This window comes from Balaenoptera borealis, assembly GCF_965194805.1.
Source record: "Balaenoptera borealis genome assembly, chromosome: 9".
Lineage (NCBI taxonomy): Eukaryota > Metazoa > Chordata > Mammalia > Artiodactyla > Balaenopteridae > Balaenoptera > Balaenoptera borealis.
The window spans coordinates 39,016,034-39,160,212 of record NC_138873.1 but is presented as its reverse complement, the minus strand read 5'-3'; the positions used below and the strand labels follow the sequence as shown (position 1 = coordinate 39,160,212).

Here is a 144,179-nt window from a genome sequence, read left to right as displayed (position 1 = left end):
GTGCTAAATATGGAATTAGGTAGAATTCCCAGACAGCTACAAAAATATTCAAGACGTGATTATGAGGGCCTAAAATAAGGTTTCCCTACTGAATGAATGGGGAAGAGCTATGTAGGGAGATGGATTCCCTCATTCCTGGAGATTGTTGAAGGAATCCCCTGGCCTGTTGTGTCCAGCAACCTACAATTATTATAGATCTGTTTACCGGCTTATGGATATAGTTACTTTTTATATGTAAATTATGGGAAAAGTATGAGAACACTGGCTTAAACTAATTCATTGACAATGAGGATGATAAAGAGGGTTAGATTTCCAAACTACTGAAAGGGCAAAACTGATTAGACTTGGCGGTTAATTAACGTCGTGGTGAGAGATAGTGATGAGTCAAGGATGACCCATGTGTTTGCTCAGATGCCTGGATGTATAAAGTAGTGATTTTGCCAACTGAGGTTGGAAACAGAGGGAAGGGCATGTTCTTGGAGCAGTGGTTCTAGATGTGTGGTTCCGGAACTAACATCAGCATCACCTGGGAACTTGTTAGAGATGCAAACTTTCAGGCCCTAACCCAGTCTATTGAATCAGGATCTCTGGGGATGGGACCCAGTGACCTGTTTTAACAAGCCCTCTGGGTGATTCTGACATTTGAAAGAATTTGAGAGGCTCTGTTTTGGAGGGAAGGTGGTCATAATTTCCATCTGAGACTTGTGGAATGTTCCAGTAGGACGTCCAGGTGGAGAGGTTCAAGAGGCACGTCTGCTATTAATCTTATTGTGGTCAGTCATATGAATGTATTTTTTTTGAGTGAATGAAGATGTCAGGCTCCTTTTTCTTTTTATTCTGTTTCTTGAGGACAGCAGATAGGATCACAGGGAACATTTCCTTTAGGAAAATGATACAAAACTTTGGATAATGATAGTTATGAAGTTTATATTTCAGTCCTAAGGCTATCCTTTCTCTCTTTGTCCTGGAATTCTACTGACTGACTCATTGGCTGATTTACGTCCATCTCTTTCTACTGATCTGCTTTCTGTGCCTCACTGGTAATTACTAAATGGCTTGAGTACATTCTGTACACAACACTCAAGTGGAAGCAAGGAAGTACATGCACATTGGAAAGAACTTCGGTGCCATTTGGACTCATGGCTAGGTGTCAGGACCGACACAAGGGTGAAAGTGGGAAGGGGGAATTTGTGAACAGACTTACCGCCTCTTCTTCCTCCCACCAGTTTTCTATACAGGGGTCAGCAATGGCCGTTGTGCCAAATCCAGCCCACGATCAGTTTTTCTGAACAAAATTTTATTGAAACACCGCCATGTCCCTTAGTTTACAAATTGTCTATGGTTCCTTTTTCATTACACAGCAGAGATGAGTAGTTGTAACAGGGATAGTACAAACTGCCAAATCTAAAACATTTACTCTGGCCTTTTACAGAAAAAGTTTGCTGATCTCTGCTTTAGACCAGTGGTTCTCAAAGTTCAGCTTGCAGCAGAACCCCTGGGGGCTTTAAAAACAGAGGATGTGTGGAGTGTGCCCACAGAGTTCCTAATTTAGTAGGTTAGGGGTACAGCCTGGGAATTTGCATTTCTAACAAGTTCCCAGGTGATGCTGGTACTCCTAGTCCGGGGACCACACTTTGAGAACCACTGCTTTCATTTAAGCCCTCAGGGTACGCATGCCTGGATCAAAGCAAAAACTACCTTAGCTACAAATTCAAGGGATTATTTCAGGTTCTGCCTCTACTGAACTATCATCATTCTTATGAAACTCCATTTTCATCCTATGGTCTTCCTCCTTGTGTTCTTCCCCTCTGTCCAGGCCTTTAAGATAAAAAAGAAATTCATTAAAAAAGTAAGTCTAGGGAGGGTGGGAGGGAGACACGAGGGGATATGTATGCATATAGCTGATTCACTTTGTCATACAGCAGAAACTAGCACAACATTGTAAAGCAACTATATTCCAATAAAGATGTTAAAAAAAAAGAAAGTAAGCCTGATAGTTTCTTACTGTCCTGAGGTGAAATATGTTAAAAATTTGGCTCTTTTTAAGAATTACAACTACTATGATCAATAATACATTTTCCTTTTGCTTTACTCTTCTATCTATTTACCCTATTCCTGTATTATATCAAATAAATGATTCAAAGCCACAACTTTTGTTTTCCTTATTTGAGTGAAATCTTCGAAGGAGATTTTCATCAGTCAGAGAAGTGACTACATATATCAGCTTGAAGTAGGATTTAGGGAGAAGTTGAGATTGGATCGAATAGAAGTGGTGGTTATTTTCTTCATCTTGATGAGTTACGCCTTTACAAAATTGTTTCATTATTTTGTTAGAAGTACTGTGACTTAATTACTAGAGTAACAGACAGGACCATATATAAATATAAGTGAAAGCAGATTCAGTGATAAAAGCTTTTGTAATACCCATCATTCAGAACTATCATGCGGCTGCTCCCTTCCATGCTTACAGAAATGTAAATGTGACTGCCTTTGGGTTTACCATGGAAAGAAAGCATGATATAGTTTAGTTTTGAACTTTAAGTTCATAAGAAGTGGGACTATATTTTATTAGTACCAATAAAGTACTATATCCACCCAGTTGCTTAATAAATATATGCAATTATATTTCTTTTCCCCCTTTTCTCATATTATGCTTATCAGGGTCAATGGTTCATGGAAGAAACTACCAAGGGATAAGGAGGGTTTATAAGTCAGTTTATTTTTCCCACCCTCTGCTTCGAAAAAAGTGAAATTGGTAGTAGGGAAATCTGAATAACTCGTCACCTAACTTTTAAAAAGTATGAAACTCAGGCTCTGATTAATTCATCATTCAACTTCTAAAAAACACAAAAATTGATTTACTATTTGAATAAAGAGTAAGGAAAACAACTACCCAATCTATAAATTGCTCAGCTGGAATGAAGTATTACTAGACACACTTTAAATATGAAATGGGCTAGTACAGGTTCTATCCATTTATTATAGATTTTATGCCTCAAATATATTCATAATGGATTACATTGCTGAAGTTCATTCCTCACATGTTTATATATTTAATATTTCTCCCTCAGAAGATTTGAACATGGCTAAAGGCAAAGTTATATTTCTCCTTGATAATAATGAAATAATAAAGTGTTACACATAAAGGAAGTTTACTCTGAATTTATGGCTGAAACTACACTGTATATCAAGTTGCAGTAATGAATCTCTTACATAGTGATTTCTTTCAGCATCATCATTCTTCTGTCTTGGGACCTTGTGTTAAAAAGTCATCTTTTCAAACTTGGCTCTTTCAGATCTTGATAATTCAAGATGATGTACTTTCAGAAAAACAGATACCCTGAAGAATACCTTAGGAAAACCAAAGGTCTCTAATCACTATCTTTGATTTAAAGCCAAATGGGTAATAATATGACTAAAATAAAATGGCAAAGTTGTTTCCATTTAAAAGTGCATTAGCAAAGCTGTTCTATGGCATTAGAAGGTAGAACAGTTACACCAATTACATCTGAGAGGAAGTTAGTCACTTGAAAAGGGCATGAGGAGTCTCTTGAGACGCTGGGAATATTCTGTTTCTCAATCTCAGTGCTTGTTTCATGAATGCATATATTTTGTGAAAATTCATCAAACTATAGACTTATGAACTGGGTCCTTGATGTATGTTAAACTTTAACAAAAATATTTATTAAATAGGAAAAAAGACAATAGACAAGGGTGACTTAGAAAATCAATTCTGCTTTTTATTATAGATGAAATTTTCATGTGTAAAAATACTATGTACAGCCTAGTTAGCTTTTAATTCAGAAAATATGCTTAAAATTTTGTGTGTGTGTTGCCCAACCAACATGATTTTTTGTGCCTGGGCATCGCCTTCTTCTATCCATTGCCTCTGAGATTAGACTATTCCCTCTTGCTGCTGACATGACTTTATTGAGACATGCCCAGTTAGGGCAGCTGTCCATGAAAACACAGGAAGGGATTTCTTTCCTCTTTATTAAATTTATTATAATTTGAAGTTTCTCATGAATAACACTGGAAAGAAAGATGCTGATGGTGTCTATCTCTCCAGCTTACTTCTGTTACTTGAAATAACACATTAGGAACAGAACACTGCATACACATGTATCTGTTATATATCTTCATTCCATTATGTTCCATAATAAGGCATATAGGCCTGGGAAGGATAAGAGTATTATCTATTAGCATTTCTGTGTAAGCGTTTATCAGATCCTGTCCTATGATTGGATAGCCAGCTGATCACAGCTCACTGCAGGAGTTACATAATTGGTTGCTTGGGCTGGAGATGGGAAAGTCCAATATGGGAAGGGTCACTGAGTATTTGGGTAAGGAGCCTGCGTCACATTTTAACTGAACACCACAAAACTCGATACTGGTTGTCTGTGAACACACTTTGGCAATCCCTTCAGGAGGGAGATCCTGCAGATGTGGGGAAGGGAGATGGGCGGAGGGGTGAGGATGGGCTCTGGGGTTGGCTCTCGATGGTGCTTTGTCAGCACTGATGTATGAGTAGCATCAACTGCTCCTTTCCAACATGCACAATTGGCCATTCCAGATGCCCTGCCCTGCTGGACAGACAAATGATGAAATGATTCAGCCCATAAAGTTAATAAAACCATCCGATAATAAATTACATCTACTGCTCTAGATTGGATTTCTACAAATGAGTGTATCTGTTTGCTATGAAGACACTTATGCATGCATTCATGTCATTACACGTATAATGCTAAAATAAACATTTCCACAATTTTCAATATAAAAATCAAGTAGCCAAGGTATACATATGAAAACATTATATTAGCATAATGTTTCTTTATTTGGCAAGACTGAAATTTCTAAGTGTCATAACTAGAGTTCACATCAGGTCCTTCTACTTCCTCCATTATCTCCATTCTAAAAATTCTTGAGCGAAACAAACACCTGAAGAAAATTTTTATTAGATTTCCTCAGAAAGTAATTTATTTCTGAATAATCTCGCAGAGAATAGTTTCTCTGATATAAACCCATAGATAACGTTTTTTAATTTCTAGAAGCTAAAAATATCTTTTTTAAAAACCCAGGGGGTCAATAAATCTTTCAGTCTGTTGCTGAATTGAACAGAGATTGCACTGGATATCTCTTCTTGAAGAGTGCTTCTTGTTTATAATTCACTGATGAACTTTGCAAATGAAAAATAAAACCCAGAGTATTCTAATTTAACCTGTGGAAGCAAAGAATAACCCATCTGCTGGGCTAAGGGGAGAATGATGTGATGGTGAAGCTGGACCAGTTCCTTGGAACTGGTTAAAAGTCTTGGTCTTTAACTTCTTTTCAAAGACCAGGAGTTTCTATAGATAAAAAGAACAAGAATGTTTTGGTTATATCAGGAAAAAGAAAAAAATATTGGGAATCAGAATATCTGAATCCAGACTCTGCCATTTTCTAGTTCTATGAGTAAGCTCATAACCAATCTGAGCACTAGTTTTTCCATCTTTAGAATTAGCATAAAGCTGCTCTGCTGACATGAGCCGTGTAAATGCAGTTTAAAAATAAAAAAATTTAGAAATTATAATTGTGATGGATACAGAAATACCAAGCACCTACTACGCTTTGTACCCTTGGACAACCCTATGACTCACGCTGGGTGTTTGAGCAATTTGCTGTATGACTCAGCTTCCTTCATTTGAGAATGGATGGACTTGATAAACTGTTTTTAAGGAGGCATGTACAGCAAGGCTGGGCTTATTTCAGAATTTTCAACAAGGGGAGGGAAGGAAAGAATGAGGCATTCTTCAGCCCTAACATCTGGCTCTGTATCTTGTTTGCTAATTTGTCTTGATTAGAAAGCAGAGGATGTCTGCCGCTCAGTGCCCCATGAGGAGGGAAAAGTATGACTACATGTTATTTGTGTCGGTCACTTGGGGCACAAATGAGGAAATCAAATCTCTTATCAGGGAGGAGAAACAGAAAAAGAACTTGACTGTGGGTGGTGGTGGGTTAGGAGTGGGACTTTTCACTGATGCTCAAGCTTTAAAAGAGGTCAAAGAGCAATAAATTTGTGTAATTCTGATTATTACCTTATGTTATCTTGCATTGAAAATAAAGAAATATTGTTGGAAAACCCTGCAGACTAATATCTGTCTCTTGCTGTTCTGAACCTTTTGTTCCTGATGTATAAATGCATTACTTTCAGACTTGGCGGGGAGAAAGTCATCTTTTCTGATCCTTGTCAAAAATTCCCCTGAAATATAATTTCTATGTTTATATATCTGTATATCCATATTTCTATTGATATATATCTCTATCTCTATCCTTATCTCTGTAACAAGTGACATCTTTGATCACTCAATCTCATCTCCTTCTTCCTTAACCTATTCTCAAATAGGCTGCTTGGTTCTATACTTTTGTGCATGAATTGCTACTTACCTTTCCTCATGGCCATGACCATGAACCTTGACTCTTGGAGAAGTTGGTAGTTGTTTCCTTTCTCTTTTCACTTGCTTTTCTACATTCTAATACATCCTATACATTATAGCCTAATCTTCCTAAAGCATTTCTAAAAATCCTTTTATAGCTCCCCAATACCTATGAAATTAGATACCTACCCCTGAATCCATCATTAATAGCCCTCTCAGTCTAATCTCAGTCTACCTAGTTTCTTTCTTTTTCTTTTTTTTAACATCTTTATTGGAGTATAATTGCTTTACAATGGTGTGTTACTTTCGGCTGTATAACAAAGTGAATCAGCTATATGTATACATATATCCCCATATCCCCTCCCTCTTGCGTCTCCCTCCCACCCTCCCTATCCCACCTGTCTAGGTGGTCACAAAGCACCGAGCTGATCTCCGTGTGCTATGTGGCTGCTTCCCACCAGCTATCTATTTTACATTTGGTAGTATATATATGTCCATGCCACTCTCTCACTTCGTCCCAGCTTACCCTTCCCCCTCCCTGTGTCCTCAAGTCCATTATCTACGTCTGCGTCTTTATTCCTCTCCTGTCCCTAGGTTCGTCAGAACCATTTTTTTTTTTTTTTTTTAGATTCCATATATATGTGTTAGCATACGGGATTTGTTTTTCTCTTTCTGACTTATTTCACTCTGTATGACATACTCTAGGTCCATTCACCTCACTACAAATAACTCCATTTCGTTTCTTTTTATGGCTGAGTAATATTCCATTGTATATATGTGCCACATCTTCTTTATCCATTCATCAGTCGATGGACACTTAGGTTGCTTCCATGACCTGGCTATTGTAAATAGAGCTGCAATGAACACTGTGGTACATGACTCTTTTTGAATGATGGTTTTCTCAGGGTATATGCCCAATAGTGAGATTGCTGGGTCATATGGTAGTTTTATTTTTATTTTTTTAAGGAACCTCCATACTGTTCTCCATAGCGGCTGTATCAATTTACATTCCCACCAACAGTGCAAGAGGGTTCCCTTTTCTCCACACCCTCTCCAGCATTTATTATTTGTAGATTTTTTAATGATGGCCATTCTGACCAGTGTGAGGTGATACCTCATTGTATTTTTGATTTACATTTCTCTAATGATTAGTGATGTTGAGCATCCTTTCATGTGTTTTTTGGCAATCTGTATATCTTCTTTAGAGAAATGCCTATTTAGGTCTTGTGCTCATTTTTGGATTGGGTTTTTTGTTTTTTGATATTGAGCTGCATGAGCTGCTTGTATATTTTGGAGATTAATCTTATGTCAGTTGCTTCATTTACAAATATTTTCTCCCATTCCATTGTCTTTTTCTCTTGTTTATGGTTTCCTTTGCTGTGCAAAAGCTTTTAAGTTTCATTAGGTCCCATTTCGTTTATTTTTGTTTTTATTTTCATTTCTCTAGGAGATGGGTCAAAAAGGATCTTGCTGTGATGTATGTCATAGAGTCTTCTGCCTATGTTTTCCTCTAAGAGTTTTATAGTGTCTGGCCTTACATTTAGGTCTTTAATCCATTTTGAGTTTAGTTTTGTGTATGGTGTTAGGGAGTGTTCTAATTTCATCCTTTTACATGTAGCTGTCCAGGTTTCCCAGCACCACTTATTGAAGAGGTTGTCTTTTCTCCATTGTATATTCTTGCCTCCTTTATCAAAAATAAGGTGACCATATGTGTGTGGGTTTATCTCCGGGCTTTCTATCCTGTTCCATTGATCCATATTTCTGTTTTTGTGCCAGTACCATACTGTCTTGATTACTGTAACTTTGTATTATAGTCTGAAGTTAGGGAGCCTGATTCCTCCAACTCCGTTTATCTTTCTCAAGATTGCTTTGGCTATTCGGGGGATTTTGTGTTTCCATACAAATTGTGAAATTTTTTGTTCTAGTTCTGTGAAAAATGCCATTGGTAATTTGATAGGGATTGCATTGAATCTGTAGATTGCATTGAGTAGTATAGTCATTTTTCACAATGCTGATTCTTCCAATCCAGGAACATGATATATCTCTCCATCTGTTTGTATCATGTTTAATTTCTTTCATCAGTGTCTTATAGTTTTCTGCATACAGGTCTTTTGTCTCCTTAGGTAGGTTTATTCCTAGGTATTTTATTCTTTTTGTTGCAATGGTAAATGGGAGTGTTTCCTTAATTTCTCTTTCAGATTTTTCATCATTAGTGTATAAGAATGCAAGAGATTTCTGTGCATTAATTTTGTATCCTGTTACTTTACCAAATTCATTGATTAGCTCTAGTAGTTTTCTGGGAGCATCTTTAGGATTCTCTATCTGTAGTATCATGTCATCTGCAAACAGTGACAGGTTTACTTCTTCTTTTCTGACTTGGATTCATTTTATTTCTTTTTCTTCTCTGATTGCTGTGGCTAAAATTTCCAAAACTATGTTGAATAATAGTGGTGAGAGTGGGAAACCCTGTCTTGTTCCTGATCTTAGCGGAAATGGTTTCAGTTTTTCACCATTGAGAATGATGTTGGCTTTGGGTTTGTCATATATGGCCTTTATTATGTTGAGGTAAGTTCCCTCTATGTCTACTTTCTGGAGGGTTTTTTTTATCATAAATGGGTGTTGAATTTTGCTGAAAGCTTTTTCTGTATCTATTGAGATGATCATATGGTTTTTCTTCTTCAGTTTGTTAATATGGTTTATCACGTTGATTGATTTGCATATATTGAAGAATCCTTGAATTCCTGGGATAAACCCCACTTGATCATGGTGTATGATCCTTTTAATGTGCTGTTGGATTCTGTTTGCTAGTATTTTGTTGAGGATTTTTGCATCTATGTTCTTCAGTGATATTGGTCTGTAGTTTTCTTTCTTTGTGACATCTTTGTCTGGTTTTGGTATCAGGGTGATGGTGGCCTCGTAGAATGAATTTGGGAGTGTTCTTCCCTCTGCTATATTTTGGAAGAGTTTGAGAAGGATAGGTGTTAGCTCTTCTCTAAATGTTTGATAGAATTCGCCTGTGAGGTCATCTGGTCATGGGCTTTTGTTTGTTGGAAGAATTTTAATCACAGTCTCAATTTCAGTGCTTGTAATTGGTCTGTTTATATTTTTCTATTTCTTCCTGGTTCAGTCTCGGAAGGTTGTGGTTTTCTAAGAATGTGTGCATTTCTTCCAGGTTGTCCATTTTATTGGCATATAGTTGCTTGTAGTGATCTCTCATGATCCTTTGTATTTCTGCAGGGCCAGTTGTTACTTCTCGTTTTTCATTTCTAATTCTATTGATTTGAGTCTTCTCCCTTTTTTTCTTGATGAGTCTGGCTAATGATTTATCAGTTTTGTTTATCTTCTCAAAGAACCAGCTTTTAGTTGTATTGATCTTTGCTATCATTTTCTTCATTTCTTTTTCATTTATTTCTGTTCTGATGTTTATGATTTCTTCTGCTAACTTTGGGGGTTTTTTTGTTCTTTTTCTCTAATTGCTTTAGGTGTCAGGTTAGGTTGTTTACTTGAGATTTTTCTTGTTTCTTGAGGTAGGATTGTATTGCTATAAACTTCCTTCTTAGAACTGCTTTTGCTTCATCCCATAGGTTTTGGGTCATTGTGTTTTCATTGTCATTTGTTTCTAGGTATTTTTTGATTTCCTCTTTGATTTCTTCAGTGATCTCTTGGTTATTTAGTACTGTATTGTTTAGCTTCCACTTGTTTGTATTTTTTACAGATTTTTTCCTGTAATTGATATCTATTCTTATAGTGTTGTGGTCAGAAAAGATATTTGATACAATTTCAATTTTCTTAAATTTACCAAGGCTTGATTTGTGACCCAAGATATGATCTATCCTGGAGAATTTTCCATGAACACTTGAGAAGAAAGTGTATTCTGTTGTTTTTGGATGGAATGTCCTATAAATATCAATTAAGTCCATCTTGTTTAATGTATCATTTAAAGCTTGTGTTTCCTTATTTATTTTCATTCTGGATGATCTGTCCATTGGTGAAAGTGGGATGTTAAAGTCCCCTTCTATGATTGTGTTTCTGTCGATTTCCCCTTTTATGGCTGTTAGCATTTGCCTTATGTATTGAGGTGCTCCTATGTTGGGTGCATAAATATTTACAATTGCTGTATCTTCTTCTTGGATTGATCCTTTGACCATTGTTTAGTGCCCTTCTTTGTCTCTTGTAATAGTCTTTATTTTAAAGTCTATTTTGCCTGATATGAGAATTGCTACTCCAGCTTTCTTTTGATTTCCATTTGCATGGAATATCTTTTTCCATCCCCTCACTTTCAGTCTGTAGGTGTCCCTAGGTCTGAAGTGGGTCTCTTGTAGACAGCATATATACGGGTCTTGTTTTTGTATCCATTCAGCCAGTCTATGTCTTTTGCTTGGAGCATTTAATCCATGTACATTTAAGGTAATTATAGATATGTATGTTCCTATGACCATTTTCTTAATTGCTTTGGGTTTATTATTGTAGGTCTTTTCCTTCTCTTGTGTTTCCTGCCTAGAGAAGTTCCTTTAGCATTTGTTGTAAAGCTGGTTTGGTGGTGCTGAATTCTCTTAGCTTTTGTTTGTCTGTAAAGGTTTTAATTTCTCCATCGAATCTGAATGAGATCCTTGCTGGGTAGAGTAGTCTTGGTTGCAGGTTTTTCTCCTTCATCACTTTAAGTATGTCCTGCCACTCCCTTCTGGCTTGCAGAGTTTCTGCTGAAAGATCAGCTGTTAACCTTATGAGGATTCCCTTGTGTGTTATTTGTTGTTTTTCCCTTGCTGCTTTTAATATTTTTTTCTTTGTATTTAATTTTTGATAGTTTGATTAATATGTGTCTTGACATGTTTCTCCTTGAATTTTTCCTGTATGGGACTCTCTGCGCTTCCTGGACTTGACTGACTCCTTCCTTTCCCATATTAGGGAAGTTTTCAACTATAATCTGTTCAAATATTTTCTCAGTCCCTTTCTTTTTCTCTTCTTCTTCTGGGACCCCTCTAATTCAAATATTGGTGTATTTAATGTTGTCCCAGAGGTCTCTGAGATTCTTCTCAATTCTTTTCATTCTTTTTTCTTTATTGTCCTCTGCAGTAGTTACTTCCATTATTTTATCTTCCAGGTCACTTATCCATTCTTCCGCCTCAGTTTTTCTGCTATTGATTCCTTCTAGAGAATTTTAAATTTCGTTTATTGTATTGTTCATCATTGTTTGTTTGCTCTTTAGTTCTTCTAGGTCCTTGTTAAGCAGTTCTTGTATTTTCTCCATTCTATTTCCAAGATTTTGGATCATCTTTACTGTCATTACACTGAATTCTTTTTCAGGTAGACTGCCCTTTTCCTCTTCATTCGTTTGGTCTGGTGGATTTTTACTTGCTCCTTCATCTGCTGTGTATTTCTCTGTTTTCTCATTTTGCTTAACTTAACCATGTTTGGGGTCTCCTTTTTGCAGGCTGCATGTTCGTAGTTCCCATTGTTTTTGGTGTCTGCCCCCAGTGGGTAAGGTTGATTCAGTGGGTTGTGTAGGCTTCCTTCTCGGGGGGCAACTGGTTCCTGTGTTCTGTTGGATGAGGCTGGATCTTGTCTTTCTGGTAGGCAGCACCGTGTCCGATGGTGTGTTTTGGGGTGTCTGTGAGCTTATTATGATTTTAAGCAGCCTCTCTGCTAATGGGTGGGGTTGTATTCCTGTCTTGCTAGTTGTTTGGCATAGGGTGTCCAGCACTGGAGCTTGCTGCTCATTGAGAGGAGCTGGGTCTAACATTGAGATGGAGATCTCTGGGAGAGCTCTTGCCGATTGATATTACATGAGGCCAGGAGGTCTCTGGTGGACCAATGTCTTGAACTCGGCTCTCCCACCTCAGAGGCTCAGGCCTGACACCCGGCTGCAGGACCAAGACCCTGTCGGCCACATGGCTCAGAAGAAAAGGGAGAAAAGAAAAGAAAGAAAGAAAGTAATAATAAAATACAATAAAATGAAGTTATTAAAAGTAAAAAATAAAAATTTATTAGAGTAAAAAAATTTAAAAGTAATTAAAAAAAGAAAGAAGAGAACACCCAAACCAATAAACAAATCCACCAATGATAATATGCACTAAAAACTATACTAAAAAAATAAATAAATAAAATAAGACAGAGTAAACCCTAGGACAAACGGTAAAAGCTGTGAAGTTTAGGTAAAATTTTTTTTCTTGCATATGGCTATCCAATAACAACAATTGTTATTTGTTGAAAAGAATATCCTTCTATCATGAAATTGCTTTTGCACCTTTTTCAAAACTGTATTGAACATATGGGTCAATTTCTGGCTTCTCTGTTCTGGTCCACTGTCTCTGTGCTAATACCACACTATTTTGATTACTGTACTTTTATAGTATATCTTAAAATCTGGTAGAGTAATTCCTCCAAATTCACTATTCTTTTTCAAATTTATTTTATCAGTTCTAGTTCCTTTGTCTTTCCATATAAGTTTTAGAATTCTCTCATCTATATACACAAAAATCTTGCTGGGATTTTTATTGGAATGCATTAAATCTGAAGAAAAATTTGGGGAGAATTGCCATGTTTGCTATGTTGAATCTTCAGATCCTTGAGCATGGCATGTCCCTCCATTTATTTAGATATTTGATTTATTTCATTAGCATATTGTACTTTTCAGTATATAGTTTTGGAAGATTTGTTAGATTTATACCTATTTCATTTTGTGGGGAGGTACTGTAAATGACATTGTTTCTAAATTCAATTTCAAACATACTTTGATAGTATATAGAAATGTCATTGGTATCTGTGTGTTTACTGTGTATCCTGTGTTCATGTTAAAGCCACTTGTTAGTTTTATGAATGTGTTTGCAGACCTGTTTCATTTTTCCCCAGATGAGCGTGCTGGAAATCTTAACCTTTCTCTAAGGCTTGTCTTTTTTTTCCTGTACAAAATATTCTATTTTTTTTTTAAATGAAGTATGGTTGATTTACAGTATTATACTAGTTTCAGGTGTACAACATAGTGGTTCAATATTTTTATAGATTATACTCCATTTAAAGTTATCATAAAATATTGGTTATATTCCCTGTGCTATACAATATATCCTTGTACATTATTTATTTTATACATAGTAGTTTGTGCCTCTTAATCTCCTACTCCATCTCGCCCTTCTCCCCTCTCCAAGACCTTTCTTTTTTTTTTTTTTTAAAGAAATTCACATTCTTTTTATTTATTTATTTATTTATGACTGTATTGGGTCTTCGTTTCTGTGCGAGGGCTTTCTCTAGTTGTGGCAAGTGGGGACCACTCTTCATCATGGTGCACGGGCCTCTCACCATCACGGCCTCTCTTGTTGTGGAGCACAGGCTCCAGACGCACAGGCTCAGTAATTGTGGCTCACGGGCCCAGTTGCTCCGTGGCATGTGGGATCTTCCCAGACCAGGGCTTGAACCCGTGTCCCCTGCATTGGCAGGCAGATTCTCAACCACTGCGCCACCAGGAAAGCCCCACCCAAGACCTTTCTTAAATACAATTCCTTTATGAAGCCTTTCCAGTTTCCCTTACCAGATGTGATTTATCCCTCTCTTAAATACACAAATCATTTTGTCACAATATGTTAATTGTCTATTTACCCCTATGTTAGGATGAATTGACTACTTCTTTTATTCCTCCAGTATAATATGGGGATTATTATGGTGTTAAATACTTTCAATAATGATTCTGTTTCTTCTCATTCTGGGATATTGGACAAATTTCCTAATCTTTCTGACCTTCTGATTTTTTTATTTGTAAAACGGGAGTAATAATAACAATTTCATAGGTTTATTTTGAGGATAATGTGTTAGGAGCTCAATAAATATCAGTTTCTTTTCACCCTTCCCCTGGAATTATACAGTTGACTTTTGAACAACACAGGTCCTCTTACACGTGGATTTTTTTCAATAAATAAAGTACTTTTTTTTTTTTTTTAAAGGCACAGGCTTTTTTTTTTTTTTTTTTAAAGATTTATTGATTTATTGATTACTATGTTGGGTCTTCGTTTCTGTGCTAGGGCTTTCTCTAGTTGCGGCAAGCGGGGACCACTCTTCATCGCGGTGCGCAGGCCTCTCACTATCGCGGCCTCTCTTGTTGCGGAGCACAGGCTCCAGACGCGCAGGCTCAGTAGTTGTGGCTCACGGGCCCAGTTGCTCCGCGGCATGTGGGATCCTCCCAGACCAGGGCTCGAACCCGTGTCCCCTGCACTGGCAGGCAGACTCTCAACCACTGCGCCACCAGGGAAGCCCTAAATAAAGTACTTTTATCTTCATTTTAGAGATCTTTAAATTAAGTAAGTGTAGGGAAAAGTTTATGTTCTAGTAGAGATCACAATATGTAGAATCAAAAGAACTGGAATTTAAGTCCTGATTCTAACCCAACTGTTTCAACTTCCTGCCCTTGGCTGAGTCATTTATCAACTCCTTTGTTTTCAAGGCAGAGACAGAAGTTCGAAGATTTTCAACCGCATGATTGTCGGTGACCCGCACCCTGTTGGCGTTCAAGTGTCAACTGTACATTCTTGAGAACCTATTGTAACGTACTTGCTTGAGTTCTCTGCCGTGTCCAGGACGGAGTAGGCCTTCTGTGGATGTATGTTTACTTGTATTAACAGAACTTAGCACAGGTCAGGGCACACCATCTGTGTTTGGTAAACTCTTGTTTTACAACTTTTCATTGTTTCTATGACAAATCTCAATATTAAATAATAGTGAAGGAAATTAGCAAACCTGCAGCATTAACATAAGTAAGGCATGTGGAGAAAATAAATTACCCCAGGTTCTCTAAGCAGCTATTTCATAAACTAAAAGGAGGTCATCATGTACCGGGTGGGAGATTAAGAGTAGAGGAGGCAGGAGAAACAGAAAGGAGCAATCAAAAGAGCAAATTTAACAGTAATTGAAGAATAGATGGGGTATGAGAAGGACTATCATCTTGGAAGAGATTACTTTGGGATTTCTGGTGGAAAAGGCAAGCAGGGGCACATCATAGCTGTTGGATTAAGAGAAGATAAAGAATAGAATTTCACCACCACCACCAGTCACTATGGAGTTCCCTGGTGGGGCTACAATTTTTTGATTGCTATCCCAGTGCTACTAGGCTACCTCCCAGGTAGAATCTAGGCATGGCTATTTGTGCACTACAAGATAAACAAAGATAATTTTAACTTTCAGAAACTTGCTTTCAGTCCCTTGATACTCACTTCTGGCTGCTATCACAAAAATACCATAGACTGGGTGGCTTAAACAACAAACATTTATTTCTCACAGTTCTGGAGGCTGGAAGTCCAAGACCACCAAGCAGATCTGGTGTCTGCTGAGAGCCCACTTCCTGGTTTGTACACAGCTGCTTTCTCACTGTGTGCTCACATGGTCATGACAGAGATGTCTTTCTCCTGTCTCTCCTTGTAAGGGCACTAATCCCATTCATGAAGGCTCCTCTCTCATGACCTAATTACTTCCTAAAGGCCCCACCTCTAAATACCATCACATTGGTGATTAAGTTTCAACATACAAATTTTGTGGGGGGGACTCAAACATTTAGTCCATTGCACTGGGACAAGCACAAACTTTTGCAAAAACTGTTAATAATCTAAATCTTTATTAGATGGGTCAGTCTGGGAACCAAGCAAAAGGAAGAAGAAGTTTGGGGATCATAGCACTAGAGACTAGGTTTCATCCATTAATGTATGTAGGAAGCTTGTCTAAGAGAAGATGGCATTCCTGAGGGAGTCCAGCAGGGGGCACTATGAGGCCAGGGGAAGGGAACACACCAGAGAACTGCAACCTCACATTCACTGAGTGAAAGGTACACAATATTAAATTTATCATGACAATCATTGCAGAATTATCTGGATGAGGGCAGGAGAATATTGGGATAGAAAAAGGTGAGAGATAGCAAGCAGGTCAAACATCATAGATTCAAGGATTTCTGGAATATTATTAAATGATACAATTTAAACATTTAGTCTTTGTACCTAGATTGAAAGATACCCTGCAAAGATTCACAGACATTGTCCCTAAACCAAGCTACAGTAATTTTATTCTTTACCATATGAGCCAGGTGTATACTAGGCAAGATGTTGTCCAGAGCTCTTAGAAATATTTGTGCTTTTGCTTTATTTCATCACGTATATGAAAGCATATGAGGATAGTATGTCAAAAGTGGCACCATCAATCTTTCTTCCTGGGATTCATTACAACCCCGAAGGGGCTATAATAGTGTTGTCTTTGGCAATGAATATATGTAGTAATTTTCTAAATGCAATGCAGCAACCTCAAGAGTTACTAATAGATAGACCAGTGTATTAAGTGGACCTCCTTCCCTGCTTCTCTGACTACTGAATATCACGACTGAGAAATATATAGCCTCCTCTTGGCTTGGGGTAGATGCTCTCAGGGGACCATTAATCCTGCTTTGCCTGTGGCTCCAGAAGATGTGGCCAGTTTAAACTTCTCCGTTAACAGCTTAATCTGCTCTACACTGGAAAAGCAAGGCTGTATAAGGAAGAGTGTTTACTGTTTACACTAAAAATCTAAACATTAAACATGCTAAAAACATCTAGGCCAGGGATATATGATATACAGCTCTAGGTTTTGATGTAGTTACATGTTCATTATGTCTAAAGCAGTTTCCAATTCTGAAGATAGAGTTAAAGGCAAATATACAAAAGAATACAATGGAAAGAGCTGAGGGCTTTAACAATCTCAGTTTGGGGGCTGAGAGATCACAGTCCATACATTGAATTATATCTATAAATTATTTAGCTAGGTCAGTGCTTGAGAGGACAAGTGAGGTCAATCTGAGCTTAGTGTCTTCTTTTTTTTTACATATTAAAATAAATCCTTCTGTTCGCAGAAGTCATGTTTAACAATAACTGTTGTTGTTTTTTTTTTCTTTTTAAAATTTATTTATTTATTTTTAGTTTTGGCTGTGTTGGGTCTTCCTTTCTGTGCGAGGGCTTTCTCTAGTTGCGGCGAGCAGGGGCTACTCTTCATTGCGATGCGCGGGCCTCTCACTATCGCAGCCTCTCTTGTTGCGGAGCACAGGCTCCAGACGCGCAGGCTCAGTAGTTGTGGCTCACGGGCCTAGTTGCTCGGCGGCATGTGGGATCTTCCCAGACCAGGGCTCGAACCTGTCTCCCTTGCATTAGCAGGCAGATTCTCAACCACTGCGCCACCAGGGAAGCCCCTAGTGTCTTCTTTTCAGAGCTTTGGTGCACCAAGAAATGGGAAGAAACATCAGAAGGAGCTGTGATCCCAACACCACTTACTGAATACTCCAGTCTTTCCTCACTGAGGAGAAATGTGATCTTCATCACATACTGACTGATTACATATCCAAGTCTGTGTGTACATTTGAATTTGTGCCATTGATTTATCTGCCTAGTCCTCTGCCAGCACCACACTGTTTTAACTATCCTCTGTTATTTAGCTCAACTCGTTTTTTTTTTAATTTTTAAAAAATACTTGTTAATTTATTCAGGCTGTGCTAGGTCTCAGTTATGGCATGTGGACTCAGTTGTGGCGTGTGGACTCAGTTGCAGCATGCAAACTCGTAGTTGTGGCATGCTGCAGGATCTAGTTTCCGGACCCTGGTGCCCTGCATTGGGAGCACAGAGTCATACCCACTGGACCACCAGGGAAGTCCCTCGTTTATTTTTTTATGTAATAAACATTTATATAACACCATGGGCCAAATGTTATTTTTAGTGATTTATAACTATTAAATTATTTCATCTACAAGTAATCTTATGAAGTGGGTCCCGTTATTGAATCCATCTTACAGATCAGGAAACTGGAGTACCACGAGGAGTGACATAAGTTCTAGCTCCCTCAATCCATATTCAGTGGAAATGCTAGTGCCCCCCCTTCCCCCCAAGATTTCTGGAATTCCAAAGGACTTAATTTCTCATGGTAATTTTTTGTTTCAATTTTATGTGTCTTGCAAACTCTTAATTTTAATAGTGTTTCCTTTCACAGAGCTGTTTTCTGCTCTCTGCCTTGTGCCTAGTAAGCTAAGAAAAACAACCATTGCTTTTTCCATCTTGATGTCCCTAAAACACTCCTATATTCCCACAAGGCTTTTTATGTAATAGTCAATTTTACAGAATGTTTTGCAAAATACACAGCTATTATTACATCTCAGCATTGACATGTCCTTCAGTTCATTATCAAGGATATGTCATTGTCTATCTAGTTTTCAGTCTTTCTCTTTTCTCTCACTTTCATATATATATATTTAATAGAGATAATTCTTTTGCTTTTCTCTTTCCTCTTCTCCTTCTCTGTCCCCACCATACTAACACCCATTTACCTCTGTTCTGTACAGAGACAGAACACCTTTTGTTCTGTATTCTACCCTTGACAAAGTCATAAACACAGAAGATTAACTCTTACGTCCAAACTGTCCTATTAAGGTGGTTGCTGAAATAATAAAATGGGCATGTCCTCTGGATTGAAATTATGCCAACTCAGTTAGGGACAGACAGAGCTGTAGTGAATTGTAGCTTTAAATGATAATTGACCCCCTTTTCCTCCTCATCATTAAAATATTGCATGTTAATTTATGTTTATTAAAGAAAAACTCATAGACTGTTACAACTGGAAGAGGCTTTTGATGTTGTGTAGTCTGAGTTCTCTCTTATAGACCAGTAGTTCCCAACTTGGTTGCACATTGGAATCACCTGGGAACCTTAAAAATTACTGATGGCTGGGTGCACCCTCAGATATTTGGGTTAAGTTAGTCTGGGTATTGTTTGGATATCAGAATTTTTTTGTAAAGTTCCCATAAGATTCTAATGTGCAGCCAAATTGAGAATCACTGTTATAGATCCAGAAAAAGAAATCTGCCAAAGGTCATATGATTAGTTAGGGGCAGAGCTGGATTTAAATTCAGCTTGACATTTAAGTCCAAGTTCTATTGTTTGCTGTGGTACCTTGGGTGAGTTTCTTAATGCTTCCCCGAGCCACTGTACACAACCCTTGTACTCTGTCCAGGTTCAAAGTTGGGAGGTAATGAGGGCTGACATGATGGAGACCAGGGAGATATGTGCATGTTCACGGAAATCCTATTGCCTTTTTAGGGGTCACTCCTGGCATCTTTAAAATAAATTTACTAATAAGTAAGATTATTTACTCTCAATCAATATGATGAAAACAAGGGGTCTCTAAGCCAGGTGCACAAAGGGAAGAGAAAAACATTAAGAAAGGGATGACAGAGAGCAGTTGTTTTCAATATATTGAAAAGCTCTTTGTATTATTTTTCTCTGGCTGTATAATGAATTATGAAACTCAGTGGCTTAAAACAGCACCCGTTTATTAGCTCAGAGTTCTCTGGGTCAGAAGTCTGCCTGTCATGGCTGGATTCCCTCCTCAGGGTATCTCAGGATTGAAACCAAGATGTCAGCTAGATAGAGTTCTCATCTGAAGGCTCTGGGGAAAAATCTTCTTCCAACTTCATTCTTAACCATTGGCAAAATTCAGTTCCTTTTAGCTCTAAGACTGAGCTCTCCATCTCCATGCTGGCTATTAGCCAGGGACTGCTCTGAGCTCCGATATGTCACCTGCATTCCTTGCTACATGACCCCCTCCGTCTTCAAGCTAGTGGTGGTATGCTGGTCAAATTGTTCTTGTGCTTTAATCTTCGGCTTCTTCCTCTGCCACATGGCAAAGAAAATGCTCTGTATTTAAAAGGCTCACGTGATTAGATCAGGCCCATCTAACACTCTCCTTATTTTAAGGTTGATTGACTTGGGATCTTAATTACATCTACAAAATCCCTTCACAGCAGCACCTAGATTAATGTTTGATTGAATAACTGGGAGAAGATGTGTGTACACCAGGGGCTGGGAATCTTGGGGCCATCTTAAACTTTTGTCTACCACATCCTATTCAAGTTTCATATACGGTTGGAAAGCTTTTTATTCCATATTCCATCCTCAATTCTAAGGGCAGCGTGGTGGTATTTTTGAAAGGCTGTATGATATGCTGAATAAAGAGCAAATCTGCTTAATACAATAATTAAGCATCCAATCAACTTAATTCCTAAAATATAAAAAGTAATCAACCACCATCCCCCACAAATGTTAAAGTAAGAAATTGGTTTCTCTTCACCAAAATTTTTCTCATGGGTAAGGGTAGGAAGTATATTCTGGGACAGAGGAAACTACAAAAAAGCCATAAAGGGTGAAACTGAATGGTGCTTTCCAGAAACCTGAAGTAAAGGTTTTAAGCTATGGAGGGACTAGAGCAGATTTATAATTTAGAAATATCACCCTGAGGACAGAGGATTGTCTGGTCTGGGGCAAGGTTTGGAGGCTGGAGGGTCTGTCAGGTTTCCAAATGGGAAGTGATGAGGGCTGCTGCAGAGGGGAGGGAGAGAATGTTAAGGAAGAGAAATGGGCAGGACTTACAGACAGATCAGAAACGTGAGGCAAAGAGGGCAAGATGTGCCCCGTTTGTGTCAGGTTTTACTTGGCTGAATCCAGAAGGGCTGGAAAGGGCAATCTGAAGTCTGGGTTGCTGTGTTTTGGGGTTGGGGAAATGCAGGGGAAGTCAGAAGGGGGAAATGCATTAGAGCAACCACTTTGAGGAAGAACACTTACTTTTCCACAATTCAGGAGAGGGCCCTTAATTGCCCGGATACGTGGCAATAGAAAGAGAGCTTGCTTTTGGCTTCAGGCTTGGCCGGAAGGCTACATTTATTTTCAATCACCAACGTCTTTCTCTCTTTTTTCTGCCTTCCCTCATCTGTGCACCTTAGGCACCTCCTATCTTGTGCCAAGAGGAATAATACCTAATAAAAAATGATGACTTACACTTAGAACATTAATGATTACCAAGCACTTATCCATAGGCATTGATTTGTCTGATCCGCATCACAGCATCGTGAGGTTGCAGGACAGATGTCCTGCCCATTTGATAGATAAAGAAACAAAATCTGAGATTAAATGATTTGGCCCCATATTTGCTAAGTGGCAGAGTCCTGTCCAGCGCTCAAGTCTTCTGATCAGTAATATGGCATCCTTTGCACTAGGTCATTTTTCAGTGTACTACTGGATGAGTACATTTAAAGAGCATTGCATTTTATATAAGGATCTAGAACAGGGGTTCTTGTAATATTTCACAAATGCTGTCTTGACCCAGTTTTGAAGTCATGACTAAAAACTCTCAATTCCCCTTTGCAGGCAGTTTGCTAAGCCCCTACTCCAACTACTGTACCTCTCTCATCAGTCTCCAACACCACTGGGTTACAATACACACATACTCAGCTAGAGAGAGCCCCAGATACCTAACTTCCAGGTATGACCCCTTCTTCCTTGAGCCCAAGGAGTTATTCAAAAATATCCAATCTCCAGTAAGCCCATGAAACCTAGCTAAGCCCACTCCACTTGCCAAACATACACCTCCTTCTACAATTCCAGTTTACACTGTAACCCTGTCCCTGGTACAACACACTATGTGGCCCTGAGTGGCAGCCTTCTGTCATTTGGAGAAGTAAGTGAAAAGGAGTTTTGCTTTTCATCTATCTGTGTGTCCAGCCATCCAAAGAATCTGTAATCATACCTAATATCTAAACTAACAGTTAGATCATACCTTCTCATCCTTGGCTGCACACTGGAAACCCAGAGAGCTTTACAAACTACTGATGCCTGGGTCCCACCTCCGAGATTCCAATTTAATTATAGGGAAGACTAGGAAATTAAAAGTTCCCCAGATGATACTTCATGAAACCAAGGTAGAGACTCTGCTATTGATCTAAACATTGTGGGTGTGAAGAAGTGCAGGAGTCACCAAACTTCTAGAAAGTCTGGTATTTATAAAACCCCTTAGATTTTACCAAGTATTCTCTATTTGGTTCCAACCACATGTAAAAGCTAGTAATGAAAAACTCTGAGCATAGAAATACTGGAAGAGTACTAAAGAATCATTTGGTCACAGCTCTGTAATCAGAAGTTGTCTGCATCAACAACAGTTATAGCTGATACACTGTTTATTGTCAGGTACTTTAAGGGCTATATCTAGTTTATCTCATTTTATCCTCAGAGTAAAGCCATGAGGGAGTCATTATTATTACCCTCATTTTACAAATAAGAAAACTGAGGCACAATTAAAATGCAGAGTCAGCATTCAAGACTGGACTATTGATCTGTTTGATTTCAAAGCCGATGCTCTTAGCCACTGAACTGTACCTATTGATAACTTTGAAACATATAATATACCAGAAGCCAGCTAAGAAGTTCATCTTGTCATTAACAGCTATTAAGGAACGCCACATACACACCTATGCACACTTACACTTAGGCATGCACACACACATAAACAGAACCAGTAATAGGTAGATCCTATTTACTAGATATATTACTATTGCAAGTTAACATATCTCTTGAAAGCTGAGTTTACCATAGTTAACCTAGAGTATCAGAGTTATAAAGGGGTTTAGTGTTATGGGGTAGAAATGAACTAGGAATTAGGAAACTTGAGTCAGTTGCCTCTCCCAACCTGCTTCCATAGCACAGACCAGCCCCAGGACCCTGGGCTACCACTGCTCCCCTTGAATCTGGTGGTCACAGTTGTGCAATATGGCATTTGCACTGAATAATTTCTAAGATCTTATCTAGTTTAAAAGACAATAATTTATTTTTTATTACTTGAAACAATTGTGTATCTAATTCTTTTTCTCTAGTATTTATTTATTTAACTTTTTGGTCCTCAATTCGTTATTTTATTTTTGAAATCCAATTTGATATCAAATAGTTCAATAATAGTAAAATAATGGTAATGGTAATTATGATGATAATAGCTAACATTTATGAAACACTAAATTCTAGGTATATTTATGAATTATATATATTAAATCATTTTTATTTTTGGAATCCAATTTTATACCAAATAGTTCAATAATAGTAAAATAATGGTGATAATAATTATGATAATAGCTAATACTTATGAAATACTAAATTCTAGGTATATTTATGAATTGTATACATTAAATCATTTAATCCTCATAAGTGTCCAAAGAAATAGAAGCTATTATTACCCCCATTTTAGAGGTGATGAAACTGAGGCACGAGAGAGATGGTAAGTAGCTTGCCTAAGGTGGCACAGCCAGTATGTGGAAGAAGACTGAGGTAGTCTGGCTCTGGAATTTGTTCTTTAAACTACTACACTCTTATCTTTCAATATTTTTTAGGTGCTGTGAATGGAGGGTTTACATACTAATTAGTGGAGTTTATTTAATGACACATTAAAAAACTGTGGAGCCCCATAATAATAAAGCTGCTACATTTCATGGCCTTCGATTTAATAAAATTCTAGGTTTTTACCACCTTCCTCACCATATACACACACACCATATCCTGAAGCCTATTCTTTATTTTATTTATAGCCCATGAGACAGATAATCTCTGGGATATTCCTTTATGAGAAAAATATACATGTCATATTTAGAACAAATAAGAGCATCTGTTTTTATGTTCAGGACATTACATCTCCTCACTTTTCTCTGCCTCCTGGGAATTTAATTAAAATAATAAAATAGAGAGAGCTACCATAGTTTGTCACATAATGATGATAGCAAGAAAAGAACAGCATAAAACTAATCTCTTCTTTCTACAATGTTGCCTTATGTGCATATTCATCCAGAAACTAATCATGCCAGTCATATCAATAAAGGGCAATGAGCTCACTGCAGAATCTGTGGGATTGGTTGATTGTAAACAGTGTTTCAAGTCTCAGCTATAAAGATCTAGGAAATACACAGCGGCATAGGAAGTTGCCTTTGCAGTGGCCGTCGGTTACCATGGTTTCTGGGTCTGAAGGTAGAGCTGCTGTAGCCTTAGAGGCTTCTGAGTCCAAACCCTTACTCCCAGGGCAAAAAACTGAATTGGAGCAATAATCCAGATCATTCTCACAATGAGAAGCAAAAGGGGCTCCCCCACTCCCCTAGGAATTATCTATCTGAATGATAATTTAAAATCATTTCCCACCTCATTGTCTGGATGATATGCTACTTGCTCCTCGTGGCACATGTGGATTAGCAGGAGGTGGGCAGTGCTTTGCTTTTATGTGAAAATGAACTCTTGCAGAAATGTTTGACAATTTTGTTTTTTGAATAGCACCTATAGAATTGTACATATTATTTATTGTATATTACTGATATATTATATTATAATATTATATATTACATAATATATGTATGTTTTTTAGATACTAAGACAGCAGAAGCATATTAGAACAAAAATGAAATATTGTAGGTAGTCTCCAACTCAGCAATGTGTTACTTTCCCAAAGTCTATGTATAAATTAATTGTTTAGGAAACCCTAGGGCATTTTTCTACAGAAAATAACTGTCTGGCTAATTTCTTATCTCCCTTTCCCTCTATGAAAATACATTTAGTGTTACACATAGTTAAAGTATATCTTGATTTCTCTGGTTTGTGGAGTCAGGAGTCTTTTGTTGTTATAAAAAGGCACAGCAGAAGACACCAGAAATATCAGGGATGGGTCTGTGGGAAATTCCAAGTTTCCTCCTACTTCCTTTTGCCGCTTCGTCACTCAGCTGAGTCCCTGGGTTCGTCTGCTCAGCACTATGAGATGCCCCTAAGAAGTGTTGTCATGGGTTGGGAAATGGATCCCATTCAAATTACTTTCAATTACTTGAGCTATTAGAGCGATTTCTTTGAATTATAAACTTTATCAAGAGCCTTGAGGTGTCCCGCCACGTATTGAGAGCACATGCACATTTACCTTTTGCTTGGATTAAACTAATTATGGATACGAATTTGCACAACTGTATTGTATTTGATTATAAATTATTGAAAGTCAGACCTAAGTAATAGTGTGGGTATTCGAATGACTATCCTAACTTTAAAAAATTATCAAGGAAATTAAAAAATTATAAAAAAAATTTTAAACATACAGATGAAAGCAGTCAAATGATACAAACTTCTAGTTATAAGATAAACAAGTACTAGGGATGTAATGTAGAACATGATAAGTCTAATGAACACTGCTGTATGTTACACATGAAAGCTGTAAAGAGTAAATCCTGAGAGTTCTCATCACAAGGAAAAGTGTTTTTCTATTTCTTTAATTTTGTATCTATACGAGATGACAGATGTTCACTAAATTTACTGTGAAAATCATTCCATGATGTATGTAAGTTAAATCTTTGTGCTGTACACCTTAAACTTATACAGTGCTGTATGTCAGTAAAACTGAAGAAAAAAAAAACCCATATAGAACTCCAAGAATAGAATCATTTCCGAAATTGTAGATGCCCTTCAGTTTTTTTCAGAGAACACAGGGCTACCAGCTGAAAGAGAGCTCTCTGCCTTCCTCAAGGGGGATCAGGGGAGACCACCCCATTCTCCAAAGACTTAAGTCCAACTTTGTTCTGTTGTTAAAGTAGCCTTTTCCAATGGAGTTAAGCTTCTAGACACTCTGAACTCTCTGAAATGCCTCCTGCAAAGCTCTAATCCTACACCTCATACCAGGCCCAGAAGGAACATGTGTACACTCTGAGCAAGTGAGTAATTCACTCAATAAAGCACTTCTCTGAGTATTGTACATGGTTTAGAAAGTTCCCTAACCTTAACTTTCTGAAGTTAAATTCAGGCGTATTTGCTAGAATAGCATTCCAAGTAAAATGAATGATAGTAGAACTAGATCTATTATGATGATGTGGTACAATCTCAAGAATTAACCTTAATACAAGCTAATGATGTGACTCTCTGGGTGGCAAGCATTAATGGTGGCAGGACCGACAGAAGCCTCACCATCACAGAAGTTGTTGCTAATCTCATTGCCTCTTCCGCCCATCTGTTGTTTTGGCTCCTGCACCCTCCAATTCCCTAGTTGCATGTGGCTCTTTGTACTAAGGTTTCAACTTGCTGTGTCTCACATTTTCTTAGGGGTAAACTTGCTAATGCCCAACTGTCACACTTATATTACTCAGGCCTCTGGTAGTACATGTAACTGTCTCAAGATAATTGGCAATTCAAAAATCTTAGGTAGCACACATTAGACATATATTCATCATCTGTTTCACTAATGCAACTCTAGTTTCATAAGCATCCTCATAGAAAATCTCACATTGATTAGAAATGACAGTAGATTTTTCCTGTTTTTATCCTTTTACTTCCATATTGAATGTATACTTTTATTTTTATATTTATATTTACTTTTACACAAAATCAGAGCCACTACCAACCTAAAAGAGGTATTGTAAATATAAAATAAGTATCAACTATAGGCAAAAACACATTTTAATACATGTACCATATGACTTGGTATAATAGAATTTAGAGATGAAGAAATCCCGAGGGATTTTTCGACCCAACCATTTATTTCATTATAGAATTTCCTCTGCTTAGAACACTATTCCTGATGGATGACCACTTTCCCATTGCATGAATAATTCTAATGAATTATTTTCTTGTAAGGCAGCTCTTTCTACCTCTAAAGAACACTGTTTGAAAGTCTTTCCTAACATAAACTTAGATCTACTTCATCATAATTTCTAGTGACTAGCTCCTGCAAATTCTTCCCCATGAGCTACTCCTAATAATTCGAATTTCTTGATCACATAATCACCCTTCAAGTATTTAAGGATAATTCACATTCCTAGATAAAGCAAAGGAATTATCATGAAATTAAACAAGGAGGTATCTTATTAATTGGTGGAAAGAAATAAAGGCATGAATTGACAGAACCAAACGAAAAGCAGGGAATGTGACTCAGAGCAAGAATAAAGGCAGGCAGAAGTTACCCTGATGCACTGGAACCAAAGAATACGTGAGAGTCCTTAAATTCAGAGAATGACACTTGACCTTCAGGAAGAGAAGCAGTATGAAGTTCTGCAGACCTAATTGGGATGTCTAAGGGAAAGCAAAATCATTCTTGGTGGTGGTGGTGGCCAGGGAAGAATGACCATATACAGGGTGAGATGCTTTGTCAATGAAAGGTAGATTTGTCCAACAGGAAGAGGTGTGCCATGATGGTTATGGCTCCCAACAGGTAGAGGCAACTCTATGATTACCTAATGAGACCATCAGGAAGTGTTTCTTCTTCTTAAAGCATGTATATGGGATAAAAAAGTGTCCTCATGTGTAAAATAAAGATGTACTTTGATTAGGACTATGTTGTCCTATACTGATATTCATAGTTGCCAAATATATATATTATATACATAATAATATAAAACATTATATATAATAATATAAAATATTATATATAATATAAAATATATATATATGTAAAATATTATATATATATCTGACTGACAGAAAATTGAATAGAATTTTCCTCTTTGCCTGGAACATGTGGGCATGCATATTTTGGTGATGTACACTCTGAGTTATGACCAAGCTAGGCAGGGAATGAGACAGATCACACCGCTCTATATGTGTGACTTTTTTTCTCCCTCTAGCTTCTTCTCAAGAACACTTTCTCTGTTTCCTTGAATCTGGCAGCCAGCATCTTTATACCACTTATATCTGGAAGTAAGCTGAGGGCTGGAGGAGACAGAGGACTTTTTCTAATACAAAGGGGGTCAGAGGTCCCTGGAGGACCTGAGATTACTTAATTTAGGCTATACTTAGTAATAAGTGGTCTAGATGTTTGTGGTAGTGAACAATGGTCCCTCAGAGATGTCCACATCCTAATCCCTGAAACCTGTACATGTCACCTTATGTGGCAAAAGGGACTTTGCAAATGTGATTAAGTTAAGAATCTTGAGATGGGGAAATTATTCTGGATTATCCTATGGGCCCGAAATGTAATCACAAGGGTCCTTGTAAGAGGAATGTAAAAGATTAGTCAGTAGTAGGAAATGTGATGGAAGAAGCAAGAGATCCCAGTGGCGTGGACAGGAGACAGGGATGCAGGCAGCCTCTAGAAGTTGGAAGAGACAAGGAACAGATTCTCCCCTGGAGCTTCTAGAAGAAAAACACCCTTCCAACACCTTGACTTTGACCCTGTTAAGACTTATTTTAGATTTCTGACCTCCAGAATTCTAATAGAATAAATTTGTTTTCTTTTAAGTCACTGAATTTATGAGAATTCGTTACAGCAGTGATAGGAAACTAACAGTATTTTGTGTGTTTTCTATTAATTTAACTTCTTTCTATAACTCTAGTATAAGAACATTTGTTTCTATATCAGATATTTCCAGGGAGCTGAAAGAGGAAGGCTGATTGAGGGAGTATACATTCAACCATGCAATAGTACATGAAACTGAATTGTATCAGTCAAGGTCTGTTAGTTGTAAGGTTCAGAAGACAACTCTGACAGATTTAAGCAGAAAATGAATTTACTTAGAGGATATTGGGAACATTACTGAGCGTAGGATTTGGAAAATAGGAACGAGGGAGCCAGGCATCAGCTAGGACCAGGCTGAGAGTATGCCCCGAATGAGTCCTGTGCAGACGCTGCTGCTGACACTGACCATCAAAGCTCACGGCAGTTCATCGAGGCACCAGAGCCCAAGCACTACACTGCTTGGCTGTCCCCGAGGTCTCTGGAGACCTAATGGTTTTGCTGCCAGTTGCCAATATCTGCCAACAAAATGGAGTTTGCATGGCCCCTGCATCTTTGAATCACTAACTCTTGTTCATAGTCTAAGTTGGGTAAATCTGAGTGATCAATTCTGGATCACATTTGGAACACACTAGCTGTAAAGGAGGCTGGGAAATTAGCATCTGGTGGGTTTAGCTCCATCAGGGAGAGTTTGCTCTTTTTCTCATGAGTGGTAAGATGTGAATTCCCAAAATGCAGGGAAGAGTTTCAAATGATGGGTGGCTTAAAAAAGTACAAACGCTCATGACCTTAGTGTTAAGGGAGGCTGATATAAAATACACTGAAACATGAGCAGGAAAATGAACATAACAATGTAGTAAAATACACATAATAAACACGGCATTTTGAAACTTGGAAAGACTGAGCTTAAAATTTTAAAAAACCCTCACAAATGGAAAAGCATCACTTTTCAAAGAAATAATAGTAATAGTTAACATTTGTTAAGTGCTTGTTATATACCAAGCACTCTTTTAAATATTTAACCTATGTTAACTCTATTAAGTCTTGTAGGAAAGCATTTGTCTCATTTGTAGGTAAATAAATGAAGGCATCAGATGTTTAAATAACACACCCAAGGTCACACATCTAGAAGAAGCAGATCCAGGCTATAAACCCAGCAGTCTGATCCAGAGATGTAATCATTAGACTTTATTGACTCCTGAGAAAAAGACCTGCTCCTTTAAAAGAAACAAATAAACAACAGACCTTTACTGGCTTTTTAATTTAAAAAGTCAGGCACACTTATTGTTGGAAGAGCAATCACTACAGAAGTTTATTTGGAATGGAAAGTGGTAGCGTTCTTCCCCTCTTCCCCATAGATCGCACACCGCTCAGATGGACATTTGTTCATGTAGTGCAAGTTCCCATGGTCTCCAAGTTTAGTGTTAGGCTGGCGCTTTTATTATATAAAATCCTGTGAAACTGAGCCTTTTTAACCTCAGGAGACTATATGAATGAGGATAAAAGTGTGGAGACACTTTAGTATTTCTAATATGGAAAGGTTCTGTTGGGCTTTTACCCATTTTTTTCCTGAGCCCCATCTTACACACCTGGGTTTTGGATAGTCTTAACATAATATTTGAGCTCAGGTAATGAGCCAGTGACAATGATACAGTGAAATTAACTTACACTCCCACATTTTTTGTTTATAGGGGTGGGGGGCTTCAAGGTGATCTAGTGAATTTGGTAACTCTAGCCTACGAATTAAATTACAATTGAAGACTCTCAGAATAAGACTACAAATATTACCCCCAAATCTTAGGGTAAAGGAATGGGGTTGATGAGCTCTCGGTCCACACTACCATGTTGGAACCATTAATCCCCCTCTTTCATGTAAGTCTCCTACTTCTTTGAGGAATTTGTAATAAGCTGTGCTTTTTGTATTATCTGTAGCTGTTGTCAACTTTCTTTCTCTTTCAACCTCTGCTCTCATCCCATTCCAGGATCTAGGGTGAGATCAACATCTCTGGATGAAGAGCCGATATCTGGGCTGCCCCATCTTTCAGGTGCCTCATCTGTACTGACATCTACAGCTTCTTAGTAACCCATTTCCATTGCCATATTGTGGACCAGATCAGCACTCAGAACTGGTCCAATCTATCACCCCATCTTTTAATCCCTCTGCCTACCTCACTCAGTGTATCAGTCAGCATTCTTTATTGCAAAGAAAATAAACTAATCTGGATTTTTTATGAAAAAAATTGAAGTATACTAGTTAGCTCAAAGAAACCAGAGAACCATGTCTAAATAAATGCCAGAAACTAGGAAAGGGGTTGACCCTATTAGGGACTGTTGTAGTGAAAATATCCCTGCTGCCAATATTCAGTACCATTGGTGTTGCTGGTACCAGTGATGACACTGGTGTCACTGGATGCTCAAAACTCTCCACCAGTTGTCCTGAAGAGCCAGGCATCTTTATGGATATAGTTGCTAGGAATTAAATCCCTCTTGCCCACCTCCTCACAATGCTCACTCCTTAAAATTGATGTTCTAGGACCATGAACCTGGTTGTTGTTCACATGCTGTACTCTAGCAGAAAATGTGTTCAGGGAAGATTCTTGGTTTCTACTTTGGCTAAACAGGACTCAGAAGGCAGAAAGTACTCAAATATTATACAGGTGTTTGAAAGGTTCCTTGAAGCCAGAAAATATTACAAATAGCCGCTATATTAATTACTTCTTTTTCCATTGGTTCTGCCTTATCAGGAATTCTAGTCTACATCTCCATCTACTACATCTACTTTATTTATACATTTTCCATTTTCATGTCATCTCCAACCTAGGTTAGATTTCATGGTGCACAGTTTCAATCAATCCCTTACATGTATACTGAGTTCCTTTGACCCATTATTTTGTCACACAGACTAACCCCGTGTTGCACAAATCCAGCTATTTACATTTTTTAATGTCTGCAGTATTGTTGGAAGTAATTACACAATCAAGCAGATAATTGTCACTATATATTAATGGACCTGGGGACATACTATCCATGATCATAAGGTTTTCCAAGAATTCTACTATGTTCCCCTTATCAGTTCTCTTTCTCCACAGGTGCCATTTCAAATGTTCCATTCTATTCTTAAACCTCTCATTCTACCTTTCTATTAGGCCCCCTCATATTTTGGGCAAATAGTCTTGTCTGTTACTTCTCAAAGAAAATAAATCCATCAAACAGAGCATTTTCAAAATGTTGCCCATGAACCTATAAGCCCAATTATGTATATTGACACCAAAATTTTCTTTTTTTCTACCTAATAAAATGAGACAATTTGGGGGGGGGTGGTTATCTCCTTCAATCAGGGTTTAAACACACTCATATAACTCCTTGTTAAACTAATTTAAAACATAAAAAATCAAATAAACAATTGTATGAACAACTAGACCCACTCTGTACCAGCAACTGTTCTACTGCTTTTACCCTTCAAAGGAAACCTTGATTTCTGGCTTAACTTTCCACCAAAACAGCTCTTTAAAAGCTTTTTATTACCTACTTCTCTCTTTTCCTCCCTCCCTTCCTTCCTTCCTTTCTTCCTTCCTTCCCTCCTTTCTCAATGCAGCGTTTTCTGACTGTATCTTATTTAACTCCTCTAGGTCCTTAAGGATACGGCTTCTTCCTACTTGAACCTCATTACCTGGGACCATGGGTTATAGTACTGTTATACTGGATTTGTTCTTGGGAAAATGATATCTGGTAGATCCAAAATTAAAACTCAAGCATGTTTGAATCCAAAAGTGTTATAGATTCTGATAAGGTTGCACTGTATTAATCTTTCTATCATAGTCTAAAGAGTCTGGTTGCAAAGAACAGGATCCCGTTGAAATTAGCTTTACTAAAATTGGGAAAATATTGGAAGTATTCAGAGTTGCTTTGTGGGATTGATCCAGCTGGAAGTGCAGGTGGTCCTCAGGAGGGTCTGGAGCCAGGAGCTGAACAGCGATGACCTGGTGCTCCTCGCTCCATCTTTCAGGGCCGTGAGGTCTCTCTCAGTGGTTTTTTCAAGCAGGTCAGCTTCGTCCTTGCCCCCAGTAGATTGCCTTTTTCTGCTTCTCAGTGCACGTGGACAGCTGACGTCGGATTTACATTCTACGTAGATAGTGTTCTCAATACAACACTAGAAATATTTCTCAGAGATTTGATGGTTTCCAAGGAAGTACTGCCCAAGTCCTAGTATCATCTATTCATCCTAGTTAATAACTGTTTTCAGGTCTGAAATCAGTGTTTTACTTGTATTTTACTCTGGATTTAGAAATCTTTTTCACTTGGCCCCTCTTTTTCTTCCTGCTCTAAAGTTATCATATCGTATCCTGGCTGATGAATGCATTCAGGTGTTTTTGTGACCTTGAACAAGCTATCTTATCTCCTTTCCAATTTCTTCCAGTGTTCTGCTCCCCATTTCTCTAAAACATCCTCTTCTTTACCCATCACATATTTTTCACTATAATTTTTAAACAACTCTCAAATTGTCTTTTTTAAAAAAAATCCTCCTATAATCTCTTAATAAAATGTATAAACTCTTAACCCAGGAACCATAGTTTTAAAAATGAAACCATCATTTATATAGTCAATAAACATCTTTAAATGCATACCATGTATTGTATGATATGTATGGCTCTGAGTATGTAGAATGCATAAAATTTACTTCTAGTCCTCCACCCTCTGGCATCATGATTTTTGGCTCGAACGTTAGTAATATTATCACTCTTATTTCATAAATGAAACATTGAGACTTGGAGAGCTTAAGTAATATTTGCCCAAGGTCTCATGGTTATAAATGTAGAGGCAGGATTCAAACTCATGTCTGAATCCTCAGAATCTGTGTCAAATTCCTGTGGAAATCTTCAGTGGTGGCAGATCTCCACCCCTTTTGTTTGGTGGAGAATTAGGTTCAATGGAGGCTTCCAAAAGTTATTTGGACCCAAAAGTAATAAAAAAGGTATTTTACTAGATTGATATGTATGATAATCACAATGTGAATGTAAAGTTATATATATATATATATATTTTTTTTTTTTTTTTTTGGTCTCAGAACTTGTATAAAGGTAATTGTAAAACAAGTTCACAAAATATTTAGACTACTGACAGCCTCCCTGGAATGAGTATATATTAGACTCTGAAGGATAACTTTCAATTATATGTACATGTTCTTAGGTTTCAAAAATGAGATCCTATTAATTTACCACTAGTCCTGGAAGGCTTTTATTTATTTTGTTCACTTTTTTTTTTTTTGGCCACGCAGCCTGTCGGGTTCCCGACCAGGAATTGAACCTGCACCCCCTGCAGTGGAAGCTCCGAGTCTTAACCACTGGACCGCCAGGGAAGTACCCTGGAAGGCTTTTAAAGGAGAAATAACTTACTTCAACATCCACCATTTACCATCATAGGCCAATTACTTTGTCATATTAATTTCTTAGGCAACCCACGGGGAATAAGAGAACAAAGACTATTCAAATACCAAGCAAAAGGTATTCTGAAACATAACAGGCTCTACCATAAAGTTGACTTAAATGTATTTATGTATCTAGGTTAGTAAAAAGATGAAGATATATAGCATCTCAAAATATGTATTTCTTATATTTTGATTTAGGCTATGAGTCAACCTTCTTTGGATTATAGTGTTTTTAATTGAAAGAAAATGTGCGCTTTCCTTTCGTAGCACATGAAATTTACTTATCCTCATTGTTTGCTTATCCTGTTATTCTTAAGGCAGTATTCTGTTCTTTCATATCTTTCTGGATATCACTTCAAATAAAATAAATAAGCATCTCTTCATTCTTGTTCAAAAACACAGACAAATACCATCTGTTCCTTGAACTGTTCCAGGTACAGTGACCACCTATTGCTCTCCACCTGTCAGATGTACATTTATCCACCTCAGCTGTGCTGCCAATAGATTCTACGCTTTAACACAGTGAAAATAGTTCTTTACATCTCATTTTATATTTGGTAGAATGTGGAATTTTGATTTACAATAAAATATGAAACTATAAAACAGTGAATACTGTTTTCTAAGTTGACTTGGAAGGACATTTCAAAGGAGAATTTTCAAAAATGGTTGCAGCAGCATTGGCGCATGTGTTTAGCCTTTCAAGTGAATAGTTTGGATGTTAGCACTCATTTGGATGTATACCGTTCAGTAAGTTAAATTTTTAAAAGTAAATCTTTCTATTTTATCATTATAACTCATACAAGTAAATACTATAATAACAACCATATTAAATAAAGTTAAATAAAGGTAGGCATTTAAGTAACAAAATATTAGCATTGTCCACCCCCACTTTTAAGTAGTTTTATTGTAACAAAAAATTGTAATTTTAACAACATTCATATTAAAACCTTTTGTCTCAAAATTTAAATTAAATGAAGATAAAGGGAAGAACCCCCAAATCATAGGGCATTTGACCACAATTACTAGGCTTTTAACTATATATTAAAGTAATTCTATCTATTTGTCTTTAGAGTTGAAGAAGTTAGCTAGGAATGTTAAAAAAAATTACAAAATACACATTCATAGAAAGAGTTCCACAAAAATGGCAGAATAAGAACTGCTGGTCCTCGTTACCCCACAGAAGCACCAGTTTAACAATAATATATGGATCAAAATAACTTTATGAGAAGTCTAGAATCTAGTTTAAAAATTGTTATACTTCAGATGAGCATAAAACCAAGAACAGCCACATTGAAATGAGTAAGAACAGCAATCTCACTTTACCTCCATCAGGCCCTCCCCAAGACAGCACCTGGGAGGAAAGAGAGAGTGGAGTAAGTCTTTTGGTGCACTGCCCTATGGGCCAGTTTCCTGTCTCACCTCACATGAAGGACTGATGGAATTGACATAGTTCAGAGGCCTAGGTTCAGTTAAGAACAAAGCAAAAAGAGTAGGTGACTTATTGTGACTGACATGGCTGTATGAGATGGAGGTGAGGCACAGAACCTGAGGCTTCTTCCCCAGGAGAGAGGGAGAGTCGTGGAGAATGTCTCCACCATCCCAATCTTTCACTTCATTGTCTGAGGGGCTCACTTCTGTCTTACCTCACCAAGAGCACTGACAGACCCTGCATAGTTTGGTGGAGACAGCTAAGAACAAAGGGAAAGGGACAGGAGACTGGTGACTGGGAGGATTGTGCCACTGGGTCCCTTAGGACATCTTCTACATAAGGCTACTCTTTCAAGAGCAGGAGACATAGCTGATATGCCTAATACATAGAAATAAATACAGAGAGTTAGGCATAATATGGACACAAAGGAATACTTTCCAAATGAAAGAAAAAGGCAAAACCTCAGAAAAAGAAATAAACAGACCAACCATTAGTAATGAAATCAAATTAGTATTAAAAAACCTCCCAATAAACAAAAGTCCAGGACCAGACAGTTTTACAGGTGAATTCCACCAAAAATTTAAAGAAGAGTTAATACTTATCCTTCTCAAACTACTCCAAAAAATCAAAAAGAAAGGAATGCTTCCAATTCATTCTACAAGGCCAACATAACCGTGATAACAATACCAAACAAAGAACTACAAAAAAGGAAAATTACAGGCCAATATCCCTGATAAACAAGAGATTTAAAAATCTTCAACAAAATATTAACCAACTAAATTCAGCAATAACATTAAAAGGATCATACACCATGATCAAATGGGATTTATTCCAGGAATGAAAGGGTGATTTAATATCTGCAAATAAAAGTGATACACCACATTAACAGAACAAAAGATGAAAATCATATAATTATTTCAATAGATGCAGAAAAAAATTTGACAAAATTCAACACCCATTTATGATAAAAACTCTCAACAAAGTGGATACAGATGAAGCATAGCTCAACTTAATATAGGCCATATATGACAAACCCACAGCTAACGTCACACTCAACTGTGAAAACTTGTTCCCAAGATCAGGAGCAACAAAGAAAAAGAGATACAAGCATCCAAATTGGAAAGGAAGAAGCAAAACTGTCACTGTTTGTGGATGACATAACTATACATATAAAACCCTAAAGACCCCACCAAAAATCTATTAGAACTGATAAATGAATTCAGTAACACTGCAGGATACACCATCAACGTACAAACATCTGTTCTATTTTTGTACACTAATAACAAACTATCAGAAAGAGAAACTAAAAAAAAAAAAATCCCATTTACAATTGCATCAAAAAGAATAAAATACTTAGGAATAAATTTAACCAAGGTGGTGAAAGACTTGTACTCTGAAAACTATAAGACATTGATTAAAGAAACTGAAGATGACACAAATATATGGAAAATTATACCATGTTCATGGATTGGAAGAATTAATATTGTTAAAATGTCCATACAACCCCAAGCAATCTACCAATTTGATGCGGTTCCTATCAAAATACCAATGGTATTTTTCACAGAACTAGAGCAAATAATCATAACTTTTGTATGGAGACACAAAAGACCCCAAATAGTCAAAATAATCTAGAGAAAGAAGCTGGAAGTATTACACTCTCTGATTACAAACTATGCTACAAAGCTATACTAATCAAAATAGTATGGTTCTGGCACAAAAACAGACACATATATCAATGGCAAAGAATAGAGAGCCCAGAAATGAACCTTCATAAATACAGTCAAGTAATTTATGACATAAAAGCCAAGAATATACAGTGGGGGAAAAGACAGTCTTTTCAATAACTGTTGGGAAAAGTGGACAGCTACATGCAAAAGAATCAAACTGGACCACTTTCTTATACCATACACAAAAATAAACTAAAAAAGGATAAAGTCTCAAATGTAAGGCCTGAAACCATAAAACTCCTGGAAGAAAACGTAAACCGTATTATCTTTGATATCTGTCTTAACAATAATTTTTTTGATTTGTCTCCTCAGGCACTTGCAGCAAAAGCAAAAATAAACAAATGATACTACAGCAAACTAAAAAGCTTTTGCATAGTGAAGGAAACAAGCAACAAAATGAAAAGACAATCTATTAAATGGGAGAAGATATTTGCAAATGATGTATCTGATAAGGGGTTAATATCCAAAATATATAAAGAACTGACACAACTCAATCTAAAAAATAAGCAATCTGATTAAAATATGAGCAGAGGATCTGTAAATTGGTGAAGTCACTATGGAAAACAGTATGGAGGTTCCTCAAAAAATTGAAAACTGAACTACCATATGATCTAGCAATTCTACTTCTGGGTATTTACCTGACGAAAATGAAAACACTAATTCAAAAAGATACATATACCCTTATGTTCATTGTAGTATTATTTACAATAGTCAAGATATAGAAGCAACCTAAGTGTCCATTGATAGATGAATGGATAAAAATATATAGACTGAAAAAAAAACCCAAAGAAACAAACAAATGAAACAGAAACAGATTCATAGATACAGAGAACAACTTGGTGGTCACCAGAGGGGAGGGTGGCAGAGGGTTAGGCAAAATAGATGAAGAGGTTAAGAGGTACAAACTTCAAGTTCTAAATAAATGATTCACAAGGATGTAATGTACATCATAGGGAGTATAGTCAGTAATATTTTAATAACTTTGTATGGTGACAGATGATTGCTAGACTTATCACGGTGATCAATTCATAATGAATTTAAATTGTAAATCACTAGGTTTACTCCTGAAACTAATATAATATTGTATGTCAAGTATACTTCAATAAAAAAATAAAAAGGAAATAAAAAACAGGCAAAATGACTCAAAACAGTGAAGTAGGTCAGAGAAAGACAAATATCATATGATATTGCTTATATGTGGAATCTAAAACAATGGTACAAATGAACTTACTTACAAAACAGTGTCACAGATGTAGAAAACAATCCTATGCTTACCAAGGGGGAAGGGGGAGAGGGATAAATTAGGAGACTGGGATTGACATATACACACTAGTATATATAAAATAGATAACTAATTAAGACCTACTGTATAGCACAGGGAACTCTACTCAATTCTCTGTAATGATCTATATGGGAAAAGAATCTAAAAAAGAGTGGAGATATATATATATATATATCTGATTCACTCTGCTGTACACCTGAAACTAACACAACATTGTAAATCAACTATACTCCAATAAAAATTTTAAAAAGACTCAAAACTGTCAAAAGGGACAAAGGTTATTATATAATAATAAAGGGGTCAATTTACCAGGAAGATATAACAATTATAAATACATATGCATCCAACATCACAGTACCCAAATATATGAAGCACATTGTCAGAACTGAAGGGAGAAATAGACAGCAACACAATAATAGAAGATTTCAATACCAAACTTTCAATAACGGATAGAACATCTAGACAGAAAATTAGTAAGGAAACAGAACTCGGACAACTTGCAATTAACTATTCTGTATAGATTTTGCTGGAAATTTTAAAAGCTTGAAATTACTTCATTTATGTTTCTCCTTTGTTTACTGTCATATTCCACACTTCTCTCCATGAAATCTACTTTAGTCTTATACAGTAATAGTTGTTTCTCACTGTTGTTGGTGAAAGTAAATAGTATCATTAAGAATGGCAAGTCAGAGTACACACAGTTCATCACGGAATTTTGTTCCACTAGTCATGTACTCTATTCAGAGTCAAATCAAAGAATTCATATCAAACACTTCAATGTTAGGCCGCAGGTTATCCAATTTGATAGGAGACTCTATTGACCTCATAACAGCAGGAGTTGCAATATAAAAGACATTAGGAGTAAACAGACAGTAATGTTATACTGAAAAATGTCTTAAGTCTGCCTATAATACAGAATTAAAAGGAAATTCTGTTATATTTCTTTTAGGTCTAGGATGAAATTAAAACCCCAGGGAATTTCAATTTGGTTTCAGTATCCTTCAAGAATTATTTTTTTTATTAAAGAATACATATTTCCTTCAGGTCTTATCTTTAAACACTAAGTGAATCCTTGTTACTTCTCCCAGAAATATTAAATTCAAATAAAACCATTATCTTTTTATTATGAAATCTACAAAACAAATTCTTTCTCTATGGATAGGTAAGGGACACTGGTATACCTATAAACACATGTCTTTTTCTTTAAATTTCCTGTTTTCTGTAATGTTTAAAGTCAAGATCAACAGTAGGTCAACGTTTCAGTAGATGAGTCTGTTTCAGACTTCTGTTCTTAAGCCCTGGGAAAATGTTTAAAGGCATAAAACATTTTATAAGGGCATTGCCTGCAGGATGATGATTTATCCAAGTATTATATTCATTTGTCTAAGAAATGAAGTTGCTGCACCATCTTCCTCAATTTATGATCTTCAATCTCAGCACGGGAGGACTAGGAAGACAAGTGTAAGAGGTTAAAAAAATGGATTGAGGATATTAAATGTCATCACAAAGAAAACATAGGATATTATAAATATAATCTGAAACAGTATATATAGAAAGTTCCTATTTGACTATTAATAATGCCTTCCAAGAGGCAACTTAACCACTTTTAAATCTTTTAACTATTTCTTCTCTGGTTGTCTTTATATCTCTAAATAATATCCTCACATTGACATGTTTTGTGCCTCATATTTTGGTTTCATGTTATGCTGGCTTACTTACACTATCTCATCCCCTTCTTCATTTATTCATTTAAGAAATAGTCACTGTGTGGATACTGTGAGCCAGGTTGTAGGGATACAACAATTAATGAGACAGATAAGGTCCCTGCTCTCAAAGAGCATATGGTCTTGTGAGGAGAGAGACCAGCATGTAAATGAATTAATGAGAACGTTCAAATGTTAATGGAGTGAAATGACAATAAAGCATCGTAATGTAATGTTAGGAAAAAATGTGCTTGGAACCACGGTACCGCTTTCCATGGACTGTCAGGGAATGCTCTCTGGGGAACAGATCTTGAGTTGGGACCTGGGTAGAGGGATTCCCCTTATGGAAATGGGCAGTACATTCCAGATAGTAAGAAAAGCAAAAACAAAGGCCCTAAGGTGGGAATTTTCTATCGCGATTATAGTTACCTACTACATAAATTTTAACACATTTATATACTTAAGCAATTGTTTTTTTCCATTTATATTAGACTGCATATCTTCATTTTTCAATATATAAGATAAGGATTTCATTGTTTTCAAATCTCCTTTTCATCTTTTCCATTTTAGGGTTTTGTCATCTAAACTTTTGAATTGTTAATTTTAATAATATCTAAATTATGCTCTATAACCAAAACTAGTTGTTCAATTTTTCCATAAGTTCATTCTAAAAATTCAAAAGGAAAACAATGTTTACATTATTGTGAGTAGTAAAATCTTGCTCTTTAAAGAACCAGTGGTTTGCCCTGAGTTTTTTTCCTTTTGTGTACAGTTTTTTACTTTTCCTCAAGTTTCCCTTGCTTTTTTCTTTTCCTTGTATTATTTAGTTTATCATATTTTCATTTTTTAATCTACCAGTCAAGCATTATATTAACTTCCCTTTTTCTCTTGAGGCTCTCTTCTGAATTTTTTCTGGCCTTATTTGCCATCTAGACCTTTTATATCAATGTAACTATTATCTTGAGACTTTCTCTATTTTTCATATTTTATCCCCAAATTTCCTGAATACAACACCTTTTTCTTTGTATCACTAGAATAGTTTGGACTACAGGTAACAAATCCATACCCAGATGATGTAAGTAATTACAAAAATAATCACCTCACACAAAAGAAGGCCTCAGATGTAGTGATTCCAGGGTTGTTTAATTCAGTAACTAAGCGGAAACAAGGATGTAATTACTTTCCATCTTTTTGCTCTGCCAGCCTCAGTGCATCGTTTTTGTCCAACTGTCTTGCTGCTGTCAGGATGGCAACATGGAAGCCACAATTCTAAGTGTCATACATAGGCATGGAAATATGCAGTCTCTTTTTTATTTCTCTATTTCAGGCTTAGGAAAACTTCCTTAGAAGCCATTATGTAGACTTCTGCTCTTGTCTCACTCCTAAACAAATTATTGGCAAGGATAATGGAATTAGTATGATTAGTTTAAATAATCAAAGTTTACTTAGGTAGGAGCTAGGATCACCATTCCAAGATCATCTGGGAGAAAGGTAGACACCTACCCACTCCTTTCCCCAACCTCAAAGTAAGAAGAATGGAAAGATTGGCTATTGAAATGTGTCTGCTGCACGTTTTTTGACTGAGACCTTTTTTGATGGGGCCCACATTGCCTTAAAGAGTGCCCTAAGGAAAAGTGTGTGGAGGTAAATTTTGGGGGTCCCTGCATGTGTGAAAAATCTCAATTTTACCTTCAAAAAGATTGGTAATTGCCTACTTTTGGACTCCTAGAATGAAAAAGTGCTTCCTTAGGACTTTGAAGGGATTGGTCTATGTCAAGCAGATTCCAGTGATGAGACTTTTCATACAGAACTTTGTAAGTGATCAGCTTAATCCTCTGTAGGTTTTTAAGATATGCTCTTTATTCTTGGTGTGCTACAGTTTCATAATGTAGTGTTGTGTTTTGTTTTTTCATTCAGTGCCGTTCACCTTTGAATCTAGGGTCTTATGATCTACTTCCACTCTGGGATATTTGGTTTTATTGCTTAAATGACAAGTTCCTCCCATTTCTTTTCTTCATTCTCTCTTTCTGGAATTTCTATTAATTACGTGTTTGATGGCATGAATCGGTCTTCTAAGATTTTTTATTTTTTATCTTTGCTCTTTCATGTTTGCCTCTTTAATTGTTATGATTTCTGGGAGGTGATCTTCATTTTATCATCTAATTCTCAGCTGAATTTTTATTTCAGTAATCATATTCTTAATTTTCATGATCTTTTAAATTCATTCATATTATTACTTTCTTATTGCAGAGTATTCTCTTTCAGGTATAGACATAATATCTCCTCCAGGTTAAACTGCATTTATACTAAAGTCTACTTGTCTCATTATTTACTATTAACAGACAGATAATGTATTTTTTGCATTTCTGAATTGACAAAAGGATCAAGGGGAAACTTTAATGACTCTGTTTCTATACAGAGATATTGACTTTATAAAGCCATTACTCCTTAGCTGACAAGACTAATTCAGGCAGAGCGGAGAAAGATGTACGCAAGGACCAACATCATACGACAGCTGGGATGTTGATTTCAGCAGTGTGATCTTGGGGACACCATCAAGATTTGCCATTGTCAAAATTGCAAAGATGCTGGATTTGTGATGAGTGTTCACTTAGTTCTCTTTCTCTTTCCTATTCTGTATTGGCATTTTCCCAATTTTCTCCAAACACAAATTGGTCACTGCTCTCACATTGCCTACACTGAGACTCTATTCAGGCCTTTCTTTCTTCAAAGTATGTCTAGTTTACTTATACTCTTCATCTATTAAATCTGCAAATCTGTAACATTTCAAAATTAGCTGATTAATTCATGTTTAGATGTGAATGATTAATGGTCCAAAGAGAGATCTTGAAAACTCAATAACCTGTAATTGGCATAACTGAGAAGGAAGAATATTTTTGAGAGTCTTTCCAGGGCCTCTTGTTTCCTCTAGGCAGAGTCTCAGAAGCTCTATCCCAGGCACATTAAAACAGTAATCAGCAAGTTAATGTCTTAATTCTGAAGGAGCTTTATTATACCTAAAATGATTTGCAAATGTATTCACTTGATATAAATCTACATATACATTATATAGATAATCATAACCATCCTCTGTTTTTAGGCAGAAGAGTATTTCTTTCTTTCCATGTTTTTCAAGATCCAGGTACAAATTTTAGCCAATCTCTACACAATAAAGTCTTCAGAGACAAAAAGTTAACAGAATTGTTATACCTCATATGTTCCTTCCTTCTCAGAAATATCTAATGTCATTTTGACTGCAACTTGAAGTCCTTTCTCATACTGACTAAAGAAATTAGCTACACGCAGATGAGGGTGTTGTACTTGTTATATATTGATTACTGATTTAAGAATGCACTTAGAAGCATATACCTGGTTTTTCAGTGTGATTATTGTAAACAAATTTGCAATATATGAACCACAGCTGCAATCTGTGTCTATCAGTTCAAGGCCTCTACTATATTTATGCTGGACATGCTGCTTAACTTGTCATATCTTTTGCTAATCATCAGTAAAGCCTAGTACTGGATAAGACTTGTGTTTTGGGAAATCTATTTAATGTTCTCAGCCTTTGTGATCATGCTGTCTGTTTAGGTACAAACATCTACTATTCATGATGTCTTTTGAAGAAAAATATGTTCAGGCAAACACACACATCCTATACTCTATTTGAATACAAGCACAAAAAAGGAGCTATTGTATAATTTAAAGAATAAGGACTTTGGAGTTGGACGTAGGTTTGAATTTCATTTTTGTAATTAACCAGTGTGTACATTTTAACGAGTTTCTTACCTCTCTGAATTTCAGTTTCCTCATTAGCAAGAAGAAGGTATATTAGTAATCTTAATAGACTATGGCAATTAAATGAGATAATTTATTGATGATACTTTAGTCTTGTCAGATAGTAGATTCTTAAGATACCTAATTTTCTCCTTCTCTTCATTTCTCACAGGTCCCACTTGGAAGTCTTTTCTGGAATAGCTGTTACACTGCTGCACATGCATGTATACATAAATGTATGCAATTATGCACACACCCAATTATGCACTTAGATTAATTGAGGGGGTTTGGTGAGTATAAATAATGATGCCTGAATAGGTAAGAAGACAGAAAAAGAAAATTTTCTTTAAAATGTTAGAATCAGTGACAAGCAGTAAAATCAAGGCTGAATATTAAATAAAAAACCAAGCTTTTCTATTACAATACAGATGTCACAGGCTTGTGCTTTGCAAAAATATCTAGGTTTTTGTCTTGGAATAATTTTTAACCTTGCACTCTATTTCCATACATAACCCATTTGTAGTTAGATGTTAATTTCATGCTTTACTCCCTCTCTGTATAACCTGGGACAGCCCATTGCCTGTAATGGCTTTTAAATGCCTGTCATACAACTATAGCATGGGAGGTTTTGATGAAGAAATCTGTTGGTTGCTAGTTACAAGAACCAGGAAATACCAACAAAAGGTGGAAAGAGTATTTGTTGTTAGTGTTATTGAAATAATATCAGTGTTATTGATGTTTTTTGAAAAGGTTGTCTTAATATCAGTTCCAGAAAGATATAAATCTAAAAATTATAATTATATATGGTATATAGTCTAGTGCTTAGTGGTATGATATTTATAATTTTACGTGTATGTGTGTATTTAAATACTTAATTATTTCCAGTTATAATTTTATCCGTAATGTGTGTGTTGAACTATTTTCTGGTAACTCTTTTATTAAAAAAAACCAGATTAAGTAACTTAATGAGGTATTGATTTTGACTGATATAGTGGGAATTCCAGCTTAAGTTCAAACGATACTCATATCTGGGAATCAGACACATATGGACGTCTCTGGAGAACTGGTGGGACAGTCATATGGAAATCCATTTTTATGGATAGTAATTCATCGTAAGAAGATGGAATAGTGCATAAAATATTTGACTTAGTAGGAAAACTTAAAGTGAGGGTGAATTCTTTGTGTAACAGCAGATTACTATGGAAAGTTGGCATTTTGAAGACTGCAGTGCAGCTCCTTTGGTGGAGACAGAGTGGAGATTAGATACCTTAAGACTGTAGGAAAGACCTTCAAAGCTCATGTCAACTTAGAAGCACTGGTGAAACAAAAACCTGCGTGGAGTACATACAGTGAGCTGACATGGAGTGGACTGATAATTAGGAATGAATTTTAATTGATTCATTACGTAGATTGAATTCAGTAGGGTATGACCAGGAAACAGGGATTTTTCTCCTAACACCACCACGCAAACACAGTCTCCAGGATCAATCTTTCCTGCCCCTTCTTGATATTTTGGAAAGATTTCATAGTTTTCAGTCATTTTCATTTCAAAATGAAATCTAATGTAAATCAAAATTCTAATTTTACCTACAATTTAAGGTTTCTCTCCTTTTCTTAACTCAAGCCTAACCCAAGGCTTAAGAACAGGGATGGAAAGGAGAACCAGAGAGAAAGAGAGAGAGAGAGGGAAAGAGAGAGAGAGAGAAAACGCCTAGGCAAGCACTTGAGGTGAGGTGACTATTTAAGAAAGAATCACAGATTCATGCAGAAAATCTTCCTTTAGAATGACAATAGACTGGCATTTACAGCATACTTTAAAAAAAATGTCCAGACATTTTCTGGTTAAATCATAAAATGTAACAACTGAAGTGCATTTTATTTCTTCTCAAACCATTTCCCCTGTGGCATTGTGCAAAATGATTTAAATGAGTGATAATGAGAGCAGGGGGTTTTCATCCCAAATGTTTAGAATGTATGTATGAAAACATAAATAATATACCCTCATCCCTGCAAAATTGAAGTGTGGAAACTGAGAGGTTGGAGTGTTGATATAGATTGAGGTTACCCTGGAGGGAAATAAGATATGCTAATGAATATTTATGTTCTCAATAAATATGTGAAGGATTTCTACTATAGATATATAGCTAAAATTGCAGTACTGAACTCAGGTTAGAGGCAATAAGGAACTGAAACATCTGAATATGTTCAACATTCAGTTGGAAATAGCTGTTTTACAAGCACTCTATGAGCAGTTCCTTTAGAAAAATCTTAATGTTAAAAAAAAAAGTTAGGGCTTCCCTGGTGGCACAGTGATTGAGAATCTGCCTGCTAATGCAGGGGACATGGGTTTGAGCCCTGGTCTGGGAAGATCCCACATGCCGCTGAGCAACTAGGCCCGTGAGCCACAATTACTGAGGCTGCGCGTCTGGAGCCTGTGCTCCGCTACAAAGAGAGGCTGCGATAGTGAGAGGCCCGCGCACCGCGATGAAGAGAGGCCCCGACTTGCCGCAACTAGAGAAAGCCCTCGCACAGAGACGAAGACCCAACACAGCCATAAAAAAAAAAAAAAAGTTAATGTTGATGTCATGATGCAAATATATTTAAACTTTTGCTGTTTATTGGTAAAAATTTTGAATTAAAACTATTTTTCTGCTTTTAAAAATTATACATGATGTACATTATATTAAATTAGAAAAAATTTTTAAGAAAAAAATTTAAAAACCCTGAAATTCTACCATTTAGAAATAATAACTATTGATAAATGTTTGATGTGTTTTTAGTTTCTTTTTCTATGCAAATATAAATTTATATATATATTTTATAAACATGGCATATAAAATATATTTTTAATTTGAATTTTTTAATCACATGATTTTTTAATAAGAGAATGTCATAATTTTTTTGTTACTATAAATAGTGTCACAATAAAAATCCTTGCACATTTATCTTAGATACTGCTATGATTTGAATGTTTGTGTCAAACTCTCCACACCAACAGATTCATATTTTGAAATCCTAACACAAGATGTGATGGTATTAGGAGGTGGCACCTTTGGGAGGTGCTTCAGTCATGAGGGTGGAGCCCTCATGAATGGAATTTGTGCCCTTATGAAAGAGGTTCTACTAAGCTCCCTAGCTCCATCTGCCATGTGAAGATACAAGAAATCTGCAACCTGGAAGAGGGGTCTCATCCAATCACACTGGCACTCTGATCTCAGACTTCTAGCTTCCAGAACTGTGATAAATAAATGTTTGTTGTTCATAAGCCACCCAGGCTATGATAGTTATAACAACCTGAACAGATTAAGATAGATACATACAAGTTCATCATTTATATATATCTCTCTGATACAGGTGTATTTTTATTTTTATGTGTCTCTTTATCTTATAATGAATTTTGCCATAACACATTTTGTCTAAAATTAACATGCTACCTTGGCTTTCTTTTGATTAGTTTTTGCAAAATATATCTTCTCCCATCATTTTAAGTTCAATATGTGTATGTGTGTATGTGTACATATGTTTGTATATGCACATATGTTTGTATATGCACGTGAGTGTTTTGGATATTTTCCTTGTCAGCAGTGTAGAGCTGGATTTCGTTAAAAAAATCTAACCCAACAATCTGTTTTTTTAATAGCTGGATTTAATCCATTTACATATATTGGAGCTAATGATTATAGTTAATGATTAATACAATGGCTTTATTTTTGCAACTTACCTTGCATTTTCTGCTTTTTATATTTTTTTCCTTTTCTTATTTTTCTCCTTCCCTGCCTTCTGCTAGATAGTTTCTTTTTATTCCTGTTATTTTAGAAATTTTATTCAGTTCAGTATTAATTTGGCATTTTATGTATATTAAATGAATTATATATTAACTAGTTCTTTCAAACAGCTCCACGAATTATATACTGTTAGTATGTTAATTTTATGGGTAAAGGAAAATGAACCCTAGAGAGATAAAATAATTAGCCTAAAGTTACACAGTCAGTAAGTAAAAGAAACAGAATTCAACTCAAACATTTTTGCTCCAGAGTCTATGCTTTTCCCAACAATTGGGCTAAATCAGAGCCATGGAGCAAAATACAGAGTTTTGGACAAGGCTGTAGGATATTCTGTGACAATACTACATACCATGGTAGTAAATAACATACTAAGAAAGGCTTTATTAGAACGTGATATTTGAGCAAAGACTTGAAGGGGGAGGAGAAACAATTTATACAGATATCTGAAGAGAATTCCAGGTAGAAACGAATACTAAGCCCTGTGGTGGCAGCCACAAACAAGGAGTCCTTGTGTCTGTGAGCAAGCAAGTGTTGAATGATGACAGCGAGCAAACAAGAGGCTAGGTCATGTAGAGCCTTGTAGGTTATAGGAGAAACTTTTGTTTTATTGGAACACAGGCACACCCATTCATTTGTGCATCATAGAACTGCAGAATAGAATGGTTCCAACCGAGACTATATGGATTGCAAGGCCTAAAATATGTACTATCTGGCTCCTTACAAAACAGTTTGCCAACCTCTGTTCTACTCCAAAAATGTTCGAATGAATGAAAAAAAAAGCTCAATTTTGATAATTTATCACATAATTATATTGTTATAGACCACATAATGTGTATTATATAATATATACTGTATGTATATTAAATACATAAATGTAATGTGTATATATACACACATAAAAATGTATACTGTAAATATAATATTCATTTCATGTATATTAGATGCATATTAAAATTATGTTATATAATATGTAAATAATATATAATAGCATAACTATCTATACTATATAATTTTATATAACTGTTTAACAATATGTAATTATAGCTCTGTATAGCTTTTATATAATACATACATATATGTGTGTATATTAAAAATATATATGTCTGTACAACTTTTATTCTCCTTTCTCAACTAAATTCTAAAATAGGAACTGTGCCTTATAATTTCTTTATTACTTTGTTCCCAATTTAGCCTGGTGCTAAAGTGTTTAATAAATACTTGAGTTGGCATAAAATTGTTTTAGTTATAGTAATTCTTAACCTACTGACCTATTATAACTGTTTGCTCTTAAATTGGAGGCTTATATCAGAGATCTAGAAGAAAGATATGAAATGGAGTAACACAGCGATTCGAATATAAATCAGTAAATTATCGCTGCAATTATATGTTTGCAGGGTAAATAAACTGTCCTTTATGAGGTGCGATTAAGCAGTCTCACAGAGTTAAGAACTTCTTAAAGTGCCTTGTTAGCAACCAATAGTTACACATAGGGAGTATCTAGCTTGATGTACTATTGAGTCAGAACTTTCTGTGTTAGATTTGTATGCTTCTTTTCCACAGAGGTTTTGGTCCATTTTTAAAGCTATGGACATTGATGGATTAAAAAGTACCATGGCCAATATTGCGTGAAACCCTGTAATCCCAAACTATATGCTTCACTGAAGCTGCTTAAAGAAGTGTAACTCTTGTTTAAAAAGAAAATGTAAGTGAGAGAAGTGAAAACAACTTTGAGGAAGCTAAATCCACAAATGAAGGGCAGTGATGTGTGTTAAGTTCGGAAAAATGTCTTTGATAATGTGTTCTGAGAGCAAAAATCTATAGTAGAGTTATTTTAGAGCTAGCTTTCTCTTCAATTATAATTTGTCACTAGCTGTGTGGAAGTTTTAAGGTATCATAAACATTGCCTGACAACACACAAAATTTAAAATCTCTACGTTACACAATGGACACTATTTGTATCAGTGTCACTTATCCAATGACTCCACAAACCATATAAATGATATAGTTCATAAATGCACAAATATTTCACAAGGGAACATAAAATACTAAATTTTTATTGTATCAGTTTAAATCTGTTCTAGCTTATTATGTGGCATGCTGTCCATCTGATTGATACTCCAAAGTCGCTACGAAAAAAGATGGAAGTTTAAATCACAATTTATAGGTTAAAAGTTACTGATCCAATTGTTTCCTTGAACTACAAGTGGTTATATGCAGGACCTGAGGTCTCCCACTCCTTTGGCATATGCATTTATGTATTTTGGGTTGAGTAAAACCCAGTGGTCTCCTCCAGTGCCTACAACGCTAGTACATTTTCTCCTTTGCTTTTATGTAAAAAGTACTGCCTGAACATAGTCTGTACAGTTTGGTGAGAGAACACTCTTTCTGGTCTTAGACTTCGAATATGAACTGTCAGCTCTGGATCCTATGTTCCTATATTCCAATTTTTATTAACAGTGCTGTCAGGCATGTAAATTTAAAATTTTGTAGAAAAATTGGGGCTGAGGAATGAGGGTGGGAATTGACAAGGGATTTGTAATAATCTTGTTACTGAGAACAAAAGACAAAAACCATTTTTCTTTTTGAGGAATTGTACTCTTTTCTTCTGGAAACAGATGTGAGATTTATTTTTTTTTTACCTTAGGAAACAAAAAATAGAAAGCACTTTCCTTAATAAGTCTAGGGGTATGTGGGGAAAGAAATGCTGAGCCTCAGTATACAAGAAAGAAGAGGGAACTAACACGTATTGAGAACTGAATGTGCATGACACTGATAGAAGCTTTAAAAACATTATCATACCTGAAAAAATTTTTTTATTGAGTACAGTTGCTTTACAATGTGGTGTTAGTTTCTGCTGTACAACAAAGTGAATCAATTATATGTATACATATATCCACTCTTTTTTAGATTTCTTTCCCATTTAGGTCACCACAGATCACTGAGTAGAGTTCTCTGTGCTATATAGTAGGTTCTCACTAGTTATCTATTTTATACATAGCAGTATATATGAAACATTATCATATTTAATCATTACAAGGACTTTACAGAACCGAGAACTGAGTTTTAGCTATATTAATGACATTCTCCAATTCATCCCATTATGCTTTGGTCTGCAACTATTAGAATTTATGATTCAAACTTACACAATAAAAATTCACATTGCATGAAATTCAAAGCTAAGGGTGGGCTTCAGTGTTGACAGATTCACTGAACCAAATATGTTATCAAGGACTCAGGCTCCTTTGGTCTCTCTGTGCAACCATACACAGTTTGGGTTTCAACCTAAGGCCAGTTCTCTCATGGCCATAAGATGCCTGCCAATAGCAACTGAGCATACTTCCTTGTTCACATGCAAGGGGAGTGACAGAGAACATTGTTTTTGGAGGCTCTCCCAGGAGAGGAAGGCAGACTTTCCCAGAACCTTCCAACGGGACAGCAGTCCTTTCCTTGAATTACATTAGCTCCAGTAAAATCTCATCTAATCTCATCATCATGGAACCCAATAAATCTCATCACTAGCCAAAGAGATGAGATGATCTTTAGTGGGGTCAGGCCCACCTCCAGGAGCTGGTGGTAGAGTCAGTTCTCTTGAAAGTCAGGGACTGAATGGGATGGAGTGAATAAAGCATTAAGTTAAGTTCTGTTAGAACCAGATGGCAGAAGAGGAAGCCCCAAAACTTCCTTCCCCCACAGAGACAAAACATTAACAGAACAAAGGATAAAGTCACATGGTCAATAGAGGAAGAAAAAGCATTTGACAAAATTCAACACACTTTCTTAAAGACACTCAACAAACTGTGAATAGAAAGATTTATGTCAGTATAGTAAAGGCCATAATATGAAGAACCCACAGCTAGCATAATCTCAATGGTGAAAACGTGAAAGCTTTTCCTCTAAGATCAGGAATAAGGCACTGATGCCCACTGTTACCACTTCTATTCAAAATAGTACTGAAAGTCCTAGTTAGAGCAATTAGGGAAGAAAAAGAAATAAAATCATCAAAATTGGAAAGTAAGAATTCAAATTATTTCTGTTCACAGATGACATGATTTTATATGTAGAAAACCCTAAAGACTAGCAACAACAACAAAAACCTGTTAGATCCAATAAATTAATTCAGTAAAATTGCAAGATATAAAATCAACACATAAAAATCAATTGCATTTCTATATAATAAAAATGAATAATCCCCAAAGGAAATTAAGAAAACAGTCCTATTTATAATAGCATCTAAAAGCACAAAATAGTTAGGTATAGACTTAACCAGGAGGTGAAAGATTTGTACACTGAAAACTTCAAAAATTATAAAAGAAATTAAAAACAAATAAATGGAAAGACATTCCATGTTCACAGATTGGAAGAATTAATATTGTTAAAATTTCCATGCTACCCAAAGTGATCTACATATTCAATGCAATCCCTATCAAAATTCTAATGGCATATTTCATAGAAAGAGAAAAAACAAGCCTAAAATTCATATGGAATGACAAAGGATCCTGAATAGCCAAAAGAATCTTGATAAAGAATAAAGCTGGAGACCTCACACTTTCTGACTTCAAAACATATGACAATACTGTAGTATTCAAAACAGTGTAGTACTGGCATAAAGACAGACATATAAACTAATGGAATAGAATAGAGAGACTAGAAATAAATTTAGGTATATACAATCAAATAATAGTCAACAAGTGCCAAGACTACACAATGGGGAAAAGACAATCTCTTCAACAAATGGTGTTGGGAAAGCTGGATATCCACATGCAAAAGAATAAAACTGAACCGTTATCTTATACCACACACAAAATCAACTCAGCATGGATTAAAGACTTAAAAGTAAGGTCTGAAACTATAAAACTCCTAAAAGAAAACACTGTGGCAAAGCTTCACAACATTGGTCTTGGCAATGATTTATTAGATATGACACCAAAAGTGCAGGCAACAAAAGCAAAAATAGATAAGTAGGACTACTTCAAACTAAAATGTTTTGCACAGCAAAGGAAACAATCAACAAAGTGAAAAGGTAACATACTGAATAAAAGAAAATATTTGCAAACAATATATATATGATAAGCGGTTAATATCCAAAATAAGTAAGAAACTCCTACAACTTAATAGTGCAAAAACAAATAACCCAATTAAAAATTAGGTAAAGGACTTGGATAGACATTTCTACAAAGAGGACATACAAATGACCAAAAGGTATATAAAAAGATTCTCAATAACACTAATTATCAGGTAAATGCAAATCAAAACCATACAGAGATACCACCTCATATCTGTTAGGCTGGCCATTATAAATAAAAACAAAATAACAAGCCATGATGTGGGGAAATTGGAACTCTTGTGCACTCCTAGTGGCAATGTAAAATGGTGTAGCCACTATGGCAAACTGTGTGGAGTTTCTTCAAAAAATTAAAAATAAAATTACCATATGATCCAGCCCCATATCTCATTTCTGGGTATATCCCCAAAGAAACTGAAAGAGATATTTGCCTTCTCATGTTCATTGCAGCATTATTCACAATAGCCAAGACGTGGAAACAAATTAAATATTCATTGATAGATGAGTGGATAAAGAAAATGTGGTATGCACATGCAACAGAATATTACTGATCCTCAAAAATAAGAAAATCCTGTCATATGCTACAATATAGATGAAACTTGAGGACATTATGCTAAGCGAAATAAGCCAGTCAAAGAAGGATAAACACTGTGTATTCCAGTTATATGAGGTATCTAAAATAGTCAAACTCATAGAAGCAGGAGGTAGAATGATGGTTGCCTGGGGCTAAGGGGAGGGGGAGATGGGAAATTGCGGTTCAATGGGTATAGTTTCATTTATGCAAGAAGAAAAAGTTCTAAGGATTTGCTGTACAACAATGTGTATATAACAATATAATGTGTATATAACAGTGTGTATAAAACAATACCGTACTGTACACTTAAAAATTTGTTAAGAGGGTAGATTTCATGTTATATGTTTTTTACCACAATAAAAACAAATAAAAAAACAATTGAGTTCTGTTAAAAGGAAGAACAGAGTTAGATTCTGGGTAAGTTAAACAGTCTACTCTATTAAAACAGGATCTTTGGCTCCTGAGGAAACAAGACTATTTCAGCATCAGAGGCTGGGATGTGTTGGCCTATGACAACTAGTTTTCATTTAAAATAGAAAACTTACTTTAGGAAAAAGGAGTGTATGTTATATAGAGCATAATATTATTAACTACCATTTCTTAAGTACATGTCAAATACTTATCTAAGCTCTTTATGTGTTACCTAAAATGACCCTCACAACAATCTTATTAAAGTAGGTACAATTATGTTCATTTACTGATATGAAAATTAAGAGCAGAAAATTTAAACAACTTGCTCCAGCTAAGGTGTGGAAGAATTCAAACACAGCAGCATAATTGCAGAGTCCGCTCTCTAAAAACACGTGAGAGAAAAATCCAAAGAGGGCTCCACTATGAGAAAAATCTATGTTAGAGTTAGCCTGCCTTACACGATTGACAAAATTACTATAGCATCTCAAAAGCAATAAAAATATTAACATTGATTCACAGCATCTTGTACGATTGCTTGAAGATAAAGGGAGCAACTAGAATCATTAATAATGTTCATATTTTGTCTCTCCTGATGTGACCCAAACATACGCTGTTCTTCTTAACTATTTGTGTGGTATGCTTTTGACTTCCTGACAGAAAAATGTGAATTCTATTGTCCTTAGTTAATGCAGAAACAATTAGAGACCTAATGTTTGCACTCTTTTCTTTTAACTTCTGCCTACTTTGTCAAAGTATTATTAAATACTTGAAGAGGTGGCCATAAATCATTTAAGGTAATTAGCTACTCTCCACAAAAAGTTCAGCTCTGTATCTTTTTAGAAGAAACTGGGAAAATTGTCTTGATTGACTAGTACTAGCAGATTCTCCAGGGGACATTTAATCTCTTGGGTTAAATATTTCTGTTGTGCACTATGAGTAGGAGCAAGCCTGATGCTTTTCATCTCCATTTTTACTTTTACATTTTTACTTTATATTCCTTCCCTTCACATGTGACATGCTAAGGACTGTCACACCTACACTGTGGTGCAATCATAAAGAATCTGTAGCCATTTTCCTGTGTCACCCTTCACCTGTATTATCATGTAAGGGTCTCAGAGTAAAGTAGTTGTGCAACATCATGATTTTCAAGGTCAAACTCTTCTTCTCCTCAACACTATATTAAATTTTTACATATTCTTGGTTTTATTCTTGAATTATTTAAAACAATATATTCTAAGTTCCATTCAAGTCTTAAATTTCGAGTGTGCCAAATCATGGTATCATAGAATTTGAAAATAATATATTTAAATTGTATTTTCTTATCATTTCCCTTTTCCACATAGTTCTTCTTACCCATTATCCTGAGAAGAAATTTTAATGTTTGCTTTTTTATACATAATTTTCCCTTAGGCTGTTTTTTTTTTTTTTTTTTTTGTTAGTCCATGGAATAATTTGAATAATCAGTGAACATTCTGAAAAGTGAACGTTTTGTCTATTGAAAGGGGATGAATTTAAGTGGACTATCCAGGTCTAAAACTCTAAGAATTATAATCTTGGACTTTCTCCAAAATTATCCTCTTGTCAGCATCACAAGGAACCATTTTCTTGACTAATTTACCATCCATGCTCTCAAGTGTGCGTTTCAAAATCCTCTTTATTTTCTTTAACTTTTCGTTATGGGGATTTTCAAACATACAAAATTAGAGAGAATAGCAAAACAAAGTCCCTTATATCCATTACCCAGTTTCAACAATTATCAACATTATCCCAAATGTTTTTAAACTTTCCACTAATCTCCATTTTTTTCCTAGCACATGCTTTAAAGTAAATCCCAGACATCCTGTCATTTCGCCTGTAAATAATTTCATTTACATAAAGCTCTTGCTAAAGAGTAAGAATTGTGCAAGAAAAACATTCAAATGAATATGAAAATCACAGCTGGGACTTCCCTGGTGGCGCAGTGGTTAAGAATCCTCCTGCCAACGCAGGGAACATGGGTTCGATCCCTGGTCTGGGAAGATCCCACATGTCACGGAGCAACTAAGCCCGTGAGCCACAACTACTGAGCCTGCGCTCTAGAGCCCGTGAGCCACAGCTACTGAGCCCGTGTGCCACAACTACTGAAGCCCGCACGCCCAGAGCCCGTGCTCCGCAACAAGAGAAGCCACCGCAATGAGAAGCCCGCGCACCTCAACGAAGAGTAGCCCCCGTTCGCGGCAACTAGAGAAAAAGCCCGCGTGCAGCAATGAAGACCCAACACGACCAAAAATAAATAAATAAATAAAAATTAAAAAAAAAAAGAAAATTACAGTTATCCCTCTAGATATGCTCAAGTAGTAGAGAGTGAAAAGGAGCCTTGGCAAACTTCCGGTTCCCTTGAGTTACAATCCTGACTCAGACACATATTAACAATGGGATTTCAGTCATGCACCTTCACCTCTGTGTCCTCAGTTCTCATTTCTTTTTTAAAAAAATTAATTAATTAATTAATTTTATTTTTGGCTGCATTGGGTCTTCGTTGCTGCCTGCGGGCTTTCCCTAGTTGCCGCGAATGGAGGCTACTCTTCGTTGCAGTACATGGGCTTCTCATTTGCGGTGGCTTCTCTTGTTGCAGAGCACGGGCTCTAGGCTCATGGGCTTCAGTAGTTGTGGCTCATGGGCTCTAGAGCGCAGGCCCAGTAGTGTGGTGTATAGGCTTAGTTGCTCTGCAGCACGTGGGATCTTCCTGGACTAGGGATCGAACCAGTGTCCCCTGCATTGGTAGGCGGATTCTTAACCACTGCACCACCATGGAAGTCCCTCAGTTCTCATTTCTAAAGTGGAAAATTTTAAATGTCTTTTACCTCAGAGACAAATACTGGGTTGTTATAAGGATGCAACATACAGAGAATGCAAACTGACTTTGTAAACCTCAAATACAATGGCACCTTTTATAGAAAGTTAGCATAAAAGCACTGAATAAGTACGTGTCACATGGAAGAAAAAGTCTGTAAAAAATGAATTAAAGACATTATCTGTACAATGTCAGATTGTTGTATGAAATGTAATGAGTTGAGTCACTTCACCAAGTGTTTTGCTCAACTAATGTTGAGCAGGTAGCTATTTAGCAATAGCAATTGAATATATAGTGTACATAAAGTATACATTTAGACCATTTGACATTTTAGTATTTTGCCAATAAAGCACCATATAATTGACAGACATTTTCTTTCTTCATTTAGAGGCTTTATTATTATGTAGTAATAGCAAGAAAAATACTCTATTTTCACACTACTGCTTAGGTTAAATGTCAGATCTTTGCATCTCGTCTGCAACCTGTGTGTTTAGGGCATTTTTGCTGCCTAACATGGTGACTAAATGGATCTTCTCACATGAACTTTTGTTGATCACTTGTCGTTCATGGTGACTGCAGTGATTTACTGTTTGCAAGAAATTATGTTTTTCCCTAAATAATTTTTTTAAAGTGAGAATATTTTGGACTGGTTAAGTTAAACTTGGTTCAATTAGACACAGAAAAACTGAATTTTGTGTCTTTGGAGAGTACCATATCTTGTGGTTGCGAGGGATGCAAAGATGAAAAAGCCACGGGCACTGCCATTTAAGAGCTTGAAATTCTGTCATAGAGAAAAACATGCAAAAAAAAAAGATCTGCTGCTAGACAGAATAAAATATATACTTTAATAGAGGAACAAATAAGCAAGGACAGAGGAAGGAGCTATTCAGACCAGAGGAAAAGAAGAGTGGGAGAGAAACAAAATGTTAGACTAGTAGGTGGCAGTTTGTGTCAAGAGCTTAAAAAAAATCAAATATACTCTTGACCCGAGATACCACTAAAAAAATGCATGAAATAAGTATGAAGTCTAAAAAAAAAATCAACATAGGTTTTTCCTTTCTTCTTTTTATCTACAACCTCAAAAGAAGGTTGATAATATGTAGCATATTTGTAATTGACAACAGAAAAAAATCTACAAATAATAAGAAAAAAGAGGGTTTTAATCAGCTGTTTAGCTAAATGCACTGTATAACATTGTAGAATTAAACAGTTTTTGTGGGGAAAGAATGGCATAGAATTACAGTAAGCGTTTTAGTCAAAGCAGCTGCTCTCGTGGTTTGTGTGAGGGTTCCTGAATTCACACAACCCGGAGAGCTTACTCTGGCACCACGGTGGTCGCTCTCGTCTCATCACACTGCAATACTCAATTGTCTGTACAAACCATAAAAGGTTTACGGCAACTAATAAACGGAGCTGATCAGATTTAATGCCGTCACTCTCGCACTCTAGTGTTATGTAACAAACTGTGTAGAACCTCAGAATTTATTTTTTCCATTTTAAAAATGCTTTTGGGGAATCTTTGAGTGTATCACAGCAGCATAGGGAGGATATGGTGTGGAATTCCCATTGCTGTGAGGGCTGGTGAGAGATACATCTGCACCCAACACTTTAAAGGCGCGTACTTTATGCTTCTGTCCTTGTAATGCACACCCCCTGGCTATAATGGGAAAAGGGGCCTCCTTCGCCCTTCCCTCAGATGCTCCCCTAAGCACAGGCTTCTTCCATGGAGAAGCTCTGGATCTCCCTGGGGCCAGCACGTTACAGAGTTTCCTCTACAGTACCCTCCTCAGGCCAGCTGGTACCTAAGTGGAGTGGGGCATGAACGGTGTGCTGTGTCTGTTTTTTCCTTGGCCACACATTCTTTGGGACCATCCTCAGCTTTCTGGAACTTCACTACAGTGCTGTGTGACATACAGATGAAGCACATCTCTCTCCCAGCCATCTTCATAGCTCCATTGTCCTAGACAGCGAAGGGAGGATCACGCTTATCATACAGAGAGTCAATTGATTTCCATTCAGTGTGAGTCATGTTTGCTTTAATTGGGACATAATCAATGTCCATTCTACTAAGACAGTCAGTATGCTCTTTGATGAATTGCTTTTAATTTTGCTCTGACAGTTTGTGGTAGATTCTCAAAGGTGGTATTACCTTTTTCATTTAAAGCTGGAAATTCTATATCTATAGCCACATAACAACATACTGACATTAAATCATACTCATTTGAAAGAGTATAATATGAACTTTTTGAATTCTCCATGCCAGCTTCCATATTGCTCTAATCAAAGAAGCTAATGTACAAAAAGTTACTAATAAAAGATACAGAGGCAGAGAAAAAAGACCATTCAACTGAAAAGTGAATTTCTATCTAAGATTGAATTCTGGTGATTAAAATTGGATTACTAAGGGTAGATTTAAGAGTGGGTTTTAAGACATCGTTTCGAGTTGAGACAAACTTGTTTTCCACTTCAATTTTATTTAAGAATTAAATTTTTCATTCAGTAGCAAAATCACAAAAACAAACCACTTTATAAAGAGAGTATGAAAGATATTTAATCAAATCATAGTGACTAATAATATAGCCATTATATATTATAGCTAATAATATATACATTATTTCATTTACTCTCATTTTACACAACTGAAAAGAAGTAAACAAACCATATTGCTAGTTAAATAATCTGGGAAACATTCGTACTTTACATAGATGCTACCTACATTTAATGTTATTATCTGAGTAGAGGATTTTAAATTTGAAAGAAGTGTAAGAAATCATCTACATGAACACCTTTACTTTACAAGTGAAGAAAAAGTGGTTAAGAGATCTTAAATAACCTAACCAAATAACATAGCAAGTAAGAAAGACATAATTAATATCTGGTCTCTTGACTCAGACATTACTCATCTAATTTCTACCATATAATTCATAACTCTTTTTCTTATCTGTTTTAAATTACTGTGATTATATTATTTTCTTTGATATATTTATTTGAGTTTTTTAATTCGTTGAGAAACCTGGTATATTCTTTAAACCAGAAAACCAAATGGTGTTTCATTAATTCAACATGTATTTACCACATCCCTACAAGACAAAGCCCTAACTTTACAGAACTTATGCATGGTAGGGAACAGGATAAACAAGGAGAAAGCAGGCAATTACACTGGAGCATGATATATGATACAGTAAGGTTATCATACATTGTTATGAGTACAGAGTAGGAGCACGGCTCAATGGTGGACAGAGGTGGGTGGGTCGTATAATGAGGTTGATTTCAAACTGAGCCCTGAATGATTAGCGGTTGTTACCCCCGCAGTGAAGAAGAATAGAAAAAGCATGTACCAGGATTAGGGAGCAGAGTGTGGAAAGGCTCAGAAGCGAGACTGTGCAGTACTTTTACTTTCAAGGATGTGCTAGGAGATTGATTTTACTGAAGCTGGGTGAATGACAAGAGAAATGAGTAGAGAAGTATGCAAGGGTCAGATAATATTTGGACTTTAAACTGAGGGAAAAAGAGATCTGTTGAAGGGGCTTCAGGAGGAGATACAAAGTTCACTCTGACTGAAGCGCAGAGACTGGCACCCCTGTGGTTAGGGCAGTCATCTTGCTATGTGACATCCTGCTTTCAATTGTGTGATGGCTTCCATTTCCTTAGGACAGAGTCTAATCTCCTTCCACAGTTTACAGGGATTTGCTTCTGTTTCTTCTACCTTGGTGCCAAATTTCGGCTGCACTGGAACAGAATGACTCATGCTAAGAAGTCTGGCTTCTGCGACATTGAAAATTCTCAGTATGTCAGTATGTTACAATGTGGCTTCTTACCTGGGACACTTCTCCTCTTCTTTGTCCAGGCAGCGCCTACTCATAATTTAGATTTCAGCCCAAATGTTCCTTCCTCCAGGAAGCCTTTCCTGAAATCACACAGTCCTACTCTAAGCTGGTTTTCATCTACTCTGTGTCTTCAAGACCAACCATACTATATCACTGTCATATCATTGGCATCCATAATATGATTGCATGAAAATGCTTGTATTCTTAAAAAAAATCAAATGTGAATAATATGTGTGTGATATTATACGAAATAAGAATAATAAAGCCGACATTGTTGGAAACAGAAGTCATGACTGCAAATTTTCTTATCGTTTTCCTCGCTGGCTATAACCTCTGCTCAGTAAATGCTTGTTGAATAAATAAATTGGTATAAAGCTGGGGCAATGAGACTAACATGAGGTGGTTATATATGTGATGTAACCAAGGGAACGGCAGTGGCATTGGAAGGAAGTGGATGGTCCCTGGAGCTACTAAAGAGATATGGGGTGGGGGGGGATTCCCTGGTGGCAAAGTGGTTAAGAATCCGACTGCCAATGCAGGGCACATGGGTTCTATCCCTGGTCCAGGAAGATCCCACATGCCGTGGAGCAACTAAGCCCGTGCACCACAACTACTGAGCCTGCGCTCTAGAGCCCGCGAGCCACAACTACTGAAGCCCATGTGCCTAGAGCCTGTGCTCCACAACAAGAGAAGCCACCGCAATGAGAAGCCCGTGCACCACAATGAAGAGTAGCCCCTGCTCGCCGCAACTAGAGAAAGCCCGTGTGCATCAACGAAGACCCAACGCAGCCAAAAATAAAATAAATAAATAATTAAATTTAAAAAAAAAGAGAGATACAGGGGACGAATTGACTGAACCAAGGGATTGGTAGTGAAGGATGATGGCAGAACAGTGGTTGACCTTCAGGTTCGCCTTACACAATGGCTTGACGGGGTTACCAGTCACTGAAATAGGGAACCCAGAGGCAGAGTACTTATGGAAGGTCAACATGAAGACTACAGTTTTATGCATGTTGCATTTTTAGGCTGAAGGATCTACAAGTAGAAATAAGCTCAAGACTGTGGTAGGTGGGTCTGGAGCTCCTCAGGGAAATTTGGATAGAGAGGTGTGAGTCATTGGCATAGAATGGCAGGGGAAGTGTGTAGAGTAATAGGAAAGAGCTGAAAATGCAACCCTGAGGAACAGAAATGTTTTAGGATTGGGAAAGGAATAATGAAACTACAAAGGTGCAGAGAGATAATAATAACAATAATGGTTAACATTTGTTGTGGGCTTACCGTATACCATAGACCGTGCCAAGTGCTGTATCATTTAATTAATCCAACAATAAAATGAAGTATATTACATCCCTATTTCTCACCTTGTCTTTCACATTTTATGACTATCAAAATAATATATGCTTTTACAAAATTCACAATGATATAAATACATAATTGGAAGGTAACTGTATTATAGAATCCATTCTGCAAAATAACTTTCAGTAAAGTTTAGTGCATATCCCTCTAATTTTTCCTTCTCTCTGCATATTTATGTTGTGATTGATAATTCTTTTTTTTTTTTTTTTTAAGATTGTGTTACTTTCGTGCAACTTAATTTTTCCAGATGATCACAACTGGTTTACTTTATATTTTAAAACAGTTGCCGGTATTTCATTGTATGGATACAATAAGCAGTCCAAGTAATGTTACAATGAGTAATCTTTACAGTGAAGAAAATTAGGCTTATAGGTAAAAATAGGCTTAGAGTAAAACTGTCAAGGGAAACGGCTAATAAGCGGTGGAAGCAGGACTCAGAAGAGAGAAGCCAAATAAATATCAGATCACAGAAGCCCAAAGATGTCTGGAGAATATGTCAAGAAACGTGGGGATATTAACAGTGCAAATGTTACAGAGATTAAGTAATATTTAGCAAGAATTTGTTCGTGACAACCACTAATGCACGGTGAGTACAACTTTAATGGAGCAAGTCAGAGGGCAGGGTTGAGGGTGAATGGAGGATGATTAAGAGGAGATGGTGATTTTAAACAGCCTTTTCAACAAGTTTAAAGGAGAGGAGATAGGGTGGTAGTCAGAGGTTTATAAGGTTGAAGAACCCCATAAACAATAACATTTAAAAAATATATAAAGCCATTTTGATAGCTCATCAAAATATTTTTCTTTGATTTGTAGTTGGATGAATATGGAAACATCGAGCAGATAGGCGATTATGTGCCTAAAAGCAAAAATCATACTAAACAAATGGGCATCACATACCTTGACCTGTATAGACGAGTCACCAAAGTATGTGTATGATTGAAGCAACTCTGATTTCTTCTTTCTTAAAAGCTTATTGTGAAACATTTAAGACATAGAAATAGAAAGCACATTATGAGGTAACCCTTATGTCAACTGATATACTAAAAAATAAAATAGTGCCAAATTACTTAAAGCCCCATGATGCCCCTCTTTTATTTTACCTCCCTGCCTTCACCTGAACAGTTACCAATGTCATGAGTTTGGTGACTCCTCTGCAGGAGATAAACTAAGAATACATTCTCATTGTGTCATTTTCACGGAAAATGACAGCTAATAGGGATTAGTCTAATGTTGATCTATTATTTGACACTATGAGAAATTCTCAAGTTTGAGAAAGTTTAAAATATACTTTTATACAAACAGTAAAGTGAATTTTAGAAGGTGCTTTAAGGCATACAAGCTAAGTAATTTTTCATGTAAACCAGACACCCTGAGCATTATCGTAAAAGATAAAGCTTATGAGCTAAACTAAAGCTCTTGTTTTGACTGATGTTCCTAATTTCATGCCATTTGCTTATTCTCATGGTGTCTAATATGGTATTTTATGCTCAAAATGATTTTTTCCAGGGTTAAGCATCGTAGGCTGAAACACCAGTCTTCCTTGGGAATGCTGCAGTTCACTTGGTAGAAAGGCAGTGCTGTTTATACAGGTGAATCTCTGTACAAGTCAAGGCACTGGGTAGTGGTGTGAGATGAGAAGGGGACAGGATGGGACGTAATTCCAGAAGCACATCACCAGATGGTAATAAATTCATTGCTCCTCCACCTGGTACTCCTTACGCATCCAATGACTTAAATCCTGGTCACATTAAAATCACTCTGTCACCAGGGTATAGCTAACCATTTCCTATAGGACAGGAGTATTTGGTTTTCCAAAGATTTAGCTTCAATAGTTTTTAGTGTTCAAAGTGAAATATTTCAGCTTTATATTAATAAAGAGATGCAATTATTTTTACCAGATTACTTTTCCCCCTCTTTTTTTAAAAAAATTATTTATTTATTTATTTATTTATTTTTGGCTATGTTGGGTCTTCGTCTCTGTGTGAGGGCTTTCTCTAGTTGTGGCAAGTGGGGGCCACTCTTCATCGCCGTGCGCGGGCCTCTCACTATCGTGGCCTCTCTTGTTGCAGAGCACAGGCTCCAAACGCACAGGCTCAGTAGTTGTGGCTCACGGGCCTAGTTGCTCCGCGGCATGTGGGATCTTCCCAGACCAGGGCTCGAACCCGTGTCCCCTGAATTGGCAGGCAGATTCTCAACCACTGTGCCACCAGGGAAGCCCCCCCCCCTTTTTAAAGTCTCAATTACATTTTGATTCATTGATTGTTTTTGAAACAAATATACAGTTCTTGAAGCTCTGAAAGTCCCATTTCCTGTCTTTGGAGAAAAATAATTTTCAGTCTCATAATCACAAAACATCAAATCAACATAAACATCCATGGCAGCTCCTTTGAGACATGATTGTATCAGGGGTGGGGAAGTCAATACAAATAAGATTTAATCCGTTTCTTCAGGAAGCCCAAACATCTCCTGTGGATGCAAGTGGACACAGTTGTGCCTGCTGTTTCCAGGTCCTTTAAACCACAGCACACTTCAAAGGCTGGGATTATACTCAAAAACACATTTAACTCAAATATCTACTGAGTTTCTCTGAACTTCTAATTCTCCAACCTCTCGATTCCCTTGCATGAGACAGAGCAATGTCCTAGAGCCTCTGCCTTCCCTACAAGAGTCAAGGCAATCACATAAAATAGACCAGATAAATCAAACGACGGGCTTCCCAGGCTGCAGACATACATAGTGAATTCCAGTGCAAAATGCCTCCTGAATCCACTGCTCCTATTACCCACACAGCTACCCCACAGTCCTGCAGCCCACTCTCCTGCAGACATTGGATCACCTGACCTGACGGGTGCAGTGCCATCAGTATGAGCCTGGTTCTTACACACCAGCTCCTTCCCTTATTTCTTCCCTGCTTCCATTTCTGGTATTGATACAATAGGCAATCTTTCTTCCCCTCTGTAGGCAACAGACTTTTCAACTAAGCCTACCAGATAAAATATAGGCTATCCGGTTAGTTTTGTATTTAATTTTTTTTAGTATAAATATATATCAGTTATTTCATGGGACATATTTATGCTAAAAATTTTTTTTGTTATTTATCTGAAAATCAAATTTATCTGAGTGTATTTTCTTTTGTTCTTTTCTAAATCAGGCAACCCTACTTTCAACTGGCTTTAGATAGCCCACACCCCACGTGACCACTGTGCTTTTGGTCCCTGGATGTTAGTCAAGCTCTAGCGAGTTTGTAGCTCCCTCTGCTGGCAAGCCAGACCACGTCTTTGACTTGAGCTCCACTCTGAAGCTGTGAGCAGGAAATAATGGATGGCAATGGAAGAAAGTATAAAACGGGGGATGGTGAGTAAATCTATTCATTTGAAACAGGGGGTATCTTGAAGATTTGAGCCATACGTTTTTTCCCTCAGTTGTTTTATATATTAGGAATTCTTACAGCCATATGAAGTCACTTATTGTTTAATTTTGAAATCATGACACCAGTGTTTTATTTCTTTTGCTCCACAATGAATATACATCAAACTATTTTAATATTCCTTTGTAACTTGGATCCCAGAAAACTTGCAACTATCTTTAGAGTCCTGTCTTGTAGCTTCTGGAGGGTTACGGGATCAGAAGATAGAAGTAGGATATTATTTTCAGTCATTAGGGTTCTAGCAATAATTTGAAAATTCTAATTGGAGAAAATCACTACTAACAGTTTTTTTTCTCATTATGATGTTATTTTCTTATGTTTTACCTCATTGTGAGAGTTGTTCAAATCTTTTTCCATAGTAACTTGACAGGCACATGCAGCAAAGCGGCTGAGGTGTGGGGAAGTATTTATAGTAAATATGTCTTTTAACCTTTGCAACCAAGTAGTATGCAAATGGGCAGCTAGCAGGTTGACTGGGCCAAATCCCCGTTTTACAGGGCAGCACACCTTGGCCTGTGTATTACAGATGGCTTTCCATCTGGTGGCCAATGCCAAGCTCCCCATCGGTTTCTTGAAATATGAGGAGAAACTTGCATAATCCAGTGAGTGGAAAACAGAAGGCCTATTCTGGCCTATTCAGGGTATATTTTGCCTTGAATTGTAATTTTGGTAGACTCAGGAACAATGTTGGCTGGATAAAGAAGAAAGATGGAGTCAGAAAATCTGCTGTCTGAGATGCTGCTGGGCTCCGGTTGCTTCTCCGGAAGGGCCTGTATCTTTGCCACACAGTGTTGGAGGAGAGACGTGCCCTTAGGTCCTGGCACCTGGCTGCATGCCCAGGCAGTCAAGGGTTGCAGCCTCCAGTGCTTAGACTGGTGGGAGAACGTTCAGAAGTCAGAGAGTTCCTGGTCAACTTCCGGAGAAGTTTTTGATTGAGGACTGATGCTTGGTTTCAGAAACAAGGCCATGTTCTAGCCACAAGGACAGCAACCGGAACCAGCAAAGCAGAATAACAGATGGTGGTCAGCGTGGAAGTGTCCGGGGCATGCTTTGCAGTTCAATCTCACGGACTGGGTCCACCTGCGGGTCAAATATGAGGGAGTTCTGAGGTGCTGTGACTTAGGGAATGTATGGGAAGTGAGCTTCTGGCACACCATGTCCCAGGGAGTTTGGCTGCTAAAGCTGAAGGGCAGGGGAGGTCAGTGGGGCAGCACAACTTGAGGGTCTGGGAGTTGCGGTGAATGGTCCACAAAATCTCAGGTTTGAATCATGATAGAGGAATAGCTTAGGCAGAAAATATTAGCTTATGTCAAGGGATGCAAACTGGCATCCCAGTAGATGTTCTGGTGGCTTGCATAGTGTGGAAACAAACCAGAAGGTCTGAACGTTGAATATGCTTTCAAAATTTGCCGCAGTTACCAACACTCCCTGTGGCCTTACACAGGCTGCTTCACAGTTTAAGATACCAGCTGCTGGGTCCCTAATGCCATTTGAATTTGGAAACTCTGGTTGACACTTTACTTTTGTTTTGATTGACCTGGGAGGCTGAGAAGGACCAGACTCTTCAGAAGCAGCTAACACTGGATTCAGCTGTGATAAGTTGGGTCAACCAGAGGCAGAGGAAGTAAGGTAGCTGCTGACATCGCTAAAGAGAAGACTGTCATCAAAAGTACTATCAAAAAAAAAAAAAAGTACTATCAAAGACGTCTAATTATTCAAATACAGAAACTAGCTAAACTTCACTTCAATTGATGAAGCCAAGACAAGTTGCTCTTAATTACAGGGAGCCAACAGACACACTTTGTAAGGATCCCAGGTTGTATTCTTATAACTCACTCCTCTTTTATAATATACTTATTTGAGTGGAAGTATACTAGATAAGCAAGCTTTCCAGGGATTGCACAACACCCAAAGTTCTATCTTATTTATTGGTTCATGGGACAATATCTAAAATAGCTTGAGAAAACCTGTTTTGGATGGTTGAGAAAAATTTAGCTGCTCCTAAAGAGATGCTAAAAGGATGCCCTTTAGGTTAAGGCACCAATTTGAAAATCCACAGTATCCCCAATAGTGGTCATTATCCCAAAGGATTCTGTTTGAATTTATAGACCTGTGTCCATCTGAAACTAGAAACCATGACCTTTGCAATATAACCCTAAAAATGACGCTTTTGCAAAATAATCCTCTCATAGTTCAGATAATTTAGCTACAGTATATTCTACAGTGGTGAGCTAAAAAGGAAGCAGAAATTTGCCTAGCACAGGGTCTACATTGGTTCTTAATAAATATTTAGTGAAGAATAAATGAATTTGCAAAGAACTGAAACTCCACTCCCATCTTTAAACTTTTTTTTTTTTTCAAACTTCATGTGAGGATCGGTCCATGACTTACTAGGATGATTTCTTAAAGCACTCTTTGTATCAGTAAGAGTGTCATCTTGATAATCCATCAACACGTATCCAGCTGGACAGTTTCCAGACTTTCTTCTACTATATAAATCCTCCTTAGTAAGCCAGAAGATAAACAGTTTGGAAAAGTCACATGAATGTTTGTAACTGTAGCCTGGGAGGAATTGAACCAATGGAAATCTAAGGAAAGTACTTTCAAAGGATGATTTAACTGGACTGCAAAAGAAATCTTAGAAAACCACTTTATAACATTCTGGCAAATGTCAAAGACAACTGGCTTCAAAAATCTAAAATATTTCACTTGTATGTTATGTGCACTATTTCCACTTTAAAAAATTCGCCTACAGTTGGAACATGTAGGGATTTTTTTAAACTCCACAAGTTTTACTTTTCTTCCACTTGGGGCCTTTGGAGCATTTCATGTGTGCTGAGCTTTGGGACTATAGGCAGGGCAAACATACATATGGTTTCCATGTGCTTGTTGTATAAAATTTACTTCAAACTTTCATGAAGTTCAGCTAATTATGTTCCATTAGAACAAACCCACATCCTATTAGATGATTATTAACAGATATGATGCAATAACAGCATTCTCAATATTTTGGAGAACAAAAATGACAGAGATCCAAGTTTGAGCAGTTGGTATGAAAATATGGTATAACTGAAATTATATGCCTCAAAATAAGAGCAATGAAGCAGAACTGATTTTGTTCTTAACTACTGATGAGACACTAGCAACAGGATGACATTTATTCACAGGCATGTTCACTGCCATTGACAAGCCTGGATACACTGCCTTTATTTAAGAAATGACAACTCTGGGAAATTCAGCAAAATAGTAGTTTTCCACATGCTTTTTTATTGAAGTATCTTCACCCTGATAGACTCTTTAGTATTCATATTCGGGGGACTCATTTTAGGGGTGTTAGTGTTGCTTATAATAAACTGCTGCCCAGGGAGTGAGCACCCAGGTGCTGATTGTATTAAAAATAGCTGAGGTTCATATACATCCATTCAGACCTTCACACACACACACACCCCCCCACACACACCCCTCTTAAACCTTTTATGGAGTGTTTTTCCTTGAGGTGGTCCTTAATGATTATTTTAATCTAGTTTCACCTGCACAGCTATATCAGAACTATTGACACATAGAATTAAGTGATCCAGGCAAATCCTTTTAGGAAAGCCTTATTTAAAAGTAGAGAGCAACTTTGCAAAATAAAATAAAATAACTAACAATTAATTTAATATAGATCTGTGATATGAAATAATAATTTAAATAGTTATATATAATATGTGTTATAAATTTAATAAAACCTGTCAGGTTAATAAGATTTAATGTAATCACCTCCCTGAGTACATTTACTTCTCTGAAAGAAGGGAGAGCAGTACAATCACCCTCGCTGTATCAAATGGGGTCTCTGGGAAGCATTTGTATCATCAGGAGGATAGCTGGATCAATTTCCCATTACTGCTTTCTGTGAAGGTGTGATATCACTGGTAATACAACACTAAGATGAAATGAGAATTTGTCAACTACATCTGCAACACCTAGTCTATGCAATGCTGTTAAAGACCATACTCTTATCTGTAGTACTGCCTATATATGAAAAAAAGAGAGAGAGAGAAAAAAAAGATAAACCTCTGGAGGAAAGAATCTTGTCTATTAACTACCGCAATAGAGATCATTGTGGCAATGACATTGGAATGAAGAACAACAAAAAGAATAAATATGTATGTAAATATAAAGCAACAATTGTCAAACTTTAGTGTAAATTATGAACGCCTGAAAGGCTGGCCAGATGACGTTTTGAGATCCCTCACCAGGATTTTTGATTCAGTATGTCAGGGGTGGGAATTTACATTTCTAACAGGTTCCCAGGTGATGCTAATGCCTGGGGCCCACACTTTGAGAACCACTGAGAAATATTAGTTGTATAAAACAATGATGTCTTGTGGGGCTTAAAATTTATATAGAGTTAAAATCCATGCATATATGGACAGTTATTTTGTGACGATGGTAGCTCTTCTTCCCAGCAGGAAAAACAGATAGCCTTTTCAATAAATAGTCTCAGTAAATGGTGCTGAGTCAACTGGATAGTCATATAGGAAAAAAACAATGCTTGACCCCTTTCTTACACCATGCACTAAACCCAGTCTCAAGTGATTGCAGGTCTAAATGTGAAAGGCAAAAGCAGCAAAACTTCTAGAAGGTAGTATGAGAGAATATCTCGGTGACCTGTTTAAGATATCCTTGAACAGGACACAACAAACACTATTCATAGGGGAAAATTTAAATTACATTAAAATTTTTAATTATGTTAATCAAAAGACACTATTAAGAGAGTAAAAAGGCAAGCTACAGGTTGGAAGAAGATAGTTGTAACATGTGTAACTGACAAGGGGCTCATAATCCGAATCTATAAAGAACTCCAACAATAATAAACAATCCACTATAAAAATGGGCAAAATTCTTAAAATGACACTTCACAAAAAAGGTTATACAAATGGCCAAATATATAAAAACTAGCTCACCTCAGTAGTAATCATAGAAATGCATATGAAAGTCACCATGCAATTCCCCTGTTCAAAATCAGAACATGGTTGCAATTAAAATACAGTTAAAATGATGGACACTAGTAAGAACTTACGAGAACCGTGGCACAGTGAGAAACCTCATATACTGCTGGGGGGAAGGTGAAATGGCACAATCATTTGGATATAAATAATTTGGCATTGTTTACTTAATTTGAAGATGCATATCCCACAAGACCCAGCAATTTCATTCCTAGGTATGTCCATGTGCACTAAGAGACTTGTACCAACATATTTATACATCATGAGTCCTAAGAGCCCCAAGTACAAAACAACTCAATTTTCCATCAACAGGAGAATCGATAAGTATGTTGTTTATAAAATGAAATTCCATGCATCATCACTGACTATGGATGAACTAACTACATGCAACAAGATAGGTGAATCTCACAAACATAATATTGAGTGAAAGTGGCCAATCACAAAATTACATATGAATGATTACATTTATTCAACTTAAAGAACAAAAAACTAATTTGTAGTGCATCGCTCCTTAGTTTGTAAATTTTTAAAGAAGAACGAGGAAGTGATTACTTTCAAAATGAAGATAGAATGGCTTTCTTTGTTGGGAAGAGAGGCCAGTAGTTATGAGGGGAGGAGATGGGGTTTTTTTGGGTACCTGCAATGTTCTGTTCCTTAACCTGGGTGGGTATTTACACAGGTGTTTGTTTTGTAATATATCATTGAACTGTACATCTTGTTTTTTACCCCTTTTGGTATGTATACTGTACTGAACAGCAAATGGGATAAAACGCTTTAAAGCATAAATCACTCACTCTATCCATTTTTAAATACTGCAGTAAAACAAATTGTCTTTTCAGGTTGCTTGAAAACACCTGAAGTCCTTGATTTAATTATTTTCTGATTACTATTTGATTAATCTTTTTGTTTAACTAACTTATTTTCATATTCTGGTTTCTACATTACTTTGCATTAATTTGGCAAAGTGAGTTAATATTGAATGAGAATCAAATGCTCTGGTGTCATCTGGATAAACACCTTGTTTAACTCTTGGACGGCTTTACATATTTAATTTGATTTCAAATGTACAAGGGAAACAGAATAAAAGTAGGATCATTGCAGGACTGAATAGTTTGTAAATATAAATGACCAACTCCAACGATGCTACTGCATAACAGAAGCTATTTAGATCATATACTGATATGTTAAAATGAACGTTATTTGAGGCAATTCTATTATTGATATATAATGAAAATATCATCACTAAATATAGGTCACACCATACCAATGACCAACAAGTTTAATTTTATTTTATAAACTCCTTTCTAAAGATATAGTCTAGTATTTCCATCTCAGAGAACAAAATTAAGCAATTGCATTTTAAGCACCTTGAAGGATTTGAGATTTAACCCAGTTTGTAAGCTAACAAGTTAGCTGGCCACAGTTTCATGGATGCACAACTCCTGAGTTAGCGATGAAAGACTCAGATGCAGAAAGCACACTGAGCATCAGCTTATTTGGGGCTGGTTTCCTGAGGCCCAATTCCCAGAAGCCTAAGAGAAGAGGCTCAGGTTATATTTGCATACACAGTGGGTGGCGTTACAGGAGAGTAGCTCTGAGTTGAAGGAAACCAAATAAGCCTGCTTGCCCTTTGCTCAGGAAAGAGAGAGAGAGATACTATCTTCTAAAGCTCTAAGCAAACCTACCCTTCGTTCAGATGGAGGTACTATCTCCAGCTGCCAAGGCTCTTCCAAGGCTGTTCACTATGCATACAGGCTTGAAAGGATAGTCTCGAAAAAAAGATAGCTAGTGCCTTGCTCATAAGACATGCAGAAACACAAGACCCCGGGAGAACTGTCTCTCCATATTGATGATGGCTAAAACCTCTTTATACAGTTGATATAAGACATTTTCTTCAGTTAGAAACTGAATACTGAATACTGGTCTAAACTGAATTTTTCCATTTTTTTTTTTGAAATGGGAACCAAAATTTTTTAACAGTTCATATTGCATTCAGAATGCTTTTGAGAGTCATAATCACATGAAGTCCTAGAAGGACCTTGAATACATAGAGTGCATATATATATAATACACATACATCTATATGGTTTGTTTTCCGCCTCCCCCATTTAAAATGTAAATTCCCTGAGGATAATGACTTCCTGTGCGTGTATAACTTATTTTCTTATTCTGGTTCCTACATTACTTTGTACTACTTTAATTAATAAAGTGGTATAGGTCTGCCATCCTTCTTCTTTCTCTTTGTCAACACCATCACCTTAAGAACAATAACAAAAAGTGTGTGCCTGTAATCTGAAGGTACTAATAGTCATCAAATATGACAATGTTTTCTTATCTTCAAGACCACCTATCCATAGAATCTAGGACAATGGCTCACACACAGTGGAGCTCAGTAAATAGTTGTTGCATTGAGTTAACCTGAACTCAGGACCCCATTCGACAGTCTGTAAGCCAAAAGTTGCTCTTGGTGACATGCTCAGTAACATGCTGTGCTTTGAAAATAGAAAACATTGCTTTTTCTCAAACCCGAAGACAATCATCTTAAGCTCAAAGACTTCTGTTCATTTATGATGATTCTTGTGTACAGATGTATAAAACTGAGGGAACCATCATATGCATCTCCAGAAATGTGTTTTATTATGAGATGAGAAGCAAGTCAAGGAGCGCCTGTTTTTCCTTCCTCTGAGAACTGGTCCCCCCGCCCACCGTGCTCATTTCCATCCTCCTCAACAGGAATTTAGTAGCCAGAGTTTATGGTCAAAATCCTATCCACATAAGTTCCTCCGGACACTGAATCATCAGCACAAGGCTTTGGAACCACTCTGGTCTTCTTCACTAAATTCAACCTTTCTGTCAACAACAAAATGTGGAAAGGACACAATGTTTCCGTACTCCTTCCACAACCAAATTACCTCCTACCGGAACTAGAAAATGTGTGTCGCTGTGAATTTCCATCTACTACAGCTACTCGCCGCCGGGCAGCGCCGGGGTCTCGCACACAAAGGGGGAGAGCGGGGCGTGGGGAGGCGGCAAGGCGTCGCGGCTCCGCCCGGCCAGGCCATGTCCGCCCGAGCAGCCATCCCGGCAGTGGGGACCAGGAGCGGGCTCAACTTGGGGCTCGGGATATCTGAATGCCACGGAAACTGCGATCCTACCCAAACGAGTCAGGGGGAGAGGAGCCGAGGGCGTGCGCGAGCTGAGTGAGTGCTTACGTCGCAGCGAGATCTGTGCCGGGGTAATTAGAGAGGAGTTAGGCTGAGCCGCGTCCTCTTTGAGCAGCGGCCGCCGCAGCCGCCGCAGCAGCAGCCCGGAGGGGCGCGCCCGACTGCGGCCGCCGGAGAGCGCCCAGGGTGAGGCCCGCGCCCCGCAGCGGCCGCCCCGCCGCGCCCACGGTCCCGGCGGCTCCGGGCGGGCAAAGGCGGCGGCTACCCGCGTGGCCTTCTCCATCCAGGCGTGCGATTCTCGCTCCCTTCCTTCTCCTCTCCCGACGGCGAGGATGGCAGGGCCGGGCGAGAACCTGGGGCACCGGTGGCCCTAGCTCTGCTCCCCTCCTGCGGGGAGAGGAAGCGGGCTGCTCGCGGGCGATGTGGTCAGGGCTGCTCCCCAGAGCGTCTTCTGCCCGGGTCCCAGCTGCCGTCCCTCTTCTCCGCTCGCTCCAACCCACCGAGAGGAGCTGATGCCGCTGTCGCCGCCGCCGCCGCCGCCTCCGAAGCCGCGGCCGATGGACGCCGGGCAGGGCCGCCTTGCTTAGCGTCCCCGCCTCCGGGTTTGCTGGTAGGAGCCGGCTGCTCTCTCTTCTCTCTTGCTTTGGGGTATTATAGAAGAGGTTTTATCCTCCACTCCTTTCCCCCACCCTCTCCTCCCCCAACCCTGCATTTGCAATGTACCTTCCCGGCGAGATCCCTCCCCCCAACCCCTCCGCAGCAAGTCCGTTGAAATAAAGGGCTAGAGGAAGGCAGAAGTTGGGGGTGGGGTTGAGGGGGGAGCCCACGCTGGTGCCAACGCCACCAAACCCCCTTCTGGTGCCTTATGAGATCGCGGTGTATCCAGGAGGGGAGGAGGGAAGGTGCGCTATCTGTAGATCCTCCACCTAACTGGATCACAGTCATTTTAAATAGAATCCCACAAATGTCTTAGAAATAGCATCTTTGAATAAGTAGAAGGAGAAATAAGCTCCTTCCCCCCTCTTTCTCTTTCTCTCTTTTTCCTGCTGGCAAAGACGCGCTCTCCCCCGCCCTGAGCTCCGCGCTGAAGAGCCGCCTTATTATTAATCAGAATCTCCATCGTTATCCCTGGCAGGAGCATCCTTCAGTAGGGACCGCAGAAGCATCACAGTGCTGGGGCTGAGATGTGCGTGGGGGCTTTTTCTGTTACATCTCGGAAGAGAAGAGGACAGCACCAAGATCAGCACCACCCGTGCGGGGTGCAATTAAGGGTGTTTTGTTAGGAGAGAGAAAGGACAAGAAGAGGAGTGCTGGGCCGCCAGAGGTCCACATCTCTTTGAAGGAAAGGGACAAGGGAACTAAAGTGGGACGTTGTTTTTAGGGGGTGGGCAAAGAAGTTTATATCCTTCAGAGAAAAGGTGTGGGGAAGCAGGAGCAACAGGGTACTTGATTGGACACCAAGACAAATCGTTTCCCGTAAAGAAGAGGAAGCAGGCAGCAGCGAGGTCTGGAGGCCGGCGTGTGGTAGTGACCAGGGCCAACGGTGCGGTGGGACAGCCAGCGAGAGAAAGGCAGGGCTCGGGAACAAGCAGAACAATGACTCATTTACAGGCTGGTCTCTCTCCTGAGACCCTGGAGAAAGCGCGCCTGGAGCTCAATGAGAACCCAGACACACTGCACCAGGACATCCAGGAGGTGAGGGATATGGTCATCACCAGGCCGGACATTGGCTTTCTCCGCACAGATGATGCCTTCATCTTACGCTTCTTGCGGGCCAGGAAGTTTCATCACTTCGAGGCTTTCCGCCTCCTGGCCCAGTACTTTGAGTACCGGCAGCAGAACCTGGACATGTTCAAAAGCTTCAAGGCCACTGATCCTGGCATCAAGCAGGCACTGAAGGATGGCTTCCCTGGGGGCCTAGCCAATCTGGACCACTATGGCAGGAAGATTCTAGTCCTTTTCGCTGCCAACTGGGATCAGAGCAGGTAAGTCCTAAATCCGAACTTGTACTAAGGCTTCTTTTACTCTCCCATTTTCCAGAATTTATCTTGAGTAGTGTCATAGTTTTACAGCTTTGACGTTGCTGTGTATTTGGCTCGGGCGGGGTGGGGGGTGGGGGGAAGAGAAACTGGAACTAAGAAATGCGTTTTTGGTGGGCACCCTGGGGGGAGGGGTGGGGCTTTTATCTTTACCTTTGAAACTCTTACTTCACTAGCGCCCGTTTTCTACTGCAGCGTTAGGTGCTTCATGAACCATATTATTGTGCTGTATAATCTAAATCATTCAGCTTCTAAATAAAGCTGCTAATTTTTTCAACTCCTAAATAAGTTTACTGTTCTGTGGAGAAAGGAGTATGAGAATGGAGACAACTTTCCCTCCTTCCTCCTAAAGAAATTCTTTTTTTTTTTTTTCTTTTTTTCCTAAAGAAATTCTTAAACTGGATTCATCACCATCATCCATCGTCCTCCACCTCCTCCTCCTCATCTCTCTCTTTAGTACTGCGATTTTATTTTTTTAAGACTACCCTGGCATTCAACCAAGATCAAGTAGTTTTATTGCTTGGAAACTTTTCTGCTTGGTGATGTGTAGATGAAGGAATAATATGATGTGTGTCACTTCAATAAAAAGGAAGAGTTGTCCCCTCTGTTGCTGAGTACGCTGCCGACCCTGAAAATAAAGGCTGACTTGTGTGCTTGTTCTACACCTGTCACTAATCTAAAGAATGTGTTTCCTGTCTGATGTGATCTTTCATCTTTTGGAAGGAAGTGAAAAATGTTCAGATCTGTCAGTTGGTAGACTTTTTGAGCTCTCTGGCTTTTTAATGGAGGAGAACTAATATTCTTACTTCATCTACATGACAATAGAAAAAAACAGACAATGACTCTTCTACTTCCTCAGTTGGAGGAGTTATTTTCTCAGATTGAAAGATACAAGAAATTATAAAAGACCTTTGTGTAAGGTAGTTTCAATTAAGTTCGAAGTTAAATAAATGTCATGGAACTTAAAAGTGTTACCAGAATTATGAATCATAAGAAGCTTGTTGTTAAAACATCGTTGTATTTTTAGTGCAGTGAATGGTGATTTTTGCTGCATCTGGTTAGTTTAAACCATCTCTGGAGCAACTTTAAAAGACTTTTACAGTTACTGAGAAATCCTATGGATCTTATAGGTCTCTAGATAGGCTTCTCAGAGTCTTGGGACTTTAGAATGCAAATTAATATTTTTAACAGGCGTTTAACCCTTCAGTTGGTCTCCTTTTCCCTGTAATTCTACGTTGAGAACTACTCCGATTATTTTTTAGGTAAATATAAAGATAAACTACTACCTGAAGTATCATAAAGCTAAGAAACTCATAGAGTTAGCCATTGAGGGGAATGGAGTTCTCTTTCTGTCTCTTACTTTGGTTAATTATAGAGATTTTACTCTACTCTTTATCAGGTAGCAAAGTTTAAAGGCTCGTGAAATGCCATCCTTTGACCACAATTTCTCTTTAAAAAGTTTTTAGTTCATCTAAGAAGTACATTGTAGGGTTATGCAAACCAATTATTGTGTATATCAAAGCTGAAAAATTTTATTCAGGAAAGAACCTAGTATTTTATGAGTTAGATTGGAACTTAGTTTATTGAGTTGCCATGAAATGGGAGCTGTGGAAATTGTGTATTTAAATATGTCTCAAAGTCTGTTAAAGATATCATTAGGGAAGCGGATTGCCCTTAGGGAGACATGAGCATACATCAAACCTATTTTCATTTATTTCTATAACTGAGCTAATATTGACATTGATTTATAAACCTAATTAAGATAAAAGCCACTTGTAGTTCTCATGTATGTGAAAAGGTGATTATTTTGGACTTACTAAAGAAACTATGTTTTAGTTGTCTATCTCATGTTTTCATGTAAAGGATAAGTTACTAGTAATCCAAATATATCTCCCTGGAAATCTACAATGGGAGGGGACTTATTAATTGATATGTAGAACTATTTCTTTAAATCTACACAAAATCTTAAATATTAAAACTTTGTACATGTGACATTAAAAATGAAAAGCCATGTCCTGTAAAAATACCTTACAGGGCCTATAGACTAATAATTGTGAATTCAATTTCTGTGGTTGGAAATGAACAGGTGTGATCAAGAAGTTTTAGTACTTCAAGATCAAAAGGTATACAAGTTATTTGGAGCTTATCTAAAATTCAGTTGAGTTTCCTCCTCCTATATATTTTTTAAAAAGTCCCTCCCTCCTTTTCCCTGCCTGCGCCCCCCTATGCCATATCTACATATACATATACAATGACGAGTGGGTAAGCAGGTCCACCCTCTCGGCATCCTCTGTAAACCTTTATCATTGGGAGATGTGCATAAGAACTGCCTCTGCCCTGCTCTGAAACCAGCAGGACAGCTGCCATTCTGACAGTGCCCAGAGTGTCACCAGCTCTTTTCCTGCCTTTGGCCTGAATCCCCTTCCTTCCTCCACTATTCATTTTCAAGGCTTATCTGACTTGACTACTACAGAAGTCTCTGCCACCTTCCCTAGGTGTTTACCTTATGCTTGCTCTGTTAGCTGGATATGCCATGTGCCAAATTCTCTTGCTCCTCATCCCTCCCCTGTTCTGTGAGTGAGGTGATCTCACCTTCCTGCTCTGATTCCACCAGTCTAAACAACCTGGGTCCCTGGAGAAGACTGCACATCTGAACATAATTCTAACCACCTTCCTGAGTTGTTCAGTGAATTACCTGGCTTTCAACAACTAAAAAAAATAATAATAACATTATTAAAAGGGGCAAAATAGCATTGTTTTAAAGAAAGAATAGGTGGGAATTGTCCAGGATTACACAGGGAAATTCCAGAAATGAGGTAGAAGAAAATATCCCCCTTTATTTGGATAACAGGTTATTTCCAACTTCCCAAAGGGAATAATCAAGATTTTTTGTGAATTTTGAAAAACTTTGTAAAAGAATTTTGTATAACAAAAAAAGACTAAGCCTCATGTTATTATAACAGCACCTGAACTAGAGTTAATGTTCAGTAAATGTTTGTTGAGTTGAATTGAGTTATGCATTTTTTTTAAAAAAGAATTCTAAGCAGGCAGTTATCTGATATATACTTTCTCCTATATTGAATTTTTAGGACAGTTTTCTGTGCTTCTCAGGAGACTGGAAACAGTAAATGTGTGTGAGATGGTGACTATAAATAAAATAGTGTCTCTTCCTATTGCAATATAGTGCAGGTCAGTTTCAGGTTATTGCAAGTAACTGGACCATTTCCAAAGCTTTTACAAGAAATATGGAATCTTCAGGAGACTGAGGTATAATATTTACAGTGTACCCACCTTCTAATACAGCTAAAAAAATATTTGAAATACTGAAATGTCAAAATGACTTTCAGTGTGGTCTGTGGTTCTTTTTTAAAAAAACATAGAACATGTTTCAGATGAGTTGTTAACATTTATTGAGCAGGCTATCCTTGGCAAAGATTCACACACTTTTATCTTTTTGTTTTCTTTTCAAATCGTCTAACATAATTTCTGAAAACAAAAGTAAATTCCACAAAATTAAAAACAAACGGATTGTTACCCTGCAGCACTGTGACGCAGTAGTCCTCCATATATTACATGCTGTCTTGCTTTCCTGAGTGACAGTGCCCTGCTTAGGACTCAGCAGATACCTTCAAATTGTCCACCTGATTTCATCAACAGAGTGTGATGATAATGTACCAAGAAGCTAGAATAGATTATACTACCTTAAGAAAAGGAAGTTTGGAACGAAAGTAGATTGTGGTCTAGACCCTAGGGCATGAGAGCAGGTATCTGAGAAGTCGAAATTCCCTGGCATGTAATTATTGGGAATATTCATGAGTAAACTGTGTTACCTGAAACATAATGATGACATGTATTCTGATATGTGGCCTGTAATTTGTCAGTTAGCCTGCAAGTGGTATTTTACCTTCTTAGACTTATAAGTGACTTCTCTATACTTAGTACCACAAACAACCAATTGTAAACAAACAATTTATCTGGAATCTGGTTAACAACCACTAGAAAACAATTAAATACAGCGAAGTTAAAATGATTCTAATATAGTGGCAATTCAGAAAGTACTGACTGTCTTGTACCATGTTTGGCTTGTCATAATGGACATTGATTATCACTTATAGTACTGAAACTCTGAAAGGGCTCAAAGACTGATTGGTGAGACAATGCTATGATCCTCTAACTTATCCTGGAATTTGCCTAAAAAATGTACTATTGTCAGTTTGTTCATTCTTATTGTGTGGCTTTTTCATACAAAGGAAAATATTATACAAATGGCCAGCTATTTGAAGCTCCAGTTTTAATTATGACTATGCTCTCATTTATTAAAATAATGTGGCCAATCTTCAAATGAAAGAAGGTTATGATGATGGTAGCTTAAAATTTTTAAAAAATAGCCATAGACTATACATATTTGCTTTATTCTCAGCCACAAAGCTTTACTCTTCTGTGGAAGTGCACTAAAATAAAATAAAATAAAATAAAATGATTAGAAATAGATTAAAACAGACAAGGGCAATTAACTAGTTAATTAGGGAGAAACACTCTTACTTGATCATTTTAAAAACAAAAAACAAGCCAAAAAAGAGGCTTAAATTTTTTGGACTGATTTTTCAAGTCTTCTTGGCTCTGATTATTAAAATATTTAAATATTTCTCAACTTTTTGTTTCCTGGTGTCATATATCCTGGCAGGGTCAGGAATCCTTACCTTCGAAATCCTAAAGGCACTGCTATGCTGTATTACGGCTGATTTTGAGATTAGGTCAATACTAGGAATGGCAGGTGTGGGTTCCATGGGGTTTCTGTCCCAGCAGGACTTTTGTATTGCTTCCTTATAGGGCTGCTCTTTAAACAAATACTCTGGGAACTGCAGCTCACTTCAAAATATGCCCTTGGTTCATACCATGGAAAATGGGAGAGAAAAAAAATTGTCCTGAGAAGTGTTAGTGAAATATTGGGACAAATCTCTTAAAAAAAATAAGACAGTCTCTAAAAATGAGGGTAATTATGCAGTAATTAGTGAAATAATCCTGAAATAACAGCAATGACCAAGAGTTCCAAACTTCAGCAGGATGTTGATTGGGTCTGGCCCAAACCAGGCTATTTTCATGTTTCAAATATGCAACTTTAAACAAAGTTGAAAAGAAGCAACAGATTTGATGTTACTAAAGTGCTCTGAAAGGATGTCTCAAAACATGTGGAAAGATATTTTAAAACATGAGCCAACAATTAGTAAATTATTAAAGTATCCTTAGTAAATTACTATATTTCCTCCATTCTGGGAAAAAAGATTGAATTCTTTTACATCATTGGAGGCAGGTACATATAGTTCATTAACATAGTAAGCGGCACTATTGACATGAGGGAAAAGATGTCCCCGTACGTTGGTTGGGTCTTTACAACATCGAGTAAAATGAGTGAATAGAATAGTACTTGATTCAAATCAATGTATTAAAAAGTATACTTTTTTCCAGCATTTGCTACATACGTGGACATTTAATAGGTGCTAGGTGCAAAAAAAGACACATGACACATTCTTTGTACCATCAAGGAACATACAACCTCTCTGGGAAGAAAAAACACAAAAAGCTAAATAACTTCAGAGAGGTCGTTAAGTGCTAAATGAGGGTGCTGCTTGTCAGTGCTGGAAGTTCAGGGCAGGGGTACCAGGCTGCTGTGTCGTATAGAGAGAAAATCACCTGCTCGGGTAATGTAATTCAACCTTTTATTTTTTCATTTTAATTCATTATTTAATTCATTCATTCATTTTAAAACACTTTTATAGCATATGCTATGTGTCAGGCACTATTCTAAGCACTTTATAAACATTCATTTATTAAATCTTTATCACATACATACGAGGTAGGTTCTGTTAACATCCACATTTTGCAGGCACAGAGCAGTTATTCCACCCATAACCGCACAGCTAGTAAGTGAATTGGTCAAACTTGCTTTGTGTGTACAGATAGTTAACCAACATAAATCTGGGAAAAGACAGTTAAATATAATTATAAAAAAAGCAAGCTCTGATAATTAAAAAATTCATCTATGTTTTAGAAAATCTTGATTAAACATCAGAATGTAGACCATTAGGCACAGAAATTTAAGTTGGTAGAATAAATATTCTGAAGGCAAAGACTGTATCAAGCAGCTAAGTAAACACTTACTCTGCCCTGAGGAAGAGTTGCCTTTTCAATGTTTGTATTTTTCCAGCACAACTTTGTTTTATTTCATTTCGTTTTATTTTGGCGGCAGCGGGTGCACATTTTTTAACCTTTTTTTTTTTTCAAAGAATGACATTTTTCCTCTAGATGTTTCATTTACAAGGATTCTTTTGTTCTTACTCACCTACATTTCCACAGCAGTAAAATTAAAGCAAGGCTGAGACAACTAATCTGTGCCTAGTGATACAAACCAGACACATAATTATTTTGGATTTCATATTTCCTCCAAGGTTTGTAGACTTAGCCTGTTCCCATCCTGACTTTCACGAACGTCTTGTCACTTTTCTTCTGCCAAAGCCCCTTGCTGGGACCAGGCTGGAGCTACCCTGGTACCTGGCCTGGCGCCATGTTGGTATCGACTTTCTGATCCATCTTCTGACACACAGTATGCCACTGAGATATGAGAAAGCAGAACAGCTATTCATCAAACTCGGTTCTAGGTCTAGGCACCATAAGGAGTGGAGAGCACTGGGGTGTCAGAAAGATCCAGCTTCTCATCTAGGCTTCCAGTTTTACTCCCATAGTGACTTTGGACAAACTGTCTAAATTCTCTGAGACCTCATCTGTGTCCTCATCTCCAAAATAATAGGAACTAAGCCAGGCACAGAGACTTTGGGCTTATTTTGAGATTAAGATAATGCGTTTGAAATTGCTTTGGAAGTCTTAAACGATTACACAGATAGAGATATTATTATTACCACTCAGTAATGTAAAATACCTTGGTGAATTCATTGACTTTAGCACTAATGATACTCCGAGGCATTAATAAAAGTAATTCCTCTCCTTTGTCTCTTCCCCTAGCACCTTTCTAACACAAAGTGCTTCAGACATTAGAAAATGTGGCATAATGAAAACTGAGGGTTGGGGGCAGCCTAATGAAGAATTTAATAATGGCTGATTGATTTAGTGACAGAGGGGAAACTACTTGCTGTTGTGCTGCTCAGTGTGATGCCAAGATGCCAGTTTTTCCTTGTCAGGCTACAAGAAAGGGCTGGAGAGTAGGAAGGAAATGGCCTGTTTGTGATTTAAGTTGCTCTTTGCACTGATTGTAAGCTCTAGTAGGGGATGAGACGTTGTGAACCCCAGGAGAGAAGCATAGGCTAGGTAGCTCCCCAAAACCTTGTAAGGCCAGAGGCAGGAGAAGAAGCTTCCCTGCTCTTGATCACACTGGTACTAAATAGGAGAAATTTTTTTTTTTTTTTTACATATTATAGCAGCTTTGACTTCTTTCTAGAGCAATGGTCTACATAGTCCCAGTTGTACTGGTGTCATTATTTCATCCTCTCCAAGTTGATTTCAGGTTCAGGCTTTACCTAATGCTGCTTTGGGAAGCACAATCAGGAGTCAGGAGCTCCATTAATGTGCTAGTTTATTGTTTATGGCTTTCTTTCAACATAGGAGGGGAGAATAGCAATGGTAGAGCTACTATAATTGGGGTGTGAACCCCAAACATGAGCTTGTGAAATACTCATTGTAGTGACATTTAATTTGTAAAATACAACAGTTCAAAAATAGTTTCAAAGAGAATAATGAAAGTAGGATTCCTGAAGACAGAAAATTCATAAAATGCTCCATTTCTTTGGAAGATATTTTGTGGACTTTGGCAAGCTCTCATGTAATAATGTTCTGCTTAGGAATAACCTGCTGAGCTGCTAATGGTAGTAATGTGACACGTTTGACAACAGAGGATTGGAGTGTCAAGAGTGGTTTGTTTGTTTTTTTTTTTTAAAGTAGAGGGAAGGATTTTTTTTTTTAAATTTATTTATTTTTGGCTGTGTTGGGTCTTCGTTTCGTGCGAGGGCTTTCTCTAGTTGTGGCAAGCGGGGGCCACTCTTCTTCGTCGCGTCCTCTCTTGTTGCGGGGCACAGGCTCCAGACGCGCAGGCTCAGTAGTTGTGGCTCACGGGCCTAGTTGCTCCGCGGCATGTAGGATCTTCCCAGACCAGGGCTCGAAACCCTGTCCCCTGCATTGGCAGGCAGATTCTCAACCACTGCGCCACCAGGGAAGCCCCTCAAGAGTGGTTTTGACCTGCCTTTTGAATTCAGTTAGCTAGGATGTTTTTATGTTTCTTTTATTAAACTTATACATTAGTATAATTTATATAAAGGTCACTTAATTCTCTTTTTGGAAGAAGATATTAAAAAACCATTGGTTAGATTTACTCTTGAAAACTTTGCAAACCTGCTTTTCTCTATTGACGATCCTGGGATTTGCCTTATTTCCTTTCCTTTGGAATAATGGTATGTATATAAGTTTCTCTCTTGATTTGACACAGTTTTGGAAAAACCAAACTTAAAATGTGTTAGTTAAAACAAATTGCCTCTTGTTTTCAGCCCTACTGGTGCCATGGTTTATTCTTAATACATACAGTGCATCATTCTTCCAAAGCTGATTTCAGATTCCACTTTTACTTAAGGCTGTTTGGTATTAATGCTATTTGTCATTCTTATAGGAAATGTAAGAATGATCATAATGGGGGGAAGTTCTAAATTGGATTGTTCTAATTTTTAATTTTTTTAACTGTGATAATTATTATGAACTTCAGAAATTAAAGTGAATACTTTTTTAGAGGGGGTAGATCTAAATTTTAACCAGAACTATAGCCTTCCTGCTCCAACTTTCCAGTCTGTGTAGGTTTATAGGCTTTTGGTCACAATACTGTGTTAGGCCATTATGTTTAAAAAGGAGATGAGCCAGCCATGAAGTGACAGATAAAGGTATTCAGTCATTCATATTTCACAGATTTAAAGACAAGTAAGAGAGCTCTACAAAAAATTTTACTCATGTGTTTATGTAGTATTTTGGGATGCCATAGCCTTAGGCCTATAAATACCCTGTATACTTTCCAGAGATTTAAAAATAATCTCTTGATCCTTGCCTTTCACAGTAGTAGTAAGCTATCTAAAGATTATCGTTACGTTTTAAGTAAAATTTACAAGCAAATATTCTTTAGTTCTGATTATACCCTGCCTAGTGCCCTATGTCTGTGGTTACCATTACAATAAAAAGTGTGCTATGTGTGTATTCCAACCAACATTTACTGAACACATGCTATATACCTAGCATTGTGCAAATGCTTTCACCTGAATCATGTCTTTGACTTCCCTTCCCATACCCCCTCCTCCCACCTTGCCACTGCCAGTGAGATGTAGTGAGATAATCATAGATACTCTCATTTAAGGGAACTAAGCCTCAGAATGATAAATCATTGACATGTCCAGGACCACACAGCTAATAAGGGACAGGAAGAGATTCCGTCTTGAAGTCTTCTGACACCACGCCCTTTGCTTGATTAATGCTGGGACCCTAAAGAGGTTTTATTCCAAACTACTGATTTTACAGATGAGGAAATGAGGCCCAGAGAAAGTGAGAAATTGCCTGAGGTTTCACTGTTAATTATTCCTTCCTTTCTGAACTACTACACTTTCTCCATTCGCCTCCAAATGTTTTTAGAAGTCAAAATAGAACTACTCCCTCACATGTGCCACAGTCTCATGCATCTTCCTGGTGAGCCCATCGCTTCCACTGAATCCCAATGATTTCCACTCCTCATCCACCCTCCTCCCCACACCACCGCTTCCCTGAGGTCAGGATTTCTTTCTCTCGCTTTTCCCAGATACCTCCACCTGAATGTCTGAGCAGAAAAGTAAACTTGAAATGCAGGCTGCTAAAAATGGAAAATTGTTAACATCTTCCATAAATGTACTAATCCCTCTTGAAATGCTGGGATTCCCTCTTAGAATAATTATCTCATTTTCTTCTCAGCTCAGATTGCATTACCTCCTTCACTTCCTTGAACGTAGGATTGGTATGCTTTTGATTCTGGAATTTTCAATCTTGAGCTCTCTCCTGAGTTTGGAATTTACTTTTTCAAATGTTTACTTGATATATCTTTCTGGGTATACTACATGTTTCCCAAGTACAACGGATACTATTCCAAATTCCACATTTCCAGCCATCCTCAACTGTATCCTCTTTTTGCATTATTGATTTTGATGAAAGATTTTTACCATTTAATCAGAGTGAAGCTAGAATCTGTGTGTCATCTTATACTCTTCCCTCAATCTTAGCCCTCACATTTAATTAAGTATTAAATTTTAAAAAGTTTACCTCTAAAATACTTCTCAAATTTGGCTTCTTTTCTTCTTACTTCTGCTGCCTTCATTGAGGCAGTGTCTTAATGTACAATTAGTGTCTTTGCACTCTAGTCTAGTTCCATTTTAGAAGAAAGTAAAGAGCATTTATTATGTTTTTACAGTGTGCCAGGCACTGTGCTAAGTTGCACGGTAGAAAAAGATAAAGTCTTGACCCCTAAATTTGGATGGCCTATGTAATAACAGACAGGTACATTTTCCCTTTTATTTTCATTGATTTCCCTTTCTTTCTGTCCATCCCACCTTTCCTTTTTCTTTTCTTTTCTTTTATCTTTATGATATAAACTCAGTACAATTAAAATCTGTTGACACTTTCAATCATAACTGTTTACATATAGTGTTGTTTATTGATGAAACTCCTTCAAATCTCATTCTCAAATTTTCCACATGTGAAGATATGAAACGTCAGTACTGAGAGCATTCTTGAGCTATTTAAAAGTACCATGCCTAGTTTTTAGGGTTGTTGAAATGAGATTTTATAAACTCATAGGAAAGCCTAGAAGGAAAGGAAAAGGTTTTAAAATATGAAACAAATTGTAATGTGTTCAAAAGCATTGGAATTTGTTTTGGTAGAATGCATGTTAAATTCTAATATGTCCCCTGAGTATAGCGAATAAAGTAAACTTCATCTTAAAAGATTTTTAAACAAAATCATTTCCTTAAGATTCCTGATGTATTTTAAAAGGGAATTTTTAGTATGCTTCTCAACTTTCTATAGCTTCTACAAAAGTGGTTGTCAGATTTAATGCAGCACTTTTCTGTTGCTGATAGGTACACGCTGGTGGATATTTTGCGTGCCATCTTACTTTCTTTAGAAGCCATGATTGAAGATCCTGAGCTTCAAGTGAATGGATTTGTTTTGATCATAGACTGGAGTAACTTCACCTTCAAGCAAGCCTCTAAACTTACACCAAGCATGCTGCGCTTGGCTATCGAAGGCCTTCAGGTAATGATTTACAAATTACCCAGTTTCTCAGTTTCCCATGTTTGGCTTATCCGTGATAGAACAACAGAAGATCTTACTTAAGGAATAATAAAAGCACATTTAAAAAACTAGTTTTCAAGCACAAACACTAAAACACTAACTGGACAAAGGATCATAGAAGAAAAGCTAGAAGATGTGGGCCTTTTACTGAATGGAAGCTTGTGATACTTGGCACTAAGCCCTCACTATGTCTAAACATAAGTGCCAGTGATGATCTGGGATTTTTAGCTTGATAATCAGAACAAGCAACGTCTTCTGGATTTTAATTATTAGCTATCTAGGCTTTTGTTTGTTTGTTTTTCTTTCCTTTTCTGTGTATAGTTGTTAATTAGCTAAATGTTTGCTTTATTGTTCCATTTAGTTGCCCAACAACTGTTGGAAAGCCAATCAATCATATGTTTTTTGGTATCTAGGATATGGAATCACTGTTTTGAATTACTTCTTTAGACTTAATTGGGGTTTTTTTTGCTCTTTTTTTTTTTATTGTGGAAGGGCCATGATGTGGAGTTGACAGAGGAATGGTGCATCTTCCAATGAATGACATTTAACTGGTTGGGAATTATAAAATGGAAAATCAGTTATTATTTAGTGGCATGTTATAAACCTAATATCGACGATTTCTTTTTAAGTTTCTTTTTTCTGCTCTCTGCTTTGCTTTATGCTACTTTATATATAATGTTTATGGAATAAAATTTAAATTCTTAAAAAGATTTGTAAATTAATTCTTAAGTGATGTTATTCAGTATTTATTCTCAGTATGTTCAACTTGCTTTTTAGAAGTTTGCAGCAGTTAGTTTTTGTAACGTTTATCACTGAAAATATCACAAAATAACTAATTTTATTGTTGTCATTCATTAGTCCAGGATGCTAGATTTTTTTTTTTTTAAGTAGAACAACCAGAATTATCTAGATTTCTGCTTCACAGTAATTTCTGACTGTGTCTATAGGCACCTAAATTGAAAGATGATGGCCTGCTAAAAAAAGGTCACTTCTCCAAGTAGCAGGACATCTTAACCAAATTGAATTCACAGTTTGGGTTTTGCCTCTGGAGTGAATAAGACACACTGATCCTTTTCTCTGATAGGCTTTCCCTGATGCAGATTTCCTGACTTGCTCTTGGTGAGTCGGCCTTGCTCCTACCTTATCTTGAACTACACTTTCTTTTTAACTCCATAGAGACAGTTAATCAGAGTTGGGAGGGCATGGGGAAACACAGTGTTTGGAAATGTGTGTATCATTTAGAATCAGTCCTAATTCTGCCCTCCTGCCATCAGCATGTAAAGTGTTCTTCACTTTATAGAGAAAATTGGTTACTACCAACCATATTACTTAACACAGAATGGTAACCTAGCCTTTTATAATCGTGATCCCAATTTTACTGGCATGAGGGGTCGTCTAGGCCTTCAGCATATGAAGAGCTGGAGAACTCATATTATTTCCAAAAAAATTGAAAAAAACAAACACCTCAAGAATAGACTCAATATCTTGCTGTTTGCTAATTTACACACTTTATGGAGTCATTTAATAGTAATATGATAAGTCCTCGGTGGAGGAAAAAACTGACCACTTGGACATGTTGGGGAACTTCCCCATTACCCATGGCTCCGATCAGGACTTTTTTAAGTGCTGAGGGTCAGCCCAACAGGAGCTACAGCCAGATTAAAGCTCTGTGCTTGTGTTAGAGAGGGGAATGGTCCCCCTCCCTGCAGGGACCTCTGCTGAACTGCCTTGTCTCTATTCCCCACCACGGTCCCAAGCCCCTTTCCTCGCTCCCAGGACCCAGACTGAGTAAGAAGGGTTGATTCCTCCTCGTTGTCCATCGGGAAGCCACTTAAAAGAAGGGAGCTCCTCCTGGGAATAAATTTGACACGTTACTAACTTTTAAACTCATTTTTTCTGTAGTTCAAATTAATTTTTAAATGCTCTATATCCATGTCTATATCTGTGTCTATGCCTATATCGATATCTATAAACAATGGTGATTCTGAATAGGAATATAAGATGTGCTAAAAATGTTCCATTGTGACAGGTGTGATTTCATACTTACTTTCATACTGAAGTAACCTTTTCTGACTTTTCTAATGAAGACTCTTTTATTTTGCACTTACTATGTGAGAAATATTATTGTGTCTTGATATGTTTCACACAGAGCATGAATAAACTTTATTTTTTGAGATTAACAGGAAACCGTAAAGCGTTTGAAGTAAAGACACATATGCGCAATTTTAGATTGTTAAACACAACTACCGCCATCACTAAGACCACCACCACAATAATAAACCCCTTCCAATTAACCCAGTCAGGGAAATTAAGAGGTGAGAATATTTTTAATAACTCAGTGATAATTTATATCACGCTATCATTCTGCTATAATATGTTACTTTTATTTAGGCCAACAAAAAAATATCCTAGGGGATTAAACAAAAAGTAAGGAAAGCTACCAGTGGGTCTAGTGCCAGGGAGGAAACTTAATTTAATGATGTGTATTATTAAGGGACGTAACTGTGTTTTGAAGAGGGCCCATCTCTCTTCCTTTATACAGAGGTGACTGTATAACCTGTCTACCTGCATACACCAATCCCCTTTTTCCTCAAGTATTTTAAGTGACCCAGCTAGAGATAGCACCTTATACTTTGGATAAAAACACAGAGACCATTGCTGTAAGATCCACCTGTGATCACAGTAGAAGGCCAACAGAGAGACACTGTTGAAGGATGGAAACGGGCTATAGCAGCAGACAGACCTGGGTTTGGATGGCAGCCCTGCCACATATCAAATATTTGGGCAAATTACTTAACTTGTTTGGCTGTCAGTCTATTCATTTATACCAATTTTAAAGTATTACATTAGAAATAATACACCTTGTACTTAGCAGGTGATATTAATGATCAAAGTAATTGATGTGGGTAAGCTCATTTTTCAAGTGGCATTTTTTTTGGATGTGTGCTGGTTTTCTCACAATTCAGTGACTACCTAGGCTGTGAAGACTTAAAGATGATTGACTTTGGGAATCTGAAAAATATCATATTTTGCTTTTAGTGCTCATACTATAGATACACAGATTCCATTTTTAAAAAATCACTTCACTTTCTGGTTAAACAGCATCTAGATATTTTCATGTTAGATGCCAAATAATATATTTTTTTCTTGTTGGAAGCCAAACAAAAAATGAGATTTTTTTCACCTGGTGAAAATTAATCTTTGTTTCTTTTGGGAGAAACTCCAGGCACAGTTGGAAAGGTGGTGATTGTGGAGATAGCTTTGGCCTTGAGGGAGGAGCAAGAGTTTGCTAAGGGAATAAGGACAGGAAGGGCATTTTGGGCAGGGAAACTTTGGGGGAGGTGACTTGAACAAACAGACAGCTATAAAGCATTGAAAGTATGTGATAAATCATTTTTGATATGGCTAGAGTGAGAAATGAATTGAAACAAATGACCAGAGGTGATCTGGGAAAGGCAGGCTGAGACCTGGCCCTATGGGCTGGAGGAAGGCATGCTGTGTGGTTTGACCTGTGTACTCCAGACATGGGGACACTTGGGACAGGAAAGTGACCTGGTCACTCTTCTTCTTTGGAAAGATCTGCTGGGTAGAAGAATTGACTTGGATCAAAGGAGAGGGATTAGATATAGAGGACACCCAGACTACCCTGGAGGTACTTATATTGATCCCATTTTGTAGGACAGATAATGAAACTTCAGGGAGTTTAAAGACACTTACCTGAATTTTCTCAACTGACCTCAAGGCTTGAGTCCAGGTTGTCTGATTCCAAAGAATGAATGTCTTCCCTGAATCTTGTTGTTTCTGGTTTTTTGTTAATTAAAAAAATTATACAATTTTTTTTTTTAGAAATTCACGTTCTTTTATTTATTTATTTATTTATTTTTGGCTGTGTTGAGTCTTCGTTTCTGTGCGAGGGCTTTCTCTAGTTGCGGCAAGTGGGGACCACTCTTCATCGCGGTGCACGGGCCTCTCACCATCGCGGCCTCTCTTGTTGCGGAGCACAGGCTCCAGATGCGCAGGCTCAGTAATTGTGGCTCACGGGCCCAGTTGCTCCGTGGCATGTGGGATCTTCCCAGACCAGGGCTCGAACCCGTGTCCCCTGCATTGGCAGGCAGATTCTCAACCACTGCGCCACCAGGGAAGCCCAAAAATTATACAATTTTAAAGGTTACTTTCCATTTACAGTTATTACAAAATACTGGCTATACTCCCCGTGTTGTACAATGCATCCTTGAGCCTATTTTACATCCAATAGTTTGTGCCTCCCATGCCCCCTTGTTGTTTCTGTTGTTTCCAGGGCTGTGCCTAAGAAAAAATGGGTAACCTCAGGTTAAAGTAACTTTCCTCCCCCATGCCCAAAATCCTCACATTTCAATCCAGGTGAAATTTCTTTGTTGGGATAGTACAGTACTAAAATAGTCACAAATGGCTGACCTTGCACTTTTTTGGACACCAAGTGTCAGAACCATTTTCTTCTTCCCAGTGAGTGGTCTCTTTGAGTGACTACCAACCTCCCAGTTCCCTGTGATGAAGGACAAGGGCAAGGCACTTTTCTGCTAGCCAAAGAGAACTTTTATCCTCACAACCACAAGTTGGTAAGCCACTCATTATACCAATCCAAGGCAATTCTGTACGCTTTCTCTTTGCAGAATCTTCAAACTATTTTTTTAAATGAAAGGCATAAAAGATTTTTTACCAACACAATGCGGCTCCTTGACAGATAAGAGGCAACATCAGATATTTTCTGTGGAAATAAAGTATTCATTCTTAGTCGGAAGGAAAAGAGAAAGAGAAAATTGTCTTGCACCTTACAAGAATGTAATTGATTAGGGTAGTAACAGGAAGCATCTTAGAAAATCAATACAAGATTAAGTGGATGTGACTTGTTGACTCTAAGATATCTGCCTGGGAAGCCAATTAAAACATGAAATGTTTGGAAATAGCTGGAACAGCTTAGACTGAATTTATAACGAAGCAGTATGCTTTTAATATTTTTTGGTTGCTGTTGCTCTATTTTAATATTTTTCTTATAAAATATTACCATTCTTAAAACTCTTTGGTAGTGAAAAACTCAAACTCTCTTATGAATCCAGAATCTCTTATTTGTGATTTTTTAAAACATATCCTGACCCTACCTCTGTTGTTTGTTGCCCTTTGGATGTATTTACCTGTTATTCCCCCTTAGCTCTGTTCTGCTGAGTCTCTGTGCTGTTGCTTTCACAATTTCACAGGAATCCCCAAACTCCATCTGCTGAAAAGTACATAACGTAGTCAAGAGGTAGCTTGCTGACAAGGGGTTTGGCTGTAACAAAGAATTGAATAGCTCTTTGAATTGCTACCTAAGACTCAGATGTAGGGCCATCACAAAGTGCCTAAATCAGTGCCAGATATTGTAAGAGCCCTTAATAAATAGGACTTGTGAAAGAATAAAGAATATGTAATCAATTCACAGTACTTAATGCTGGCCCTTTCTTTTGACTCAAAGGTCCAGTGTTACTGCTGTTACACCAATCTGCTAGCTCTGAGAGCTCTGGTCATTCATGTGGAAGGCAGAAAGTGCTGCCACTACAAATTCTGGCTCTGACTGTTTGGAAGCCCAGTGCTACCTAGGGGATCTTGCCAAAAACAAAGGCCGTGCTAATGACTTGGAATATCCCTGTCCAGGGCTAGCGGGTGAGGAGCGCCATTAACTTCAGTCTAGCGTTAGCTTATTCAGTCTTCCCGATCTTACCCACAGTTCCTGCTAGCTTTGAAATTGCACATGTGTGTGTACGTGCGTGTGTGTGTATGTGTGTGTGTGTGTGTGTGTGTGTGTATGTAGGACAGTTATGGGAGAACATTAAAAAGGAAGTCAGTGAGATATTGAGCAAATTAGGCTTTCATAATAAGACAAAAGGACTCTGCTTTGCAACAGTGTTTTTTGCAATGGTTGTTAACCTACCAATAGTTTTCAGGCTTATAATGCTTCTGGCAATAGCAGAAACCTCTTGCATGCAAGCTGCCTTGTAAATTTAAGGCAGCATGATGGTGCATTGATGGTAGAGGTCTGAAACAATACCTGTCTTTTTGAAAATGAACACACGGACTCATGAACTGTATTTATTCAGACAGCCTAGAGGTGGGAGCATTTATTTCCACATTTTGTATGCATAGTCAGAACCATGTTGAGAAATAGTGACAAGGGCAGTGTGTAAAAAAAAAAGTGACATTTTGTTCATCACACGCATAGCTGTCTGAGCTAAGTGTGCTTCCTTTCAGTTGTTTCTTAACCTAAAACAAAATGAGTGAAAACCCTGAAGTTGCTTGATTTCATGGTATGAGAATGTGGCTTGGCTGAGAGGTTTAGTCCCCAGAAGTAGGACGTTGGAAGTCTTTTTAAAATCTGACAATAGACATGTAAAAGCTATATATAATATTCAGTTCAGCAAGCAGGCTAAGGATTATATAAACTTTGCTAACAGGCCAGGTTAATTCTGCATATATATGTACATATATACACATACACATAACACATACATGTACCTACATACATGTGTATGTGCATATATCTCACTATTTTTTCTTGCATTAAAATTGCTTTTTTTTTTTTTTGATTAGCAGCTAAATCCATTTAAAATGTCTAGTTATAGGAAGTAGCTGTCAACCTTGAAAAAAAAATAAAGAGATGAGTGCTCTAGGCTTACTTAACATACACTTACTGAATTAAAGTAAGGAGTATCAGTAATTATCCATACAATTTAATACCTGTACACTTTCAACCACTGAAAAGGAGACTAGCTATCATTTTTCTTCTAATAGCCAAATAATTTAAGCAACAAAAGGGAAGGAAGCAAATAATCTTTCTGTTTGAGTCATTGAGATAATGATAAATGGATAGAAAGTAACTACCTATAATGAAAAACTGAACAGCCATATGAGCTATTCTACATTTCATTTTATTGGCTATGTTAAGACAAGTCTTTAACTGGAGAACAAAAAAGATGAGTAACTGCAAGTTCTCTCTTATTCTTTTTATTAGCAATGTAAATGCATCTTGATATATTCTTCTCTCCCAGTAGAACTTCATTTTTTTCACTCTCTTCAAATCAAAATGGCAAAATGTGAACATTCATTTATCTTAAAAAAATTAGTTTAGATACAACCTTAAAAAAGAAAGGAATCCTGCTGTTTGCAACAATACGGATGAACCTTGAGGACATTATGCTAAGTGAAGTAAGCCAGGCACTGAAAGACAAGTACTGCATGATCTCACTTACATGTGGGATCTAAAAAGTCAAATTCATAGTAACAGGGAGGAGAATGGTGGTTACCAGGGGTCGGGAGGTTGGGGAAATGGGGAGATGCTGGTCAAAGGGTACAACATTTCAGTTATAAGATGAATAAATCCTGGAGACCTAATGGACAGAATGGTGACTATAGTTAATAATAATGTGTTGTATACTTGAAATTTGCTAAGAGAGTAGATCTCAACTGTTTTTACCACACACACACATAAAAAAAGGTAATTATGTGAAGTGATAGATATGTTAGTTAGCCTGATTGTGACAATTATTTTACAATGTATGTGTATACCAAAATATCATGCTGTATACCTTAAATATATCCAATTTTTGTCAATCATGCCTTGATAAAACTGGAAAAAATTAGTTTAAGACCCCAGTGCTATCAGATTTTCCTACAGATGTTGATAAAACTGACATGCTTATCTTTCAAGTGTTTAGTCATTTCACCTTCATAAACGTAACCTCCTGGACATCTAAATCAAAATCTTTTGAAATCTCAAATTAAGGAGTCATTTTTGTTTTCTTAAGTTTTAAAATTCTGGTACCATATTGTCAGAATCTTGGAGGTGAGTGATTCTTCTGTCCCATCCATGAGTAGCACTCTTGTTATATTCTCTTAAGATTGATCTGGAAATTAAAATACTCTTTATTCTTCACTTTAACTATTCTGAGGATTTGTTTTTAATGGGCTTAATTTTCTTCATATCAGCAATTGGAGAAGTCACAATAAACTCATAAGAGGAATGCCCCCTTGTATTAATCCTGGGCTTCTATTTGATGCACAATTAAAAATAGTGTGTTTCTATGGCTTGAGGTCAACTGCAGTTTGAAAGGCCTCAGTCAGTTGGAATTTTAAGATGTGGGTGAGTGTGAGGTAGTTATATAAGGTAATGATAGCTGCTGTAACAAACAAATGAAAATGTGTGCATTTGCTCAACCATCTCACGGTGAAATCAAATAGGGTGCTTTGATCAAGCTTTGGTGCTTCTCCTAGCGAGTCAGTAACCCATGTTCCTTCCACTTTGTTGCCCTGCCGTTTTCTATGTGTGGCTTCCCGGGTCACTTTGGTCAGTTTCATTGCATTTCCCTATAAGGTGAAAAAGCATGGAGGATCACATATGATACATGTCTATGGGCCAAACCTGCAAACAGTGTACATTGTTTATTTGAATTTGAATTCTGTTGGCTAGAAAACTCAGTCAAGTCGACACCCATAACTATAAAGGAGATGAAGAAATGTAGTCTGTGATTCTAGGAAGAAGAGGAATGGTGGACACCTCGTCTTCTCCTTCACAATGCTGATTGCCTAAAATACCTATGATGACTCTTCTATCAGCTCTTTATAGCATGTTTGCTTATGTTCTCTGAAAGGAAGAGGTGATAATTAGACAGTGTTTCAAGAAAGTTTTATTCCAACATTTAAGCACAAAGAAATAAATGCAGTTTTCCTACAATCCATTCTGTGTACTTATTGCAATCTCTGTACCCGACTAGCTTTGCCTAGGTAGGGGTGCTGGCAATTTCTATGTACGTGGGTCACTATAGCTATATCCCCATAACAAAGGTAACACAGCTGTGATTCAATCAGTTCAGCGCTCCTAAGATCCCGATTTTAAAAGGAGAAAAATAGTAAATCATTCTTCTAGCGTCTTAAGACTACATGTAAGACGTAGTCTTAAATAGTGATATTTTTGTTGCTTTACCTTGAAAGTTAGAAATCCTCTGAATTGGGGATTTAATTTTCGTAAAATGAGAATATGACTTTTAAAAAAATTCGAGATTACCTACCTTGAGAAACTCCCCAAAAAAGAATACTAGCTGCTGAAACACTGAAAGGATTTCACTGTAGTCTTGTTGCATAGGCTTAAAGACTGAAATCAATGTCAAATTTTAGGATGTAGAGTCCACCAGCTTTCACCATTTTGTCAATATCTATCAAGTGCTTTAAAAACCAGTTGAAGTTTTACTTATTGTTTAGTCATCTAGTGAAAACATGCAAAAAGTCAATATAATTTTAGTACATAAATTAATAAAGTAAAAGTTATACTATCAGTACCTAGTTTTTCAATCATATTGTGTACTATAAGGAATCCACTTTCCTCTTGAAGGTATTCTAGGAGCTCTTTATTTCCTGTTATGACTTTTTCCTCTTGTTTATTAGGTCTGTATTAGAGCTGTCATTATAGAAAACTTTCAAATTTCATTCTTGTGTAATATTTGCTGTGTCTTAGATTTCCTTTCCTCAAGTCCTTGAATTCTTTTCTCTCTTTTTTGTTTTGTTTACATATATATATATATATATATATATTTTTTTTTTTTCCACCTGAAGGAGTACGAGGGAGGTAAAGTTGCAGAACACTTGCATTCTCTAAAGTGTGTTTATTTTTTCACATCGGTTAATAGTTTTGTCTAGATATATAAATATAGATTCAAAATAATTTCCCTCAGTACTTTGAAATCATTATTTTATAGTTGTTAGGCATCCATTATTTCTGATAAGAAGCCTGGATTCAGACAAATTTTTGTTACTTTGTAGGTACCTGTAAAAGATTTTAGGATATTTTTTCATCTTTGGATTTTTTTTTTTTTTTAATTTATTTTTTAATTCACCAGTTTGTTGTTTTTTTTTTAATTAATTAATTTATTTATTTATGGCTGTGTTGGGTCTTCGTTTCTGTGCGAGGGCTTTCTCTAGTTGTGGCAAGCGGGGGCCACTCTTCATCGCGGTGCGCGGGCCTCTCACTATCGCGGCCTCTCTTGTTGCGGAGCACAGGCTCCAGACGCGCAGGCTCAGTAGTTGTGGCTCACGGGCCTAGTTGCTCCGCGGCATGTGGGATCTTCCCAGACCAGGGCTCGAACCCGTGTCCCCTGCATTGGCAGGCAGATTCTCAACCACTGCGCCACCAGGGAAGCCCTCATCTTTGGCTTTTACAAGCATGCATCTGGGAGCAGATCTTCTTGTGTCTACCACACCTTAATGAATCCTTCAGTTAGAAACAGAAACATTTTTGTTATTCTTTCCTTTCAATTTTTCTCTGATCCCTTTTCTGGTATTACTATCGCGTGGACATTGTATCTGTGGTCTTAATCCTCTGTGTATCATAATGTTTCTGGATCACATGTTTTTTAATTAAACTTTTCAGTTTTATTTTGAAATTAATGTAGATTCACGTGCAGTTGTAAGAAACAATGCAGAGAGATCTCATATATGTTTTCCTCAATGGTAACATCTTGCAAAAATATCGTGCAATCTCACAACCAGGATACTAACATTGATATAATAGGGATGAAACTCCTGGCTACGTACTCAGTCTTCTCTTACATGACCCTGGTGGGGGCTGGGATACCTCATCACAGCTTGATGAGGGTGCTTTCATCCTTAACTGGTGTGGGTGAGAGTGAGGTCACATGTTTTTGTTTTTGTTTTTTTCTTTTCCTCTAGTGCTTGGCTGGAGTAGAGTAGTTATTGCCTAAAAATTTTGTGTGTTGCTAGTATGCGTCTTTCCTGGTCCTTTGGCCAGTGAGAGCAAGCTTTAGTTAGGGCTCTTTTGTCTGTGCCCGTTTCCAGTTGCCAGTTTCCTGAGCTATAAATCGGGGATACCTGAGGCAAAATCAAGCCCAGGGAATGTGCCAGTATTTTATTCTTTGGGTCCCAAAGTCTCTAGCTGGTCTGCCTTTTTCTTTTCACCATTTATAGTCTTCTTATGTTTGTTTTATGTATACTGCCCAGGTTTTTTAGTTATACTTAATGAGAAGAATAGGGAAAAGTATGATTTGATTATTCTGTCTTTCTGGAAGTGGAAGTTAGAACCACATGTATTTTTCATCTTCTAAAATTTTATCAAATATCTGCTTTAATAAAGTTACTCTGCCTCATTTAGTTTTCAGTGTTGTTGTAAATTTATTATAGTTTGTACTGTTTACTGTCATTTAAATTTGTGGAGGAAGGTGAGGAAATTGTGCTTATTCAGTCTGCCTTATTGACTTGGAAGCTCCTTAACTCCTTAAAGCCAACCATTTTCTAGTTTATGACCACAAGACGATAGAAATGAGGGTCATGAGCCATCATTTTTATCTATAGATAATGATCTAAGGGAGAAATTCTTCTTCTTTTATGTAGTAATAGCTTTTATTATTATGTTCTTTAAATCCCCAGAGATATTTTTCTAGGATTAAATATGGAGTAAATTTATTTCCAAAAACCCAAAAATATTCCAAGAGATATACCCATAATTCTTTGCAAATCATTATGAACTAAGACTCTAAAGCTTAGAAAACCAGGTTTATTTTCAAGTAAGATGAAATTCAGGCAGATAGGCAATTTTATCACTTGGTTTTAAAAGAAAACCTCAAAAAGATGCTACTAGTCAGACCATTGTCTCTCCTAAGATGGCTAAGAAAAGCACATTCTACCCCACATAAGACAATGATGGGTTGCAGCAGAACTGGTAAACAAACTACATTTAGTGGTATTTGAGGCCTACTGTCTCAACAGGGAGTAGATAATCAGCATCATAATGGGTTACTACTATATGCTAAACTTAGAGCTATAATTTATTCAGTGAAAGGAGGGTAAACCACTCTGCTGTAAATCATAACAGGCTGTTTTCTAGTTTCATAGATATTTGGATCTGGAAAGTGCCTTAACTCAGAAAAGAGCTAATGTGACTTCAATGTTGCATAGAAACCATCAAAGTAGGCTTAGGCTGAATTGAGCAGCACCACGGAGAGCTCCCAGAAAGTCCATTGCTGAGCTTTGTCTTTTCCTCTTTGCAGTTCTGGTTTTCTCTTGTCATCACTGCCTTTACAGTAAGCCCCTCTACCTCTTAGAATAGGTCACAGTACTCACAGAAGTAGAGGTTTCCTTCATTTTCCCTGAGTCTCATAGTTTCTATGTTTGAGTCAAGGCTACATTTTTCACGTGGTCCAAGGTTTTCCTTTTAAGGCTTTCCCTTTATTATTTAGCTCCTGTTTTTTTGGAATTGTTTACTGGAAACTCATGTATCGGCATTGGAATTAGAACTATCGCCTCTCTTTCCTTTATTCTTGGAATCTTCCCATAAGTTATTTATATCCTAATTTTAAAAACACAAAAACATTCCTAAGTTGGATAGAGGGTAAGAGAAATGACACTGTGACTTGTGTTTCATCATAAGGTCATGTAAGGAGGAAGGAGATTGTCTTCTTTCACCCACGAAAACTGCTAGGAAAGTCATGGTTTGATTATATGCTTTCTTCATAAAGAGGTATTTGGACAAAAATTATATAGGATATAGTTGAAAGCAGAATTGTCTCTCCCCTGACAAGTGCTAGAATAGGTCAGACTTTAGAAGCAAGCATTCCTGGGCTTAAGTCTTGTCTCAGCCACATCCAGATTTCAACTTTAGATAGACTACTTAACTGATCGCGGTCATTGTTACCGCATATAAAATGGGAGTGATACCTTCCACCTGGTGTTATTTTGAGGATTAAACAAGATAACAATATGAAAGAGATTGGCATGATACCTAGTCAGAGAAGTCACTTGGTTACTGTCAGTCCTGCCCATGCACTTCTTCCCTGCCCCATGCTGGAGAAGATAATATAAATAAACTATGTAACAAGAAGATTACGTCTTTAGAACAAAATACAGTGGTTATATAATATAATTAATCAACCTAACTTGGCAGATCATGCAAAACTCACCAACTAAAATTAAGTGGGAAGAAAGTCTCCCACCCCCTTTTTCTGAAAATAATGCATCTTTTAAGAAATTAAGTGGGTAATTTTCTCTCTGAAGTTTATAGTCACTACATTTGTTCTTCCAAGTTGTAAGATAATGGTTAAATGTGATTATAAAAAGTATTGTGATTTATAACATGTGGAACTCATTGCTTTGTTCCTAGGATGTAAGACTTTGGGGATTTTCACTCTTGGGAATATCACAAATATTTTCTGTTGAAATACATGAAGAGACTTGTATTTACATGATTAATATACATATCTCTCCTCACTGTTTTCAACTAGATGAAAACTTCCTCAATGGCAAGATTACAGTTCCGCTAAATAACTCACCAATTGGCTGGCAAGGAGGATCATATCATTGGTCCTGGGTGGACTAAAAACATGTTATAGACCTGCAATTCTTAAAACTTTCATAGTGGTGAAATAGGGTGGGATATTCATGGGAGAACATACACTGGAGAGTGCAATATCTAAGACATGTGAAAGCTGCAGGGGAAGTAGTAATCAAAAGGACTATGGTAAAGAGACCTGGTACATTAGAGAAACTCAGTGAAAGGATTTCCTGAACAATGGGGATGACAGGATTCAGAAATACTGCTGGCTAGGTGATGGCATTTAAACACCAGAAGTATGTTGGGTGCAGTTATTATAATGAGTGGCAAGGTCAGAGTGGCAATCATAAGGGCCTGGCCCTAAGGGAGCTATGGATATGGTTATTAAACATGGTGTTCCTATGGGAAAGAAAGATAGGAAGACAATAAATGTTGCTTAAAATATTAAATGAAAAAAAAGAGAAAAGGAATGAAGGCAGCTATCCAAATATAAAGTTAGAATATTATGCCTAGTTTCCTGACCTGAGATAGTTCTCAGACTCAGAATCCATGAGCTGAAGGAGAATATAGATCCTTGTGAGAAAGAACCCTGCAGCCCCAGGATGTTTCTATGATGGATGATCTTTCAACTGCTAGGAGTAATGTTTGCAAAGAGTTTGTGATAATATGGGCAATGATTATTAATAGTCTTAAGTGTGTGTGATAGAAATGAATGTATGAAAATATGATCACATTTATGTTGATAATATGTTAAACAAAGAGGAGAAGAAAATGCACTGGAACGTAAGCAATGATTATATGAGAGTTGTAGGACTGTGGAGAAATTTTCGTTTTCCTACTTTCTGCATTTTACACATTTTACCATTGGGAACATAGTATTTTTATCATAAAACTTTTATTTCAAGTAGTCATGATATACAGTAGAAAATAAAGCAAATTATTTAACAAATAAGTATACAATGTGCCATGTTAAAAAGGTTAGCTTCTATTTTAAAGTGATATTAACATAGTCTGATGAGAAAATTAATAGAATCAGGCAGCTGCAGCTGCTCATCTTAAGAAAATTATGCAGTGCTAACACATATAGCTGTGATGGGTCACATTTGGGAACCACAAAGGAAATTTACAGTAAGACCTAGGAAAACAGAGTCAGTGGAAATGTAAATATGCTTCGGAGTTAAAGATCAGACATGCTTTAAAAAGCATGTTTTATGAAGCTACCAGGCTGATATATAATCCAAAATATTATGCTAATATACCAGGTATGAACTAACCAGTGTTTGGTAGGAGAAAAGAAGGAAGTTGAATTGTTAAACAGCCATCAATAAGCCCCATTTAAAAACATTTTTATGCAAATCTGAATAAGATAGCCATCGATGAATTAAGTAAAAGACAGAAAGTGGACATAAATTACACCTTATAAAGACAATCATGCTTTTAAACAGTACATCTTATTTCTGCCTACCAGTCATATCCTTATATTATTAAAATTGGTTCTATAAATGGCAAAATAAATTTTTACAGACAGAAATTGTTTAATAGTTCAGAAGAAGGAGTTGTGGTGTGTGGACTAAAATGCTATAAAAGAGTTAAAGATTGAGCATGTCTTCAAAGATGACATGATTTGGTATATAGAGACGCATAGGGAGGGAAACAGTGCAGCTAAGTATAGAGCGAAAATTCATACATTGCATTTTGGATATGTTATAAGTCTAGGCAGTCTCATGTGACGAGTTGATGTAAGGTAGGCAAGAAAGATACACTGGAGAAATCTGATAGGTTGAAGTCAAAGTGGGATGGACTTTGAATTTAAACTGTATTTTATGACGACTGGAGAATCAATGAGTATTTTAAGTCAGAGAACAAATCATGGAAAATGGCCAATTGAAAAACTAATGTGATGTAATTCATTTGTTCATGACTTCAGCCCACCAATATCTATTGAGTGGGATAATCTTAAAGAAAAAAGTTGGAAAAGTGGGAATTTAGGAGACAATTTTATAGCAATCCAGCCCAGAGATGCTGAAAGTCCGCATTAGTTCAGGCCAAGTGATATGAAAAAGAAGGGGAGGGTACTTTTGTCTGTGTCCTTTCCGATTCACATTTTTTTCCTATCCTCCTTTAAATCTGTGTTACCTCTCACCTTTGTTATCTCCAAAGATAAATCAGTGGCCCTGCCTCCAACTGGACCCTGTCCAGTTCCTCCTCAACATGGACGTGGTAATCACAGTTGTCTTTCTAAAACATGATCTAGTCACCAGACACTCTCCCCCAGCCCATGTCTTTGCTCACAGTGGTCTCTTTGAACAGACAACAAGTAAGGGTTTTGGCATGGTCCATAGACCCGGAGCTTGTCAGGCTTACCTTAAATGAAATAAACCAGAGGTTTTGACGAGACAGCGGTTTGGGACCTGAATTAGAATTCCATCTGGTTTGCAGGGCAGAAATAGAGACACAGATGTAGAGAACAAACATATGGACACTAAGGGGGGAAAGTGGCAGGGGTAGGGGGTGGTGGGATGAACTGGGAGACTGGGATAGACATGTATACACTAATATGTATAAAATGGATGACTAATAAGAACCTGCTGTATAAAAAATAAATAAAATAAAATTCAAAAAAAAAAGATACTCTTAAAAAATTACATTAGTTGTTACTCATGGTAAAGCCTTTGTGGAAAAGATTTTCTTGAAAAGGTTTATACTTTCGTTTGCTCAAGATCTGATGATAAATTGTATTTATGATATTGAATGTACAAAAAAGCGCATTCTGTTTTATAAGACTTTTTAATGAATTAATTTTCTTCTAAAATCTGATCAAATGTTGGTAAATTATAAACAACTATTCACATATTTTAAATATTTAAGGGTTACAGATTCATGACTAGATTCTTCTTTTTCCTGTAGACTTTCTAGACTAATACTAAGTACAAGTGAATGGAAAACCAAGTATTAAAATAACAGAGAGCAACCTAATGTGATCTTTCGTATCTAATTAGGATGCTATTTCTTGGCATTTTATGTCATTCTGTATTGGGCTCTTGACCATTCTATATATATCTAAATTAGTTTCAGCAGGTACACACACAGGAGCACATTCTATGTCAGATGCTGTCATGAAAAGCTTAGCGTAGACGTGGCTAGAACCTTTAGAATCTTAGCATTTGAAGGAAACGTAGAAGTCACACAAGCCATCTTATGTAAGAATTACTTCTTTGGTAGTCTTAAGAGATGATTCTGCAGCTTCCGTTTATACACAATCTGAGCCTGCTAGCACAGCACCTCAAAAGACAGTCCTTTCCATCTCTGAGTTTGGCAACAAAGCTCTTTCTTAAATTCAGCTAAAATCTGCTTCTGAATCTTGCACCCATTGGTCCTTATACCAACTCATGAAGACAGGATCAATGTTACTGCACCTAGTACCTGGCCCTTTACATAACAATATTTCAAAAACATAGAGTGCTGTCCCTTTGAACATTTGGAGCTATCTGATATTTTTTATTTTATGATTTTCTTCTCCAAATACCAATGGCCTGTTCCTCCATCCTTTCTCTCATGACCAAGTTTCTAAATAGTGTATCATTCTAGTTTCCTTCTTCTAAATTCAAAACATTTTTTTTTTCCAGTTTATCCCCAAGTAAAAAAATAATTACTCCACATGTGTTTGGATCAGTGTGGCAAATATTTCCCACCATTAGTAAAGTATATTATTAAATAGTATATTATTAAATAGCCAAAGATGATGTTAACTTAAAATCGCAAATGTTCTGTAAAAGTGCAAATAACATACTAAAGAGGGAGAAAGGAAAGGGCAGTTATATTTTACTTAAGGAAAGGATTAAGAAAAAAGGTATCCGTAGAAGGCCCTGGAAGGATTTTGAGAGAAGGGAAATGCATCGTTAAAAGCATTACATGCTGAGGGACAGTTAGGGGAAAAAACAGAGATGAATATGTACATGATGTACATGATGGGTATTAGCAAGTAGATTAATTTAGTTGTATATTAGCATTCATGAAAAAGTAAAGTAGGAAATAAGGTTGCAAAAGTTAATTGATACCAATAGTATAAGGTCATGAATGCTACTCTAGAGTTCAAATTTTTTTCTGTGGGTGATCAGTCAAGTTTTTGACTTGACAGGAAAAGTATATTTTAATAGAAAATCTAGTGGACCTGTTATAAAGGACCTGTTATCAAGTTTTTGACTTAACAGGAAAAGTATATTTTAATAGAAAATCTAGTGGACCTGTTATAAAGGATGGGTTAAACAGGGAAACACTGTAACAATTGCAACATGCTGTTGGTTCACTTAAGCATATCATCAACTGTACTTACAGCAAATACTGTCTGATGATGGAATTCACAGGTAGCAAGGAACCTGTGTATTAAAACACAGATTGATGAGGCAGTTTTTGTTAAAACTACTGTGAGAATAGTTCTCATGTATCGTCTTACATGGAGAAGGCTATTGGACTTGAAGATGCATCATACTTACTTAGTGAAATGCTCATAACCTCTGTACACCAGACCTTTAGCGAGCCGTACAGAGAGCCAAGTCAAAGCTCTGTCACAGCTCTGCAATGCTGACTGGAAAAAGGCAGGAAGTTACAGTTTATCACCATCACACTCTTGCCTTATAATATCCCAATGTCTCCTTTTATGTCATTTTTTTTCTTATTTCTTTGAAATAGGCTTTTAAATAGGCTGTTAATAAAAGTGTGTACATTTAGTTCTTTTCTTGTTCAATTCTATCTGTGTCTGATCTTTGATCTCTCTCTGGTCTTTGATGTCATCTCTGGTCTTATGGAGCTATTATAAGAGACAGATAAGAGACTGGATTCTTGAATTCTTTGTGTAATATTTAATCTCCAGTGGAGTCCCAGTTATCCAAGAACCTTATCTCAGGTTCTGTTTTAATGTTCTCAGCACTATGGGAGAGAGAAGCAGGAACGAGTCATGTTGAAGTCAAGCTTTATGCCACCTAAAACTATATGTTCTTCAGACTCATATATGACTGCTTAGAGAATTGCTCACTCCCTGCTAGCTAAGCGTAAAGGTCAGCCCTGTCTTCAGTAACATTTTCTTTAGATCTGCTTCCCTTTGTCTTTTTTTCATAGCTCCAAACTGGACTTTGCTGTCCAGGTAGTATTGGAGTGGAACCAAGGTGGGCAGATCCAAATGACAGCACATGCTTTCTTCTTCACGTTAATATCTGAGACTAAAACTTGCTCTGCCAAGCTAGATGGAGTAAATCCGAGGGCCTTAACTGCTACTTTGCTTGCTACGCATTAGGACGGGGGTGAAATCATTTTCTAAGGAGAATCTTAATCCTGCCTGAAAGGTTATCATTCAGCTCGTCACAGAGTAGGGGAAGGATGAATTTCTGTTGTGTTAGGTGTCTCCATTAGGCCACCTCTAAAAGTTGCTTGTTTTCACAAGCAAATGCCAATTCTAATTCCAGCTCACATGTGTACTCACAAATCTGATGAACTTCTAAGTGACTATTTCCAGAAGATTTTCAGGGATTATAACTTCAAATTCTGCTGCTAAAACACCCAGGGATATATCTGTACTAACTAGTACTACATATACCTTACTGCATTAGTCTCATTATTGAGAATCTTGGTCTTATTTTTCCTTCTTTTATACTTAACTCCATTAAAAAATATTATATCAAGATATTTACTTCTTCATAAAAAAGAAAAGAACTTATAACTTAAAGTAAAAGACCTTTTCCCACTATTCACTGTCAGTATCTTATAGTCATCTTTTCATAATATTTACTCATGAAATTCTTTTTATTCCTTTAAAAATCATTTTTCTTTTAGCCCAGTAATATTCTCTTCTAATTTGTCTAATTGCTTTCTAGTTTTGCTACATGACTATCATCCTGTATTGTTTTTCAGTGAATTCCTGGTTTAAATCTACTGTTTCTTGTTAAAAATATCTTTCTTCTTGTTTTCATGCCCATCTATATTGCCTCTGTTTTATTCATTAGACTTTTAAATCCTTCAACTATTCTAAAAATGCTTTGAAATAATTTATGTGATCATGTTTTTTTTCTCCACTCCGCTCACTATTTATGGTTTCATTTTCTCAAAAAATTGCCTTTCCCATCATTTTAATGAAGTCTCAGGAGTAAGGGAGGCAAATGCACATGCTCAGTCTGTCATTTTAAATCAGAAACTACTCATTTACTTTAAAATAAAGTTTTGCATCATTGTAAGCCACCAAAATGCTCTCTGGTAAAACATAGAATATAACATTTTTATTTCAACTAAATGGCAAAATCCATGGGTGGGAGAGATGGTATTTTACTCACCATCACTAAGGGAATGGCAAAAAGTGGGGCTTAACGAATGTTCCTTAAATACATATATCATCAATAACATGTGAAGCTCTTTTTTGCTTAAACTAAGAAAATGATAAAGGTGTGTGTTGGCTGTAGAGTGACTGAAGCAGTGTCACTGCTACAGGAGTATGTGCAGTATTTTCTTAGTACGATACTTGACTCTAATATTCAAAATTTGGTCTCTTTCTCACTAATAGACAAAAAATTATATCAGAGTGGACTAAGAAGTAGATTTGAAACTATGGTAGAGTCCATGCTCACCTTAACTAACAACAGTTTGATTGGAACTTTAATCCTTTAAATTTTTAAACTTTCTGTGTCTCAGTTTTCTCAGTTATAAAATTAAGATCATGTAATGACAGACTTGTCCAAGAGGCTATGGGCATTCTGTATATCATAAACACCAAAGTTTTATTTGTTGTCTGTTGTTTCCTTATCTATGTCAGAATTTTTTTAAAAATTAATTATTTCTCAGTTGTACATTTTTTCCTAGTAATTTTTCTCAACCTTTAGATATGTATTTTTTATTCAGGTTTGGGGTTTGTTTTTTTCATGTTGGCATAGTAATCTTTTTTTGCTTTAACAGAAACATTTCAAACTAACATTATTTGGCTCATGAAATTGAAAGGCATAAAATGGCAAGTTAATTTTCAGCTTTTTCTAGGGATGGAATTGTTTCCTTAAAAATCAACTTTTATTTATGTTTCAGAGAACAACATAGTGATATATTTGGAAAATAATTTTAATTTACATCTTGAGAAGAAGTAGATTTTGTTCTTTTTGTGTCAAATTTATATAGCCACAGTAATATTAGATATAAATATTAGAATGTTGAACTGGTAGAGGGATAAACAGAAAAATGGAGCAAATTAGAGAACCTAGAAATAGACTTACACAAATATGCCCTGGTTTTTAACAGAAATGTGAGAGCTATTCGGTGGAGGAAGTATAGCTTTTTCAACAAATGATGCAGGAAGTAACTGGACATCCATAGGCAAAAAAATGAATCCTGACTTAAACCTCAAACTTTATGCAAAAATTAACTCAAAATGGATTATGGAATTAAATGTAAAACACAAAACTATAACTTCTAAAAAATCAAAGAAAATCTTTAGGATCTAAGGCTAGGAAAAGGTTTCTTAGACTTGATGTTGAAAGCACAATCTATAAAAGAAAAAAATAAACAAATAGAACCTCATCAAAATTAAAGAAATATTTACTCTGTGAAACACCCTGTTTAAAGGATGAAAAGACAAGCTACAAGCAAGGAGAAAATATTTGCAAACCACATATCCGAGAAAGAACTTTTATCTAGGAAACAAACAACTCTTAAAAAGTCAACATTTGAAAAAACCTCCAATAATAAAATGAGCAAAGTAAATGAACAGATATTTCACTGAGGAGGATATACAGATGACAAATAAGCATGTGAAAAGATGGTCAACATTTTTGCCTTTAGGGAAATGCAATTAAAACCACAATAAGATATCAGTATATACCTACCAGAATGCTAAAATAAAAACAGTGAAAATACTAAATGATGGTAAAGATGCAGAGAAACCGGATCTCTCATACGTTGCTTGTGGGAACGTAAAATGCTGCAGCAATTCTGAAGAACAATTGGCAGTTTTCTATAAAACTAAACATGCAACCATATCACCCAGCAATTTCACTCTGGAGCACTTATCACAGATAAATGAAAACTTACGTTCACACAAAACCCTACACACAAATATTCTTAGCATAATAGCCCCAAACTGGAAACAACCCAAATGTCCTAAAATGAGCGAATGATGGTACATCCATACCATGGCATACTACTTAGTAATAAAAAGAGGAAAAAATGACTGTTGCTACATACAACAAGTTTGAAGTATATCAAGGGCATTATGTAAATGAGAAAAGCCAGTCTCAAAAGGTTATATACTGTATGATTCTACTTGTATCCAAAATTCTCAAAATAACAGAATTATAGAGATGGAAGACAGATTAATGGTTACCAGAGGTGAGGGATTGGGGTCAGGTTGGGTGTGACTCTGGAGGGGTAGCAGGAGGGAGCCCTGTGGTGATAGATCATTTCTGAATCTTGAATGTGGTGAGCTACACAGATGATACAAATTGCATAGAAGTACATACAAACACACTCACAAATGAGTACTTGTAAAACTGATGTCATCTGAGTAAGCTTTGTGGATTGTATAAATATTCCATTGGGCAAGGAAGGGGGAGTGGTGCAGGGGGTCCCTCTTTCAGTTTTGCAGCTTCCTGTGAGTCTATAATTAAAAATTTAAAAATCAGTGAGTAAATAGATAGATACAAGTACCTTCTGAATAGTGAAAAAAGTGAAAATATTATAGAGTCTGGATCTCACCACCAACATCGTGTCAATGTATACTTAAAACAATAAATACTTGTTGAATGAGAAATAAACTTTTATTACCTCTTTTGAAGAAGACCATAGAATAACATTCAGAATAACGTTTTTATTTTGCATCATTGAAAGAAGTAGAATAGTTTTTGCTGTTTTGTTTTGTTTTTGAGCAGATCTATATGGCAGAGACTATTGGAGAGATAAAAGCAACACTTTTTAAACCCCAGGGGCTTGAACAGTTCCTGGTATAGTTTATTTTATTTTAGTTATTTATTTATGGCTGTGTCGGGTCTTCGTTTCTGTGCGAGGGCTTTCTATAATTGCGGCAAGTGGGGGCCACTCTTCATCGCGGTGCGCGGGCCTCTCACTGTCGCGGCCTCTCCTTTTGCGGAGCACAGACTCCAGACGCGCAGGCTCAGTAATTGTGGCTCACGGGCCTAGTTGCTCCGCGGCATGTGGGATCTTCCCAGACCAGGGCTCGAACCCGTGTCCCCTGCATTGGCAGGCAGATTCTCAACCACTGCGCCACCAGGGAAGCCCAAGCAACACTTTTTAAAGTAAAATCTACGCCTTTGGTAATATTTACTTGTAAAGGAATTTTTTGATGACTTTACCTAAAGGTGGGGGTTATTTTTTTAGAGTTAATACATAGAACTTCATGTGGAGCTTTCCATCAAATACATACGTATGTACATACATGAACACAGATAAGACCCATGTTAAAGGAATTGTAAGTAGATGATAGAAAAAAGGAATATGATCAAGACCTGATCCAATGACAAACTACATGGATGGGGGTGGGGAGAGTGTTGAAGTTGGAGAAAAGGTGTAGCTGTCTGTGTTTTGTCTCCAAAATCTCTGGAATCCACCTAAATTGTAACTCATGGTTGAGCCATGGACTATTCTAAAGATTAGAGAGTGAGTTTTTAAAAATTACACGGAACAAAATATCAGCCTAAATATGTCACATACTTCAATTTTTAAAATGACATGCATTGCCCCAGTCAGATTTACACGTTATATAAAACGGATATCTACCTGCTTTGTCACTAGTTCAGAATTGTTGTGTTCCCTTCAAGGGCAGGTGAAGGGCAAGGAATGCAATCTCTTCTACTTATGAATTGCAAGGAAGAGGTTGAAGCTACGGAGCTTTCTTAAACGCATACATCCATGCATACAGCAATCATTGGAAATAACATTTCTTTGTTCAGGAAATCTGTGCTTTCTTGAGGATTTTCTGCAACTTTATGTGGCTGGGCTAGAATTTTATTTTATTTTTTATGTATATACCATGACAGAGATTATGGAAAGAAAGACTACAGATGTGTGTGGTTGCCCTGATATGAATGCTTGGACAAATAAAGATGCTTCCATGTCTTGTTCATGCAAATTGGCAGACCAAGACTAATAGGAACTCTCCAGTTCCTGTGCACTCCAGGAGGCCTTGAGTGCATAGGAGTGCTACGGGGGGATAGTAAGTGCCAATCTTTGACATCTCCACTCCGATGAAATGCCCCATGGTGCAACAGCTTGTTGAATACAGCTTCCCAAGGAGCTTTATTTGGAGGAGGACTTTGCAGCAATGTGAAGGCAAACTTCCAGGGAATAGCTCTGGATGATTATTACTGCCAATAAAGTCACAGAAGGTAAAGCAAAAGGAAGAAGAATCCTATACAGCGCACATGAATTTCCTGTAGGTTTAATTAGAATCTTCTCAAATTGACCAAAATCGATAAGTAGCTTTGATTTTGTAATAAACACAAGGAAAGCACGGTAAAAATCTTTGGAGCATTGAATTAGAAGTTCTTTTTTTTAGAGGTACATTCATTACAAGTTTTCAGATTTTGGAGGCGGAGGGGGGTGACCATCCCAAGCTACACCCTTGCTTCCTTCCTGTTGTAAAACTAACAGGTAAGAGAACGTAAATATTCCCAGATTAGCTAAACTGAGACATCATCCTCCTTACCCCTGGCCTTGCAGGAGACATTCAGAGACTGAATGGGAGCTCCTCATTAGCAGTGTCAGACAGAGGGGCTGCCTACACCCTGAGCCTCGGCCGTGCTGTTTTTTATATGTGCTTCTTTGAAGGACACGTGCCTGAACATCTTTAGAACCTCTCAAGCTATCTTTATAATCCACTGCCTCACCATCCATATGGACACCACATAGTCTTGGAAGGAGTTGGTAGAGCTAAAAATGTTCTGGCAAATGATTGGAAAACATCACACTGGCTTCAGTGACCTCTTCTCTCCAATGCCGGCAACATGATATTGGTCAAGAACTTCAATTAGGGAGACAGATGTGTATTATAATCATTTTAAAATTTACAGGTGTCTGTAGCCTTTTAAAATGTTTTTCAGTGTATTCATGAATCTCCATTTTTTGCTCTGTTTCTGCTTTTCTATATCTCTACTCCAGTCTGAGCTATCCAAACTTGGGGACATCGCCACATGGCCTACTGCCACTTGAAATTCGACATATCACACTTCCCCTCAAATATAATCCTTTTCCTCTTTCAGTTTCTAGTACAAGTAGTGGTTTCTCAACTAACCAAGATTAAAATGTACCAGCCTACTTTCAGCCATTCTCTTGTAGGCTCCCTCTTCAGTATTCACCATATTTCTGACGAGTGTATCTTGTTTTCCTTTTATAGTTAACACCTTAATATGACTCACATTCAGCTTTGTTACCTGCATAGTGCTAATAGGCTTGACCTCATGTGTCCATCCTCCCTTTCTCCCTACTTGAAATCAAGTAAAGTAGGATATTTTTTTTTAATTTTTATTTATTTATTTATTTATTTATGGCTCTGTTGGGTCTTCGTTTCTGTGCGAGGGCTTTCTCTAGCTGTGGTAAGCGGGGGCCACTCTTCATTGCGGTGCGTGGGCCTCTCACTATCGCGGCCTCTCTTGTTGCAGAGCACAGGCTCCAGACACGCAGGCTCAGTAGTTGTGGCTCACGGGCCTAGTTGCTCCACGGCATGTGGGATCTTCCCAGACCAGGGCTCGAACCCGTGTCCCCTGCATTGGCAGGCAGATTCTCAACCGCTGCACCACCAGGGAAGCCCAAAGTAGGATATTTTGCAAGGCTTCATCAAACGAATTGGGCAGGTGAAAACATAAAAATCACTGTTTCATATTCCAAGAAATGTGCACCAGAGACACCCAGGACTCTTATTCCATCCTTATCTCCATTGGTTCCCAAGTCTTACTCCAGCCCCATCCCACCCCTAACCCTCACCACCTTATCCCTGCTGCGGGTGAGCATGTGGTAGGTGAGCATGATGGGAGGACCTGGTGGATGGATGTGTGTGTCACACATCACTTGGTCATTAAAAAACAAAACGACAAAACTAACACTCTAGTTGTTTTTTATTTTTAACCTGAGACAGAATGTCTCTACGTTAAAATGGTTGCACTAAAACATAAATATTAAAATGTCAAATTTCCATAACAAACTACACAACCCTGCTAGGTTAATGTTCCCCCAGCACAACTGCAACATGCCACTCTTCTCAAGGAGACCTAGTGCAAGGTGCACACGAACTCTTCTGTGAGACAGCTTGGATGGTTCAGGTGGCCTGCAAAACCGTCTTCTCAGCTGTGCTGCCAACACTTCTTCACACTTACCTTCAACTCCAGACGAACAGTCCTGGCAACTGGATCCCGAGGGTGGCCCCGTCTCCCCGTGTCTAGCCCCACCGCTCCTTCTCTCTGGGATGCTCTCTTCCACTCACTCTGTTGCCTCATCTACAGCGACCAGATTCTCATCGACACCCTAAGATTTATTCCAAATACTACCTCTTTTGGGAGTTCTTTCCTCATCATTCCAACTTCTGTTCAATCTGTCATCCTTTCTCTCCTTTAAACCTTAGAACATTTTGCGAACATTATCTTTCCTTGGTTTACATTACTTATTCTCTTTACCAGAATATAAATTCCTTCAAAGTAAGGACTCTGCTTCATTCGTATTCCCCTTACGTTTCCTAGGCTTGAGCAGTTTTCAGTAACTATTTGTTAGCATTAATCAATGCTTAGGGTTCTGTGTTGTCTTTGTATTGATTTTTAAAAAATATTTCTCTAAGTGTATATGTGTGTGTATGCTTGTGTGTGTGTGTGTGTGTGTGGTGTATGGTCATTTCGGAACATTTAAAAAATATAAAATATACAAAGAATAAAATAAAAGTCATCTAGTATTCTATTACACAGAGTTAACCAGGCCAATATTTGATGTATATTTCTAATTCTTTTATATTCTTTGTTAAAATAAAGATTTTTCCTGGTTTACTGCCTAATATTATATTTTTATTGTTTTCTGTTATTAAGAATTCTTTGAAAATGCCATTTCAATGGCTCTTTAGTATTATATATTATAAATATACTATTCATTTATTCATTCTTTTGTTAAATAAATTTAAATTGCTTCCAGTGTTTTCCTCATTACAAAATATGTACAAAACATTCAAGTACAGAAAATTTTGCCCCAATTAATGATAATTTCTTTATAATTTATTTCTAGAAATGGTCTTAGGAGAAATAAAGTACATGCTTTGAGGTTTCTTTCAGGAATGTTTCACCAATTTCTATTTCCTTAACAGAATATGACAGATCCTGTCTTGCCAAACCCTTGCAGCTCTGAGTTTCACCATTACAAACAATCTTGGCCAGTTTCACCTGCCTGATGTAGGCAGGAGTGTCCTGAAATATTCACTTAAGGACTTCTGCCTAATTATTTTTATAATTTGCTCTTCTGAATTCCTCTGGCTGAAGTTCTGCTGCTTCATTCCCCTTTGGCAATTTTGAATATGAGAACGTCAGCACTTCTGAATGTGTGTTACTAAAGTAGTTTAAAAGTCAAGTGGGAGACCTAATTCATTATTGATATACTGGCTGGGGGTAAAAGTAAGGCTGTCTTGCTGCAGCTAACACATAGACTGAAGCCACAAGACTCAAGGTACAGGTCATAGAATATTACTATATATTCTATTTTGATTAGAAATGGCACAATTATCTGTTAACTTTGCTTTGTGTCCAGTTTTAATAAAAGAACCTAGTGTTTTTATAAGGTGGTAGTTTTGACTTTGGGTTCTCTCCTGCTGTTACAGTTGATTGAAATTGGTACTTCATGGATTGTGAAGAGGTGTGAGAATGGCTTTGTGTCCTGTCCTCTTGGCTGTCTCACCTCTCGCATGTACCAGGCACACACCAGCAGAGACTAACTTAAATAAGTCTTGTGTCTTCATGTCAAGGCTCTGTTGCTGTGATCTGTTTCAATCTGTTTTCAACCTTCTCTGACAGAAAAAATAGCTGGGGAGAATACCAACTTATTTTGCTCATGAAAGTGAGATCTTCTTGCTCATTCAGTTATGTGATGACTAAACATGCTACAAATTAATTTTCAGTGTTGGTTTTACTTTAAGAAACTTTTTTATCTAGGTAGTGCTCTTTCGAGGAGGAATATTTTATATAATATCCCACCTTAGGTTGTCTGTATTTTACTGTACTCAAGACTCAGACATACCCTTCCATGTGCAAATTTGATGTCACTGTGTCACCAGTGTAATTTGAGAGTTTTATCTTGGTATAGGGATTTATCCACTGTAATGTACCAACATTGTGTTCCAGGGTTCCTCACAGGATGGGAAGGGTTGTACTTGAACCAAAGTTAACCAACACCAGATGATCAACTATAGGCACAAGAACACAATAATAAAACAGTGATTTGTCTGGAATTAGAATATACCTGAGATTTTGAGAAAGATTAGACAGTTCCAGCCCACAAATTTCAGAGACCCTCATCATATAGTCATAATGTACTCTCGTAGGCTTTCTCCCCATAGTAATCCCTCTGGTCTATTTAATAATTCTGATTAAGTGGCTGGGAGGGAGGGACAGGAATACTTTTGCTGACAGAGACATTTACCTAATAGGTATGTGGATTTATCCCTGGCACCTAGAAGCCAAGAGTGTTATGGATTACCTCAATACATGTGTTTGAAACATAACAGGAATAGGAAAAAATGGAATAACATTTGTGTTTTTTCCTGTGGAATTAGTGTATAACCATTATTTACAAGTGATAATTTACTGGTGAGAGAGGAAGTGAGGTTATTCTTTGTAGATTTAGGCAAGCCAACTATACTGTATTTAAGATTTTTATAACAAAATTAAAAATTGGGAAATGATGGTCTACATTAAAATTACAACAATAAGAACATTACAAAATTCTCATTTTCATGTGAGCAGATGATAATCATGTGCCGTCTTGGATGAGGAAAGGATCACTCCTTCCTTTTCTCTAGGCCTGTAGCTTTGTGAGCTGGAGCAGTCCTTGGCCACCACTGGGTTCTGAGTGACCCAGAGAAGTTTCCTCCTAGTCCTCTGGAGTGGAAGTTGGAAGACTCTCTCAGTCCAAGCAATCACCAAAGCAATGCAGTCAAATGCCTCTGCCTTCAAAATGTTGGTGTGAGACCTGCTCTCCCTACAGCACATGTCCACTCACAGTTTAAAGGACATGGTAATTTAATACCTTAGAATCCTATAGCAGTTTTCCTAGTTATTTGCATTGAGAAGATAGAGCCCCCCCATTGAGTCCCTCTGAGTTTTCTTTTATGTTCCCCAGAAAGGAGAATATCAGGCAACATCATTGCAGTGGGGCATCATTTCAAATTAACTTAAAAAAAAAAACAAAACAGAGAACACCCTCAGACAAAACTGAAAAAGAACAAAGCTAGCATATCTCTATAATGGGAACTGAATTTTATAAAAGGAGAGTGACAGGGCAAAAGAGACATTTATTAGGAGTCGTGGTGCCATAAAATCTTCTTTAGCCAAATATTGATGCATATAGGATGAAGGAAAGTGGCTATTTTTTAAAATAGAAATGTCGTAAATGATATGCATTTGCCTTTGGGTAGAGCACATTCTGTTGGTCACCCTTAATAGAAATTCATGTTGACACACTTGTATTCATGATAGACACTTTAAACAATAGCTGACGTTTTGCCAGAGATGTTAAAACAAACAGATACTGTAAAGTATGCAAATGAAAATCTAAGAACATCAATTTTCAAATTTAAAAATTTAACCTAAAAAGTTATCTATATTTTAGTGTGTATTTGGATTTAAGATTTTAACCTTTATAAGGGTAAAATCGTTTCAAAATATATTCATATCTCAAAAAATTTTAATTCTAAAAAGAGTGCCACTTATTAATGGGAAATTAATGTATCCTATTCATCACTCTTTTAAATGATCCATCATGGTTAATCCATGTTTCTTCAAACACTTATTAAAATTAAGACACTGTTTTCTGAGGAATCATAAAAATTTAAATCTGTAATTTACAGGCATTTTGTTTCAGAGATTGCTCATCAAATAAAAAGCTTTGCTAAGTGCTTATTTTGAAATACAATGTGATATATCTTTGAAGGCTGACTTGTTTCCTGAAACAGGAATTCACTAGTCATTTTACCAACCATTCGCTTATTTTTTTCTCTTTTCTCTGATGACAAACTCTAAATGTTAAACAAACTGGTTGTAGAAAATGTTAATCATTATTGTTTCCCTACATATCAGAGCAATTACTTCTTTTTGGTGAAATTTTGTTTCTACACAATTTTTTCCATCTAAGTTCCTTTATTTGATGCCTACCTGGAGAGCATGAGGTTTTAAGGGACAGTTCGAAGTTAAGAGGATGGAGATGAAGCATCCTCCTGCATGTGTACAATTTCAATGTAAACTCTCTTATCTCCATACCAGGGTCAAGATTCTTTGTTTTCAATATGTCATTTACATTCATTTACATATGGCTTATTACAAGTTATGAGACAGGCACAGAAAAAGACATACCAATTAGCTGATAATTAAATACTTTCCTGTCTGTCTTCTTACAGTTTGGCAGAAGGCACTAGTTAGAATGTTTTGGTAAAAATTGTTGTTTCCCTTGTGAATGCAGTTGAATGACTTGCCTGGATCTGTCTGTCCACTACTGATGACACTAAATATATGGGATCACAACTATAGTTCCATTCTTTTCAGTTCAGTTCAGACACTACGCAGGGTGCTAGAGTTGGGAATGGGAGCAGGGCTTTGGAACTAGAACAAAGATGATTTCATTCAGGAATATTAACCTTCTGAAGATGGGTACAACATGTAGACAAATAGCTAATACAACATTCTAAAAGATGGATGTGAGGTATTAAAATACTATTTTACCATCTAGAAAGAACACCATCAGTATACATATTTAGCAAAACATGTATGGTTAGCACGTCAAAGCAGACCAATCGGGTTTTTTTGTTGTTTTTCAGATACAAGATGAAATTTTACTCATAATGAAGAAATGAATCACTGTAAACTAGACATTTTAAGAAGCTGACACATACCACAAATATCATAAAATCTATACAAATAACATCATATTCTTAATAACTACTTAACACCATCTTTCATATCTTTTTTCTCTTCATCTTTTGATTGCATATTTTTTATGCTTTCTTTTCAAAGTTTTTATTTTTATTTTTTTAACATCTTTATTGGAGTATAATTGCTTTACAATGTTGTGTTAGTTGCTGCTGTATAACAAAGCGAATCAGCTATATGTATACATATATCCCCATATCTCCTCCCTCTTGTGTCTCCCTCCCACCCGCCCTATCCCACCCCTTTAGGTGGACACCAAGCACCGAGCTGATCTCCCTGTGCTATGTGGCTGCTTCCCACTAGCTATCAAAGCAGACCAATCTTAAGAAGTCTGAACATATCTGAAGGAAGCTAATGTTGATCCTACCTAAGGAACCAGTAGTACCAACTGCTACAATCATCACCTACTTTCTATACCTACTCATACTTTTAGAGAAAGTGATATTGTATATGTTGCACACATATAAGCCATTATAAAAAAATCTATTATCATAATTTCAGACTGTTAGAGTTTCATGTCATCTATATAAAACATAACTGAAAAGAAATGGAGGCATACCCCAAGATGCTTAGAGTATTGCTTTTGTCTCTAGGTGGTAAGGTTATGAGTGACATTTTAAAAATTATATTTTATTTTGTGTTCAAAATTTCTACAAAAAGCGTGTTTTATATTTATACTAAAAGCATCATAAAAGAATAGTCCAATATTTTTGATCCTAGTATAACTTCAGAGGTAGAGTTGTGGAATTAAAGGTGTAATTTCTAGGTGCTGGTGCTACAATTTATCACTAAATGCATTTTGCCATAGCGCATATAGTAGTTGAAACTAAGTGCTACAAGTAGTGCAAGAAAAGAGGAAAAGAAAAACAAACATTAAAAAAGGCCAAATAGATTTAATTCTGAATGGGTGAGTTACAAATACAATTTTTGCCTATGTTCACATTGAGGACAATTCTTAAACCCAGTTGATAAGTTTAAGAAGAAGCTGAGGAACCCTAGACAGTCTGGTTTAGGAGTCCTAGACAGTCTTACTTGTGAAACAAGACCAGAGTTGTGATGTAATAATAGAAAAGTTCATTTTCCTCACATTTATGACCTCAAACTTTAATTACAACAGAAACTATATTGATTCATGTTCTCAAATCTGACAATTTACTCATAGTAGTATTAATCTTAATACACAATTTTTATATTTCATCAAAATCAGTTAAAAATTTGAGTTACATGCTAATCGTTCAGATTCTCTAATTTTTTTTTCTTGAATAGCTAGATATTTAGGGCAAACGTATTTTTTTTGCTAGAAATATGTGAATAATTCTCTTATGTATATTTGATAGATATAAATATGTTTACCCCTCTATATGATTCCCCATGGTGCCAAAGTCTATTGTGTCCATAGTGCTTATATGCCAATGAGGAGAAGATCAAGGCTTTGCTTTGATTGAGCTCGTTTTGCAGTTGTTTGCCATGGCAGTCAACTCTTAAGGAAACCCACATATTACATGCTGGAAGTACTTCCAAATCCATCTCCTCCCAAAGAAGGGTAATTATTTGAGTTTGTGGGCAGCAGCGGCTTGGAGAGATGCTGAATTCCACTAGAGCTTTGGCGGGTCAAGTTTCCATTAACTGAAGAATTCAGACCAGACAATCTGTACCTCAAGCACAAAGTATTCTGCTCAAGGAAAAATGAATGGAAGTAGGTGAATTGGCAAAAGCTTTTGGAAGGTAGAAATTCTATTAACTCTTTTCAGCCCATTTTGGCTATATTCTCACTAATTGCAAAGCACTTATTTCCTTGTCTCCAGTGAAGAGCAGTGTGGCCAGAGCCAATGATCAACATACTGTATATTCTTAATATTTTGATTATTATTTTGTACTATGTAGTGTTATTTAGGGCCAAACAATTGCCCAATAAACTATGTCATAAAATTACCACCATGGTCATTTCCACATGTGTAAAGTGGGAGTTAATGTGGTAGCTCAGCACCAAGAAGGTGGGCTCAATGAGTGACACCAATGGTGAGCCATTAGCAGTCCTGTTAAATATCGTTCCCATGTTGCAGATAAAGAAATTGTAGCTCAGAGAATATAAATAGTTTACTTAAATAATAAATATCAGAACCTATTTCATTTAATAAATATTCATCTAGCTTACACACATCTACACATACACAGGTTTTCAAAATGCTGGGAGTATAAGGATGAATCAGACACAGTCTGGATCAGCATTCAGTGCCCAGAGCAGAAATCTCTCTGGATAGTTCAAGGAAAAATGGATTTAAATGCAGTGAGTGAGTGCTTAAGACCTCATTGGAAGAGCAGGAGGAATGAAAATTAGGGAGGATCGTGACTGCTCTCTTGGTTTTGAGGTCACAACCCTGCAGATGTGATTCAGAGGTCAAGAAACTGATGTCTTCACCCTCTTAACTGCTGATGTCCCAGCAGACTTTTACCTTCCAAATGTGGTAACTAGAAAGTGGAAGGTGGTATGCAGATACCACTGTAAACAATTGCTCTTCTAGAGCTTGCGTAGCAGCTGTCATTGCACAGGAAGGTGACTGCTGCCTCCCTTTAGTCCTTTACATCCTATTCAAGTGCATCTCATTGACAGATCTCACCTAGTCAGAACCCTAGCTAACACAGATTCCTGTTTTAGCCTTCCATCCCCTGCTCTGTTAGGTGGGGCATGAAGTACGTGGAAATGGATGCCAGGTCCAGCACCAACAGACCATATGGAACACACAACCTCTGCACTCAAAGAGCTCACAATTTAGTAGTGGAGGCAGATAAATAGAGACAATTTTAGTATCTCATGGCAAGTGCAGTGATGGACTTAGGCACTGTGATGGTAGAGATGGGCTCTTATGTGAGAGCAGTGGGATGAGAAGTCAGGAAAAGGATCAAAAGAGCTTCCTGGAAATGATATTGCCTGAGCTAATTCTTAAGGGATTAGTAAGAGCACATGATACAAAAAGGGAGGGATGCATATGGGAAGGAACAGAATCAACAAGTTATAAAACAACATGTGAACATGAACAGACATGAAGGGGATGGGGGGAAGTGACATGGTACTAAGGAGTGGAATGGAGGTAGTGGGTTTTGGATTTTACTATGATCACATTGGCATCATATGGAAGGTGAATATGAAAATATGAAGCTACACAGAGGTGGGGGCATAAATACTGCAAGACTTGAGGTGTGATCAGAAATAAAGGGGATCAGACTTCTGGTTTCCAGTTCCTAATATAAACAGCTTGGAAGTCACCACTCTGTCCTCACAAGGAAAAAACTGAACAGACTGAAAAATCAACAACTATTCTTAGATCTATAAAAGTGGTGTGAGGACACAGGGCAATCCCCTACCCCCCAAGATTAGAGAAACAGGTGAATACAGGGAGTCTTGGCTTATTGGGGCAGAAAGTCATGATCAGAAACCCACGTGGGAGCCAATCTGGGGAAGGACAACCTGAATTGTTAATGACGAATTGCTGGAGGCTCATTGTATAAAATGCAGAGAGTTAAAAGCTCCAGGGAGAGGGGCAGGTATAGGGGGGCCCTCCACACTTTTGTGAGATTTACCTCCAGGATCTTGACCAAGTTCTCCCAGTAAATATTTGAGAAAAATCCCCTTGTGTTTGCATCAGGAGGAGGGAAAAGGAACCATTTTTACATATGCCGTAGGACTCTGCTCTACTCACCAAGGCTTGCTCTCAGGAGAAACCAGGTAACCAGAGCCTAACCTGCTGGGGTATTATTAGAGCTTAACTGACCTGCGGGGGAGGGAAACTCCCAACTTTAGTCTTCCACATGGGAAAAGGCAAATACCCAACTCCAGGTACTTTAGCCATCCTGTTCCACCCAAGCGGGGAGAAAAAAAATCAAGAAACACTTGTGAGTTAACAGTCCAGAGGCACATGATCATTAAAAGCCCAAGAGCTAATCCACTGGACTATAGAATGCTTTACCTTCCCCCACGTCTTACCATTTTATTACTGAAGGCCTTTTACAATAGTTCCTTTTACCTGGTACATCATGCCTGGCTATCAAGAAAAAATTATAAGTCATAACTGAAAAAAGGTAGAAAACAAAATTTGAAGAGACAGGGTAAACATCTGAATGAGACATGGCAGGGATATTGGAATTATTAGACTGGGAATTTTAAACTATGATTAGTATGCTAAGGGCTTTAATGGATAACTAGATAGCATGCTAAAACAGATGGACAATGTAAGCAGAGAGGAGGAAATCCTAAAAAAGAACCAAAAAGAAATGCTAGCGATCAAAAACTGTGACAGAAATGAAGAATGCTTTTGATAGGCTTTTTAGTAGACTGGACACAGCTAAGGAAAGAATCTCTGAGCTTGAGGATATATCAATAGAAACCTCAAAAACTGAAATGCAAAGAGAACAAAGGGAAAAAAAAAAACAGAACAGAATATCCAAGGACTGCAGGGCAACTACAAAAGGTGTACCATGTGTATAATGGTAATACCACAAGGAGAAGAAAAAGAGGAAGGCAATGAGTGATATTACAGTGAGGAAAGGAAGGAATCAAGTATTATGTCCTTGTTTTGGACTTTGATACTTTGATACCTTTTTAACACAGAGAGTGTTAAGTCAGAATTTTAACCTAGGTCTACTTGATTGCAAAGTCAGTACTTTCCTTTCTCTTTCACACTGTCTCAGTTGTGATTTGGTACTGACCAAGTCATTCTGTATCCAAAGCTGTGTCCAAGGAATCCATGGCATCATGTGTAAGTTATGTGTTTACACGTGTATATTCTTTGTTCACAGTAGAAGAAGCATGACCTTCAAGTGGTTCTCAAAGTTTAAAAATCACTGAGCTAAGACTTCTGGCTTAAAAACCTGATAGCTGGTGTTCATTCAGTTTTGTTCTAGAGATCAAATGCTCACTCAGGAGTATATTTTAAAAGTGTACTAAGTAGTTCTGCTTTAGGTAGTGCTGTTGGTTAAAAATTCTTAAAGATCTCCCTGCCATGAAGCACCAAGATGTTGAATAAATCACAATAAAAATATGTCTAGATGCTCTACTGAACTCTGGTGAACATAAAACAAGTCCCAACAGAGACAAGCACATGGAGTCTACTGGAAAGAAACAGAATAAGGGAAGCTTGAGTGGTTCTGGAGGCCAATGTTGACTGTAGGAACCCAGAGTTTTGGAGAGTAATGATTGCTGGGGGTGCACGGTGGGCAGGAGCAGATGTGAGGCCTGCACACACTGAGGGCAAGTTGGGGACTGGATGTGAGAACCTGCATTCCTCCAGGTGCTGCATCCTCAGGGAAAGGTTGTGCTGGGAAAATCCCTGCTGGCCAGGAAATGTTTAAGGAACCTCTCTGCCTCTCCCATATCCAGGGATAGAACCTGGTAGGAGCTAATATAGATCTTGTCGGGAGAAAAGCATCCTCAAACTAGCTCTTTCAGGATTCCCAAGGATTAATATTAGCCAAATATGATCCACCATAAACAAGATATCATGAACAAGATCAGCAGAGATAACAAATTCAGGCCCCCAAGGACCCAGAAACAAAATACCTCTGTGTAAAATGGTTATGTTATCAAACAATGTTATTAATGATGGAATTAAAATGAGCAAAGACCAAGCAACTAACAAATTAAAGTGTCATGAGAATCTATTTTACACCCACTAGATTGGCAGAAGTTAGAAAGATGGATAATACCAAGTGTAGTATGTGCAGCAGCCAGAACTTTCCTGCATTACTGGGGGAAAGAGGAGTATAAACTGGTGCAGTTTGCTCCTAACAATTTTGTAAAGTTGAACTGTATACACTCTATGACTCAACGTTAACACTTTGAGATAAATACCCTGCACGTACACCTGAACATGCACAAGAGACACGTCTGAGAATGAAGTCTGCAGAGCAGCTGTGTTGGTGATAGCAAAACAAACCAAAAATTTGGAAAACAACGTGCAGGGACAGAAGAAAATAAACTGTGGTGTTCCATACAATGGTATGCTATACAACAGTGACAATGAACTATAGCTATGCACAACATGTTTAAATTTCAAATACAACGAACCGCAAAAACACTTACGCGACCACATTCACTATGACATTTTTATAAAGTTTAAGTACTTAAAAAACTTAACAGTATGTTTTAAGGGATATATATATATATATATATATATAGCAAAAATATAAAATATAAAAATAAAATATGCAAAGTAAAAATAATAAATATTATATTTATAACATTTATAAAATAAAATATAAAATATTGAGATAAGCAAGAGAAATGCTTATATATGAAATACAATGTGAAAATTTTAAATGTGGGGAAAGTGAAAGAATATATAAATACAGTGATCTTCAAGGTTACCAACTATATTCTACTTCTTAAGCTGAGTGGAGGGCACATATTAGTATTCTCTTTATTGTATATACATTATTTATCTTCTTTTTATGTATAAAAATGTCATAATTTTAAAAGATACTATGAATCATATATGTATACATATATCCCCTCTTTTTTGGATTTCCTTCCCATTTAGGTCACCACAGAGCATTGAGTAGAGTTCCCTGTGCTATACAGTAGGTTCTCATTAGTTATCTATTTTATACATAGTATCAATAGTGTATATATGTCAATCTCAATGTACCAATTCATCCCCCCCCATTTCCCCCTTGGTATCCATATGTTTGTTCTCTATGCCTGTGTACAGTAGAAACTAACACAACATTGTAAAGCAGCTATACTCCAATAAAAATTTTTTTAAAAGTAACCTGCTATGTGGAAGTCAGATGTATTTTTTCATATGAAAATAAAAGGATATTTAGCTGAAAAAATAAAAATAAAAAAAATTAAAAGACACTATGTCTGCATTTCTACCTGACTCATTTCTGTTTTTGTAATACTCTTTTGATGAATGAAAGCTACAAATTTATAAAAGAAGTAAGAGACTGACATAAAACAAGACACAGCTTACGAATGTATTTATTATTTGAAGTACTGTGGTTTTTTCATAGTGTGTTATTCTCGAAGATAGAAATTTCGTTGCAGAAAAAATGTTTGTTGACTCTAAAAATCAATATATAAAATCACTAATTAATTTCTAACGCTCATAAGTGTCCCCTAAAAACAAAATAATTTAATGATGTTACACCATGCATGTTTTTAAATCTTTTGAATCTTGTTCAAGAGAAAATTTAAATTAAGAAAATAGATCTACAATTATTTCAGTTTCTTTTCTTTTGTTCCTGTTTATGTTCCCAGTAGAATCTAGATGTAGGCCAATTATTATGATGCCACTCGAGAGACACTTCTAGTGGTACAGTTTTCTAAAGGAGACTTTTGTAGTCAGTTCAGCATGGAATTTTGAACCAGTAGCAAAATCTAGGTCCATTTATATGGAATCCGTAGCACTGTCAAATGTTGTAATTTATTTGGCTTAAGGATTCTCTTCAGATTTTGGGGTGGACTTGAGATGCACCTATTTAGTCACAGAAAGGAGGAAAATACCTCTATGTCGCTTCAGATGCAGACCTTACATGGTTGAGTTCTTGCTGAAGAAGAGGCTGGCTTTGTGATAGCCCCGTTTTCCTCCTGTTGGGTGAGCTCAGAGGGTTTGACTTTCCTTTAACTTGGCAAAATGCAAGTGCAAATTTCTTACACTACAATTCCAGGTTTTAATTTTGCTTAAGCATGTTTCCTTTTTTTGGTAGTTGGAATAAGGAAAGGAAAGTGTTTATAGTAAAGCTGGTAATAAAATAAAGAGAATAAAGTGAGTTTTGATATCTGACCGTCCTCACATTATAGATAACTACATTGAAATTTAATAAAACATTTTAATTTAAGTACATTTTAATATACACTTATCTAACATAGATTCATTATTTGACAAATTTCTAAAGTCTTTTACTTGTATTTCTTGGTCTATAATGACTGTTAGCAGTTTGCAGGCTTAAAACGTGGCACTCCTAAAAATGCTGAAATTCCTATCAACAACCTATTCTTGAGAAAGATGTGCTTTATTACATATTGCTTCAGTTTCTGTATGAAAGTTACAATGTTTAATTGCAGTGAGGTTCTTCCTTCTTTCTTCTCCTTAGCTATGCAGATAATCATTTAAGTGTGCAGAATAACAAATTTGTATACCATACGGCCTTCCCTAAACCTTCTCAGTGTTTTAAAGCGTGTTTTGATTTTTTTCCCCCGCCATGTTACTCTAGGATAGTTTCCCAGCACGATTTGGAGGAATTCATTTTGTCAACCAACCATGGTATATCCATGCCCTGTATACCGTGATCCGGCCTTTCCTGAAGGAGAAGACTCGGAAAAGGGTATTTGTTTCCTTCTTTGTTTTTTTATTTCCTTTCTGCTCCCCCATTCAATAAATTATGATGCATACTGTATGTATAACATGTCCTGTGGTAAAATGTGTTTCTGTATTGAATATAACTGTAAAAGATAACATAAAAGATATTTTACAAAATGTAAAAACTTGTGATTAATTCTGAACAGTGTATCTGTGAAAGAAATACTTAAAAACTAGCTCTCTTGCTTTTCCACAAATGGGGAGAGCATTTTAGCACATTCATTATACATTAAAGCCTCGGTTTAAAAGTACAAAATATTATACCATGTTACTATATTGTTATTGGTACACTTAATTTCAAGTAATATACAGACAAAAGTTATAATTTTTTATGTTATAAATAGGTGTTAGTTATTTCACAATATGTATTACATTGAATATAGTGAATTTTGTGATCTCTAATATAATTTTGTAGTGATTGTCATTATCAATCACACATTTCAGAAAGAATACTAATGTGTAGAAATTTTAATATCTCTTTAAATTACAAGTTACTTGAATTCCAAGATTCAGTTTTATCCAACAATGAGGATATTCAAAGTATGTTCCAAAATAATCATTTTTCTGAGAATAAGAATATTTATATAAATTATTTAACGCAGTGCATGGCACATTGTAAATACCAAACACATTTATCACTATTGATAATATTTTAAAATGCATTTTAATGTACATTATTTCATTTTATCCTCCAAACATCTCTGAAAAGTAAGCTTAGTAAGCATCATCTCCTATTTAAAAGCTGAGGAAAGTAAGTCTTAGGATGGATAAATAACTTGCTTATTCATTTACACAGCTGTAAAGTTGTAGAGTTAACATTTGAATCCAAATAGCTCTGCATTTAGAGATATTTTTGCCACTGTGCTGTGACCAATTTTCAAATGATTAGTTCCACAGTAAAATATAGTTACTTCTAAATCCATATGGAAGATAATTTTCCATGTTTCTCATGAATGAGAAGGCACTTCAGGTAGCTCAGTGCCATAAAAGCCTTACTGTGAGTGTGAAAGTGAAATCATTGTTAGTATGTGTTGGTGTCAAACATTTGTGAACAGGGAGTTTTCTGTTTATGAATTTGTTGAATATGTTTTAGTAATTTAGGAGGAAGAATTCTGTAAACAATTATAATTTATATTAGGAATTATTTCTACCACCAAGATTCATATTAATTTACATTTTATAATTTGGAAAAATGTATTGATGTGCCTCAGAAAAAACACTTTCAGCTTTGTTTTATGAAGGGATGATCAGGTAATCCAAAATATCTGCTGGGGGCTTTTAGTACAAATTGTACTAGTGAATGCTTTTGTAGTGTTCACGCTATGCCGCGTGCTGTTCTAAGTACTCTTGGTATGTTAATTCATTTAGTCCTTCCAACAAGGCTTTAGGGTAAGCATTGTTATTTTCCTCCTTTTATAGATGAGAAAATGAGGCATGGAAGGTGAAACCATTTGCTCTAAATCACAGCTAGGAGGTAATAGAGCTGAAAATGTGGGTGTATTGGGAAGACTGTTCCAGGTAGAGGGACTAGCAAAGGCAATGGTCCTTAGGTAGAAACAGGCCTGGAATATTTGACAAACAGCAAGGAGGCCAGGAAAGCTGGAGATGAATGAGCTACTGGGGAGGATAGTAGGGGACTGGACGGGGAGGAACGTAGTGTGCCCGCTCATAGAGGGTCTTGTACACTGTTGTAAAGATCTGGGCTTTCAGTCAGAATGAAATGAGGAGCACTTGAAAGACTTTGAGTGCAGGGGTGACTTGTTGTGACATGATTTTGACATGATTTTGCTCTGTTGAAAAGACTGAAGAGTATCAAGTCTACAAAAAAAGGAAAGCTCTAGGTTTGGGGGTTATTTGATGGAATTTGATGATTTTGACAATGCCTACAAGAATGCCTTGCTAGCACTATTCCAGATGGAACTGAGGTATTTGAATTTTACCATTTTAATTAAAACTATATGACTTGGAAATTTTTGTATGAGAAAATAATTATAGATTGAAACACCTTTAATTTTTAAGTATATAATCAATGCACAATGCAACGCTATTATATTTCCTTACTGGAATCCCAAGTGATTCAGCACTACAATATTACTCAAACAAGTTATAATACAGATGCTGTAAATCTATGTTCTGAAAAACTGGTAAAAGGAAACCTAGGAAAGAGTCGTGAATCATCTTTCACAGTAGACATTTAGTTCTTCATTTTCTTAAATTAAATCAGACTTTGAGTTTCCAACATGCTGGGCTGATGGGAATGTCAACCTTAGGTGTCACAGGGGTCTCTTCTTCTCAAAATTTCACCAGTGTCTGGAATCTTTCATGTAGAGCCTAACTTCCCATCCATCATGGCCACTTTTGACATGCTCACTGTTCAAGCTAGTATTAGTTCCTTGAATTAAGGTCTCCTGCTCCCAAGCATCTTTACTGAAGCCAGAACCCAATGGCTAGGTTTCAATCCACTACCCTAGTGCACTCTTCAGCTGGTCCACAGATGTGGTCCTGCCACACCCCAAGAGCTGACAGGAAACAGGTTTTCCTGCTAGATGTCACAAATTTCCACTTCTTCCTCAATCGTGGGCTTGCTATTCTATTCCTTGCTAATTCTTAAAAATATTCTACCCTCTTTCTACCATAATTATGGTCAGCTACCATAATCTCTTCAATGGCATGGTTTAGGAAAATAAAATTAAAAATTTTTTTAAATTTAAAAGTTCAGCCTAAGTATAATTGTAAGGTAATCTGAGGCAAAGGAGACCCAAAGAACCAGACTTCTTGCATGAAATGGAGGAAGAAAAAATATGTACGGGGGAGAATATAGTAAAACTTCAATAAATGATGAGACAGATGTGTGCATGGCATATTGCAGGAGGGTGTGAGTAGTAGGAGATGTGTTAACAGAAAGAGTTCATAGAGGATCTTATAGGACTTACTCTAAGAGAAAGAGGAAGCCAATGGGGGATTGTGAGCAGACTAATGTGACCTGACTGATGTTTTAACATGGTCATTCTGGCTGCTGTGTTGAGAATTGAGTGTTGGTGGCAAGAGTGGAAGTCGGGAGAGCAAGAGTGGAAGTCGGGAGAGCAAGAGTGGAAGTCGGGAGAGCAGTTAGGAAGCTAGTGCAGTAACACAGTGTGAAGGATGATGGGAGTTGAGTTAGGGTTGTAAGGGTGGAGTTGTTCAGATGTTTGAATTCAGGACAGATTTTGGAGGTAGTACCAAAAGAATTTACTGACAACTTAGATTATGAGAGAAGTAAAAGATGAGTCAAATGTTTTGGCCTGAGAAACTAGAAGCATATTTGTACGATTAACTGACATTGAAAATAGGGAGGAGTTGATTTGGGGGAGAGAATTATAAGTTCAATCTTGGATATGTTAAGTTCCATTTACCATTTAAGTGGAGGTGTCACATAGAGCGTAGAAATACCAATATGGAGTTCAAAAGAGAGGTCTGGATTCAAAATATAAATTTTCAGTGTATGGACAATACTTAAAGCCACTAGACTGAATGACATCACCAAGGAGTGAGTATAGTTAGAGAAGAGAATAAATCCAAGAACTGAAGCCTGGAGCTCTCTGATGTTAAGATGCTGAGGAGGTGAAGAATAACCAGCAAAAGAGTCTGAAAAAAGCATCTATCAAATAGAAGGAAACCAAGAGATCCTGGGAGAAAGCGTTTCAATGAGGAGAGCCATCTACTATATCCAGTGCTGCTGAGAGTTTAAGAAAAATAAGGACAGAGAATTATTGGACACTGAATTTAGCAGTGAGAAGGATCTTGACAAGAGCTATTTTCATGCAATGGTGGGAGGCAAAGCCTATTTGGATTCGATTCAGGAAAAATGGGACAAAAGTACTTGGACAATGAATATAGATGACTCCTTTGATGAGTTTTGCAATGAAAGGAAGGAGAAAAATAGGATAATAACTAGAGGTAAGATCAAGAGAGGTTTCATGCATCTGTATGGGGGGGGAAGGGAAGAGTAGAGTTGGCATGTTTGTTCTTTGATGGGAAAGATACAGAAGAGGAGGAAATTTGATGATGTGAGAGAGACAAGAGAGAATTGTTTGGGAAATATAACTGAGTGGAAGAGAGAATGAATTCTAGTGCACAGGTGGAGGGGTTGGCCTTTGTAGAGTTTATTCTTCCATTGTGCTGGGAGCAAAGGCAAAGCATATGGACACAGATGCTAGTGGGTGGGTCTCATCTGGTTGCCCTATCTTTTCAGAGAAAGAGGAAACAAGGCCAAAGCTGAAAGTGATGTTGAGGGAGGAGGGAACAGAGTGTTAGTGAAAAGAGAAGTAGTGTGAATTACATTTACTTTTCTAAGGATTTATTGCCATAACTCTTGCATGACTTGAAAGAGAAGGTTTCTGACATGAAGTAGTACATCTGATGAAATAAAGGTTGTATACTTAATAAAGTAGGGATTTCAGGTGCTAGAACTTAATTTTCCCTGGAAAATTATAAGAGAGAGAGAGAGAGAGAGAGTGTGTGTGTGTGTGTGTGTGTGTGTGTTTTCCTGTTGTGCTCTGTAAGTAGGAAGGGGAAGGTGTAAAATTTGCAATTAACCTGATTTAACTTGGGGCAGACAGTATCTTCCACTGCTGTAAGCCCCACATTATGTATTCCACCAGCCACTTGCCGTGATCATTTTGGCCAGTGACCAGCTCTAAGGTGCTTTTATACTCTTCCACAATTTGTTGAAATTACTTGTTGACTGGTGACTGCCATTCCTCTCATTTTATTTGATATAGACTAGTCTTTGTTTTCCAGTATATTTACTTCAGTGGATTCTAAAAGTATGGAAAGCAAGATGAATGTCTTAGCTTGTTCATCTTGCACCTGAAGTATGAGATTTCTAAGCCACTTATAAATTATAATCTTTAAATAAATATGTAAGTTTATATGAGGTGACAATAGTACTTTATCAGAGAAGACTGATCTGAAGTCTTGAGATTGAAATGAAAGAAGAGGAAAGAGGTAGCAACTTATGGAGAAACAGATCTTGAGTATGTAGCTTAAATAACTCTCCAGTTTAACAGAAAGCTCTATGTAGACAGTGATAAGAATAATTAACAGATACACACAGCTTTACAGTTTCAACTCATTATTCCATTTCTGATTTGAATGATAACCATGGAAATCTGTAGCAGAGAAGATGCTGGTAACATTGTAGAACATTGGTCCTTTGGGATGTGAAACTTATGTCAACTTTTCATTGTGATGATGCTAATCTACTTTTATTTACATCACATACTTTGTATTATAAAGCAGTAATTTAGTGGTTACAGTATTCTTATTTTTACTGAAGAGAAAGAGAAAGCCATACTGGTTACAGCTTTTGGGTTTAATAACCTGAATGGGCTCAGCAGTTGTTGAGTCCTTATGAGAAGAGTCTTTTGACAGCATTCATTATGCACATCACCAGCTTTGTACAGCTAACACCAGGATAATGTGCAGATCAACATGCACATTAGATTCTGCTCATGTTCCCAGCTATGAAGCAGGAAACTAAATTTCTTGTTCCAGTTCTTTAAACCAATAACCATCTGACCTTCTAGAAGCTACCTAAAATCCCTGAGCCTCAGGATTTTTATATGAATTATTAGGATTACAGAACCAGCCTTCCTGTTTCACAGAGTAGATGAGGGGCTTATATATTTTAACAGACATGGAAAACTCTTGCTTTGGCTTTCCTATCCTCAATCCTTCATCCCCCCCACCCCCCGCCCAGTTCCCAAAATCTGGATGATATTTATTCTCCTCTTTGTGTTTTCTCCCACCCTCTTCTTGCGTTTGTAGATATTTTTGCACGGTAACAACCTGAACAGTCTACACCAACTGATTCATCCTGAGATTTTGCCCTCTGAGTTTGGGGGAATGCTCCCCCCTTATGATATGGGAACCTGGGCAAGAACACTGCTAGACCATGAGTATGATGACGACAGTGAATACGGTGTGGACTCCTACAGCTTGCCTGTGAAGGAGGTAGAGAAGGAACTCTCCCCCAAGTCCATGAAGAGGTATGCTGGAGGTCACTGGGAAGTGGATTGGGCCAGGGTGGGGACACCTGATACAACTCCAGATTTTATATTTTTCTGAAGTAGATATTTGGCGACACTTTAAAGCCTTTCATGCTCCTGTGATCGGATGTCTAAGGAGTTTCAAGTCAAAGATAAATTCATTCAAGGTCACCTCAACTCAGTGTTGCTCCAAATTCACAGTCTAGCTGACCCCTTAGAAGTCAGCCAATCCAGTGGCTTTTCAAACTGTTCTTTAAGGTTCTGGTTGAGTGTCTCAGGGCAAGCAGGTAGGGGGTGGGGACCGTGCCCATCTCCACTGCGGTGAGACTGACTATCTAAACAATTTTTTGGACTTCTGTGTAAGATTTCATTTGAAGGAGGGGATCCACACAGCGCGCGCACGCACACACACACGCTTCAAACACTAACATTCGCAGCTTACGTTCTTTTTTCAGCATCTCTGCCAAGTTTCTGTTTAAAAGTTTCTGTCTAGCCATTCCTGAGGCAAGACACTACTTCCCTACAGCTTTAATCTTTACAGAATTCATTGTTGAGTCAGAATCTGATTTCCTGCTTTGACTCTCATAGTGTTATTAGGTCTGTTTTCTTTCAGTCAGTGGGTACCTATTCAACACATGCTCTGTAATAAAAACTTTCCTAGGCGTTTTGTATCCAATATGGGTAAAACATATGTCCAGCCATAATCTACTGGTGATCGAGGGCAGCGGGGTTGCCAGACACACACAAATGCATAACTGCCTCTGAGTTTGCATTCTGTAGCACACCAGAAGACATCTAATTCTTATGCTACCCCAGGCCACACCAGCCCAGGGTTCATTTGGATAACAAATATTATTTCTTGGTTCATTTCGTATCCAGGAAATATAGGAACCACAGCTCCTACAAGTCTCTCTTCACCTAATTCAGGGAGGACACAAGGGCATCTCCCATGTCACTGCAAACACTATCTTGCATCCTTCTCTGAGGAAAGCCTTAGGGTCATTTGGTCACCACTGACTCATGCAGTGGCATCTTTGAGACTGGCCTCTTTTATTTGCTGCTGCAGCTGCTGCTGTTCTTGGGGGGCGGGGTGTGATACCTTTCTCGCCCCAGGCTGCTCCACAACTCCTTGGAGAGAACGGAAAGGCCAGGAACATCTTCGGCTTTAATTTCTCCACTAATTGACAAGCTTATCTTTAAATCAAGTTTGGGCTTTTCAACTCCCTCCTCTTAAAACAAGGCTTCCTAATTTGAGTTATATGCTCTTCTCACCAAAGGGGTTCATTGATGGACTCTCAAAGTGGTCTGTAAAGTGATAAAAGTTGTATTCAAAACTGTGTGTGTATATGTTTGAATGTATGTATGTATATATAGATATATAAATGTATATATAGTGCATTTTTTTTCTGGAGAGAAGGCATATTTCATCAAATTCTCAAAGTTGTCTAAGGCAAAAATGGTTAAAAGCCATTGCCTAAGAATAGGTTCCTGCTGATAAAAATTAAAATTCTAACAGTGATAATTGTTACAATCTACCATTTTTAATAAACTTCTCATGAGTTAGGCCCTTACTAGGTACCTTTTTTGGTAACATTCACTTATTTAATTCTCACAGCAACCTTGTTAAACAGATATTTGTGTCCCCAAAGTCACATAGTCTATATGTAATGGAACAAGGTTCCAATGCATGAGGTACAGAGTCTTTCATGTTGTTGATATAAATCTTGTCTACTCTTCTGTGACAGCATGACACAGAGCGCCCTCACTCTAGAACTGAGCTACAGGAGGATTTGGAGACAGCTCTCATAGGTGTCCCTTTGTCTTTTCCTTTGCCAGCTAGTAATGCTCATTTCCTTTAGCCCCTCCTTCTGTGACTTGTTAACTAGTGTGGTCCCCTCCTCTGAGCACACCTCTCTCCACATCCTCTACAGCCTCAGCTGCACCCCCATAACCTACACTTCCTCCAAAACTTCCTACCTGCTCTCTTTGCCTCCACCTTTACCCTGCTCCCCTACCTTCCATTTATTATATTATCCATGTGGCAATCAAAATAATATTTAAAAAATATAAATCAGATCCTTTCACTTCTCTGCTTTGAATTTTTAAGTGACTGCTGATTATACAATGAATACAATCAACTCCTTATCGAGACTTACAATATACTGCATGATCTGATCCTGCCTACCTCTCTCCTCTAAGTTTATTTACCTTTTCTCTCCTCCCCTACCTTTCAGACACAACAGCCTTCTTTATTCTCCTTCAGCCTCCCCAGCTTGTTCCTATCCAAGGGTCTTTATTCTTGTCACCTCTGGCTGGAATATTCTTGTCCTCTGTCTTCCAATGGCTGGCCCCAATCAAAGGTCATCTCCTCAAGAGGGTCTTTTGGTCTTTCTCAGTCACCAGGTCTTAATCAACTCTACTTCCTCCTCATTCTAGCCACTTCTTATCAATCACCTTCTTTATTTTCTTCATAGTTCATTATTAGTCAGTGAAATGATTGATTTTATTTAGTTATGTATCCCCCTGTCCTGCAATGTAAGCTTCAGGGAGACTTTAGTGGCTTTGTCTATCCTGTTCTCTTCTGAATCCTCAGTGCCTGGAGTGGAGCCTGGCACACAAAACATGCTCACTAGGCACCAGTTAGATGAATGAAAGAGTCCTCTGCTGTCTGTCAGTGGCCCCTTTTAGGTGCAGTGTTTAGAATTGTAGAGGTGACATCTGACGCTATCATTACTTGCATAGAGGTTCCAGAATTCTGGCTTTGCAGTGTAGACCTCATTGGCTTCGTTTAGTTGCTGTTGTTGTCACTGTTGCTGCCGTTCAGGCAGCCAAGGCACATTGCTGACTCATACTGAACCCCTTAAAACTGGTCTCTTTACTTATAGATCCTTATCCTCATAATTCTTTATTTCTGTGTTTAGCTTTTTCCTCCGAGCACATTACTTTAATTGACATCATCTTGTTAGATTTGGTTCAGGCGATCCACCTTTTGAAGTCTTTTTGGATCCTGATTTTCTTCTCCAATTAATTAGGCCATTTTGTGCCCTGAAGACTTGACTTATAGCACGATGGCCTCCCCAACCCTGAGTTTCTTGCTTCTGACATGGGCTGATTGGAATTTCAGACATCCTTTGTTTGGTGTAGGTTTTGTATCATATGACGCTTATATGGTTCTATTTGAAAACTCCTGAAGAATGAGATCAAGAAAGTTGTTTCACTTTATTTTTATCTTCTCTCTGGCAGGGGATGGCAGTTCCCCATCAAGGATGGGAGAAAATTGTTTCTAGGTTCCACCCTTCCTCCATCTCCTTTTCCAGTTTTATATCATTCTTAGATCGAGAGGGGAAAAATCATTCCTTCACCAAAGAGTTGTAGATAACTGTTACTTTGGGTGAATTTAGCTACTTGTATAGCTAGAAGATTATGTTCCTCTGTATGAATTTGTGGAGAGATAGTATAATCATGTGAAAGAATACAAACTTCACTAGAGAGTGGGTTCCTTAAACTCGGGGAATGTGTTTTACCTTACGCCTCTAGGACCCAGGATAGTGCCTGGCACACAACAGGTGCAGTGAGCATCAACACTAATGTTGTTACGGTAATATGCACTTCCATTTTATTAAATAATATCCAACACCTATTGTTACTACATGCCAAACCCTATCTAATGCTTTGTATACATCAACTCCTTTGCTTTTCTAAACAACTAATAAGGTAATACTATACCCATCTTATTGATGAGGAGACCCAGATACAGAGAAGGTAAGTAACTTCTACATTTCACATAGCTACAAAGCTACAATGCTAATGTTGGAACACAGGTAATAGTATTCTCTAAGTCATTTCCTTAACCACTACCATATGCTATCTGCCAGAATTAATGCTGGGGGTTATGCATGCATTATCGCACTTGATCCTCAATATGTCTGTATGATGTAGGTATTATTTTCCCCATTTTACAGGTAAGGGAATAAAATCTTAGGAAGTTTAAATAGCCTTCCCTTGGTCACAGAACTAGTAAATAGCAGAAGGTGGAATTGGAATCCATTTCTGACTAAAATCTTGTCTCTTAAACACTAAGGTATAGCACAATATTGTAGATACATAATAAATGAATAAATGATACCTGGATAATTAAAGTTAAGCTATAGGTTTTCAAGGGGAAAACAAGTTATTCATTGAAAGACAGTAGAGGCTGGAGACTGCTAAGATGTACTATGAGTTAATGTTAAGTAACTTCCTCTAGTGCAGTTGAAACAAACCGATTTATTAACAGTTATGGTCCTGCACAAATCACCCTGTTGTTTTGTATAAGAGAGCAAAAAAGAAAATCTAGACTAAAACAGCAGTACTCTTGGGGCAATAAAATATCAAAAAAATCTTAATCAGAAATTGTTTCTGCCTGGCTTGCTTTATTGAGGAATTGTTCTGCATAATGAGCCAGGAGCGTTCATCATCCAACAATTCTGACATCTGTAGTGCATGACAAAAGCAAACTAGGACATATATACACTACCAAACATAAAATAGATAGCTAGTGGGAAGCAGCCGCATAGATGTTTAAAAAATAAGCAAACTAGGAACTTAATCCCAGGTTGGCTAGTGCACTGTAATTTAAAATATTTTATTAAAATTGCCATATCCTCTAATAAATTTTTTTATTTAAAAAAATTTTTAACATCTTTATTGGAGTATAATTGCTTTACAATGGTGTGTTAGTTTCTGCTTTATAACAAAGTGAATCAGTTATACATATATATATGTCCCCATATCTCTTCCCTCTTGTGTCTCCCTCCCTCCCACCCTCCCTATCCCACCCCTCTAGGTGGTCACAAAGCACCGAGCTGATCTCCCTGTGCTATGTGACTGCTTCCCACTAGCTATCTATTTTACATTTGGTAGTAAAAGTAGTCAAGGAACGAACGTAAGGGTTTAAAAGATGTGTGTGCATGTGTATGTGTATTTGTATGACGTGTGTTTTAATAGAACATTATGGCAAATGCTTATATTGTAGACTCTGTGCTGTCTGAAGAGCTTTGGTGTGTACTTAATGACTATTATTAGGATATGCCTCAACATTTATATATTTAACTTTGTGAGAATTTTAAAATAAATGTTTTTGTTAAGAATTTCTTTCTCCACAGGATAAATTGCTTTATCTTCATCACTCTTCGCTTTCAATGCTTGATACCCATCCTCTTTCAGTATGGAAACTATTTATTGGATAAAAGTTAAGACATTGAAATCCTACTGTGTAATAGACTCTGTGACATGCATTGTGTTCACAGCAAGGAGAGAAACTGATAAAGTCCCTGCTCATGGAATTTATAGTCTAGTGGGTACTCGTTGTCAAGTAACGCTCTAGTGCAGGACATTAAATGAACCCCTGTATATTTTAGCATGGATTCATCTTGGGAAACCAATTATTTCAGTTGAGTCTAAGAAGAAAAGTGTTACAGGTCTAATTATTAAGTGCTTTGTGCAATTGTCAATTGTGTTAAAATGTATTTTATTCATGTACTTTTTTCTAAGATAAATTATCATTGCTCCTTCTCCTTCTCTCTCTCTCTCTCTGTCTCTCTCTCTCTCTGTCTCTTTCTCTCTCCTGCACACACACATACACACACACACACACACACACACACACACCACTTTCAACTGCAGTCAGTCTCCATTCTGACATATGCATCTAATACCTATTATTGAGGTAAAATAGTGAAAATGACTTAGGAAATAAACCTCCTTATTTTAAAGTTCTCACCTTCCTTTTCATTCTCTCTTTAGAAATGAATTTAAGTTTATTTAAATGAAGGAGTCAGTTTATCAGTTAATTCTGTAATTATTTTTGCTTTGATAATTAGTTCCATTGCTGTTCTTTTTCATTAGCATGTGTGGTTGTATTTTAGCTTATAGTCTTTCTTTTTGAAAATTAATGAGGTCTGCTAAGTGGCATATTGCCACAGCAATAGCCAAATGGTTGGAATGCAGCAGCAGGGGAAAAATTCATTATGGAGGAGAATTTAAAAGGGCAGCTGCTTCTTTAATGCCATAGCCATTAAGATGGCAGCTTCCTGCCACCGCAGTAGCACTTTTCATTGACTTTCCTCCTTCCCAGTTTTATGTTGTTTCCTAGTGAGGAATTGAGATATAATTCCCACCTGCTATCAAAGGCATGTGTAAGGGGTTTTCACATTATTTGCTTTCCTAATCATAAAGTGCTGCTGACTAAACAAGAGGGGTTTCTACTTTTCTTAAAGTTTTCAAGAGTAAGATTGATTTTATTCAGATGTCCTAATGGAAAATTTAACAAAACTCATATTGAAATATTGATTTTTTCCTAATGTTCTCATTAAATATAAAAAAAGATGGTTAAAAATGCACATTCCTGTTGAAGTCGTTTCATAGAGCCCTTTCAGACAGGAATCAAGGTTCCTTTTATTTCTACTTCTTTTCTTATAACAATAAGTTCACTGTAATAATTCCCCCATTTGGTGATCTCTTGGAATACATCAGTCCTGTACTAGAAATTCTCAGTCTCAAAGAAAAGTCTCTTGCTTGATTGTAAAGAAGAGAGCTTGAGCCTATTATTGTGTATTTAGAATCCTCTGCTGTGCATTATTTTATTCAGAGGCCAGAGGGGATTGTTTCCTTTGATGCAAAACATCACCATAAATGTATCTCTCTAAATGTGCAGCATTCTCAGTTCATAAATCTCTTGATGTAGAAGAAGTTAATCCGCATCCATGAGAGAAGTAATAAAGGAGAAAAGACAGAGAAGAGAACGTGATTGTTTGGCAGTAACGCACTGACATTGGCTTTATCATTTCTAGATCCCAATCAGTTGTGGATCCTACAGTGCTAAAACGCATGGATAAAAATGAGGAAGAAAACATGCAACCTTTGCTCTCTCTGGACTGATAACTTCTCTACCCTCCCCATGGATTAGAAATGGAAGGTACTTGTTTTCAGCACCAGGGCCAGCGCTGTGGAGGAATTACCAGCTGGAAATTTATTTATTCATGTTAATGTAGCATAATATATAAGACATCAGGCGTTCCCATTTGCCTGAACCATGGGTGCCCTGGTCTGGATTTTTTTTAAAAAGTCAATAATTTATTCTGTAAGTGCCAAGTTCTTTGTAAATACAGTGTACTCTTCACGTCAAGTTTGTAAATTTTGGTAGTAACTTAAATTGGAAGATTGGCTTATGAGTCTACGCCAGTGATATGAACTATAACAAGAACAGAAAAGACACATAAACAATCAAAGCTAATTAAATGTAGCCCTGTTTCCTATGAAGCCATATTTCAGCTATCATAGTGATTGTTTCGTTGTTTTTCTCTGAAACTCTGTCGTACTCAAATGTACATTTAATGGGCACAGGGAACTAGATGATTCTAGGAAATTATTATGATAAATGTATTAACTGTCTAGTGATTTTCAGTTCACAGAAAACGTACCCTGGTGACTATCACTGGCCTTGCATTTGGAAGACAAGAAATGGCAAATGACCTGGTAAATTCAACACTTGAACTCTTCTATGTTGTTTAATTCCTGGAGTCTTGTGAAAAAATATGTTCCCCAAATTAAGATGTGGAATTCTGAAAGAGAGTGGATTCTTTTTAAACTGCTGTCTTCACAATGTGTCCTTTATTCCAGACCCCATTTTATCCCTGTCTGATGTACTTTAAGAAACTTTTCCCCCCAAAACTCTTTGACCAAGAGAAAGAGAACTCATACATGAATAGTGTTTGACAGCTAATTTTGAACATAAAAGTTGCCAAGTACCAATAAGGGGCTAATTTCTAATTCTTGTGCACTGGTTGAAAAAATATATATATTCACACACACGTATATATTTTTACTGAGCTCTAATAAATCCTTGATGTGACAGGCTTACAGAATAAATCACACATATTCAATGGTCTTAGAGATGTTATAGATTATTGTATGCAATGCTAACTCTGGAAAACCACTTCCACTAAAGTTAATGAAAATGAGGTATAGTAAAACAGACTTTCAGTGAACTTATTTAAGGGAATTCAATTTAATTTGTAATGCAATCTTGACTCTGCCATTTTAGTGAAATATATTTTTTCTTCAAAAAACACAACAGGTATCAACAAAGGCAGTAGGCAGTATCAGGTGATGGAGAGTAATATTGTTTTCCCCAAATTCAAGTTAATTTTCCTAATGATCCAGTAAGTACACATTTTCTTCTCAGAAAAGATTTTAAGAGCATATTGCATCCAGGAGAGATAATGAAATCTTCTGAGGGCATCTGAGATACTATATTATAGTATAAATCTAGATTTGGAATCCTTATGTTAAAGTTTTCATTTCATAAAAATTCTGCAATGATAGCACATTTTAAAAATTTAACTTTAAATTTCAAATTCTAGTGTGAAAAAGCAAGATTTTTACCACCTTTTCAGAGTGGCAATTTTTGAGACTAAGGATTTAACATTAAAATATTCTTTTGAAAGAAAAATATCTCAAGGAACTTTTGGAAACCAACAGAAATAAAGGCGTGTAGCAGCCTTCATATACTTCTTAGTCAAAAGCTTTAAAAAGTCCAGTTCTAATTCTACAGCCAAGAATCTTAAAATGAAGATCAGTACACGATTCTACAGTGTCACCAATGGACTGTCTAGTATTTGTAAAAATGCATAAATATACATAAAAAATATGAATAAAAGATACCTTAAAAATGCTGACCTCCAATCAAATGCAGAAGAATAATGACTGTGGGTCCTCTGCTGCACCCATAAATATTACAGAGATTGGAATGCACTGGAATAAAAAGCCACAGCAACGCTTAATCTAAGAACCCTAACCAATGGTGTTCTTACGTTTTTGCCAACTTGACATACATTTTTTAGCGTTGGGCTTTATATACTATACAAGCAGGTGTTAGACAGTATGATGCATTGGAATAAAATGGAAACAGAGTAAGTACAGAAGGCCAGTCAACTTTTCATTTTCGTGAGTTTCAATTGATATGCACCATTTATTGCCAATTTTCAGAATTCTACCAGCTTCAGATGTCAACCAGCATAGCCAGCTTTTTTTTCCCCTTGTCATAGGCTAGTGTCATATACAAAAATAACTTGGAAGGCATATTTTCTGTGTATACCTACCCACTTATAAGTTATCATTCACACTCTCTCCCTACCCCACATTTGGAAACTGCATTGGCATTGCTGCTTGACTGCTCTTCTTCAAATGAGCAATTGAGAGTTGGCTGGATTGTGTAAAATATTTTTAAATGAATGAACAAATTACAACAATGATGTGTTTTGAAATTGCTGTATCTAGTTCGGTCTGCCTATGTCTTTTCAGTCTGGAGAAAAAATTTCCAGTAATGTTTTTGAAGCTGCTTAGAGAACATTTGATCAACTTTATGAATTTTCCCCTCAGCACCAGCTAACTAACACTGTTTAGGAATTTTCTTTTTCCTCATGTGATTTTCTGTGTTATGTAGCTATGTCTACTGTTACATAACATAGTAAATAAGCACCCTTATATTCTTTTGATTTAATTGTGATAGTACTTCCCCACTCACACATACACACGAACACAGTACATCCCCACTCACATATACACACGAACAATAGACTGTTTGCTCTAATGATTTGCCTCTCTATTTTGAGAGCTATGCTTTTCTTTTTCAGTTATCTTGTTACTTAAAATTTGTAGGCATCAAAGAATTACCACGTTTGATTTGGAATAGGCCCATAGTTTGTTTACTTCCCTCACTTAGCCTGCCTTACCTTCTATTTCTTGTATCATTTCTTTTCTCCAGTGTTCCAGGGGCAGCTGCTTCCAAAGCTGGTTTAAAAATAAGTAACTTCCTTATGTTGTCAGTGATATTTGCACACATTTTTGACTGATATTTTAAAAGGAAGAGATTATCATAAAAATATATTCTAAGAAATATGAAGAAGTGCCTCTTTAAAAAATGGAATAAAACAGTGATACTAGAATATGGATTCTATTTGTTCTCTCTTCCAAAAAGCAAATACATGCATCTATTATATTATAAGGATGAAATATAGCTATAATCTGAAGAAGGATATTTGAGGTCTTGCTTTGAATATTCTCGTATAGTATTGTCTTTATTGTGTAAGTTCAATACGGTAACTTCAACATGTTACTGACAAACATGGCACTATGCTAAAACAATATACAAATATTAAATTGAGTGTTGCAAGCAAGTTTTTGAAGTGCATGCATGATTACTTTTATTTCATTAATAGTTTGCATAAGTGTAGGCAGAGACATTCCTTAAGTGTTTTCATATAAAATGCTTGTTTACTTTACAGTACTGAAAATTCATACATTCATAAGCAAGAAAGCCAAGCAGCTGGGTTCTCTTTAATATTAACTAGGTCACATTGTTAAATTAAACATTTGAAGTTTCCATAATATTCCTGAGGGAACAGACGTCCCTCTAATGCATCAAGATAACGCAGAATTGTTTGAAACATCAAGAAACATGTTTACTACTCTTCACAAAAAGAAACTTTTAGAGCTATGGCAGTGTGTCTTCAGGAACAGACTTCCTTTTCATCTACAAATAACCCAAAAGCATATGGACATGCTTATGGTCCTTTAAAGAAGTTATATCAGGAAAACCTGCTGAAAGGTTGTACAATCTTCTGTTATTTTATCTAAGCATCTAGCTGGTTTGGTTGGTTAATAATTTCTTTTGCTTCTTATTTGGTGTGTATTTATTAATGATTACTTGAAAAATTGCCACCAGTTATGAGGACATTTCAGAATGACTTTCAACACAAAAAATAAAAGGAGCAGAGCTCTGGCATGATGTGTGAACTTTCAGATATGGTATTTATATTTTTTGCATCAATCAGCTAATAGGCAAATGTTCCATTTTATATGTGCTATATAGCTATATAGCCTAAGAAATAGTGATACATTTTAAATTTATGAGGCTGTTAGATGGTGTAAGAATCAGCAGATTATCTAAAATATATTGGAACAAACGTAGAGGACTGGCTAAATATCCAGTGTGTGTGCAATTATCTTTAGTAGTGAAAAGCATTTTGTTTTGTTTTGTTTTAGTTGAAAATGTTTTCCAATGTGCTATTGGAACTAGTTAGCACTATTACTATTTGAAAGGGAGAAAATAATAAATACATAAGGAGGCTTGGCTTTGAAACATTATTATATCACTTTAAAGGCTTAAAGCATATAATTTTTTTCATGAATTGAAGTTTTTATTTAGTAAATATCCATAGATTAGCCCGGCACATGGACATAATACTATGGAACCTATTCTGCCCTGAGCATGGGAATTTATTCCCCTATACTGTAGGAGAAAAATATGAAATAACAATGCACTGGACTGAAACACTCAAGTTGTACTATTTTTTTTAAAGGAGTGCAAGTGATACTGTTGAAATAAAAAAAAAAAAAAAGAAAACAAATAAGCATAGGTCTTAAATACAATAAATGCACTTTTATAGTAAATAGTGGACATTGTTACAATTCAGGTGTTTGGTCAGTCAGTATTTGACTTAGTTTCAAATTTCATGCAAATATTTTTTTCCTTAATGATATCAATGCATTTATTCTGTCAAAATTAGTTCCTGTAGTGAATGAGAGGGACCTAGATAAGAAGTGAACAAACCCTAAACCATATTAAAAAATTGCAATGCATCATAATTGGTTATATATAACAGAGGTTCAAAGCTTTGTCTTGTTCTTAATTCAGTTTTTCAGTTTTCATATTTGTGTTAAAGATAAATAAAACCCCCCAAACTAAGTAGTTTTTATTTTCAAAACAGATTAAATAAGATGTCTAAGAGGTAATTATACAAGTCTTTGATAAGAATACTGAGCACATGTTTACTATTTGGCTCAACTACCTTTGACCTTTTGAGGGAATTGTTTTCTCCAATACAATATTACAAATGGGGTAACGTAATGTTGAATAAATATACATTTCTGCTTTAAAAAAGCCTTTATTTTGCATATAGTAGATGTTGAATTTTGTAGTATGGATCTTTGCATCTGTGAAATGGAGATTTCTAAAATGTCCTCTAAAAATGAGCAACAGTAACTTTATTTTGAGAGAAATTGTGGTTAGCTATTTTGGTTAGGACACCTGAAATTTTCTGATGCTTGTATGTTTGGGGCTAAAGGGAAAAACACAATTCATTTCATCAAAATTACATTTTCAATAGTCTATAACTTCTAGACAAGCCTTCAAAGGAGAGCTTGAATGAAGAAGTAAGTTAACTTTTAAGTTGCATGGAGCAATGGGAATGATCAATAAGTAAAATAACTAACATTTTCACATTTTCATGTAATGATATTGGATTAGACAAAGAACTAAATTCAGAACTTTGAATTATAAAAAACATTGATTTAAATTCTATAAAAATTATTAAGTAAAATTTTTAAAAAATTCAGCCTGACTTGAAAAAAATGCTTACTTAATAAATATACATTTGTATCTTCTGCGAGTTTTCCTCGTTTATCTTACCTGTGGATGAAAAACCGTCTATGGAGGGGCCAGAGACACCTAACTAGAATCCTCTGTAATTGATTTCATGACTTTCTTTAGCTCAAACGCAGATGATTTTCCTGTGCACAGCTTTTGAGGTTATCAAGTCTCGTTATTGCCGCCTCTTTCTAAAGCTCTGTCAGGAGGAGCCCAAGTTTCTAGCAGCTAC

General features: G+C 37.0%; 1 protein-coding gene across 1 annotated transcript; it reads left to right on the top strand.

Annotated features, from left to right (window-relative positions):
- The first annotated feature begins 74,678 nt into the window (after positions 1 to 74,678).
- On the top strand, positions 74,679 to 143,902 carry CLVS2 (clavesin 2). Its single transcript, XM_082406261.1, has 6 exons — positions 74,679 to 75,200; positions 86,396 to 86,570; positions 125,304 to 125,414; positions 131,258 to 131,478; positions 138,309 to 138,433; positions 138,923 to 143,902. Exons 1-5 carry the CDS (start codon positions 74,812 to 74,814, stop codon positions 138,394 to 138,396), a joined length of 984 nt encoding a protein of 327 aa, XP_082262387.1. The 5' UTR covers positions 74,679 to 74,811; the 3' UTR covers positions 138,397 to 138,433; positions 138,923 to 143,902.
- The last annotated feature ends 277 nt before the right edge of the window (positions 143,903 to 144,179 follow it).

Excerpts from the sequence above, each read along its gene's own strand:
- CLVS2 (XM_082406261.1), top strand. The coding sequence starts at position 74,812 with ATGACTCATTTACAGGCTGGTCTCTCTCCTGAGACCCTGGAGAAAGCG. Across the intron at positions 86,571-125,303 it reads TGGCTATCGAAGGCCTTCAG|GATAGTTTCCCAGCACGATT; the intron begins GTAATGATTTAC and ends ATGTTACTCTAG. Across the intron at positions 131,479-138,308 it reads TCCCCCAAGTCCATGAAGAG|ATCCCAATCAGTTGTGGATC; the intron begins GTATGCTGGAGG and ends TATCATTTCTAG.